Source organism: Topomyia yanbarensis, chromosome 1 (assembly GCF_030247195.1).
Source record: "Topomyia yanbarensis strain Yona2022 chromosome 1, ASM3024719v1, whole genome shotgun sequence".
In the NCBI taxonomy this organism is placed as follows: Eukaryota; Metazoa; Arthropoda; class Insecta; order Diptera; family Culicidae; genus Topomyia; species Topomyia yanbarensis.
This window is the reverse complement of record NC_080670.1, coordinates 64,236,082-64,377,681: the sequence shown is the minus strand read 5'-3', so window position 1 is coordinate 64,377,681 and position 141,600 is coordinate 64,236,082. Positions and strand designations below refer to the sequence as shown.

Below are 141,600 nucleotides of genomic sequence, written 5' to 3'. Positions count from 1 at the left end.
ACACTACCGGCTCCGGATCTCCAAGAAATCCAGGAGGAGATTAGCCGGCTCAAAAATAATAAAGCCGCTGGGATTGACCAAATACCAAGCGAGCTACTAAAACACGGTGGCGAGCCACTGGCTAAAGCACTGCACTGGGTGATTACCAAGATTTGGGAGGAGGAGATTTTACCGGAGGAGTGGATGTAAGGTGTCGTGTGTCCTATCTACAAAAAGGGCGACAAGCTGGATTGCTGTAATTACCGAGCAATCACCCTGCTGAACGCCGCCTACAAGGTACTCTCCCAAATACTATGCCGTCGACTATCACCAATTGCAAGAGAGTTCGTGGGGCAGTACCAGGCGGGTTTCATGAGCAAACGATCTACCACGGACCAGGTGTTCGCTCTTGTTCAAGTACTGCAGAAATGCCGCGAGTACAATGTGCCCACACATCATTTGTTCATCGACTTCAAAGCCGCATACGACACAATCGATCGAGATCAGCTATGGCAGATTATGCACGAGTACGGATTCCCGGACAAACTGACGCGATTAGTGAAGGCGACGATGGATCGGGTGATGTGCGTAGTACGTGTCTCAGGGACGCTCTCGAGTCCCTTCGAATCACGCAGAGGGTTACGGCAAGGTGATGGTCTCTCGTGTCTGTTATTCAACATCGCGCTGGAAGGTGTAATAAGAAGAGCAGGGATCGACACGAGTGGTACGATTTTCACAAAGTCCGTTCAGCGACTTGGCTTCGCCGATGACGTTGATATTATTGCACGAAACTTTGAGAAGATGGAGGAAGCCTACATCAGACTGAAAAGAGAAGCCAAGCGCGTCGGACTTGCCATCAACACGTCGAAGACAAAGTACATGATAGAAAGAGGTTCACGAGAAGAGAATGAGAACCGCCCGCTTCGAGTTTGCATCGGTGGCGACGAAATCGAGGTGGTTGAAGAGTTCGTGTACTTGGGCTCACTGGTGACTGCCGACAATGATACCAGCAGAGAGATTCGTAGACGCATCGTGGCAGGAAATCGTGCTTACTTTGGCCTCCGCAAGACACTTCGGTCGAACAGAGTTCGCCGTCGTAAGAAGTTGACCATCTACAAGACGCCAATTAGACCGGTAGTTCTCTACGGGCACGAGACCTGGACCATGCTCGTGGAGGACCAACGCGCACTTGGTGTCTTCGAACGGAAAGTGCTGCGTACCATCTACGGTGGAGTGCAGATGGAAGACGGCACATGCAGACGGCGAATGAACCATGAGTTGCATCAGCTGTTGGGGGAGCCGCCCATCTGTCATACCGCGAAAATCGGACGGCTACGGTGGGCCGGGCACGTAGCCAGAATGTCGGACAATAGCCCGGTGAAAACGGTTCTCAATTGCAATCCGACCGGTACAAGAAGACGTGACGCGCAGCGAGCACGATGGATCGACCAGGTGGAAGACGATTTGCGGACCCTTCGCAGACTGCGTGGCTGGCGACGCGCGGCCATGGACCGAGTGGAATGGAGGAATCTTTTGTATACGGCACAGGCCACTTCGGCCTTAATCTGTTAATAAATAAATAAAAATATTAAATTCTAGAACTTTCGAACTAGCATTTAGAAAATTACACTTCATTCATTTTTAAAGGGAGCAATCTTAGTTTTTGAATGATAATACATCTGTTTCTTGAAGAATGCGGAAGTTAGAGTTTTGGGATATTTTGTCCGTAAAACCCCCTATTTTTAAAAATTATTTCTGCTGTATGCTACAAATCATACATTTTTTGCAGTTTTTCTAATGTTCAATAATTCTGTGCCGGTTGAGACCGGACTCCTGATTAGATGTAATGTATAGGCAATTTTTTTTTCGTCAAATATGGCGTCGTTCTTATTAATGAAATACAATATGTTTTGATTTCACTGTATTGGAATATACGCGCTACTTTATAGAAGTACTTATATTTCGACTTTAAATTTTTTTGGTGAAATTCCGTTAGGAATATAAGGTGGTTTACTACGTAAATGCGAAAATCATACATTTCATTTTCATATGCCAAAAACATTGAAAATATGAAAATTTAAAGAAAAAAATAGGCAACTTCATTTCTTATTACATTTTCATTCCACATTTTTCAATTAACTGAAGGGTTGCTAAAATAAAAGTTTTCCTATTACTGCAGTAGAACGTTTTTGAATGTATAATGTTTGCCTTAAAATGTATGGAATTTTATTAATAGAAAATCCAAAAGTTGATTTTTTCATGAACATTACATTCTGAGGAGTCTCTTAAAGTTAAATTTCGTGTGAATAAGAATAACATTTTATTATATATGGTTACACAAATGTACAATTTTTCAACACTATTTTTAAAAATATAAAAAATTTACCGCATTTACCGCATTACCGCGCGGTGCGGTGCGGTAAATAAAGTGCGGTTGCGGTAAGCGGTGCGGTTTTATTATTTTTTTGCGGTTGCGGTGCGGACAATCCATTTACCGCCCACATCCGCACCGCGACGAACCCTACTTGAGCTGTTGTCGGTTGTAAATTTGCTGCCATGTACCACATCTTCGATGAAATGAAGGTATTTAGTAGTGTGACTTTTTGGTGTAGGGTCAGCATGCACAGCGAGTGCATCCATACTTGGCGAGCAAAGTTCGTCGTGAGGATGTCCCAGTTTAGCGATGTCATTTCCCTGACCGAGTTGGTAAAAATTATACCCAAGATTTTTATACTGTTTTCGGTCCTGAGCCACGGTACTGATATTTGATTTACCGTGAACCCCACATCAATTGCTGTCGTTTTTGATTCGTTCAAGCGGGCGCCTGCGACTCGTTCGAATCGCTTGAACAAAGCCCGCATTTCGTACTGAACATGTAATATTCATTTCCACCATTGTATTGAACATAACCAGCCATGGAATTGTAGTCTGGACAAATGAGAAAAGCACAATTGCACCACTAGGTGGATTAAAACAGGTTTTGACATTAAAAATGTCTTACTCCACTATCTGGGGCTAGGTGTCATTCTAAAATCTAAACTATCTCCCATGTAACGAAACTATGTAAGGTTTGCACGCTAATAACTCCGATATTACTAGATGGATTTTAATCATTCATACACCAACCGATTCAGAAACACCTAACTTAAATATTGGTAATAATTTAATATCTCCCCAATAAAAGTAGACTTTTGGAAATTGGTAAAATTAAAAAGTTCACAAAAAACGGGAAAAATACCATTCGTGAGGCAGATTTCTCAGACACAGCCGTCAAAAGAGGGCAGCTTAGTTGCTCAATGAAACACGAAAAGTCATAAATAGAAGCAACGCATGTCCGTTTAAATCAGTTGTTGCTCTTATCCCACACGAGCAACGTCGTCTCCGGGCGATGCAATAAGCGCTATCGATTTTCGGTAACGTTGGCATTTGCACACACTCGCACCTAAGTGACTAAACCATATACGGTTAGTTTATAAAGAGAGGTGACGCGTACCCGTTTGAATCAGTTTTTGTTCTTATGTCGAACGGGTAAGATCATGGCTGCAGCGTCTGGGCACTACAATAAGCGGTAGACGCTATGCATTTTCGGCAGCGGTGGTCGTGTGCGGATTTTTCGGGTACCAGCACGGTGTCACAGAATGATTTGCAAAGTGGGTGGGCGGGGTGGTTTGGATTTAATTCAATACGGTGTGTGCTGCTTAAGAGTGTTGCGTTTGAAAAAAATCAACGCTTTTTCTTGAAAAGGGCGATACTAGCAGTGACACCATTCAAAGAAAATCAACAGTGAATATTTCCGGACTTGGTTTTATTTCCTATTTACGAACTATTGTGTTTTTTACATCCTAGATTGCATGATTCAGTGATCGAAGCCCAAATCTTCCTATAGTATTTGAAATTATTAAAATAAAATTTGTTTTTGCTACTGAAATTGACAAAATGATAGTATCGCCCCTTTGGCGATTGTTTACTTTTTCGGTCCCACCTATCAGCATTGAAGTATCGCCCTTACGTTTTTTTACAATAACTACCGTTTTACTCCACCGATTTCGTCCGGGTTTTTTCAATAGTGATCATTGTTACTATTTACAGCTGGTATCAGCTTGATAATCCTAAAAAAATACGAAAAAAACAGTTTCGCCTCTAAACTGCTAGCAAAAACAGTATCGCCCTGTTTCTTTACATGGAGCGTGGAGGGCGAAACTTTAAATAAACAAACAAAAATACAGTTTCGCCCGTTGTATTTTTTGCTGTAGTTTAAGAAAGCAATATCGTAGAATCCAAATTTTTAGGTTAATTTGTTGCGTTTTAAAACCCCCATTCGCATGTATGAAAAAAGCCTTATGTTTACATTTGTAAGTATCGCCCTTTTCACAAAAAAGCGTTGAAATATATTTATTTTTATGCATGCGTGTGCGTTGTAACTTGTTAATCCATGTTTACGGCGCTTTGTAGCTGCGTAGGGTAAAGAGCCAATTGGTTTTCATATTTCGGTTATATGTTTTTTATCAGTAAGGCATCTGACAACGTGCTTCTGTAGTTATTGCACTGTTCAGCAGCGTAGTATTTTATATAGGAGAGTACACTCAGGTTTTTTACGCGGATTTTGAAATTTACGCGGTTTTCATTAACGCGTTTTTTTTAAATTTACGCGGTTTTCATTTACACGGCCTGTATCCCCTGCGTGAAAAATCTGAGTGTAATTGCATCGGAAACAATCACATTCCCAGCAGAACTTTTTGTTTTCTAATTTCAAACACTTTTGTTTCGTACTGCACACAACGGAAAATTTTAAAACAGATTTTACCGTCCCAGCAGCAGTTGAAGCGGGTGTTCTTTTTCGATTCAAATTCAAGCCATGTCTTAAGCGTTACTGGATTTAAAATTGTTTTCCCAGTTTAACCAGTCAGAATATCTGTCCTACCCTATGTATTTAAAACACAGTTCTAATTGCGTTTTAAGGTATACAACAAATACGGTTGGGTATACTAATTTAAATTTTAAAATAAATCTGTTTTAAATTATGAAACAAACCGCTGTACTGAAGATATAATTATGTCAGTCCTATTACCACATAAAACACCTATATAACATAAAACGCTGCAGAATTGGTTTAGTAATACAATGTTTACACTACAGAGTTATAACACGTTTTAATAATTAGCAACAAGAAAAATGTCACCAAGATAGCATAAAAACCCGTTTTAACTGGTAGTGCGAACGTTGCATAACAATGTAATTTATCAAATAATTTCATTTTTCCACCACTAATCGATCAAGAAATACTTACACTTAAGATTGTTTACTTAAGTTCATTAGTACATTATTGAAAATTTAAATGGAAAATGAAATTTCATATTTTATGGAGAATCTGTATATTTCCGTTGGCGGGCGTGGGTTTCCTCATCACAGCTCTCAATATGGAACTTTTCTTTTGAATATATTTTCTGGACAGACCAGCCTATTTTTACTAGATGGATCAGCCAAATAATGCCAATCACCTAGTGAGATACTTGATTAATTAATAGATTACCGTTAAAAGACCTTCAATAAATTATGTTTTAATGGGGAGGGTATATAGCAAATTGTAACATATGAAAACAGGTGAGTGAACAAGAACGTGTGTCGATATGTGTGATAGATAAAAAAGCTATATTTTTAATGTCACCGTGGTCGTGTCCTGTACACAACCCTTTAATTTTTATTTTGGGAATGCGTCGAGTTGAGACGCAAACGTAATATGATTAATAATGAGGATAACACTTTCCGAATGTAGAGAGAAATTTATGAAAAATGACGATTTCCATTCGACTCTAGCAGGTTCTGATCGATTTTGATGAGCATTTGATTTTTGTTGTATGATCAATTATATGTATAGATAAAATATTCAAAAATAGTAATTTAAGGTCAAGATAGCATCATTTTGAAACCGCCAATTTCGGAGGTTTAGTATCTTCGATGAGTTTTACAAACGTTAAACAGCGCATCATTTGATAAAATAATTTTGACGGTATATCGTCCAAGAAGTATTTATGGTGAATTTTCTCAGGTTAATATTCATGACTTCAATAAAGTCTCAACAAATTCGCTAAAGACACGAACTCTGTTACTATTTTCTGAAAAATTAATTCTGCATGATTTTAAAGCTTCAAAAATTACGGTTTCGGAATTATGCCGTTTGGACAGTATGATCGATTTTCACCAAACCCCCACCAAACCGAATTTCTGGCTACGCCGCTGACTTCAAGTAAGTAGAAATAAAGTCGTTCTACACTCGTTCACAAGAAACTTCTTCGAATGCTGAATATCTATTATAACACATTGAAACCCCGATTTTATTAGCCAAATATGAACATATGTTTGATGGGCTTTAGCAGAAGAACAAGACTGAATTCGAGTAAATCCTTTCTTGAGCATGTTTTCCTTATCATGAAGATATGCGAAAAATGCGAAAATAAAAAGTTCATCATAATCAGAAATAGTTATCAGACTACATCAAGGGACGAGAAGAATATTTTAACAGCTTCAGTTTATTATAAAGAAAAAAATTGCCCGATTTAGTCAATGTCTCCATTTTGTCAGCCTAAAATACACCATGAGACTGATAAAAATGGGTCTTTATTGTATGTATTATTCGCTGTGTTTCACATTAATAGGTACATTTCATTTTTGGAGATTTTCTTATTGCATAGAACTACAACAATTTTTAGGTAGTTTTCAAGGGGTTATTTTATAGACTTCTTCCAAAATTTGGCGAACCTATTCCAATTCGTATACCAATTAATTGGTATACTTAAGGGTTTATATGTTGCAGATAGAGAAAATACTGAAATTTTCAGCTTTTTTCCTACGCAATATTACGAAAGCTTATTAAACAATTTTTCCTAATAAGTTTGTGAAAATTATAAACTATTTGAAAATTTTTAATAGTTTTATTTTTATTTAACCGTGATTTTTTAATAAATAGTGACCATCGCTTCACAACGTATTCTATTTTTCATGGCTTGCGGTGAGCACGATCTGTCCAGCAATTGGAAAATTATGGAATAGAAATTAATTTTTAGTATTCTTTACAGACCCGCTGGTGCCCTAAAACGATTTCGCTAGATTTTCAGAGCACTGTGCACCCAGTGCATTAACGCAAGTGACGGAAGGTTATCGAAAAGTTTCTTGAAAATGAAAATTCCAGTAATGATGATGATTTTCCCAAACGGTTCGTTTTCGTGAGGTTTTCATTTGTTCTTTGGCATTAGGATTAGCGATAATAATTCAAATCAAGGATACTACTGGGAAGTCACCTTTAGAAAAAGTCGATGTCGAAGTAAAATTTGGAACTATGCACGCATGCACTTCAGAGATAGCGTGATATCAGGAGCTGCGATTTCATTTCAACGCTTTTTTGTGAAAAGGGAGATACTTACAAATGTAAACATAGGGCTTTTTTCATACATGCGAATGAGGGCTTTGAAACGCAACAAATTAACCTAAAAATTTTGATTCTACGATATTGCTTTCTTAAACTACAGCGAAAAATACAAGGGTGACACTGTATTTTTGTTTGTTTATTTAAACTTTCGCCCGCGATACTTCAATGCTGATAGGTGAGACCGAAAAAGTAAACAATCGCCAAAGGGGCGACACTATCATTTTGTCAATTTCAATAGCAAAAACAAATTTTAATTTAATAATTTCAAATACTTTATGAAGTTTTGGGTTTCGATCACTGAATCATGCAATCTAGGATGTAAAAAAACACAATAGTTCTTAAATAGGAAACAAAACCTAGTCTGGAAATATTCACTGTTGGTTTTCTTTGAATGGTATCAATGCTAGTATCGCCCTTTTCAAGAAAAAGCGTTGATTTCTTAGTTCTCAGTCGCGTTGGAAATTTGAGTAAAGTATAAACTTCAAATCGATTCAACAAAAAATCGATTTTTTTGGCTCAGTACAATATATAACCCCTCTAGGAAAATTCAGTTTTCCCACCACAATATAGATATTTTATTAACAGAGCATTCACAATAATTCGTTGGTATATCTATTTTATGGGCCATTTTTTCGCTTTCCCATTGATTTGGTTTGAGATTTCTAGCACTGATGTTGTCCTATGCTGATTTGAGCGATTCTCTGAGTCCTGCCACTATCTAATGTAGTATGTGTAATCAAAAACATCGCGAAGCATCAAGTTCTAAATGTTCTCAAATGATATAATATCCGAAGAGTGATAAGAGTTATAAGAAATGTCTCATCACACTGTTAGGTGGATTAAACACGTTTTTTTCCATACGTTTATTTGACACGGCATTTGCAAAAGCTTTTTACGCCAGTTTCTTTTTTACATAGCATGTTACAAAAATCCTTAAGCCTAATTTTAACTATACTAGCAATTTGTCTAAAACTAACACTGAAATCACTTTATTGTTTGCTTTTTTCCTTACATTGTTGTATTTCATAATGATCTAGTATTTTCGGGTGCATTTATTTAATTTTTTTCTGTTATTGTCTAAATTTAAAAACTGAATATTCTAGAACACTTTAATCGGTGAATGATTAGCCTTGGATGAGAGTATGAGGAGATGAATTTAATTTAATTTTGACAGACGCTGTTTTTAGAAAGTGATAGATAAGTTCCATGTATAGAGGATCGCGATACGCCAGGATATCTCTAACAGGAACATGGATTGGTCTTCCTCGGACTTGTAAAGAATCTACTAATTGTGATCTGGCTTCACGATATTCAGTGCAGGACCAAACAACATGCTCAATGTCATGGTAACCCTCTCCACAAGCACAATGATTACCCTCAGCGAGCCCAATACGACGGAGATGCGCATCTAAAGTATAATGATTGGACATGAGCCTAGACATCACACGGATGAAGTCCCGACTTACATCCAATCCTTTGAACCATGCCTTCGTTGATACTTTAGGGATAATTGAGTGTAGCCATCGTTCCATATCTCCGTTGTCCCAAGATGTTTACCAACTAGCAAGTGTCCTCTGTCGAGAAGCGCTATAAAATTCATTGTAAGCGATGGGTCTTTCATATATTTCACCATCTAGTGCACCCATCTTGGCTAAATTATCAGCTTTCTCATTGTTCGCAATAGAGCAATGGGCGGGGAGCCACACTACGGTAAATTTATAACATTTTCTTGTTAGGTTACTCAGAGATTCTCGTATCTTCCCCAAAAAGAATGGATCGTGATTACCAATCCTCTTTGAGCGTAGAGCTGCAATTGTGCTGAGACTATCAGTGAGGATAAAGTAATGGTTCGGGGGTAAAGTATTAATTAATTGCAAACTGTAGTGAACTGCTGCTAGTTCCGCTATATAAACAGAGGCGGGTTCTGCAAGTTTGAGAGAAATTGAAAAATTATTGTTGGAAATACCGAAACCAGTGGCCTCACCCATCAGTGTAAAACATTTTAAGGCAGTCTATGTGTTGATATTTACTTGTGAATATTTTAGGGATCTCCCGCGAGCGTAGATGATCTGGAATTCCACGAATCTCTGCTTGCATGGACGTGTCAAAGAATAAAGTGGATTCAGGAGTATCTAGTATATTGACGTATGTGGGAACATACCTAGTAGGCGTTATTTCTTGTGACATGTGATTGAAATACACTGTCATGAATCTGGTTTGGGGTTGAAGCTCGACAAGTCTTTCAAAATTTTCAATTACCAGTGTGTTCATAACCTCACATCGAATAAGTAAACGAGAGGAGAGATCCCAGAATCGGTCTTTTAGAGGAAGAACTCCCGCTAGTACTTCAAGACTCATCGTATGGGTCGACTGCATGCAACCTAAGGCAATTCGTAAACAACGATACTGTATCCGTTCCAGTTTAATAATGTGAGTGTTCGCAGCTGAACGGAAACAGATGCACCCATATTCCATTACTGAAAGTATTGTTGTTTGATACAATCTTATCATGTCACTTGGATGAGAACCCCACCATGATCCAGTTATTGATCGCAGAAAATTTATCCTCCCCATGTGCCTTTAGAATCGAACCAAATTCCAAGGTATTTAAAAGTCAGGACTTGCGCTATCGTTCTACCAACCAACTGAAGCTGAAGCTGAGCTGGATCACGCTTCCTTGAGAAAACGACCAACTCTGTTTTCTCAGTAGAGAAATCGATACCCAGCTTTAAAGCCCAAATTGATAAATTATCCAAGCTATCTTGCAATGGTTGTTGTAAATTTATAGCTTTTGGTCCTGTGGCAGAAACCACCCCATCATCTGCAAGTTGTCTTAGAGAGCATGGGCTGACAATACAATTATCAATGTCATTCACGTAAAAATTATAGAGAAGGGGGCTTAGACAAGAGCCTTGTGGGAGGCCCATGTAACTTATTCTGAGTGTCGCCAAATCGCCATATGAAAAATGCATGTGCTTTTCTGACAATAAATTGTATAAATAATTATTTAATATCGGTGAAAGACCACATTGATGTAGCTTCTCCGAGAGAACATCAATGGAGACTGAGTCGAATGCTCCTTTTATGTCTAAGAACACAGACGCCATTTGTTCTTTTTTTGCGTAAGCGAGTTGGATTTCTGACGAAAGTAGCGCTAGGCAATCATTCGTTCCCTTTCCTCTCCGAAAACCAAACTGGGTATCTGAGAGCAAGCCGTTCGCCTCAACCCAATTGTCGAGACGTCGTAGGATAATTTTTTCCAACAATTTCCTGATGCAGGATAGCATTGCAATCGGTCGATACGAGCTATGATCGGAGGCTGGTTTTCCCGGTTTTGGAATGGCGATAACTCTCACTTGTCTCCAGTCACGCGGAACAATATTCTGCTCAAGAAACTTGTTGAATAAATTCAACAAGCGTCTTTTTGCTAGGTCAGGCAGATTCTTCACCAAGTTGAATTTAATTCTGTCTAGTCCCGGAGCATTATTGTTGCATGACAGGAGTGCAATTGAAAATTCCATCATTGTTAAAGGCGAATCTATGAAATCGTTACTTGTGGGAGCATCGCGAATGATTTTCTGCGCAGGAGCAGAATCTGGACAAATTTTCTTGGCAAAATTAAATATCCAACGATTCGAAAAATCTTCGCTTTCATTAGTCACGTTTCGATTCCTCATTCTTCTGGCTGTGTTCCAAAGAGTACTCATTGATGTTTCTCTTGACAAGCCATCAACGAAGCGTCTCCAATAGCTAGACTTTTTGGCACGACGTATACTGTCAAATTTGTTTTGCAAAATGAAATAATTTTCAAAGTTCTCACGTATACCCCCTTTCTGTTTCATAATTTCTTTGTAGGCAACTTGTTTAGCTTCATATGCATCAGAGCACTCTTTGTCCGACCAAGGATTAGGGGGCCGTCTATTTATTGTCATTCCAGGATTGCATTTCGTTTGGGCTTGTTCTGCTGCTTCAATAATTAAACCCACTAGGAATTCATATTCTTCGGTAGGGGGTAGCTCTTCTGTCGAAGCAAGAGAAGTGGAAATTAATGTTTCGTATGTTTTCCAATCAATATTTCGTGTTAAGTCATAAGGAACATTGATTGAATTCGTAAGGCCTAATTCACTGTTAATTGAAACAACGATTGGCAAATGATCGCTACCGTGAGGATCAGGTACAACCTTCCACGTGCAATCTAACCGAAGTGATGTCGAGCATAGAGATAGATCTAATGCACTTGGACGTGCAGGAGGTCTGGGGATGCGTGTTGTTTCGCCAGTATTTAAAACTGTCATATTAAATTCGTCACAAACATTGTATATCAAAGAGGATCGATTATCATTGTAGAGGGAACCCCACAATACTCCGTGCGAGTTGAAGTCTTCCAGTATCAGACGCGGAGCAGCCATGGATTCCACTACCTCAAAAATTTGACCTTGTCCAATTTGAACTTTGGGAGGTATATATATAGAAGCGATAGACATGACTTTGCCTTTAATATTCGTTTGGACTGCTACAGCCTCAATGCCAGCAATCATGGGGATGGTAATTCTATAGAAAGAATAGCACTTTTTAATTCCTAGAAGCACTCCTCCATACGGGGTATCTCGGTCTAGGCGAATAATGTTGAAATCATTTAAGTTGAAATTAATGTTTGAGGTAAGCCATGTTTCACATAGAGCAAAAGCATCGCATTTTAAATTGTGCAGCAAAATTTTTAAGGAATCAATTTTTGGTATGATACTTCTGCAAATCCACTGTAAAACAGTGATGGAGTCTTTCACCTTAGGAGTTGAATTAACCATTGAAAGATATAATTGCTGCAAGGATGGGCCATTGAGCAATCAGCTGCTCTAAAAATGTTCTAATTGTTGGGAGGAAAGCTGAAAGTATACTCTTTAGTGGTTCAGAAATATTGAATGCTTTAAAAATCCAATCAACAATATCAGAAAATTTCAATAATCCTACCCCCGGCTGAGGCTCAGAGGAAGTCGAAATTTTATTATTTCCAGTAATGGTGTTCTGTTTGGATTGTACATTCCCAAAACCGGGCGGAATTGACTTCGGTTTTGAATCGGAATTTTTCGGTTTTGGGCGCAGTTTATCTATTGGCGGAGAAATTTAAAGGCCCTTTCTTGTTTCTGGAATTTCCGGGTAAAACAAATGATGTACCTTCGCACGCTCCGTCAGAGTCAGACTGTTCCGAATATAAAGATGTGTAAGTGTTTTCTAAGAAGATGGGTTTAGGGGTAGCATTTTTCAACATTTCTGCATAGGAGCGCTTAGACCTCTCCTTCACGGATCGTTTAATTTTATCCTCGCGCATTTTATAAATGGGGCATGCAAGGACCTCATGCGAGTTTTCTCCGCACATTAAACATTTTTCTGAATTTTCATTGCATGTATCCTCTTGATGAGAACCCCCACATTTGCCACACCGTGCCTTATTGGAACAGTAAGTGGCTGTGTGGTCAAGCTGTTTACAATTAAAGCAATTCATTACACGAGGGATAAAAAGGCGAACAGGGAGACGAATCTTATCGATAATGACATAGTTGGGCAGCGCAGACCCAGCGAAAGTCACTCGAAACGAGTCAGACAGTCGATAAACTTTTTTATCTCCTTCGTGTGATACTGAATGCAATTGCTTGCATTCAAGTATCTTTACGTCTTTAAGTATGGTGTCTTTGAAACGACCAACCCCACGCTTAATTAAGTCATCAACAGTCAAACTCGATTCTGTGATGACCCCATCAATTTCAATTTCCTTTGAAGGAATATACGCTCTATATTCACGCGTAAAAAGCTCGCAAGAAGCAATTGCATTGGCTTGTTTGAGACTACCAACGACAATGCGTATTTTATCTTTATTAACTTTGACGATCTCTTTTACATCCGAGAATCGCGAAGTCAAAGCTTTCGAAATTTGAATGATATTTAGCGCCTTTAATTTACGCCTAATAAATACAATCCATGGTCCCGTTGACGACTCTGGGTAAATTTTAATTCTAATCGGGCTTACATTTTCATCGGAAGGCTTAGGGGGAGGGTCTATTACTCGTTCTCCCATCTCATCATCCATTTTACCTAGCAAGAAAAACTATCACAAAAAGGAATGAAAAATATACCTGTTATCTGCTATCTCTTAGATGACGAAGACACCGGTAGAACACACCTCATATGTTACGTTGTAAACTCGGTGCCCGTTGTTTGACAATGTGACACTTGCTGTCCTTCTTCGTCGCGTTGCTTCTTCCGTAGAGAAATTGGCCTACCTGCAACACTTCAAAACTCTCTCCGGTTAAGCTGCTCGTATCACCACCACAAGCGCGCTCTCTCCGTTTCCACCACCGCGGTAGACAAATGTGGCTACCTGTGGCTTGCTGCGAAAATCCCACTGTCGATGCGGAACGTTTCGGTGCCATTTGTTTTCCTCATTCGTCGTACCACTTCTGCGGTAGACAAATAGAGCAAATGGGTCTACCTGTGACGCTTCCCCTCTCGTCGATTAGAATTGTCCGACGACACCACTAAAATATATTTTTTCTGTGTGTACAGGCACGATCACTGTCGATTTCTGCCACCGCGGTAGACAAATTCGCCTACCCGCGGTTTGCTGTCAAAACACCACTTGTCGAGGATGCCGTTGACCACGCCTCCGACGTATCAACTGTCGACTCACACTTAACAAACTGGTCTCTCTCTCCCACAAACAAGCATACAGCGTCTCTCACTCCGTCACTCTCTCGAGAACAAAATCTTCCACCTGGAGACACAACCGTCTCGGCCGGTTGCAAAAACTGTTATGATGATTCCGCACTTTGTTATCATAAAAGATGGAAACTTGAAATCGACCTTCACTGATTTGAACTAATTTTGGAGCAATTATTCATCTAGGGCCAATATATAGAAATCAAAATTCAACCCCTTGGTCCATGGGAGCACCCCCTAATTTGACAAATTGTTCAAACCCTTGATTTTGCTTTGATTCTATCGCCGGTTCTATTTACTCTAAAATCAAGCTGCAAGATGTTTTTGAAAAGAATTTGTTCAAGGAGTCTAGAAAAATATTAGTTTTTAGCGACAGTGCTACCAACTATGTTGTTTTTCCAAGTAAAAATCAAAAGTTCACTTTTCTTGCAATACTTATATTTTAATGCTTTACATTGTAACGGCATTCAATTAGCTAGTGATTATTAGGTAGGGAAAGTTATGAAAATTTAGAGCCATAGTACTCATAGTGAGAGCAAGGATGTGAAGTATCGGAAAACTAGAAGTGGCAGGGTCATTAGAACTGGCTTAATACCTTACGGGCTTAACTTTTGTCTTCTGCTGATAGGGGTCGAGCTTAGGTCGAGTTTACCCGACTTGTTCCTCTTTACTGTAGGAACCGATGTAGTTAAAATTTAAAAAATATATATTTGGATAAAAAAGGAAAAAAGAAACATGTATTTTTATTTTGTAAATTCTAACTTCATCATGTTACATAAAAACACTTCTAATCTCAATACCGTTTTGAAGAAAAAAACACGCATTTTACTATATAAAATTCCATTTTGTCGACAAATAAAACCTTCAAATGGTCATAAAAACCGACCCTGATCTATTACAGGCAAAACAAAAACGTAGTTTTTCGTCATTTCTCGTCTACTTCACGATAAATTATGTATGAACCCAGTATACTAAAGTTAGATTTTTGTCGTTGTGCGATTGCGATTTTATATGAGAAATAGAAATTTTTTCGCTTCAAAATGATATATCTCAGGATAAGCTCAAATTATAAATTATAAGGAACACAATGGAATTAAAATTTTCGAAATATAAAATATATCGTCGCTGTTGTGCTATCTTATGATAAGCGCCATTTAGCACATTTCGAGAAAAATGATTTTTAAAGTTTGAGATTGAACATCTTGAAACTTATAAATGGTATAGACAATCCAAAGAAGACAATTGATGCTTCTATCTATTCTGCATTAATTTCTCAAATATTTCGAAGATCGGTTGACTATGCTGCGAGTTTTTACTATGAATGCAAACAAAAGTCGCACTCACACGTGCATTTTGAAGGAAATGAGTCAGGGAATCTAGAAAAAATTGATATTTTTGATTACAGTGTTGCCAAATATGCTTTATTTCCAGTTTAAAAGTAGAACTGTGTTTTTCTCACAACTCGTGTAATTTTCTTTTGAAAATGTTTATGCCATTGTGTTCTTCAGACATTTGCACACATAAAAACATCTAAAACTTCAATATAACTTGAGCAAATTCTTAGATACAATGATTTGAAGCAAAAAACTCACAATTTCTCATCATGTTTCTCACTATATCTAAGTAACCAAGTAGAATTTCAAAATTCTGAAAACGCCACTTTGTAGAGATTTTTCAAACAAGTAATGTGGCATATCTAACTCAGTTTACCCCAAAATGGCGTTTGTCATAAGATAGCACAACAGCGACGATATGCATTACGAGAAAAACGAACTTTATTTTTTTAACTGGAAAATTCGCGTAGTTGGCAGCACAGCTGCTTAAAACAAATATTTTTCTAGATTCCTTGGACGATTCCCTTCAAAAAGCAACTTGCGACTTGATTTTAGAATAAATGGAACAGAAGATATAATCAAAAGAAAATCCTAGGTTTTACCAATTTGTCAAAAGGGGGTGTTCTCATGGCCCGAAGGTTGTTGACACAAAAATTTGGATTTTGATATCTTGGCCCTAGATGAACAATTTCTTCAAAATTTGTTCAAATCCGTGAAGGTCGATTACACGTGTCTTGATCACTTCGTGCGGAATAACCCTTACGTAATCGAACAAAAAAAAAGGTTTTCTGACAAAAACTCTGCCATTTTGCAACCGATTTTGCTGATAAACAGGTCGTCAGATCCAGAATCTCTCCAAATTTTTGTTAAATCAAGGAAGCTTCTCGATAAAAATATTGTGCAAATTTTAGACCATTCATGAAAAAACGTAAAATTATGAGTGCTTTCATATTTTCGTCCAGAAAACCGAATAGTATTATAAGTAAGGAATATAACCTAGAAAACCGTTGAAAAGTTTCTTCTTCTTTCCAGAACACTCAAAAAATTAAAAGTTGGTTGAAAAATGACTGCGTAGTTAATTTTTTAGTCCGGAAAGTACCGAAAAATAGTATTTTTGGAATAAACCAAGATTTTGAAGGTGTATTAAATTGATCAAACTTGACTTTATGTCGTATTTGACCAGACCGACAACGTTAACTGGATCTCTTGAAAAGTACCTTTTTGCCTTTCTCATATAGAAAGGTTATGCAATCACTCTGGAAAACGTCAACCTAATCCCGGCCCGGAGGGCCGAGTGTCATATCCCATTCGACTCAGTTCGTCGAGATCGGAAAAAGTCTGTATGTGTGTGTGTATGTGTGTATGTATGTGTGTATGTGTGTATGTATGTGTGTATGTGTGTGTATGTGTGTGTATGTGTGTGTGTATGTGTGTGTATGTATGTATGTGCGTATGTGTCAAATAATGTCACTCATTTTTCTCAGAGATGGCTGGACCGATTTGCCTAAACTTAGTCTCAAATGAAAGGTGCAACCTTCCCATCAGCTGCTATTGAATTTTGGATCGATCGGAATTCTGGTTCCGGAATTACGGGTTTCAGAGTGCGGCCACACAGAAATTTCTCATAAAAACTATAGGAAAAATTAAAAATAGAATTTTTATTTTTGATGCTAAATGTATTCAAGGTGCATAAAACGTCGAGATTTGATGCAAACACGAAAAAAATTTGACGAAGATTCACTTTTTTGGATTTTGCACATTTTTGCCTTTCTCATATAGAAAGGTTATGAAATCACTCTGAAAAATGTCAACCTAATCCCGGCCCGGAGGGCCGAGTGTCATATCCCATTCGACTCAGTTCGTCGAGATCGGAAAAAGTCTGTATGTGTGTATGTATGTGTGTGTATGTGTGTGTATGTGTATGTATGTGTATGTATGTGCGTATGTGTCAAATAATGTCACTCATTTTTCTCAGAGATGGCTGGACCGATTTGCCCAAACTTAGTCTCAAATGAAAGGTGCAACCTTCCCATCAGCTGCCATTGAATTTTGGATCGATCGGAATTCTGGTTCCGGAATTACGGGTTTCAGAGTGCGGCCACACAGAAATTTCTCATAAAAACTATAGGAAAAATTAAAAATAGAATTTTTATTTTTGATGCTAAATGTATTCAAGGTGCATAAAACGTCGAGATTTGATGCAAACACGAAAAAAATTTGACGAAGATTCACTTTTTTGGATTTTGCACATTTTTGCCTTTCTCATATAGAAAGGTTATGCAATCACTCTGAAAAACGTCAACCTAATCCCGGCCCGGAGGGCCGAGTGTTATATCCCATTCGACTCAGTTCGTCGAGATCGGAAAAAGTCTGTATGTGTGTATGTGTGTGTATGTGTGTCTGTATGTATGTGCGTATGTGTCAAATAATGTCACTCATTTTTCTCAGAGATGGCTGGACCGATTTGCCCAAACTTAGTCTCAAATGAAAGGTGCAACCTTCCCATCGGCTGCTATTGAATTTTGGATCGATCGGAATTCTGGTTCCGGAATTACGGGTTTCAGAGTGCGGCCACACAGAAATTTCTCATAAAAACTATAGGAAAAATTAAAAATAGAATTTTTATTTTTGATGCTAAATGTATTCAAGGTGCATAAAACGTCGAGATTTGATGCAAACACGAAAAAAATTTGACGAAGATTCACTTTTTTGGATTTTGCACATTTTTGCCTTTCTCATATAGAAAGGTTATGCAATCACTCTGAAAAACGTCAACCTAATCCCGGCCAAATTTTTTTTTCGACTCGCATAAGGTTTCTGGATTTTAACAGGGGCGTAGTTGATGGTTTACGGAGAGGGGTTACACCCCCCCCCCCTCTACTGTTCACTCCCCTCCTTTAAAAATCTCCTTAAATCACCCCTCAGACCACCACCTCATACCCCTCCCTTTCAACCCCATCATCTTTAAACCACCACTATATTACAAAGCATACCAATTTAAGCTGGGGAGTCGTTCGTTCATGGGACTTTCGCCCTCCTCACATACCCATCCCCGCATGACAAAATGAGTTAGCAAGCAGATAACATTGATCTAATGCTGATTAGGCTAATGGAGTATGATATTTTTTTGTTTCAAGTGTTTCACCGTCGACACGTAGCTCATCAAGTTCGTGGCTGGCATGCCATTGTGTATAAGTGCAAAGTGTACTAAGAATGTAATGGACATTTCCACAATTATGTTGAACATAAAAAGCCTCCGTGCCATAGTTTAGAGAAATGAGAAAGGCACAATTGCACCGCTAGGTGGATTAAAACAGGTTTTTATATTATAGCACCGTGTTATCAGACATCAGACGTCGACCTTATCTTGTCAAAATATTTCTTCGAGTCATGTCCTTGTTAATTTCGTGCACTTGCCAATATCCGGATTGTAACTAGTATTATTTAAAATGTACTTTGTTTGCTAGATAAGCCCAGTTGTATGTACCATTATTGTATTTTTGCATTCTGATGTATTTTCGAGCTATTAGGTTTTTTTGGCAGCAGAGTTACTATACCGACTATTGGCAATATAAAGATGATGGTAGGTTTATATACCTATTAGAGGTAAGTTTGAAAAAGATCACCACAAAAGAAAGCTTTTTTTCGCTTCACAAGTCAACATATAAAAATAAACAATGAAACATGAAAATTTTAATCAATCCTGCGCCTCACGGAGCCACCCCTATTCTGAACCAAATCGGTCGGATTTCCATTTCCAAAGTGCGTTCTAATGTGTGGAATTAATCATTTAAAAATATGGAAAACAGGATCCAAAGGCCGAAGAAGGGCAAGAGCTTGACGCATTTATATACCAACTTATTTAAAGAACAAGAATTAACTACTATTAGTAGTTTGGTTACGGTAGATTGGTGGATGATGAATAGAGGTATCGTAACCAAACTAACATAGAAATCTTTCCCGTACTAAAAGGTATTTGATAATTAGAGTGTATGGACCCTTTGTCACAATTTCAATAAAAGGCTTAAAATTGTTTTGGATGAACTCAGTATTTCAACGTTGTTTTTGGGCATAACATTTTGGATAAGAATTCTAGACGGTACTTGGATGCATACCCCAAGTAACCACGAAGCATTATTTAATGGCTTTAGATAGGTTCTATGTTCGCATACAAAACATATTGTTTACGGCTTCATAGTTCTATAGAGATCATTAAAGCATATTTAGTGCCGGAAGAGGCGAAATAGTGTGCCAGAATAAAACTAGTTCAGAAACGTCTTAATGGCTGTCAGCAATGTTAATGTAAAGCCGCGTGTTTAAAAAAACTTTTCCTTTCTTTATCGATATAGCAAAGAAAAATAAACTAGATAACGTACCCACCCTTCCTCTTTCCTTTCATTTGCCATGTCGACTGTTTAAATTGACGATTCAGTGTCTATAGAAATGGGGTTCGAACCGCAGTCGAAAAGCTCGTCTCCATTTGGTATACGTGTTTGATCACTAATCTGTGAGAAGATTTGCATGTATACTCGGTTTAATCCAAACTCTACCTAGATGTTTGGTTGAAATTACGCAAAAGTTCATTGTGGATATAGGTATATTTGTTATTGTACGGTGTCTCAAAGCACTATAAGAAGATTTTATATTAGCACTTAGGGTTTTCCATAAAAGCTTCATGGCATTTCACTTCAAAAGGTTTTTGGCACAATGCCTATGTTCTGTATGTCGATATAGTACTATATTGCTTCACATTTTAGGTGGTTTGAAGCATTAAAATACTTGTATACGGCTAGTTAGCAATGGAAATGCTAACTTATAGTCAATCTAGAGTATTAAATTTGTGCTAATGGTTACTTGGGACCAGAGTTTTTTTGACGGCTGAAAATGAACCTGATGCGACTCGCGGTGAATAGAAAAAATATTCATTGAAATATCCATGTTATTCATTCAGTTGAATATCGTACAATATATTCATTTCACTAATTATATAGGAAAATGTTTTTAAATGCCGGTAAAGCATATGAAACAACAATCATCATCGCTTACATTGTGCCAGGGCCTACTTTGATGCGTTTGATTCGTTGCTGCACGGCCGCTTCGTGTAATAATCGGAGACGAATGAAAATCTGCATGGATGAATGGGCGGTTTGTTCCAGGGTTGTTAATGCGATACATTTTTCACGATAATTTATCGGCGTTACTCGTTAACGATAATGTATCGTCATCGGAAACTCCGTTAACGATAATGTATCGTCGCCTTCATCGTCATCGTCGATAATTGTATCGTCGCTTTCATCGTCATCGTCGGTTCATCGGTTATCGCGATACATGTTGCGTTACTTTCCCGTTTATTGGAGTTGAAGTTAATGCGGTTAACTTTCAATTGTTTAAAAATAAATACATATTGAAGGACATGTTGTTGGCAGTTGAAAATCAATAGTTTTGGACATTTTCTATGCACAGCGGGGTCTGACGATGCGTCAAAATGAAATTATTTCAACTTTTCGGGAAAATGTATTATGTTGAAGGGAAAGTTGTTGGCAATTGAAAATCAATAATTTTGGACATTTCAATACGCAGAAGGGTCCGACGATGTGTTAAAATTGATTTTTTTCAACTTTTCGAGTAAGTTGGTGCACAGAAGAGTCCCAGGTGCACAGTGTTTCCAAGCGGCAAAAAGGTGATCAATATTGTTTTGACCATGAAGAAAACAAATTTTGAGCTATTGTGCAATTAGTAATTTTTAGCACGCAAAAACATATATTGAAAAAACTACTAAACCACTATTATTAGGCCATTCACAAATTATACTACACATTCAAGTCGTGTGGTGATTTTGAAAAGGAGAATATACATACATATTTCCAATGTTTGATTTCCTTTTCTAGTTAGGAAGCTTTTAGCCCCCTCCTCCGTTTCTTCTCTCCACTATATAACAAGGTGCTTCATGCTTCTTTCTTTTACCCTTAAATATGTAGTGTAATTTATGTACGGCCTCATAATAGAGTTTTAAACGTTTTTTGAATACAGTGAAGACCCGATTTTATTAGCCCCTTGGCGAATTATAGGCTGATAAAACGATGACATTGACAAAATCGGCACATGTTTTTTCTGGTTCTGAAGAGACGAAGTCGAAACGCAAACATCTGGAGTAACATATATTTTTTCTTTCTTTATAATAAACCGGAGCGGTTAAAATATTCTTCTTTAGTTCCTCGACAAAGCCTCATAACCCGTTCTGATCATTTAGTAAAAAAATCATACAGTACAGTATTATTATTTTTGTATATTTTGCATCTCTAAGATAAGAAAAATATGCTAAAGAAGGAATTTACTCGAATTTGACTTGAACGTAAGCTAGAGCCCACCAAACGATTTTGATAGTGTTTGTTTTACAGATTCGTATTGGTATTCGTCTGCGGAAATTGGCGGCTTCCGTACCAAAATATCGCTTTTTGGGCACTAAAACATTCGATAACTTCTAAGTTGTAAGAGATACAAATAAACTTACATTACAAAAATTCTGTATTTTCTTATGCTGAACAACATCTTGGAACATTTAAAAATTCTACAAAATCACCAGGAAAAGTATTTTGAAAAAAGCAATTTTCAGGGGTATATCAAAAAAATGTCCACAAATGTAAATTAAAATCGACAAATAGACACATAGTCTCTTCAGCGAAGTTAATACTTAAGATATTCTCAACAACTTTGCCAAAGAATTTTTTTTTTATTTTCATAAACATAAGCAAAAACTTTCTTCTCAGCTTTAGAGGGATTAATTACCCAACTAATACTTTCTAAATGCAAAAAATATAATTAAACTTTGCTGAAGACACTATAACTAAAAATGTTTTTCGTGGTTCAAAGAATTTCTTTCGCCTTTTTGCCAATTTGGATCCTTGAGTGAATTGAAAATGTCCAAAACTATCGATTTTCAACTGCCAACAACCTGCCCTTCAATATAAAAAGTTCGCGAAAAGTTGAAAAAAATTCTATTTTGATGCACCGACGGTACATTGAAGATGCCCAAAACTATTGATTTTCACTTACCAATAACTTCTTCAATATAACAAACTTTCCTCAAAAGTTGAAAAACTCCATTTTGACACATCGTCGAACCCCTGTGTATTGAAAATGTCCAAAACTATTGATTGTCAACTGCCAATAACTTTCTCTTCAATATAAAACTCACCCGAAAAGTTGCCAAAAAATTCCATTTTGACACATCGTCGGACCCCCCCCCCCCCCCTGTGCACAGAAAATGTCCAAAACTATTGATTTTCAACTGCCAACAACATGTCCTTCAATAGTTATTTATTTCTAAACAATTGAAAGTTAACCGCACCAACTTCAACCCCAATAAACGGGAAAGTAACGCAAAATGTATCGCGATAACCGATGAACCGACGATGACGATGAAAACGACGATACAATTATCGACGATGACGATGAAGGCGACGATACATTATCGTTAACGGAGTTTCCGATGACGTTGACGGGTAGTTAACGTTATCGGCGATGACGATTAATTATCGATTAACAACCCTGGTTTGTTCGTTTGACGTTTTCAGCTGCGCCACTGAATATTGAAAATGAATGCGGCTTAATATGATCAATTTTCATTCAATGAATTTGAATATTTTAAACTCTGCTTGGGACACTGTCACCTAATAAAAAAACCTGTTTTAATCCACCTAGCGGTGCAATTGTGCCTTTCTCATTTCTCTAAACTATGGCACGGAGGCTTTTTATGTTCAACATAATTGTGGAAATGTCCATTACATTCTTAGTACACTTTGCACTTATACACAATGGCATGCCAGCCACGAACTTGATGAGCTACGTGTCGACGGTGAAACACTTGAAACAAAAAAATATCATACTCCATTAGCCTAATCAGCATTAGATCAATGTTATCTGCTTGCTAACTCATTTTGTCATGCGGGGATGGGTATGTGAGGAGGGCGAAAGTCCCATGAACGAACGACTCCCCAGCTTAAATTGGTATGCTTTGTAATATAGTGGTGGTTTAAAGATAATGGGGTTGAAAGGGAGGGGTATGAGGTGGTGGTCTGAGGGGTGATTTAAGGAGATTTTTAAAGGAGGGGAGTGAACAGTAGAGGGGGGGGGGGGGGTGTAACCCCTCTCCGTAAACCATCAACTACGCCCCTGTTAAAATCCAGAAACCTTATGCGAGTCGAAAAAAAAATTTGGCCGGGATTAGGTTGACGTTTTTCAGAGTGATTGCATAACCTTTCTATATGAGAAAGGCAAAAATGTGCAAAATCCAAAAAAGTGAATCTTCGTCAATTTTTTTTCGTGTTTGCATCAAATCTCGACGTTTTATGCACCTTGAATACATTTAGCATCAAAAATAAAAATTCTATTTTTAATTTTTCCTATAGTTTTTATGAGAAATTTCAGTGTGGCCGCACTCTGAAACCCGTAATTCCGGAACCAGAATTCCGATCGATCCAAAATTCAATAGCAGCCGATGGGAAGGTTGCACCTTTCATTTGAGACTAAGTTTGGGCAAATCGGTCCAGCCATCTCTGAGAAAAATGAGTGACATTATTTGACACATACGCACATACATACACACACATACACACACACACATACACACACACATACACACACATACACACACATACATACACACATACACACACATACAGACTTTTTCCGATCTCGACGAACTGAGTCGAATGGGATATGACACTCGGCCCTCCGGGCCGGGATTAGGTTGACGTTTTTCAGAGTGATTGCATAACCTTTCTATATGAGAAAGGCAAAAATCTGAAACTGTAGATTTTCGCAAAACATTTTAATGATTTTTGCTGTGCGCACTACTACCCTTTTCTGAGTTGGTTGAAGTTTGTATGGTTAAAATGTTGACTGATTTAATTTAAATGGAGGTGGCTTACGAAGGGTTAATCTTGGAAGGAGATTTTTTGAATTTAATTTATAAATAATACAGAAATACCTAGTAGAAGCCATTGGCTTATTCAAGTGTTGAGTACAGTACTGCCTTTCTAGCAGGGATGTTCTGCCTACATTCTACTCCGAGTACTTCTGATTACTGTTCGTAAAACAGATGATCTTCTTAAGTACTTTCGCTAGAGTAAGAGTACATACCTGAATGCAATCGTTTACACTTAATCCGCTCTCCAAAATCGTCTGAAGATGGTTATTGTTCTGTCATTCGTAGACAACTTCAGACGAATTGATATGACGAAAAAGCCAAGCACTAAACTTTTATCTCGTTGTTCCTTGAATGGTACGTTATCTTGAAAGAAAAGGGCGAACGCGAAATAAATGAAACAAATGTACTAGCGAATCTCTTGTAGTTTTCATAGAAAAACTATTTGCAGGGAAGTTTTCTACATGTATAAAGCGCAGTACAAATTAAAACAATTAACTTTTCAGTAGTTGCGCTATTATCTATAATTAGGCGACGCTTGAAGCGCTAGGACGATTTGGTCTGACTTCTAGAACGTTATACACTCAATGCTCGACATCCGCAGGGTTAATCAAGTGGAAGATTCTCCACATTTTGATTTCACGCCACTCATATGAGGTTGTAGGCAGGGATGCCATTATGCCAGATTTATCGGGCAATACCAGAGATACCCGTAATGATAGCGTACATATATAATACAATTGAAGTTTTGATGTTATATCCCTAAAATAACCATGTGTCCGTCTTAACCCACCTGTCCGTCTTACCCACAGATCCCCTATGCCAAATTTCGATGATTTTGAGGTCGCTGTCAAGTGCAGATTTTACCAGACATTTTTAGTTGAACTGCGAGATTTTCTTTGAAAAATAGTGGCAAACCTGCTTGTAGGGGAATTATGGGTAGAACCGACACTGTGGGAAACACGGACACGCCACGACATTACCAAGAGATATAATTTAGTAACTATAATTCTAATTTGTAATTTATTACGAATGACTGGGAATCTTTCTGATATTTCAAATACCCTATTATGATATGGTAATATTAGAATATTAGAAACTCTTTGTGTTTATTTCTTATACTCTCTTTAACCCTCTCCTGCTAAAAAAAATTTTTTTTATTGTTTGTTGTGTGTGTACAAAAAGTATGAGTATATTAATTTATTTCCTTATAATAACGCAATTATTTTTAATTTTTCAAAACCAAAATTACTTATCCTAAAAACTATTTCTTTTATTGAAACCACTCCATCTTAAGCCTAAGCAAAACACGATTGTTTCCCCGAAAAATTCTTGCATATGCAGCCGTAAAATTTTTTCTGTTACATCTAATATCAAAAATAATTTCAAAATTATAATCTCCTAGTTTCAAGAAATTTAAAATGTAGAACAAAGAAATGGGCACTGTCACACTGACGCGAACGAATTGCAGCTAAATGGAAAAAGATACAAACAATATACTTCAATTATAAACTGTGCAAAATTATGTTCACACTTGTCCAGTGGGTAATAAGTTAGAGCCAATTTTAAATGCAGCATTAATTTCGTGTTCACCCTTTAGTACTTCTACGACTCTCATAAAATGTATTTTTTAATCACCAATGGCATCAATTCAGATACCCAGACTAAATTGTTCGCCTGATAATGATGAGTTAGAACGGACTTAACTGATTCTGCTAAATTGTACTATAAGTACTTGATATTCAACCATCCCGCCGATTAGTTACTTGGTACTAATTCGGGTGGTTACATCGTTTGCCCACGTGTGTAGGACTACCGGTTCAAAATAGTGATAAAAAGGTATGTGATATCCACTAATTGACAAAACAAGTTGGTTACGCAGGCGAAATCGGCGTGCAATTTTTAAATTCTGCATTGCAAGAACTACATTATATAAAAAAGCCATGGTGCGAAAAATAGTGTAAAATAGAAATCCAAGAAAAGTAATAACAGTGGAGATTGCTCATATTATTCGAATTAATCACGAGTCGTTTCGTAGAGTTGACAACGTTTCAAAGAGATTGTGTTTTTCAGAATTTTCAAAGTAATTTTTGTTTTAGACGTCTTTTTGCCATAAGATTTGCGAAATCAAATAATTATTCGATGTGAAAATGGTCCGATTATATATGTGCTGTTGAGCTATGCTGTTTAGCCAAACAATGAAGGCAATTCAGCTAAGGTGAACAACGCGTTTTTTTTATTTTTTTGTAATTATGTGATAAATGTTAATGTGTTGGGACATTTGATTTGGATTGCATCTTAAAATTTATTTTCTGGTTATTAAAGTGTTCTCTTAAAAATTTTCATTCCGGGAAGATATTTTATACTACCGGGAATTAAACCAAATATCTTCCATTTCCGACAACACTCTGGAAGATTTCAATCCAATCAATTATCTCGACGGATTGGGAATGTGTGTATGTACGAGTTTTAGAGAGCAGAAAAATGTTCGAAAACACCTTGAGCAGGAAAATATGTACAAAAGCCAACAACTCAGGGAACGGGTTTAAGGAGCCACCCGACTCGCTAAAACAACCACTCTTGCACCTGAACCTGATTTCTTCTGGCACTACCTTAAGGTATTACTTAGTGGAGTGGTTTTTTATGAGCACACACTTTAATCTAACTACTTAGTTACTTCAGTAGGATTATAGCACATCTCCTCGACACACTAGCAGGTTTCGACCATCCACACAACGTGGCAATTTCTGTATGGAAGTAGGAAAGCTAGCTGTGGATAGAGACTCCCAAGTAACAATTGAAGTTTTATAGCATGCTACAAGTGCAATCTAAGTTTTATCAGTGGTTATAAAACTACCATAAAACCACTATTGTTACTAGGGCTTAGTGCTTTACCCCTACCAAAACAATCTGAACGGCGTCCTCCAGATTGACTACGACTCGGCTCTCTTGTACCGTTCAGCATCGCAATTTTTTCAACCCTTTCGGACTGAGGAGGGGGCTCGTTGTTCTTTCGTCGCATTTCTCTCTTATGCTCTATCTCGGAGCAACACTTGGTCCATGAAATGGTTGACATTTGAGTTTTAATTTAATTCTCGACTCTCTCTATTACGTGGCCAATTAGCTCTCGTCCCAGTGCCGTTCAGATGCTGATTCCATGAGCCATTTGGCTCCTGTTTTCGCGAGTCATTCAGCTCCCAGCCTTATAACAATATACTCGGATAGACCCCAATGGTGAACTCACCCTACTCCGACTGAGAGTTCCCCAACGGAGGAATTTTCCCCTACACCGACATCCGCTTCCTTGAGCCATTTAGCTCCTTGCTTTATCTGATATTGCCCGGCGGTGCATTATCCTTTTCCGACTGAGATTTCGCTGGCAGCGAAATTTTTCTCGGTGCCGATATATGTGTCGTGATCCAATTAGCTCCCATTTTTGTCACGATATATACGGATAACCAAGGCGGTGAATCTACTCTACAGTGGATTCCCCGGCGGTAGATTTCTCCCGAACATTTTCGTGAGGCATTTAACTTCCCGGCTTCGTCCCGATCTACTCGATATAGTCCCCTCAACGGCTGTGTACCTAACCGACTTAACGGCTAGCCAGTAGGTGCTGAGGTCTGTCCAGTGATTCCGGATGGAGCGTAGCTGCCGGTTCACTGATGCCCCAACGACCCACTGCTAGCTATACGACACAATCTATTCTTTACAATCCCCAGCGGCGAAGCTAGCTTATTCACGAGCTACTCGATAGGGTGCCGAGGTCGGTCCAGCGATATCGGTGAATCCTGAAGTCCAGTTCACTGGTGCTCCGACGACTCCAACCCGGTGGTAAATCGCGTACTACTCAACTGGACCTAGTCTACACCGATGGAGAATTCCTCGGCGGCGGAATTTCCCCCGAAACCCGATTTATGGTTTCACGGCGGCATTCTAGCCGACAGCGGTACTCTTTTCATCCCTTCGAAAGTTTCTCTGAAGCTCGGAGAGTATACTCGAAACCACTCTGTTGACAGCATTCTAGATATGCACGTCGTGGCACATGTCCTCGACGATATTGTCAACTGTCACAGCAGATATACCTCTTCAAACTTCTTAAGCTCTAGGGCATTCAAAGACTACGTGTTCTGGAGTCTCCTGCACGTGTACAATCCGGGAAAAAAGGTACCGGTGCATGTTCAAACCGATGCAGGTATTTCCGGAAGCATCCGTTCCCGGACAAAATTGCGTCAAACGGAAGCTCATCTCGCCGTACTTCCTATGCACCCACACCGAAACATTTGGGATGAGTCGGTAGGTTTATCTTTCTTTCTCCGCGTTGTCCTACTCTTGCTACCACTTTCTCGCCAGTACTCGGCTCTGAAAGTAACTTTTCACAGTCTTGCACAAAAAGTCCTGGACCCACATTCTGTGCAGCACAATGGCGATAGCTACCCAGTTGGCGCTGATGATCGCAGTAGTGCTGGTAGTGCTTCGGGAAAGTACCTTCACGATAATTTTCAATTTGTCAGCGCACATTTCAGCTGGCGTCGTTTGACCCTTGATTTTGGCCATCAACGTTGCCCCAGGGATTGGCGTTTACTACTCTGTCTAGCTCCTTGTAACAGGTGGACTTACTCAGCACTATCTCAGCGGCACTAGCCACCCGGAATGTTGCGTTGATGAATGGTGCTTTTGAAAAAGTGGCTGTAGATTTTTCATTATGCAGTTGTGTAGCGCTCCCCCAGCACAGTGTGGTGGTGTGATAAAAAATCACCGCCACTTTTTCAAAAGCATCATTCCGGCCGGTTATTTTTTCCACCAACTATTTTGCATAATTTGAATCGCGATAATCTAATAAATCGACTGATTTTGTTCTTTTACAATTTAATAAATGCTTTATATGTATAAAACAAAGTTGAACACCTTTTTTCCAACACATACTATCAAGCGTTCAATTCGTATAGACGCACACCCACATTAAGGTGCCATAAGAACCTTAAGGTGCTATAAGATTGAAAATCAGTAATATGACATGAAAATTCAATTTTCTCGTGTTTTTTTACTCACAAAATGTACTGTGTATATGTATGCATGTTCCACTGGGACATTAGCAATTTTAAAAACAATGCGTTGTGAATTGCATATATAGAGTAAAGTATCTATTTTGGCCCTATTAGGGAGCATACCCTACTATTTTGTAAATTACGTGGCGGCGTACAATCTATGGGATGCGTATAAACTAGCATCAGCGTTTGTCTTTTTTTCTTTCTAAGAACCAATACAATAACTAAATTAGCCTGAGAATGGTGAAATGCTTCCGTTTGAGTACAACGAAAACTCGAATCGAATGTCCCAATTCTCGCACTACCACTTGAGTCAAGGCGTTGAATAAAGATGGCAGGCACTGTTCTCATCAACGGCCTCAAACGGGTAGGATATATTGGGGGCGAAAATAGGCTCATTATTTTAAGTGACATTCTGTGGGCAAAAAAAACATGGGAAAATTGAATCATGTCGTAATATTTACTGATTTTCAATGTTATAGCGTCATAACACATCTAAAAACTTGGGGTTATCCATTTGTGTTATAATTTTTAGGATTTGTTGGAGAATAGTGAATATATAGTTCAAATTCAAGTTCAAATTAAAGTTCTGGCTACTTTTGAGACCTTTTTATGCTTGGTGCTAGGAGTGGTAACATGTCGATTGTTTAGAATATCAAACTATTAATCTAGAGCTAGAAAATAGATTATTTGTAAAAGTTTCTGAAAGGTGGACCAATCCCTCATAATAAATAATGCCACCTGATGTGGGCCATAAATTCTCTTGTATGCGTCCATCACGTTTATCATTTATGTTTTTATTACCATACGTTGTCTGATAAAGACTACAAATCGAGTACGTACCAACTAATCAATCATGAGTATGCGAAAACTACTTATCTGGGGCAGTTGAGACTAGCCCGAAGGCTCGAACCAGTTGATAACATACAATTATGACGATTGTAATGATCTTTGATATGTTTATCATTTCAGGATGCAGAGCATTGTGCTGTATCTGCTGGGCTCGGTCCTCTGTGTCGTGCTATCGAACCCGGTAGATCTAGTCCAACCTGCAGATTCCGAAGAGGCTCCTCGAGTGGAATTGGAAGAATACCGTTTGAGTGATGACATCTGGCCGTCGCATTATGACATTGAATTGACTCCATATTTCGAAGACGAGGCTGGCCATGTGGCGTTCACATTCGATGGTATTGCTGTCGTCAGGCTGAGGCCGTCCAAGGCCGGGGTAACTAAGATAGCCCTGCATGTAGCTGGAATCACAATCAGCTCCTTGTTTTTGAAAGAAGCTTCCGACAGTACAGATGTACCTATTGGCACTACTACGTATAACAATGACACCGAAATACTCACAATTCCAGTAGATACAGCCCTTTCGGCAGCAATTGATTATTTGTTGATTGTTAACTACGTAGGTGTTTTGGGTGATGATATGCGGGGATTCTATAGAAGCTATTACAAAGTGAATGGTACGAAGGTTTGGATGGCATCAACTCAGTTCCAGACTACGTCAGCAAGACGAGCATTTCCTTGCTTCGATGAGCCTAAATTTAAAGCTACGTTCCAGGTGAAAATTAATCGTCCTGAAAATTATCGATCCTTTTCGAATACTGCACCAAAATCGCACAGTCCTATCGGGTAAGATTTGTGGAATTTGAGTAAATGGAAAAATTGTAATGACTCCTCAGAATGTAGAAGTACATTAGGTCGAACAATTCTTCGATTATTGGTTATCTTCGCCAACGTTTCGAGCCGTGGGTGTGGTTTCTCTTCAGGGCCTGCATTTATTAGTTAATAATGTTAAAATTTCATATAAATATTTAAAAAGATGCACTAAAAATTTCCCTCCCTCGATAAGAATCAGAATATTTGGTATACGAGTATCTGTCAGTTTTGAGAAGGTGCATATGCGGTTCCCGCTATATACCATAAGCTACAAATCGATTCTTTGGTCTAAAATCTAGTACTAATAGACCGAAAGTACTAGATATTCAGTGTCTTCGAAACAATTGCTCCGCAATAAGTGACCTTCATTTTGGAGTAAACAAAACCAGGGTGGCCCTCTCAATTGTTTAAACAAAATAATTGTCTCCTGAACGATAAAAGACAGGACCACACACTCTTCCAAAGAAATATAGAAAATTATTTCTGAGTAAAATCGTTGAAAATTTCCAAAATCTATCTTTAACGGTTTTTATTTTACAGGCTTAGAGTTACTCTTAAAATACAGTTTTTTAGTAAAACATCTTTGAAATTAATTTCTCATAGTTTTCGACTTTAGACAATAGATTGCTCAGAAATTGTTCCGAAGGCAATGATTGTCTAGTGCATTCGGTTTATAAGTATTGAATTTTTGATCAAAAAACGATCGATTTGGTACGAAACATAGTGTTCCATGAGGGCAGTTGTTACTTTGAGATCTTTTATAATGCTGTCGTGGAAGTTGTAACCATCTGCTAATCACTCATCCAGTTTGTTTGCCAATCGCAATATCGAACAAAACACTACGTCATCACCTAACGTAGCAAAATCAACGGTTGCCCTACGCATCAGAACCACTTACATACAAGTCTACTCGGGCCGAGTTAAGCTGCTGGTTTTAGTATGCGATTGATCAGTGTCTGAAAGTGAGACTTCCAGGAGGGACGAGCCCCAAGAGCTACCGCTAAGATCTAACGGATGCTTCAAGCAGCATGCAGGAAGTAACGCTGCAGTTGTGAGAAATGTTGCGCTTGGGTGACGCTAGTCGCTCATCCTCTTGGAAACACAAATGAGTCGGATCATGTGAACGCCGGAGAAAAATAAATTCGCGATTCACACCTCCTATTTTCGCGTAGCGCTCGAGACCGACATGAGCGAAAGATTTCAGATACTTGAGATGTTTGATGGGGCTTACTCATAGTGTAATCATTCGGAGGAACCTGTAGCTGAAGCCTCGCCACACGTTTATCTGCGCAGCTACTTTGCGATCTGGTCTTCAATATGGATAAAGCGTTTGTACAGTATCTCGACACGGACTCAATATTGCATCCCAGGATCCCGAAGCTGCCGTATTCCTACGAGTTGACCTGCGCACTTCAACGTTCGTTCTGCCAATGCACCTAGAACTTGTGCAGCAAAGGGATTCATAAATTACGTAGCACTTTTAGGGGGAAGAGGGGGTACGTCAAAGTCTGACATGTTGTGACATATGGGGATGGGGAGTAAGCTAAAACGTAACGTAACATGCTTTTACTGAAAAAAGAAAAAAAATTTCAAAGAATTTGAAACGTTATAGGAGAGGGGAATTTCTAAAATTCGACTTTAGTCCAGAGAAGATCGGTTGACAGTTTTTGCTTAAAATGTAAACCAAAGTCGCTGCCATACGTGTCATAAGTGATGACAAAATATGTATGACTTGTCATAAATGGGCACAGAAGATTTCATATAAAAATGAATCATAACTGATTCGTAAAATTATACGTTAACCCTCTGGAAGTCGCGCAAATGGCTCACTGAACGAGCAATGCCCAATGTTATACTTTCCCATGCGGTAGCAGCAATATCAAGCAACAAAATAAAGATATTGGACAACAAATTTCCACAATTTTCCTCCTTTATTCAGGAAAAACAATAAGTAAAAGTTGGAACAACAATTTAGACAATTGTAACAATTTAGAGACAATATATCAAACAATCTAATTGTTGACAAGGGACTAGACGAACAAAATATTCTCCTAGCATAATTCATCACTAAATTTCGGCATACTTTCCAAAAATAGCGAAAATTCAAAAGGAAATCTTTTCAATAATCCTGAAAACATAGGTCCACCAGACTACCAAGTGCAGAGAAATTAATTGATTGTCCTGTTAAGTATCATCTGAAAAAACTGGCAAAAGTCAAGATGACATTTGTTGATTCTGTAACTACGAGCCCGAGAGCTCGGAACATATTCTCTGGCATTGTGCAGTACTATTTTTTCGAAGGGAGTGATACTTCGGAAGGCATCTAATGACGCCTCATGAGGTATGCCATACTTGTTCCAAATGGATCCTCAGCTACATTAATAATGTGCTACCCGGTTGGGATGACACATGTGGAGTAACAAACAACTCGCTTCCAACTACATTGGATTCGGGCAATTTGTAACATGTAAAGCAAACAGCCACAAAAGATAACCTGAGTAGTGGTCGCAGTGGCAAAGTTTCCTCCAAACAAAAAAGGGCAGAGAAAAGTAGACTTTTTACGGCTCATGTACGTACACGTCACATGACATAAATACTACATCACTAGCTGGTGGAAAATAATAAACAAAACCTGTTTTAATCCACCTAGCGGTGCAATTGTGCCTTTCTCATTTCTCTAAACTATGGCACGGAGGCTTTTTATGTTCAACATAATCGTGGAAATGTCCATTACATTCTTAGTACACTTTGCACTTATACACAATGGCATGCCAGCCACGAACTTGATGAGCTACGTGTCGACGGTGAAACACTTGAAACAAAAAAATATCATACTCCATTAGCCTAATCAGCATTAGATCAATGTTATCTGCTTGCTAACTCATTTTGTCATGCGGGGCTGGGTATGTGAAGAGGGCGAAAGTCCCATGAACGAACGACTCCCCAACTTAAATTGGTATGCTTTGTGATATAGTGGTGGTTTAAAGATGATGGGGTTGAAAGGGAGGGGTATGAGGGCTGGATGGGGTGGTGGTCTGAGGGGTGATTTAAAGAGATTTTTAAAGTAGGGGCGCGAACAGTAGAGGGGGGGGGGGTGTAACCCCTCTCCGTAAACCATCAACTACGCCCCTGTTAAAATCCAGAAACCCTAAACGAGTCGAAAAAAAATTAGGGATTAGGTTGACGTTTTTCAGAGTGATTGCATAACCTTTCTATATGAGAAAGGCAAAAATGTGCAAAATCCAAAAAAGTGAATCGTCGTCAAATTTTTTTTCGAGTTTGCATCAAATCTCGACGTTTCATGCACCTTGAACACATTTAGCATCAAAAATAAAAATTCTATTTTTAATTTTTCCTATAGTTTTCTGTGTGGCCGCACTCTGAAACCCGTAATTCCGGAACCAGAATTCCGATCGATCCAAAATTCAATAGCAGCCGATGGGAAGGTTGCACCTTTCATTTGAGACTAAGTTTGGGCAAATCGGTCCAGCCATCTCTGAGAAAAATGAGTGACATTATTTGACACATACGCACATACATACACACACACACACATACAGACTTTTTCCGATCTCGACGAACTGAGTCGAATGGGATATGACACTCGGCCCTCCGGGCCGGGATTAGATTGACGTTTTTCAGAGTGATTGCATAACCTTTCTATATGAGAAAGGCAAAAACGGCAAAACCGAATGGGATTGTTTTCAACCAAGAAACTTCATTAGTGTTCGTGAGACCAGCCGACAAGAACTCAATTGTAGGAAAAGTTTTGTTCCCAATACAAGAACCTAGCTAATGGTTATGGTAGATCTGCATAGGAATTATGTACATATGTCATCAGAGACATCTGTTGGCCTCAATGTGCACTTGATGCTGGGATAGTTGTCTAGTTTTTTGTTGTCACAAGAAAGCACAACTTGTTCAATCGGAAATTGACGCTTGTCATAATCGTGTTTCGCTAGATCTCAGTAACCTAGCAGAATTTCGGAATTATGAAATTCATTTCCTGTCCCTCAAACTCTCAACTTGATCCTGCGCACCAGATATGTGTGGGCGTTGCAGAAGTGGGGGATATTCCAAGGTAATTACTTCAGCCTTTGGCTTTGTTTGACGATAAACCCTCTTAGTAGGGCTAATCAAAACGAGTTCGGTTATCAGATGAGGTAGAGAGAAAGTACACCAGAAATCTCAGGGTAAATACTGACTCGACCGAACAACTTGCTGCAGTCAGACAATATGTATATCCAAAAATGATACGTAGGTTACGTGTATGGTCTAGACAAATGCTGATCTGTTCAGCTGCTTCCAGGGCGATTGGTCGACACTGGAGGTTACGGAATGGACGAAAATGAGATGGTTTGGGATTCCGAGCAAATTCTCATGGGTTTAAACATCATACAACCTCATATAAATACCATGAATATGGTCCGCGCTAAATTTCACGATCATCGAAGCACCATCAAATGGTCCCAAAAATTCATAAATACACCAAAACATGGTTGTTATGTGAGATGTTCCATGGTGGTGGTATTTTTATGGGTTGAAGCCATTTCAAACACTATCAAAACATCATGCAACGGAGCGAATTTGGACCATGAGCGTGGGGGAATTATGGGCTTTTCGTTTGCTCGTAATATGCTTCGTGGTGAATCCTTCAAGTATCCCCGCGATTCACAACACTGCCGAGTGAACTGTGCCTCGAAGTCTTTCTTGAACATGGGGAATATGATCAGAGAAATCGAAGTCGATATCATACCCGCAATGCAGACGAGAAGTTTCAGGTAGTATGTTTGGCACCAAGATGTCGAGAATATATATCGGATGAGTCATTCACCGCACCGCACCATTAACCACATCTTGACAGACTTCCGCATACTCGCTAACACAGCATATAATATAGCAGGTGTTCTTACGAGTGCACTCATATCATTCTTAAACCTTAATTATTCTTTTCAGATTTTTAAATTTAAAAAAACCAAATTAAATTCAACCAACAAACTGACAGTTGTCCGACTAAATGACGTATCTGCAAATATCTCGTTCGCCTCATTATTAACCGGGAAAGCACCCCACACAGCATGATCTGGTACTTTGTTAATCCGGTAACAGCCTGCCATCCCAAGTTTCATCGACAAACTATGGTAGATCTGATAAGGCAACCTACAGAGTCGTGCAAGTCGCATGGTGTTATTGTCCTAAAAGGAAACAAACTAAAAAAATGCTTTTTGAATAGTTTCGGGCCTAAAAATTGGAAAAGGACTGAGATATTAACTCACGGTACTAATCTGCATCATAATATGCCTTAACCCGCTATTGAAATATGCATTCATCACGTTCTTGTTAACTTGCTGATTTTTGTAAGTAATATAAGAAATGAGGAAAGGTAAATATATAAACAAATATTTTTTCACTCCTATTATTGTAATATTTTTCCTGCCAATAACAATACTCCCCTTACGAGCACGCATGAGGACATAGCTAAAGAAGTATGTTTGTTTACTTTGCACGATATGTAGCCGGTGACATATTCGATTGGTAGATTTGGCTTCATTCTGTGCGAGACTTTACATAAGTAAACAACGCCTTAGGCGCCGACTACAACGGTTTAGTGTACTGTCAAAACGAAAATTCAATAAGAATATACTTCAACTATTGGCGCGGCAGCTTTCTAAGGATATTGCAGTCGAATGTTCATAATATTTCTAAACTTTAACGAACTCGATAAGTAGTTATCTTAAATGTATATCGCACCCAACAATATGTCGGTACGATAACCATCGACATACTTCAACCACAGAGAACAGACATCCATGATCGAACAAAAAGATTTAAAAAACGTGTGTAAACATTTGAATTAATATACGATAAACATTAGCGCCGCCACATCAACCTATCCCAACTATCCGCCAAATTCTTTCCGGAACCGGTTCAAAATCCTGAATGGATTCAGTATGGAATCTTGCTCAAAGAAAACAACCAATTCCGGCTCTATCGGTTGATGCATTTGAGCTGGAATTCATGCTGGAAGTCCGAACCGGTTCCGGACCTATTTTAATCCACCTAGCGGTACAATTATGCCTTTCTCAATCATGAATCACGAGAATGTGTGCGTTGTTTATATTCATTAAAAGCTTTTAAATGCATATATTACATTTTATTATTATACATCACATGACAACTATATACAGGAAAATAAATCATTATTCGAGTTCTAAAATTTTGAAAAAAATTTTTTTCGAGATAACATAAAATCTCGACGTATCATGCATTTTAAAGATGTTTGGCATCAAAAATACGAATTCGATTTCTGAAATTTCATGAGGTCCCCCCTTTGAAAAAAAAAATTGAGTTCCGGCTTATATGGGAATTTCATATGTGACCGGACGATTTAGTCTATATTTCCGGACCCATATAAGCGATCTGTACGAAATTTTATAGACATCTATAGGGATATTATAGCTATCATTTTGGACTGAGTTTGTGAAAATCGGCTCAACCATTTCCGGGAAACTGATGTGAGTTCGTATATTTTGAAAGATGGCCGCTTTTCCCGGGCACTTCCGGAACCATCTATGGTGGTCAATGTAGTCAACGAAAGTTTGGTTGGCCGTCGGTGACCTAGAACAGCAAATTTAAGTTGTTTGAGAGACATTTTAGCGAAATTTTTACCTTTTTTGCTTTCATCGGAGTATCGGTTTGAATCACAATTTGCTATGTGATCGCACGCCACAACCTGTAACTCCGGAACCGGAAGTCGGATCGGGATGAAATTAAATAGCCATTTACGGGGACGCAATACCTTTCATTTGAGGCCAAGTTTAGTCGAATCGGTCTAGCCATCTCCGAGAAACCGATGTAACTGTTATTCTGAATTTAGATACTTCCGCCGGGGCTTCCGGAACCGATGATTGTGGCCAATGTGGCCAAATAGACTTTGAATGGATGTTAGTGACCTAATACCACACATCGAAGCAGTTGTGGTCATATTTTGGAAAATTTTTCACCTTTATACATTCATTGCAGAATTTATTAAAATCGACATTTTCTGCGTGTTCGTACTCATCACCCTGTAATTCCGGAACCGGAAGTCGGATCCATTAGAAATTCAATTGCAGCCTATGGAAACGTTGCACCTTTCATTTTAGACTAAGTTTGTCAAAATCGGTTCAGCCATCTCTGAGAAAAATGAGTGACATTTTTGGTCACATACACACACACATACACACACACATACACACACATACATACATACACACATCCATACACACACAGACATTTGCCGAACTCGACGAACTGAATCGAATGGTATATGTCTCTCGGCCCTCCGGGCCTCCGTTAAAAAGTCGGTTTTCAGAGCAATTGCAATACCTTTCTATTGAAAAAGGCAAAAAACATGACGACAGTAGCGCACCTGGTTTGGATATCCCAACTACCTTCGAAATCGCTAGAGATTTTACATAAGTTGAATGCTGAAGATGGACGTCTGTTTTCTGTGCTTCAACTTTCCATAGTGAACATAGTGGATGTTTTCCTCCTCAAAACTATCAGGTACCGGCACACCCATGCATGTATTCTGTGATTTTGTTGATTTTTGTCGAATGAAGGGATTTTCGTCTTTTTTGTTCTACCATTTTAAAAAATAGACCCTTAAGAAGACCCATAGTAGAGAGTCGAAACGTTGGCGTAAGTAAAAAATAGTTGGCACAATTTTTGCTGTAACTGAACTGTCGAAACGTATGCTGTGGGTTATGTTAATAACGAGAATCTTTGTCATTTATTTACAGTAACGGTCGCATTCAAGACGAGTTTGAAAAAACGCCGATAATGTCAACTTATCTAGTTGCATTTATCGTGGCCGATTACATAGTGAATGAGAAGGATGGTATGGGTATTTTAGCACGTCCCGAGGCATTCAATCAAACTGACTACAGTTTACAAGTTGGAATTGATTTGTTGGCAGCATTAGAATCGTGGATCTCCTACCCGTACAGCTCTGTTCCTGAGATGACTCGAATGTATATGGCAGCGATTCCAGATTTTTCAGCTGGCGCAATGGAAAACTGGGGTTTGCTGACTTATCGCGAGACAAATATTCTCTACCGGAGTGATGACTCGACTAGCCTGCAACAACAACGAATCGCGGCCGTCTTAGCACATGAGATAGCTCACCAATGGTTTGGAGATCTGGTAACGTGTGAGTGGTGGGATGTTACGTGGTTGAACGAAGGATTTGCACGATATTTCCAATTCTTTGGAACGGCTTTGGTCGAAAAGAACTGGGATTTGCCATACCAGTTCGTCGTTGAACAGCTACAGGGTGTCATGCAGATGGATAGTTTGGAATCAACGCATCCCATGACGCATAACGTTTACACTCAGGCTCAGGTTAGCAATATTTTTGATAGTATATCGTACAACAAGGGGGCCGTTACCTTGAGAATGGTTGAACATATTTTAAATACGACAACCTTTAAAAACGCTCTCGGAGAATATATAAAAGAGCGAGCGTACAAAACTAGTAGACCTGAAAATCTATTTGCAGCACTTAATGAGCATGGAGACGCGACAATTGGTAGTTTCATGGAACCTTGGACAGTTCAAGCTGGCTACCCACTGGTAACTGTAACCGAAACTGCAGAAGGATTTTCTATTACGCAGAAGAGATTCTTTCAAAATGGAATGAATCACGAGGACAAAACATTATGGCCTATTCCCGTAACGTATGCCACAAAAGCAGAAGACTTTGCCAATACGAAACCAATGATTGTTGATACTGTAGAGTATAATATTACGATCAGCAATCCAGATCAACTGTCGTACTTCATTCTCAATAATCAGCAAGTCGGATACTATCGCGTAAACTATGATTCTAGCAATTGGAATAAAATAAGCAAAGCTCTCCAATCAGAAAATTTCGGAGGCATCCACGTTCTCAACAGAGCACAGATTGTTGACGATTTGTTCAACTTAGCTCGTGCAGGAGAAATTAAGTATGATTCCGCACTTGAGATCCTAAATTATCTATTGAACGAAACGGAGTATCCGCCATGGTTAGCAGCGGTAAATGGGTTGACAACATTATCTCGTAGAATTCATCTTGATGATGAAGCATTATTTGCGGTAAGCATTACTACTGTTGTCAAAGTAATATTTATTTAATTACATTGTAAATATTTTACACCTATCAGCAATACATCGTACTACTGTTTAGTAAGGTATACAGTTTGGTGAAGTTCGAGGCTCCTAGTGCAAATGAAAGGCGACTATTGACCTACCTTAGAACCAACGTTCTCCAGTGGACTTGTAACTATGGATACAAAGTATGCAAAGAGGCTGCATTCGACGAATTTGAACGATTCTACGCCAACCCTGCCGAAAAGTATGTACTGATATCACTTGGGCTTTGCTATCGAATTAACGGTTTAATTATTGTGTAGAGTTCACCCTGATATTCGACAAATAGTCTACTGTGAAGGCATTCGTCAGGGTTCAAACGAACATTTCGATTTTCTATGGAATCAATATCTTACCACCAACATGGCGACAGACCAGATTATAATTCTACAAGGTCTTGGTTGTGCCCGAGATAAGGAGCAAATTTACGTAAGAAGAGTTTTTTTAAATCGGTAACAATATTCATTGGATTTTTTTCAATTTCAGAAATTGATGGATGCAATTAGTTCAGATGATATCAGGCCGCAGGATAAGAGCAGCGCTTTTTCATATCTACTGGCAAACCAATATACTATTGATCATCTGTCCGAGTATCTTCGATCCTATTATGCACGATGGGCTATTGCGTAAGTAAAACAAATCTAAGTGCAATCTGAGTGTTTGCTCAAATACCTTTTTTTCTAAACGTCTAGGCACGGCTCGTACATAAATGTGGCTTCGGCATTCAACAGTCTGCTGGCTCGCATGAAAACTGATGAACAGGTGCAGAGGATTCAAACTTTCGCTGCCAGAAACGAAAAAGTGTTTGGTGAAACTGCCTACAAATCCATTCTGCAAGGGATAGCGGATTACAATACCAACAAGGAATTTATCGAAAAAAATCGTGAAGCCATAGGCAATTTCCTGGAGTTGAAAACATCTGGTGCTAGTATGATAACCGTGAGCTTGATTGCATTCATTTGCGTTGTGATAGCTATGTTGCAGTGAGAACTCATAGTTGATAATTCACCTTCCTATTATATCCAACATCATATGCTGGAGTCCTGATTTCAATAGACTAAAATAAAATTATTTGACTAAAATTACTGTGCTTTTTTATTGCGGAATCATGTAAAATAGTCACAAAAAGGTAAAATAATAGCAGCAGACGGTAGTGTCGACTCCTATGAAACTTGGAGCTATCTAGGAAGTGTCTGAATATGAGAAAATCAGGTGAATAAATAAAAAATAATAGTGGGGTTATATACAAAGTTGTAACTCAAAAAATCGAAAAAAAATATTTAAAAATTAAAATTTAAAAATAATTTAATGTTTTAAATTACAGCCGTTTGTAACGCGCTGGTTCTTCCACGAATGAAGTTAACACAAAACTTTAAACGCAATTATCTCGAAATGAAGTTTTTGAAAAGTACCGTTGCGGTGAACGTGATATCTTAATTTTTTTTTTTGATTTGTATGTATTTACATTCTCGTGTACTTGAACGATTCCTTTTTCTTCAAAAAAAAATTTAATTCTTTGCAATGAATTTATGTTTAAAATTTTGAACATCATAAAACTCAATTTTTTGGTCAACATGTTTTATTTGCAAGAATTTTTTTTTATTAGGAAACAGATCCGTTCAAGTACAACACAATACATTTTTCTTCAAGAATCTTTTTAATTTTTGGATTTCAGTTCAGTTGAGCTTGGAGAGCATTCATCGAAAACCACTGCCAAAAAACAACGCTTCGGGGATGGGCCATAGCTCCGAGAATATTTTTTTTAATTCAACTTGTTTTTTCTATCTTCGATAGTGCTACCAATGAACTGTTTTTCATTTTTTCAAAAAAAAAAAAAAAACCTTTGCATAAAACACTTTAAAAATCATGAACTTAGCTCATTTTTTACCACAACTTTGTAAATAACCTCTTAAACACCATGTTGTAGCGGTCATGTCATATTCAGCAGTATTTTTCAAATTTAGTAGAGCCGGTTTGATTTGTTTGCGCCAAGAGTTAGACAATCTACCGTTGATCGACAAATCCCGGTCAAACCATTCGGAATTCGATTCGGAATCCTGAATGGAGTCATTATGGATTCCAAATCAAATGCAACAACCGATTCTGAGTCGGAATCGGTTGTTGCATTTGATTTAGAATCCATAATGACTCCATTCAGAAATCCGAACCGGTTCCGGAATGAGTTTAACTGGGATACTCCTCTCCGCAATAGCAGAGATGCCAGATACTTTTTTCAAATGCCCACAATAAAAAATTTTAAATGTCAGGGAAGTACCAAGTCAGGAAAACTATTCTTGACTGAAAATGACTTATTAACGATTCGTTATTTTAAATGAAAATAGTGCATTTATAGCCCAAGATAAGTGGAGAGAAACAGCTTTTGGTGGAAAAATCTAAAGTAGATAAAGCTGTAATTTGAAACTAGTGGAACAAAAAGCCTCTACTTTCAAAAATCTGTATATATCTGCAGTCAACTAAAAAATCTGCATATATCTGTGTCATCTAAAAAATCTGCAGCTAAAATCAAAATCTGCGAATTTGCAGACATGTCCGCAAATTTGGCATATATGGCGAGAGGAACAAATTAAACAGCCTTTTGACATTCTCCTGAATCTGATCCTTTGCTTGGAATGCATAATGGTGGGGGACAGATAGAGCCAGGGGTTAACTAATAGAATAAAACAGCTAGTAAGGTCGTTGATTTCCGAACTTGTTCTATAAAATTTGCGGGAAATTACGTACTTCCTGTAAGTTTGTACGAAATTACCTTCCCTAACCTGAGGATTAACGATGCTAGTCCATTTCGTCCCAGTCCGCCAAACGTTGCGAAAGTGCGCGTAGTTTGTTCGGTATAGTTACCAAGTTATGTAAAGTGTCGTGATAGTACTTTGAATTAGTCTCAATTTCTTGTCTTTCCCGTTCATTAGTTTTCTGTAATTTCGTAGCAAACGCTAGCGTGTGATAACGTGCATGCGAAATCAGGAGAAAGGTAATAGTGTTCAAAATTATAGTGCTATTGACCCTCAACATGTGCTAATGACCCCGTTTGCAATAGCTGGACTGCAATTCTTCTATTGCACACAGCTCAAATATGAACGAGAAGAGGCAGAGGAATTTGAACCCGGCACAGCTACAACGCCGGAAGGAAGGACGGTCCGTCCACAAATCGTTTCAACCACCGGGAAAATCAACTAGCCGTTCAGGGAGGACGCCACAGTGAATTAAGCCGCCAGAGCGAAAGACGCTCGAAAAGTCGTCCACGGACGGCTGTAATTAAGGACGCGTCGATGAATTGAAGTTGTGTGTCGGCCATTACGTTCGAGTTCTGCCATTCATGAACATTACACAGAACCCATTTATTTAAGCCATCCGGGTGCAAAGCGAGAGCTGTTGATACGCTGGAGCCGTGAGGTGACGTCACCGAAAGTTTGAGGAGGATTTTGATGAAGAGAAAAGCACACCGGGTCAATGAGCACTAGTTGGGAGAAACACGCACACCAACAGAAAAATAGACCTAGCAATTTAAAACTTTAAAAATTTAAAAATAGAAATCTAAAAAAAAAATTAAAAATAGAAATACGGGAAATAGGAAGAAACTCACCTTTGAATAATAATGTTCTTTAGTTTAAATATAAAAAAATTGTAGAGTACTCCCTCAAGGCTTAGTCTGGTTCGAGTATGTTTACGTCATTTCGTTCTGTAGTTTTCGTTTCGTTTCACTTTCTTCCACTTGGCGAAAACCGAGGTGTGATGAAAGCTTCACACAGATACGAAAAACTACCCAAAGTTGAGCTCTTTTGACTCAATTTCGATGTATCGTGGAATAAGGTAAAATTAGGTAAACCGTGTTGAAGGTAGTTTCCCTTTAACCATGGCAAAAATCACAACCCATTCATAAATTTTTTATACTCAACCTTGAGTTAAATATACTTAAATTTAAGTTGAAACTACCTAATTTTGGGTATATCACAAACAACTCAAAAGCACCTTATTCCACAGAAGACCTCGACTGAGTCGAATCTCTCGCTTTGTTTTTGACAAAACACTTATAAGTGCGAAAGCGACGCAAAACTCAAAAGTACTTAAATTTAAGTTAAAAGAACTTATTATGTAGGTTTATTTATTTTTCCGTGCACTTTCAGCATGTTTGTGCCACATGGTGGTGAGTGGCTGCAGCTCCTGCAGGCATTGTAATTCTCTCTCACTCACGCGAGAGGAAGCTTATCCGATGTCCAACTTTTCCGAGATAACATGAGTCGCAAAATTCTCCATCTCCACAAATAGCGTGAGAATGATTCTCCGGATAAAATTTATTTGATTGTTTCCTTTTCACCGGAGAAGGTGATAATATTTCAATTTCATGGAAATCAATAAAAGCGTCAAAATATAACTTAATTTCAAAAAAAAAAAACAAAAGCGGCAAAGAAGTACGATAGACTTGTTTTTTCGTGTTTTGGAATAGCGACAAGAAGGCAGCGAGCGCAAAAAGGATACCGTGATAAACTCATTCGTTCATTCTCCGGCGGTTTTATTCATTCGGAGAAATAACACGTATTTATCCGGAGAAGTTGTGTGAGTGCCAATAACTTTTCGTGTGAAAATGTGAGTTTTTATTGTCGTAGTAGTAAATTATCCGGACGTATTTACTCATATGAGCGATAAATGCAATGCCTGAGTTCCAGTGATGATAAGTTAGGTATGGGGAGTTGCTTACCGTGAATTCTCTGAGGCTCTTGATGATTGCTGCTGACTGATAGTAGGGTCGTCTACCCGTCTATTGGAGGCTAAGCCTGTCTGGTTAGATCCTGATCAAATTTTTAGGTGAATCTTCTTCAGAGACTCGCCCTAAGAAGAGTCTCATCCGGGCAAACAAATCCTGGCGTGCAGTCTTCGTAAAAGAAGTGGCGCATAAACTTGTCAGTTACCGGTCAGCCACAGCCGCGAGCGCTACTGATACTCCCTGAAACAATAACCTCAGGGTCGGCACGCTTATCCTAAATTTTCGCGGGTAGCAGGGAAATGCTTATTTTTGGCGAAGCTAAAACACTCATCTTTCACTTTTACAAACTTCATTTGCTTTCACTGTCACTTCCTCCCACTTTTTTTTTCTTTCTAGCTTTTTCTTTCTCGACGGGCCCGTCGTATTCTGCAATGCACCTCCCGCTCCCCACCTTCTGCTTCGCTGTCTGCTTTCGATTTCCGTCCGTTTTGTCGGTTGACCCCTTTAGTTTCCGCCGTTACCAAACTTGATCTGCTTCGTTCGTAACGCGACTTGAGGGTGGCATTCCAACGCCAGCGATTCCCGGCAATGATGCGCGCGTTCTAGAATGGCGGTCCCTCGCGATGGTTGATTTTGTTGGAGTTATAACCAGAATAACGGGGTCCTGTTTTTTTTCATAAAACGTTTATTTGACACGGCATTTGCAAAAGCTTTTTTACCCCGGGGTTTTTTTTACATAACATGTTACAAAGGTTCTTAAGACTATCACGTTATAAAAAAAATCACTTTCTAATGCTAACACTGAGGATAATCATCATTTTGAATGTTTTTAATTATACTCTTTTTTCTTGAATTTCATTGTAAACCTATTGATAGTTTTTCTGTAATCTTTGTTTATTTTTTTTCTTTATTTATATCGTTTTATCTAACTTAACTAACTGCGAAGAAATCTAAATTGTTTTTGGGTAGCAAGGGAAAAAACTAGAAACATTGTGGGATAATTATATTTGAATATTTATTGTTTTCAGGAAATGATAAATATGGCTCATGTATCTAAGATCTCGTAAAGCGAGGATATCACGAACAGGTACATAGGGTGGTTTTCTTCTGGCTCGTAAGGAGTCTATTAATTGGGATCTGGCTTCACGATATTCAGTGCAAGACCAAACAACATGTTCAATGTCTTCGTAACCCTCTCCGCAAGCACATTGATTATCTTCTGCGATCCCAATACGGCGGAGATGCGCATTCAACGTATAATGGTTGGACATGAGTCTAGACATCACACGAATGAAGTTTCGACTTATATCCAACCTTTAGAACCATGCCTTCGTTGATACTTTAGGGATAATTGAGTGCAACCACCGTCCCAGATATCCATTGTCCCATGATGTTTGCCAACTAGTAAGCGTCCTCTGACGAGAAGCGCTATAAAATTCATTGAAGGCAATAGGTCTTTCATAGATGTCACCGTCCAGCGCCCCTATTTTGGCTAAATTATCCGCTCTCTCATTACCCGGTATGGAGCAATGAGCGGGAATCCACACTAAGGTAATTTGATAAGATTTATTTGCCAATTTAGTTAAGTATTCTCGTATTCTTCAAAAAGAACGGAGCGTGATTGTCAAGCTTTAATGAGCGTAGTGCCTTAATTGTGCTGAGGCTATCTGTGAGGATGAAATAATGGCTCGGAAGTAAAGTATCAATGATTTCCAGACTATAGTGAAGTGCTGCTAGTTCGGCTGTATAAACGGAGGCAGGTTCTGCAAGCTTGAAAGAGATCGAGGTGTTATTGTTGAAAATACCGAATCCAGTGGCCTCATTGATTCGTGGCCCATCAGTGTAGAACATTTTATGGCAGTCAATGTGTTGGTATTTACTTATGAATATTTTAGGGATCTCCAGAGAGCGCTGGTGATCCGGGATTCCACGAATTTCCTCTTGCATGGACGTGTCGAAAAATAAAGTGGAATTGGGAGTATCTAGTATATTAACACATGTCAGAACATAACTAGAAGGCGTTTTTTCTTGTGACAAGTGATTGAAGTACACTGTCATGAATCTGGTTTGGGATTGAAGCTCGACAAGTCTTTCGAAATTTTCAATTACAAGTGGATTCATAACCTCACATCGTATAAGTAAACGGGAGGAGAGATCCCAGAATCGATCTTTTAAGGGAAGAACTCCCGCTAGTACTTCAAGACTCATCGTATGTGTCGATTGCATGGAACCTAAGGCGATTCGTAAACAACGATACTGTATTCGTTCCAATTTAATAATGTGAGTGTTTGCAGCTGAACGGAAACAGAAGCACCCATATTCCATTACTGAAAGTATTGTTGTTTGATACAATCTTATCACGTCACTTGGATGAGCACCCCACCAAGATCCGGTTATTGTTCGGAGAAAATTTATCCTTTGTTGGCACTTCTTTATCAGATACCTAATGTGGCCTCCCCATGTACCTTTAGAATCGAACCAAATTCCGAGATATTTAAAAGTCATGACTTGAGCTATCGTTTTACCAACCAACTGAAGCTGAAGCTGAGCTGGATCACGCTTCCTTGAAAAAACAACCAACTCTGTTTTCTCCGTAGAGAAATCGATGCCTAACTTCAAAGCCCAACTTGATAAATTATCCAAACTATCTTGCAGTGGTTGTTGTAAATTTATGGCTTTTGGTCCTGTAACAGAAACCACGCCATCATCTGCAAGTTGCCTTAGAGTGCATGGGCTGACAATACAATTATCAATGTCATTCACGTAAAAATTGTAGAAAAGGGGGCTTAAACAAGAACCTTGTGGGAGGCCCATGTAACTTATTCTGAATGTTACCAAATCGCCATATGAAAAATGCATGTGCTTTTCTGACAATAAGTTGTATAAATAATTATTTAATATCGGTGAAAGACCACATTGATGTAGTTTCTCTGAGAGAACATCAATGGAAACAGAGTCGAATGCTCCTTTTATGTCTAAGAACACAGACGCCATTTGTTCTTTTTTTGCGTAAGCTAGTTGGATTTCTGACGAAAGTAGCGCCAGACAATCATTCGTTCCCTTTCCCCTCCGAAAACCAAACTGGGTATCTGATAGCAAGCCGTTCGCCTCAACCCAATTGTCGAGACGTCGTAGGATAATTTTTTCCAACAATTTTCTGATGCAGGATAGCATTGCAATCGGTCGATACGAGTTATGGTCGGAGGCTGGTTTTCCCGGTTTTGGAATGGCGATAACTCTCACTTGTCTCCAGTCGTGCGGGACTATGTTCTGCTCAAGAAGCTTATTGAATAAATTCAACAAGCGTCTTTTTGCTAGGTCAGGCAGATTCTTCACCAAGTTGAATTTAATTCTGTCTAGTCCCGGAGCATTATTGTTGCATGACAGGAGTGCAATTGAAAATACCATCATTGTTAAAGGCGAATCTATGAAATCGTTACTTGTGGGAGCATCGCGAATGATTTTCTGCGCAGGAGCAGAATCTGGACAAATTTTCTTGGCAAAATTAAATATCCAACGATTCGAAAAATCTTCGCTTTCATTAGTCACGTTTCGATTCCTCATTCTTCTGGCTGTGTTCCAAAGAGTACTCATTGATGTTTCTCTTGACAAGCCATCAACGAAGCGTCTCCAATAGCTAGACTTTTTGGCACGACGTATACTGTCAAATTTGTTTTGCAAAATGAAATAATTTTCAAAGTTCTCACGTATACCCCCTTTCTGTTTCATAATTTCTTTGTAGGCAACTTGTTTAGCTTCATATGCATCAGAGCACTCTTTGTCCGACCAAGGATTAGGGGGCCGTCTATTTATTGTCATTCCAGGATTGCATTTCGTTTGGGCTTGTTCTGCTGCTTCAATAATTAAACCCACTAGGAATTCATATTCTTCGGTAGGGGGTAGCTCTTCTGTCGAAGCAAGAGAAGTGGAAATTAATGTTTCGTATGTTTTCCAATCAATATTTCGTGTTAAGTCATAAGGAACATTGATTGAATTCGTGAGGCCTAATTCACTGTTAATTGAAATAACGACTGGCAAATGATCGCTACCGTGAGGATCAGGTACAACCTTCCATGTGCAATCTAACCGTAGTGATGTCGAGCATAGAGATAGATCTAGTGCACTTGGTCGTGCGGGTGGTCTGGGAATGCGTGTTGCTTCGCCTGTATTTAAAACTGTCATATTGAGCTCGTCACAAACATTGTATATCAAAGAGGATCGATTATCATTGAAGAGGGAACCCCACAATACTTCGTGCGAGTTGAAGTCTCCCAGTATCAGCCGCGGAGCAGCCAAGGATTCCACTACCTCAAAAATCTGACATTATCCAATTTGAGCTTTGGGAGGTATATATATAGAAGCGATAGACATGTCTTTGCCTTTAATATTCGTTTGGACAGCTACAGCCTCAATGCCCGCAAACAAGGGGATGTTAATTCTATAGAAAGAATAGCACTTTTTAATTCCTAGAAGCACTCCTCCATACGGGGTGTCTCGGTCTAGGCGAATAATGTTGAAATCATTCAAGTTGAAATTAATGTTTTAGGTAAGCCATGTTTCACATAAAGTAAAAGCATCGCATTTCAAATTATGCAACAAAATTTTTAAGGAGTCAATTTTAGGTATGATACTTCTGCAATTCCACTGTAAAACAGTGATGGAATCTTTCATTGGAAGAGGTGAATTACCCATTGAAAGATACAATCGCTGCAAGGATGGGCCATTGAGCAATCAGCTGCTCTAAAAATGTTCTAATTGTTGGGAGGATCGCTGAAAGTATACTTTTTAGTGGTTCAGAAATATTGAATGCTTTGAAAATCCAATCAACAATTTCAGAAAATTTCAATAAACCTATCCCCGGTTGAGGCTCGGAGGAAGTTGAAGTTTTATTATTTCCAGTAATGGTGTTCTGTTTGGATTGTACATTACCAAAACCGGGAGGGACTGGCTTCGGTATTGCATCGGAATTCTTTAGCTTTGGCCGCAATTTATTTGTTGGAGGAGAAATTTTAAGGCCCTTTCTTGGCAGTTTGGGAAAAGAGGATTGTTTTCTTTTCCTGGATCCTCTAGGTAAAACAAATGATGTACCTTCGGACGCTTCGTCAGAGTCAGACTCTTTCGGCAATAGAATAGCGTATCTGTTTTCTGGGACCATGGGTTCAGGAGTAGCATTTTTCAGTATTTCTGCATAAGAGCGCTCAGATCTCTCCTTCAAGGATCGTTTAATTTTCTCCTCCCGCAATTTATATATGGGACATGCAAGGAGCTCGTGTGAAGTTTCTCCGCAATGTAAACATTTTTCTAAGTTTTTATTGCATGTATCCTCTTGATGAGGCCCCCCACATTTGCCACACCGTACCTTATTGGAACAGTAAGAGGCTGTGTGGCCAAGCTGTTTACAATTGAGGCAATTCATCACACGAGGGATGAAAAGGCGAACGGGGAGACGAATTTTATTAATAAGAACATGGCTAGGCAAAGCAGACCCAGCGAAAGTTACACGAAATGAATAGGATGGTCGGTAAACTTTTTTCTCTTCTTCATGTGATACTGAGTACAATTGCTTACAATCGAGTATTTTTACCTTATTAAGCAGGGCGTTCTTGAAACAACCAACACCATGCTTAAGTATATCCTCGGCAGTGAGGCTGGGTTCGGAGATGACTCCATCGCATTCTATATCGCGCGAAAGTATATAAACTTTATATTCACGCGTGAAGAGTTCGCAGGCTTGTCTAATGTTATCAATGCTAACTCGAATTTTGTCTTTATTTACTTTCACGATCTCTGTTACAGAAGAAAATCGTGAAGTCAGATCCCGTGCAATTTGCACAAGGTTTAATGGCTTTCCTTTTTGCCTGAAGAAAGCCTGCCAAGGTCCAGAAGACCCTTGGAGGTATAATTTTATTCTAAGGGGAGTTGAGGGAGGGGGATCAGAAGAATTTTGCTCTTGTGAAATGGAGGATTCCATCTCACTATCCTCCATCTCGCCTACCATACACAGTAAGTAAATTAAATACTAACACTAGCAAAATTATATTAAAATCTACCTGTCCTTTGAAGAGTTGCAGATTCACGCTGTCTCCCTCTGTTACGCTCGGGTTGAACACAGCGTAACCACCACTACCAAGATGGAGCCGCTGTTTACCTGTGGGTCCAGGGGTATTTCCTTACTACGCAGCGTGGCTAGGTACACAAATACACAAAAGCCCGTTTCTGCACTAGCACAGATGAATAAATGATGATGAAGCGAGACGCTTCACCAACAAGATGCAGCTCTGTCTCACTTAGCGCCGACTGTATGCAACGTAACCACTACCACCACAAAGGTGGGGCCGCCGCTTACCTGTGGGTCCAGAGGTATTCCCCTACTACGCAGCGTGGCTAGGTACACAAATACTCAAAATCCCGTATCTGCACTTGTACGGATGAATGAATGATGATGAAGCGAGCCGCATCACCAACCAGATGCAGCTCTGTCTCACTCCGTCGCAAGCGCCGGTTGGATGCAGCGCAACCACTACTACCACCAAGGTGGGGCGCCGCTTACCTGAGACTTCGTTGCCTTCGCACCAACACTCGCTTATCGCGTGGTACCACCACCAAACGACCGCTCTCGCAGCCAACAATCCTGCCTGTCTCCGCACCAACACGGCATCAAATACTGACACGGTACACAAACTTCTAGCCTGTTCACGGCTTGCACAGCCTTGGTTGCTACAACCAATCAGCAAACATAACCTTTCAAGGCGAAGGCTAAAACTGTTATGTTGTCCACGGTATCAGCACACACTTTATAGGACACTATATATCGTTGAATTTTATTGGTTCATAATAATTTTGCGACTAATTGGTTTGAGCTTTTCCGGGTAAGTGATCGAATATATCACTTCGATCTTACCAAGGGGCCATTTCCCTATCCCGTAGGTCATTGTCCTCGCCCAGTTCATCTAGCGAATATTTCCATCGCTAGTTTGTGACATTAGTCATCTTGTTCGTGCTTATCGCCACCCTCAATGGCCGCCTGCGATGTCGGTTTTCTTTGGCGAAAAGGTGAAAGCCTGTTGGGTAGTTGCGTTGACTGCGTTCTTGTGGTAAGTTTTCTAATTGTTGCCTACTACTACTCCAGGAGCGTTGGAGGAAGGTTAACACCAAACACAAAACATACATTTGCCCAAACTGGAGCCTATTTTTCGCACCAAAAAGTCATACAATAAGTCATTGCCACAATAAAAGTAATGCTTTATCAATAAACGATTTTTTTTCTTTTTTGTAATAACTTTTGTATTATGAAACGCAGCAATTCGCCTTTATTACAAGTTTCTAATGTTAGTCGAAAAATTCGAATAATTACTTCAATATTGCGATTGTTCGAATACTAACAAAAGATAATGAACAAAGCTAAAAAGGGGCCCAACCCTGACGACATTCCCCTACAATAAATTCAGCTGGACTAAAAATGTTATATTCGTTATAGTAGGTAATAAATAGCTATATTAAGTTATACAAATCAATAACTTGACCAGCGATTTTATGGCTAGCCGGTTGATATATGAAAGGAAATAATTTATCTTTTTATGAAAATTTCTCGCTCTTATTTTATTCTAAGTTTGAAACAAATTAATAACAAAAGCTACCAAATTATTTACTAGCTATCCAAGAACTCAGCGGTGTTCGATTAGAAGCGATTGCAAGAGTTTCGAATTTCCATTTTTGCCAGATTTTTGGCTCAAAAACTTCTCTGTTCATGTAAAAAGGCTCCTTGGTTCTTTTATCACCTCACATAATTGAAGTCCTTGGTTAAAGCAGCGTCTGTCATCTTTGTTTAACGTTTTGGCTCAAATGGTAGTGTGATTTTTAGCGCCTTCGATTCGAGTTTTCGTTGCTGTCGAACATTTTTGTTTTTATATTAGTTCTTAGGAAAGAATCAGATGCTGATACCAATTTATAGGTCACGTCATTGGCGAAATAGTGCGGCACCCTGCCCAATAGGGCACTCTTCACGAAGGATTGGTGCGCAACGAACAAAATGGATTGACCAAGTTGGAGGAGAGCGGGGAAATTTTCGTGCACTAACGGTTAGCGACAAACAACCATGGACCGAGTGAACTGGAGAAGACTTCTGGATACAGCAAGGAACATTATGGATATAGACTGAATGGTATAGTTACAGAGTAACAGATCGAAATATAATAATAAATATAAAAAGGAAATGGGAAAAATGATGTCCGTTATGGAAAATGCCATATATAAAGGTGGGATTTCTTTGAATTCTACTATATGTTTACCAATGTATTACAAAAGTTTATAATTCGCGTCATTCTTTTAAATATCTTAAGTACAAATTAAATTATTGCAAAATAGAACAGCTTTGACACTAATTTTGACTAACAATCATTCATTGGTATGTAAGTGAGATGTGTAAACGATACTCCTGTAAGCTTGGGCAATATAAGTCGATGTTACTACGAGCTATTTGCGTGATGCCATATACGACCTTGTTTAGAGATATGCTAGACATTTCCTACCGTAGATCTGGGTCAAACTCCTGCCAAAATATTTACAGTCTTGTTCATTTACATTTAAAACTATTACCTAACTTATGATAAAAGTGTTTTATCGTTGCGCGCGTTACAATATAGAACACTTATGTAGGATGTACAGTAATATATCTTGCGATGTTTGGAAACCATTTTAACCGGTGTCCCTAATGTACTACTTACATGCTTATATGTCATCGGGATCATATTCAACCTCACTTAGCCATTGATTAATTGTATCGGCATTCATGTCCATCCATAAGATATTGGCTTGTGCTCTTTCAATAGCTTGCTGAATAGCTCTTCCAGTATCTTTCAAGTGTGTTTGTGCAAAATCTTTTAACTGCAATGAAATATACATTTTATTAATTTCACTATCAATTATGGTAAATTATAATACATACTTCATCAAGCTCGTACTGGGTATTCAGACGTTTTGTCGAAAATTTTAGGATCATATTCAAATTAGACATTGATGTTCCGAGACTGTTAAAACAAAAAAAAAACCTTCATAAGAAACATATTTAACCAATTCACACTTGATACGGACTATTCTTTCATCTTTTTCCAGTTGTTACGAATATAGTTGAAGGCAATCGGTTGACCAATAACATTACTTGATACAGCGAGAAATACTCGGAAGACATCCTGCTTACGAATTCCGAATTCATCGGTCATAGAGAATTCCAAAAATCTTGATAGAATCCACGTCTCTCGCGAGCATCCGAGAGCAGATAAGAGCGTTTCTTTCTCACTAGAAATTGTCGTTTTCTGGAATCGTTCCCATGCGAAGTCCCATTCAGCTTGATCACCGTACTTTATCGCCGTACAGTAAACAATATTCTTCAAGTTTGGGGAAATTCTAAAAAAACATGATTTTATATGTCAACAAAAGTTCGAGCTGGTAACACTGTAAATCTTACGGGTTATTGATGTCAGGATGGATCTCATGCATCCATTCATAGAATTTCTGAACACATTTGCTCACACACTCTCTGTAGCCTAAATGGCAGGCAGCTGTAAGTACGTCAACTCGTTTGTAGATCGTCAATAAGGGACTATCTTTAGGATCGTCAAATCCGACTTTTGCGTAGATCGGTTTCAGCAGGTGAAGAGAGTATTTCTTAAAATGCAGTTTAATTAGTTTTACACTTTCTTTACAAAATCATACGTTACGAACTTTAAACTTATCGTATCTGCTTGTTTTGATCAACATAGAATCGATGAAGTTCAAAGCACCAATGGCCGCTTTCCACGGTACGTACTCCGTTTCGTGAATTAGATATCTGGTAACATTCAACGATACACTATAATTTAGATATCCAGCTCGAGCGAGGTTAAGCGCGTCATCGATTAGTTGTGCTCGATTAGCTGGCGCAATCGTATTATACTTCCGCCGGTCTCTCAAGTGATTGGCAATCATGTCCCAGTTTCGCTGATCATAGTTCACTCGGTAATAACCTGTGCAATTAAGCATGGATTTGATTATAAATATGATTACCAAATGTAATTGAATCTTCTAAATTAGTTCAAGGTATTTCCAAGTTTTGTTCATTGATATAATCTCTTGAGTGATGCTAACGATCGATGTCCTTCCTGCATATCCATTCGAGCGCTTTCATAATATGGCGCATTTCACACCAAATTAGACTGTTATACAGGTGTAGACCTTCCTTCAAGGTGTAGTTATTTTTTGTTGAAACACTTTAAGGTTTTAACAGCACAATGGCTTTGGAAATCACCAGTATTTTTGCCGCACATTCTAATCTACTCTCCATATCATTATTTATCTGCGTTGAGGATAAGTTTGAGTATTCCAACACTGTTTATTGGGCATTTAACAAAAATGTGCACTGTTGGGGTAAGACCGACAGTTTTAGGAGGGGTAAGATCGACACGCTATTTATTTATGGTTGAGTTCATTTTTGATTCAATGCGAACGACTGGGAGTTGTTTATGATATTCTACTTTTATATTTTATTTTATGTTAATATTTGAAATATACGGAATTTTTTGGTCACATACACACAGACGCACATACTCACACGCATTCATACACACAGAAGACAAGAATATTGTCAATAAAAATATTGACAAGACTGCTTCAATCCGTCAATCCCATTTGAATTCTACAGAATCAATATTTTCATAATGTTCTTACACGATCAATATATTGATCAATAATTGGTTTATTGTCAATATTTCTGTTCGTGTAGGGGATTATATGGGAGTTTCATATGTGACCGAACGTTTCAGTCTATATTTACGGAATCATATTACAGATCCGTACGAAATTCCGGAACCGACTAACAGATCTCTATCCTTTATCCAGCAAATAGTAAAAAACAATTTTGTTGAAAAGAATACTGCCCATAAAAGCATAAGAGTCTCATGTTGAAAAACAGCAAACCGAGAAAAACGATGTTCAAGATTGAGCCAAATGGATGGGACAACCATGTTTTAGTATTTTTTTATATTTTCTAAACAAACTCGGTAATCTTATTTGTGCAGTGTGATTCAGTGGTGATACAAAATACAATCCAACGGATAACTCATTTTCGACAAAAATCCAAATGGGACTCTTATGCTTTTATGGGCAGAATATAAGTTGTTGATTTGAATGGACGTTTGTGGTGAAATAAATTCTGGGACCCTTGGAATGTGGAGTCATAGTCATCTAAGAGCGCATCCATTTATATTACGATGAGCAGTCATGTACTAAGTTAACTGCCGCTGGAAGCATAATTATCCCATGTGCTATGTTAATCCCTATACACATGGGACAATTATGCTTCTAGCGGCAGTTAATGGGAGACTAAAAATAGATGAATTTCGTGCCAACTCGAACAGCACCCTCTCAGATTTTAATGAAACTTTCTGCACATGAGAACTTTGTTATAAAAAGCCAGTTTGCATGCTTCGTTTTTGCAAAAATGATCTAGACTGTATTTTGAAAAGGGTCAAACTTGTTTTACAAATTTTTTCAAATGGCTATAGTTTAAAAATTACAAATCCTACAAGAAAATGTAGCATGAGTGATTTTCACAAAATTAGTCAATTTTTTAAAAAAAAATATTGAAAAAATTCTTAATCGACTCCTACACTGAAAAAATCGATTTTAAAAATTTAAAGTAGATTTACAAAAAACCCTATATTTGATTTGGATGAAATTTTGTTCCAAGATAAGAATGTTCTCCAAACAAACCTGGCCAGAAAACATTTACTTTAGGGAATTTGTGAATAACTCAACAAGTCAACGACCAATTATCAGGATTGCAGCAGAGAGAAATTCATCTGGTGGTGCTCTGTAGCTCAACGCTATACCGGAAAATCTCTTTCTAACTTCATTTTCCTCGGCAATCAACATACCTGATGAATCGGAGACTCCTTCTGTGTCAGGTAAAGCCAAGGAGGGTATATGTCCTTCCGAAGCAATTATAGATTCTGTACACCCTCAAAACAAATCTCAATTGCAGTCTGTCTACAAACACAATTCGTTTGATTCTACCATCATTGCAAACCTGCCTGGCAAACAACTTCAATGTCTAAGTGGAAAGTTAGACCGCATCGCTTCTGTTCGCTCAGAACGCCTCCCACTACAGACTGCTGCTGAACACAACAGTTTAGACGCCGTCACCGAAGATTATCTGCACAGCAGTCGACTGGAATTTCACCCTTCTGACCCGGTCGTGCTCTCTAACGATTTGAACCAACTAAATGAAGGGGCACTCTGTTTGTCGCTGCCATCGCCGGGACGCCCGTTATACAGCACTACGGAAGCGCCCAAGCGCTCCGACGCAGTCGCGCTACCAGCCAGCGACCCGCTTAGTCGTCCCGGCCCTGCGTTTGGAGGTCGTGAGGGGGTCTTCCGAACTCCCTTCTCAGGCGAGTATTTTGCTTTATATGACAGTTCGCTTTCTGAAAACCACTCGGTTTCAAGCGTTCCATCGGGTACAACACGTTCGTGCAATTTGCCGTTACTTGAACGAAGCATAATTTCCTTGCCATCACCAAGACCACATCTACAAACTCACGCTGCGCTGCCATCACCGGGACGCCCGTTATACAGTACTACGGAAGCCCCCGAGCGCTCCGACGCAGTCGCGCTACCAGCCAGCGACTCGCTTAGTCGTCCCGGTCCTGCGGTCGGAGGTCGTGAGGGGGTCTTTCGAACTCCCTTCTCAGGCGAGTATTTTGCTTTACATGACAGTTCGCTTTCTGAAAACCTCTTGGTTCATAGCACGCCGTTGCGTACAACTCCAGATTTCCTGTCCATCTACTACCAGAACGTTCGTGGAATGAGAACAAAAACGCAGGCTTTCTTGCTTGCGCTCACTTCCTGCGACTATGACATTATCGTTCTCACCGAAACCTGGTTACGTGATGATATATTAAACACCGAGCTAACGACGAACTACACAATCTACCGATGCGATCGCAACTCTTCTACCAGTCATCTACGTCGCGGAGGTGGTGTTCTCATAGCGATAAAGAAACATCTAACTGGGACTATACTAAAAATGCCTGGATGTGAATGTTTGGAGCAACGTGTTTCACTGCCAGTTCGATCGTTATATATTTGTTGCATTTATCTAAGGCCGAACAGTGCTCCTGACTTGTACAATGTTCACTCTTCTGCAGTCCAAAGCATCCTGGACAAATGTAATAGGCGCGACAATGTACTTGTTGTAGGTGATTATAATCTTCGTAATCTTCGGTGGATTTTTGATGACGATTATAAGTGCTACCTTCCTGTAAATGCAACCACGGAACAAGAGACGGCCACCACAGAAACTTTGGTCGCTGGTGGATTGTATCAAATCTGCTCTGTTAGCAACGTGAATGGACGAACCCTCGATTTAGCTTTCGTCAATGACACGGACGTGTTCGAACTGATTGAGCCTCCCACATCTATACTGAAGGTTGATCCTCACCATAAACCCTTCGTTTTATGACTTGATATGCGTTCTGATGACGGTGAAGCTTTTGATACAATTAACGACGACTTCAACTTTGACTTTACTCGATGCAACTTCGATGAAGTCTCAATGGCCATTGATGCACTCAATTGGCGTGAGATGTTGGTTGGAAATGACTTAGATCAGGCAGTTGTGGCGTTCTATGATGCCATATATGATATTCTTCGCCGTAATGTTCCTAAAAAACGTCTCAGCAGAAAAGCAGAATATAAATAACTGTCTAGCTAAAGTTCTGGAAAAGTTTGTGTACAATGCGATGTACGCTGCTTCTTCCAACATAATCGACGAACGACAACACGGATTTATGAAAAAACGCTCCGCCACTTCGAACTTGATGACGTACACGAGCCTTCTAGTTCCAGCTGTAGAGAAGCGTCAACAAGTGGACGCTATATATTTTGATTTCGCAAAAGCATTCGACAAGGTGCCCCACAACATTGCTGTTTTGAAGCTGGAGCGACTAGGCTTTCCAGAGTGGGTTACCAGATGGCTGCATTCTTACCTCTCACAACGATCTGCCTTCGTTAGAATTGGCACTACATGCTCAAGCGCATTCGAAACGCCAACCGGTGTGCCTCAAGGAAGTCACCTAGGGCCACTGATCTTTCTCTTATTCATGAATGACCTCTGCACCCGCATCAACTCTGAAAAACTGCTCTATGCTGATGATCTGAAAATCTTTCGTTCAATTGCTTCAGCACTTGATTCTGCTGTGCTCCAAGACGATATAGCCAATATAGAAGAATGGTTGTTTGCTGAACGGTATGCAGATCAACATTGATAAATGTAAGATGATAAGTTTCGGACGCTCGGCAAATATAAGGCGTTGCGAATATACTCTTCAAGCCTGTGTCGAGCGGGTGGATTCTATCCGTGACCTGGGAGTGTTATTCGATAGAAAACTTCGTTTCGCCGACCACATCACTGCAACAACGGCGAAGGCTTTTGCAACATTGGGTTTTCTAAAACGTAAAGCTGTCGATTTTGTAGATTTCTACGCACTGAAATCTTTATACTGCGCACTGGTCCGGAGCACTTTGGAGTATGCTGTACAAGTATGGGCGCCATACAACGCCGTTCAAAGTAGCCGACTGGAGCGCGTTCAGAGAAGTTTTGTACGATTTGCTCTCTGAAAGTTGCCTTGGAACGACCCTATCCGTGTTCCGCCGTATAATAATAGATGCATGTTGCTAGATTTGCCAACGCTGGAGTCTCGCCGCACGTTCTTGCAAAGAATGTTCATTTTCGATATGTTGTCGAACAATATTGACTGTCCCGACATTCTCTCAAGGATTCATTTATTTGTTCCCCCTCGTGATATAAGGAATCGTCCGCTTCTGTGGATTCCCAGGCACCGCACAGCATATGGCCAGAACAATCCGCTAGACAGATGTTGTAGCAGTTTCAACGAAACTGTTTTAGTTTATGACTTCCATACCACTAAATCTAATTATAAGTTAGCAATTAGAAATTTTGAACATTAACACTAGCAATAGAAATTAGTGTAATCTGTACGATATATATATATATATATATATATATATATATATATATATATATATATATATATATATATATATATATATATATATATATATATATATATATATATATATATATATATATATATATATATATATATATATATATATATATATATATATATATATATATATATATATATATATATATATATATATATATATATATATATATATATATATATATATATATATATATATATATATATATATATATATATATATATATATATATATAAGTAATACTCTGATGTGTCAGAGTTTTATAAAAAAAACATTTATTCACTTATGATCGTTATGTTACAACTCACACCTAAGACTAATTTAATTTTTCTATCAACTGCCTCTTATAAACTATGTTTAACCTAGTCAGCAATACCAAGTCTGCTCCAGTATCGTCCGATGTCCACGTTGTCCACGTTGGCCGCTTCCACGTTGGCATCGCGCGTGGCATTCAGCTGGCTCAGCATATCAGCGTTGCACCGATCGTTTGGATCGATTATGATCGGTCAGCGGATATGGTTGCGATGTCTGCTCTAGCTTCGGAAGGTTTCCTCGTAACGTCTCCCTCCTCAAGCATCAAGCGTCCTCGGTTGATTTTTCAGGAGTTCGAATCTCGGTATCGGAATGACTCGTGGTTTGTTTCTCTCTGTTTTCTCTTCGGTTATCTCTGCAGTTGGTTCGGTTGCTGTGTCTTCTAGTTGGGTTGTTGAAAACGATTCTGGAGACCTGTCAACTGTATGTTTTCCCGAATGTGGTTTTCTTCTATAGAGATAAGTGGAGAAACAAAGAATTGTTAGTACCAGGAGGATAGGGCCTCCTAATGTTACCTAATGTTTTGTGTTTGGTGCAGTGATAGGTAGATTTCGCTGACTTCTTCCAAGTTGTGGATTCTGGTCATAACGTTTTCCTCTTCGCTGGTTATATTGCTTGCGATCTGAAGGTTTTTGCTGTATATTGGTATGAGATAATTGTCTTTATGGATTAGTTCCGGCTTCCCGTAGAATGTTAAATTGCTTATTTTGATTGTGCAATTTTCTATTTCGATTAGCGTTGTTCCTGCAATTACTTTAGGTCCTCCGCATGAGTCAGACACTTCAATGTCGATGTTGGTGTCTATTAGGATGATACCTTTTAAGATTTCTTTGATTTGTGTGGTCTCTCTGACTCGAGCGACTGTGCATTTTGGGGCTTGATGTACAAGAAGGTTGAAGATGCATTCGTCTTCTAATGGAGAATTGATAGATTAAGCGTATGAAGTTCCAGTAGATCGTAGTGTTTGTCGTCCAGTACGGGGATTTTTGTAAGGATGGCTACTTGGTTGTTGCTAATTCCTATGCTAGCTGTACAGTAACGAAAGATTTCGTCTACGTAATTTATCTTGATTCCTTGACTCCTAAGTTTGCTATAAATGAAATTCTTTTCTTCTAAAGACAGTATGTTTTTGTTGATAAGATTGAGTTTAGAGAGTTCTATTTGATCTTCTATGTCGCCAATCAACTGGATTATCTCCTCTGTTTTCCAAATAAGATTTGTGAATTCTAAATCTGCTTTAATTCCTTGTGATGAATTAAATTCTCTGGCCATCTTTATATTAATTCTTTTCAGAATGGTTGTAATATTGTTTATTCTGTTTTGAAAAATCTCATTAATTTTAATTTGCATCATTTGATTTTTAGCGAGTTTGTTTTCTTGTTCTCCTAATATCCCTAGGCTTTGGTTTATAATATTCAAATCGTTGTTGTCTGTGTTTCCAGAGATAAATTTTATTGCTGTTCCTAGAGCGTCTACTAGTCCTCTCCTCCGTCTTCGTGGTAGAAGGCTATGAAGTTTATCTTTAGCTAACTGGATTTTGGCTTCAAGTGTGTTTTCTAAATGATCAATAATTTTAACGGATTTTCCTATTTTTTCAATATAATCGAGATTATTTTCGAGTGTTTTCAGGTCTATCTTGTGCACTATCCTATTATATCCTATTTTAATTCTGACTGAATCGATTTTTACTGCCAGTAGCCCATTACTGTTTGTTATTTCTTTATAGGTGGTAGCGTTTATCAGGTTGAGGTTGAGTGTTATTATCTTATTATCTTATTATCTTCGAAAGTTAGTTCATTGTCTTGTTTTACTTTTGATATTTTATACGGGTTTTTGTCTTTTGTTAGTCGTTGGGTTATTTTAACATATTTTTCATCCCCTGGATTTAATGTTTTCGGTATTTGTTTGTTCTCGTATTTTTCCTCGTATCTGGCTTTTCGTTTATCTAGTTCGATTTTGGCTTTGGACTGGAGTTTATGGAAATTTTCAGTTATTTCTCCGGTGTTTGTTGTATTTAGGGTGTTAAAGATTAATTCTCGCGGTTTAGCTTTGGTTGATTCGTGAAAACTATTGTTATAGATATCGATCGCGACGTTTACGTGTTCTTTAAGTGTGAGATGGGTGAATTTGGTTTTTGTCGTTCTAAAAATCTCAATGAGCGTAGAATGAAATCGTTCTACTATTCCGTTAGCGTTTGAGTTGCTAGCGAAGTGTATTTTGATCCCGAGATCGTTCAAAAATCCAATGAAATCGATTGACCGGAAAGAAGGTTCTTGGTCGCTGACTATAGTGTTCGGTCTTCCAAATTGGCGTATATGCTCAGTTATGGCGTTTTTCATGTCGATTATTGTTCTTGCTTGCAAATGAATTGCGTTTGCAAATTTAGAGAAGGAATCTACTATAGTTAACCACTTTTGACCTTGTAAGAAAAAGACGTCGATGTGGACTCTATCAAACGGGGTTTTGCCGAAAGTACTTTTTCTAATTAATTTTGGCGGTGATCTGTCATATTTTGCTTTTTTGCAAATATGGTGCTTACGAAAATTTTAAGTTTTCTGTCGAGCTGTGGAAAAAAAGAATTTTTGTAATATTTGGTTTTTATTTTCCTTTGTGCCTCTATGACCATAGTTATGGGTTTCTCGGATAATTTCGTCCTGCTGGTCTTCCATCCTTGTCTTCTAGGAGTAATTCTGAAATGAGAATCTTATGTGTTTTATTAATTGAAAAGTATTTTCTGTATGTTTCTTGAACCATTTGGATGAGTGAAATTGGCATTTTCAGACAGTTTGAACCTTTGGTGTTAAGAATTTTTTTGAAGATGTCAATTATATCTTTTTTCTGTATAATCTTGTTTTGTTATTATGTGACGATGATACTTAGGAAATATTTGCTCGTAAGATGTTATGTCTTTGGGACCAATTTTTAAAATTATTTGGTTCCTAAAAGAATTAATGGATTTTTCAGTGCATGGTATAAAATAATCGTCGCTCGTGTCTGCCGAATGAATTGTTACCAGGTAGTCGCTTTCGCTTGAGGATGGTTCTACTTCTATGCTATCTTGAGAGTTTGCGTTTATTGTCTGGTTTTCTATTGTAGGATTTATTCTTGAAAGAGCGTCGGCAACGACGTTTTGCTTACCGGGTTTGTACATAATTTCGTAGTCGAACTCGCCTAGATCAAGTTTCCAACGAACGATCTTACTGTTTGCGTTTGTTAGGGAATAGGTCAATGGTTGGGGATCCGTTACTAATTTAAATTTTCTCCCATACAGGTATGGTCGAAAATGTTTCACGGCCCACACGATTGCCAATAGCTCTTTTTCTGTAGTGCAATAGTTCTCTTCTGTTTTGCTTAGAGTACGTGAGGCGTATGCAATCGGTCTATCTTTGCCAATTGGTCCCTGGGAGAGAACGGCTCCTATGGCATAGTCGCTCGCATCTGTTGTTAATGTAAATTCTTTAGTAAAATCTGGGTACATTAACACAGGGTCCATTGAAAGAATCTTTTTGCATTTATGAAAACATTCTTCGATTTCGGTCGTTATTTTGAACTCAGTATCCTTCCTCAATAGTTTAGTCATTGGTTTTACCCCTTTGGCAAAATCTTTTATAAACCTCCGGTAGTAGCCTAGTGTACCGAGAAATTGTCTAACTTCTCTTTCACATTTTGGCATTGGCCAGATTTTTATGCTTTCGATTTTATCAGCGTTGGGTTTTACTCCGTCTTCTGACACGGTGTGCCCGAGAAATTGAACCTCTTTTCTGAAGAATTCGCATTTGTCTAATTGAATCTTCAGACCAGCATCTTTCAGCTTTTTCATTACTCGAATCAGATCGTTTTGGTGCTCCTGCAGTGAACTAGAGAAAATGATAATGTCATCCATGCAGACGAAACAACACACTCCTATTAGCTCGCGCAGTATGCAGTCCATTACTCGCTGAAAGGTGGCGGGTGCGTTTTTTAAACCAAAAGGCATTCTGGTAAATTCGTATTTCCCTGAATTTACAGAAAACGCAGTTTTTTCGGTATCTTCTTCTGCTAATTGTATCTGGTGAAAACCTGACACTAAATCAATTGTTGAAAAATATCGAGCCCTACCTAATTTGTCCAGTATGTCTGTTATATCCGGAATCGGATATTTGTCGTTAATGGTTTTCTCGTTTAATTTTCGATAATCGATGACTAAACGAGATTTCTTTTGTCCGGATGCATCGGCTTTCTTCGGTACAATCCATACGGGGGAAGTGTATGGCGATATCGATTCTTTAATAATGCCGTCATTTAGCATCTTACGCACTTGCGTTTGGATTTCTTTTTCAAAAATTTGTGGATATTTATAGGATTTCGTGTACATTGGGATGTTGTCAGCGGTCCTGATATTATGTTTGATTTTATGGGTAAATGTGAGCTTTTCAGAATCTGTGTAGAGTATTTCCTTGTTCTGGTTAATGATGTATTTCAATGCCTTCTTTTCTTCTTCATTCATGTGGTCCTCTCGAAAATGATATTTCTGATTTTCTTCCTGGCTGAGTGGTTCTTGTAGCACTTGGTATTGGTCTGTCTTGATTTTTATTTCGTTTAGGTTAATTTCCAATGGTGTTTCCGAGTGGTTGTTCATTGCTAATATCGCTACTTTATTTGTGCTTCGATATAGCCCGGGTAGTATTGAAAATTTGCCTAGATGCAATTCGTTTTGAATGCAAAAGTCTCCATCTTTTATTGTCTGTACCGGAATATATTGAAAATTCTGCTCGGTTAGATTAATTTTATTTTGAAGTGGGAATCTTTTCTGCATAGTAAATTCCTTTCTACCAACTTTAAGTTTGTTTTTGGAAATGTCAATTTGTGCTTTGATGTCCCGTAATGACTCGTAACCAATTAGTCCGTCAAAGAAATCGTGAAATTTGAATATGTAAAATTTTAATTTTTTCTTTATCTGAAAAATGTCAAATGGGGTTGATTTTTCGATATTGTGCGTGCCTTGTATGTTAGTTACTTGGATACCGGTTTCTGATTTACAGTTTTCTAGATTTACGTGCATTGGCGAAATGTAATTTTTGTTCGCGCCTGTGTCGATCAAAAATTTCATTTCTCCTTTGCTAGTCATTATCGTTATATAAGGAATGAAATTGTTGTTGGCTGTGGCCCTTGATTTTTTTCTTGAACTATTTGAAAATTTAGTTCGTCGGCTAGAAAATAGTCGTCGTCATCTGAATCTAACGTGAACTCTTCTTGTGGAGGGGTGTCATTTTCTGGCTCATGATGTTCAGTTTCTCCCTCGTGGTTGTTTAGATTCTGGGTTTTTGATCTCGCTGTTCGCATCGAAACGTCTTCGTCTAGGTTTTGTCTATGCGATTTAAATTTTCCTGAGGGTCCAGGCTTGTTAATGTTTTGGGGGTACCCTGCATTATAATTTTGGTTGTTGGCCGAATTTGGGTTTTGGTATGGTTCATTTGGTTTATTGAAAGAGTTTGGCTTAGAGGTGGGGGCTGTTGACTTATTGTCTAGCTTCATTCTGTACGCTGCATTAGCGTATTGTACAGTAATATTATATGCTTCTTCCAGCGACCCCGGCCGGTAGCTTCGCACATGCATGTTAAGCGTGTCGTTTAAACCGTCTATGAATCGGGTTACCGACATCAAACTGATTAAGCTGTTAATCGCTTTGGTGGAGGATTTATAGTCGTCCATCACGGCTGCGGTGCTTTTTATTGCTGTATCTATGGATTTGACTTTATTGTAAAATTCGCTAAGGGTCTTTTTCCCTTGGCGTACGTAAAAGAGTGACTGGATATGCGATGTTAAATCCCGTCTGTCTCCATAGGAATTAAGCAGCGCCTCTTTGATTGATTGCCAATCTTTTGGGTTGCCAGCTGCGATCTTCTTCTTACTTCTTTCGTTTCGCCTGTTACTTTATTTTTGATCGCTCTTATTATTTGTTCGTAATACGGTGATCCCGCGTAACTCTCAAACAAGTCGAGCGTGTTCTCAGTATCCTCAAGCCAAGCTTGAGTTTCTTTTTTATTTCCACTGAATGTGGCAAGATTTTTAATTGGGTCGGGCGTCCGGAAATTTAAGAATGGATCTTCCGCCCTATCGCGCATGGCATTAATTGTGTGCACTAACGCGTTATGATTTTCCTTGAGCTCGCGGATTTGGTCCAACAGCTCTTGGGCGTTAACTTCTTGTGCCATGTTTCTATTTTTGTCAAACGTATTAGCACGTCTCATGCAATGTATCTAATTTCAATATACCGTAGTTTTTCAAATGTTCACTTTGAACCACTGATTAGTATTTGCTTAGTCACAATGTTAATTAATAAAAGGTTTTTGTTACTTACAGAAGAGCACTGTTGAGCTTCATCTGGAGTCCTAGTGTGCGTTGAGAGTTGAGGTCCGGTGGCGATCTTCAATTTGCAATCAGCGCGAATCGCTTGATATTCACTCAATGATGGCTTCTTGCCGGCTGATTGGTTGTTCTGTACACGAACTTAAATCTCTGATCTTTACGTTGAATTCTGAGAAGTCTGTTCAATTTATTTTCACTAAATTTCCACTTCACTCGCGAACCAACACCACTTTTTCCGAGACTGCGCCAGTAATGCTCTGATGTGTCAGAGTTTTATAAAAAAACATTTATTCACTTATGATCGTTATGTTACAACTCACACCTAAGACTAATTTAATTTTTCTATCAACTGCCTCTTATAAACTATGTTTAACCTAGTCAGCAATACCAAGTCTGCTCCAGTATCGTCCGATGTCCACGTTGGCCGCTTCCACGTTGGCATCGCGCGTGGCAATCAGCTGGCTCAGCATATCAGCGTTGCACCGATCGTTTGGATCGGTCAGCGGATATGGTCTGCTTTAGCTTCGGAAGGTTTCCTCGTAACGTATATATATATATATATATATATATATATATATATATATATATATATATATATATATATATATATATATATATATATATATATATATATATATATATATATATATATATATATATATATATATATATATATATATATATATATATATATATATATATATATATATATATATATATATATATATATATATATATATCGAAGATGTAATAAATAATAAAAGTTCAAGTTAGGCACTTTCAAGGAAAAAAAAGTTATTAGAAAACTTTTCCTTGTCCAAACTGATGTTTTTTCAGTGTATTTTTAACTAAAACTAAACCAATGAAAGTCATAATCATCTCAGAATCCGACTTCCCAACTACTAGTTGCCTGATACATGCAAAAAGTATCAGTAACGAATATGGTATATACTCAAAACAAACTTGAATGAAAACACTGGAAGATTGCAGTTCAGTTGTTTGTAATTTATAATTTTGTAATTTTATTGAGCACGAAAACCTGTTAGTACAGACTTGGAATCAGGTCAAGGAAGTTTTCAAAAATGATAAATTTTATGAAACAATTGGGGGCTGACTGCGGGTGTGGTAGGACGAGGTTTTTTTTACAATGGAGAAGACCTTTACGTCCTAGCCTAGTACACGTGCTATTGGTAGGGTCCAATCTACCACACGGGGTGCACTGGGGGCGTGTCGGGCTCGAATGGTGACCAGCCATTAATACCGACTAAACTCCATTGAGCTCCGCCATCATTCCTCCCAGGAACTACCTCTCGGTACTACTTCTGGGGGGATGGTTGTACTAAGTGTACTCATTCACTCTCACTCACGCGTTCATACATTCTGTATGAGGCTTACTTGGGTGCTCTCTCAATCGCACTTTGATTCACTCTCAAACACTCCCACATGATGCTGATTTTTGTGCTCACCTTTTACGTTTCATGCGAGGCTGACTTGTGTGCTCACCTTACTCATTCCTTGCTAGGCTTACTTTTGTGCTCGCCCCACCCATACCATGTGAGGCTGACTTGGGTGCTCACCCTATCACCTGATTCACTCTCAATCGTGCCACTCTATTGTACCTTTGTCACTCCCCCTGGCATCCCATGTGGGACATTTTTCTTAGGCCCCACTTCTGACATACCATGCGAGGCTGACTTGTGTGCTCACCTTTTTCATTCCTTGCTAGGCTGACTTTTGTGCTAGCCTCTACAATACCATGTGAGGCTGACTTTTGTGCTCACCCTTAACATGCCGTGTGAGACTGACTTGGATGATCACCCTTTCACTCCTCTGCCACGCCATGAGGTATCGATAGCTAAGTCCCAACATACTACGCTACGACCCTCCCGTTTTGGCATGAGGCAGTCCACTTATACGCCTATACACTCACTCTTCTGTCTTGCTTCGGGGTGGCTGGGTTTACCCCTTACGCGGTTGCCATTCGCTGCGCCAAACCTGCCTCGGCATGAACAGACCATTCACTCCCTTTTTTGCGCTTGGCCTTTTTCGCTCCAGCTAACCAATCACTAGTTAGCCGTGCCCGTCGTCTGTTGCTCGGTTCGCCAGATTACCTGTAGCCTACTGGCAATCCGGATGGTAGCAGCCGAGACTGCGTTCCACTTCTCCACCGATTGACACATCCGCTGAATAAGGGTATCAGGGGTTGTGTGGTAGGACGAGGTAGTGGGCCCTATACGTTCTAGGCCTAAATACCACATGCCCTAAAGCAGCCCTGACAAGGCGAGCCAGCGCCGCCTTTAAATAAGCGCTTAGCCCAAATCCCTCTCCTCCCGTTATCCTTCCTTCCTTCTGCGGCTGTTCGCCCATCTAAAGATGGAAGCTGTTCTTCAATGTCAGCTTCTTTTACCGAACAGCCTAGATAAGCCGTGTAGTGTCGGTAGTGGTTGTTTCAACCGGCTAAGAATTACACTACGGACTAACTGTTTCAGTGGTAAAAATCTACCAAACAGGGAACCCCAATTCCATAGTGTCATGCGACCCGTGCTATGGGTAAAATTGTTGAGGGGGTTTAAAATATTCTCAATGGCGAACGGAGCCTGGGAAGAGTTGGGCGAACTCCCCAGTATGCTGCATTACGCAGCGGAACGTTTAGTCTACACATCGATTTTTTTTCACCGATGATCCACTTAATTTTGCCGAATTTTTGTTGGCTGGGGGTTTGCTGAGACTTTTGGCTGATGGTAGTTCGGTGAAGTTTTGTTGAGTTTCGATTATCAAATTTCGATGTGTACAGATGAACCTGCCCAGAGGCCGTGTGGTATCCGGCCTAGAATAGAGCCACTGGAGTCCTGCTCCCATGTCGTAGGAGGCGACTGAAAGTAGGAGACCCTAAGTCAAGGTGTAGTTCCGTGCCGAGGACTTAATGACTGGAGGGTCTAAAATATGCCAGTCGCGCACGGATCATTTTGGGTTTTGCCCTTACTGTGTTATGCGAATCTCTGACACAGTGGACCATTATTTTCTTCGCAAATCGTGGGAATCAAATGATCATGTCCCATTTAAACCTGAAATGGCTCGCTAAATTCGTTAACATCCCAACTCGCTTGGTGTCCTCTAGTTGTTGTGCAATTTGTGTTGGAGATGAAATGTACAGTTCTCTAATCAACAATGGTTAGAATAGCACAAATCAATCTCCAACATAAACGTACAGCAACTATGAATTTATCTCGACTCATGCAGGAAGGTAAAGCTTCCATAGCATTGGTTCAAGAACCGTATTTCCATAAAGGAAACTTCTATTTTGGAAAGTTACTTAACACTGCCTTCATTGCTTACAACAAGACAGGCATGACTAACCCACGTGAAATGCCTCGTGCTTGCATTCTTGCAAATAAGGCTATTGACGCGTGTCTCATATCGGAGCTCTCTACTCGCGATATCTGTGTTGTCACAGTTACACTGACTGTCGGAAACGTAGACAAAAAATATATATATTGTTCAGCATACCGCATAACGAATCATCTCCTTCTGATGATTTCAAAGGCGTTGTATCATATTGTAGCAGAAATGGGCTTCCGCTCATTATCGGCAGTGATGCGAATGCTCATCACATCATTTGGGGCAGCTCAGACATCAATCTGAGAGGCTCTGAACTGATGGAGTACATAAGTAGTAGAAATCTCCATATTCTGAATGTGGGAAACAGACCAACTTTTGCGAGGTCTGGGAGGGAGGAGGTGTTAGACATAACACTTTGCTCTGATAGAATTTTGCATGAACTGGGATATTGGCAGGTTCTAAATGAAACTGAACCGTCTCTATCCGATCATTTCATGGACTAAATTTCATGGATATTTTCCAACAATTAGTCAACTAGACGACTTAGATGACGTCGTGGATACGACAAACTCATTCATATTAGCATCCTACGAAGAAGCTTGTCCACTTCGTACTGTTAAATCAACTAGGGGAACCCCTTGGTGGAGGGCTGAGCTTGAAAGAATGAAGAAAGTTATGAGAAGAGCTTGGAACCGGCGTCAGCGTGATGACTCCAGGGCTTTCAGGTCAGCTCGCAGTGCATATAAGAAATGTCTTAGATCTGCGGAACGGGCTGGCTGGCAAAGCCTATGCACTAATGTCTCTAGTCTGAACGAGGCTAGCAGATTAAATAAAATTCTCTCCAAATCGAATGATTTTCAGATGAACTCCTTAAAGTCTTCAGCCTTCCTTAAGATGTTCTTAATTGTCTCTTCGACACACACTTTCCAGGTTGTATCGATTCGGAGTTGAATGTTCACAGATCTCATTCTGGTGATTCGGACTCGTGGGCGTTAGCACGCACATTGGTTTCCACTGAATCGGTCAAGTGGGCAGTTGACAGCTTTGCTCCATACAAATCACCCGGAAAAGATGGAATACTCCCCGTGCTACTGCAAAAGGGATTTGATATTCTTAAACATGTCTTGAAAAAGATTTTGCTTTCCAGTCTTGCTACCGGGTATATCCCGAAAGCATGGCGAGAAATAACTGTTAGATTTATTCCCAAAGGGGGCGTTCAAGCTATGAAGAAGCCAAGAGTTTTAGGCCTATCAGCTTAAGTTCTTTTCTTCTGAAAGCTTTGGAACGGATAATCGATCATCACATCAGGAACGTTAGTTTAGTTGAATATCCACTGCACAAAATGCAACATGCATATCAGTGTGGGAAATCCACGATCACTTTGCTTCACGATGTTGTTTACAACATTGAGAAAGCCTTCTCGCTCAAGCAATCTAGCTTGGGTGTATTCCTAGATATCGAGGGTGCTTTTGACAATGTGTCCTTCCAGTCTATTTTGGAAGCGACGCGCGGTCATGGGATACCTGCATGTATCTCAGGTTGGATAAACGCAATGCTTAGTAACCGCATACTTAGCTCGTCACTGCGACAGGCTGAGATACGGAAGTTGAGTATTTGCGGTTGTCCTCAGGGCGGCGTTCTGTCACCTTTGTTATGGAACTTAGTAGCTGACGGTTTGTTGAAGAAACTCAATGAGCTTGGATTTCCAACCTACGGGTTTGCTGACGATTACCAAATACTAATTACTGGATTTTGCGTCGGAACAATCTTTGACTTAATGCAACAGGCATTAAGAGCTATCGAACAGTGGCGTCGACAAGTTAAACTATCAGTTAACCCAAGTAAAACTTCAATGGTTCTTTTCACGAAGAAGCGAATAACAACCGGGGTTCGTCCCTTGCAGTTCTTTGATTCTGAGCTACTGTGTGCAGATCAAGTCAAATACGTTGGAGTCATATTGGATTCCAAACTGAATTGGTCTGCTCACATTGAGTTCAGAGTCAAGAAAGCGTGCATGGCCTTCGGGCAGTGCAGACGAACTTTTGGAAAGACCTGGGGTCTCAAACCTAAATACATCTATTGGATTTACACGACAATTGTACGTCCAATACTGTCATACGGATGCCTTGTGTGGTGGCAGAGGGGAGAGGTGGTGACAGTCCAGTCAAAGCTAAACCATCTGCAAAGAATGGCGCTCATGGCGTTGACTGCTGGACGTGGTGCTTTCACCACGACTCCGACTGCTGCTCTTGAGGCACTTCTAACTATCAAACCATTACACATACACTTAAAACAAGAAGCACTATCATGTGCATACAGACTGCAGGTTACTGGGCTTTGGAACAATAATCATGTTGATCTTGCTACCAGTCATACACGATTGTGGTCACAAATGGTTACATGGGGTGAAGATATTCTTGCTCCCAGCGATATTACGCTCACTTGTAGTTTTCCTTACAAGACATTCCATGTGAAGATTCCCTCTCGAGAGGAGTGGTTGTCTGGCTTTATGGAAAGACAACAACAAACGCAAGTGGTTTGTTACACTGACGGTTCTCTGATGGAGGGACGTGCTGGTGCTGGTGTCTACTGTCGTGAAATGAGATTGGAACAATCTCACTCACTAGGTAGATACTGTACTGTATTCCAAGCAGAAATCTTTGCGATTATGTGCGGGGTGCAATCGGCCCTTCAACTGAGTTTGTCCGGCAGAGTTATAAACTTCTGCTCCGATAGTCAGGCTGCAATCAAGGCCCTTAGCTCAGACAAATCCCGGTCCAAGCTAGTGATCGCGTGCCGAACCCAAATCGAAGAACTAAGCATTGTCAACACTATCTACCTTGTCTGGGTACCCGGACATTGCGGTATTACTGGAAATGAATGGGCTGACGAATTGGCCAGGGCAGGTTCAGCGATTGACTTCGTTGGTCCTGAGCCCGCGCTGCCAATTTCGACAAGTTGGATAAGGGAAAAAATACGGTCCTGGGCTTCGTCCGAGCACCGCAATTATTGGAGAAATCTACAAACGTGTCGCCAAACAAAGGCATTTCTAGAACAACCATGCCCAGTGGTTTCGAAAAATCTCTTACATTTTTCGAAGCTCCACTGCAGCATGCTGACGAGGGCTTTAACCGGCCACTGCAAACTCAATTATCACATGGCAACTATTCAGCGCGCTGAGTCTTTTTCATGTGATCTTTGTGAATCCGACTACGGAACCTCACATCATCTGATATGCAACTGTCCAGCGGTGGCGCAATTGCGATTTCGAGTCTTCAGCCTTCCTTATATAGACGAAACCATGTTTGGTCGACTGAAACTCAGAGACATACTAAAGTTTCTTATCCAATGTGATAAAGAGCTTTAGGTTTATTCGCAGGCAAGTGAGAACTACTTGTGAGTTTAACTTACCTGTTGTTTATTTTTGTTTTGTGCTGTTATTTTTCCCACCCTTCCAATTCTACTTCCCCACACCTCCTTGTCCTTTCCTTCCGCTCAGGAAATGATGAAAACACACGGCAAGGCACAAATCCCCGACTATGTACGGGGAACGTGCCATTTGAGCCAATATATTCTGATTCCTGATTCCTGATATAAGGAATCGTCCGCTTCTGTGGATTCCCAGGCACCGCACAGCATATGGCCAGAACAATCCGCTAGACAGATGTTGTAGCAGTTTCAACGAAACTGTTTTAGTTTATGACTTCCATACCACTAAATCTAATTATAAGTTAGCAATTAGAAATTTTTAACATTAACACTAGCAATAGAAATTAGTGTTATCTGTACGATATATATATATATATATATATATATATATATATATATATATATATATATATATATATATATATATATATATATATATATATATATATATATATATATATATATATATATATATATATATACATATATATATATATATATATATATATATATATATATATATATATATATATATATATATATATATATATATATATATATATATATATATATATATCGAAGATGTAATAAATAATAAAAGTTCAAGTTAGGCACTTTCAAGGAAAAAAACCTGTTTTAATCCACCTAGCGGTGCAATTGTGCCTTTCTCATTTCTCTAAACTATGGCACGGAGGCTTTTTATGTTCAACATAATTGTGGAAATGTCCATTACATTCTTAGTACACTTTGCACTTATACACAATGGCATGCCAGCCACGAACTTGATGAGCTACGTGTCGACGGTGAAACACTTGAAACAAAAAAATATCATATTCCATTAGCCTAATCATCATTAGATCAATGTTATCTGCTTGCTAACTCATTTTGTCATGCGGGGCTGGGTATGTGAAGAGGGCGAAAGTCCCATGAACGAACGACTCCCCAGCTTAAATTGGTATGCTTTGTGATACAGTGGTGGTTTAAAGATGATGGGGTTGAAAGGGAGGGGTATGAGGGCTGGATGGGGTGGTGGTCTGAGGGGTGATTTAAGGAGATTTTTAAAGGAGGGGCGCGAACAGTAGAGGGGGGGGGGGTGTAACCCCTCTCCGTAAACCATCAACTACGCCCCTGTGAAAATCCAGAAACCCTAAACGAGTCGAAAAAAAATTAGCCGGGATTAGGTTGACGTTTTTCAGAGTGATTGCATAACCTTTCTATATGAGAAAGGCAAAAATGTGCCAAAATCCAAAAAAGTGAATCGTGGTCAAATTTTTTTTTCGAGTTTGCATCAAATCTCGACGTTTCATGCACCTTGAACACATTTACCATCAAAAATAAAAATTCTATTTTTAATTTTTCCTATAGTTTATATGAGAAATTTCTGTATGGCCGCACTCTGAAACCCGTAATTCCGGAACCAGAATTCCGATCGATCCAAAATTCAATAGCAGCCGATGGGAAGGTTGCACCTTTCATTTGAGACTAAGTTTGGGCAAATCGGTGGAGCCATCTCTGAGAAAAATGAGTGACATTATTTGACACATACGCACATACATACACACACACATACACACACACATACACACACACATACATACATACACACACATACAGACTTTTTCCGATCTCGACGAACTGAGTCGAATGGGATATGACACTCGGCCCTCCGGGCCGGGATTAGGTTGACGTTTTTCAGAGTGATTGCATAACCTTTCTATATGAGAAAGGCAAAAATGTGCCAAAATCCAAAAAAGTGAATCGTAGTCAAATTTTTTTTTCGAGTTTGCATCAAATCTCGACGTTTCATGCACCTTGAACACATTTACCATCAAAAATAAAAATTCTATTTTTAATTTTTCCTATAGTTTATATGAGAAATTTCTGTATGGCCGCACTCTGAAACCCGTAATTCCGGAACCAGAATTCCGATCGATCCAAAATTCAATAGCAGCCGATGGGAAGGTTGCACCTTTCATTTGAGACTAAGTTTGGGCAAATCGGTCCAGCCATCTCTGAGAAAAATGAGTGACATTTGACACATACGCACATACATACACACACACATACACACACATACACACACATACACACATACACACACATACATACATACACACACACATACAGACTTTTTCCGATCTCGACGAACTGAGTCGAATGGGATATGACACTCGGCCCTCCGGGCCGGGATTAGGTTGACGTTTTTCAGAGTGATTGCATAACCTTTCTATATGAGAAAGGCAAAAAGTTATTAGAAAACTTTTCCTTGTCCAAACTGATGTTTTTTCTGTGTATTTTTAACTAAAACTAAACCAATGAAAGTCATAATCATCTCAGAATCCGACTTCCCACCTACTAGTTGTCTGATACATGCAAAAAGTATCAGTAACGAATATGGTATATACTCAAAACAAACTTGAATGAAAACACTGGAAGATTGCAGTTCAGTTGTTTGTAATTTATAATTTTGTAATTTGAGCACGAAAACCTGTTAGTACAGACTTGGAATCAGGTCAAGGAAGTTTTCAAAAATGATAAATTTTATGAAACAATTGACAATCTATGCTATATTTCTATTCCGACAATACGTTAGTGTCGGTTTCTGATGAGGCGAAGCCGAAACGCAACATAGTATGAATTGACAATCTTTTCTAAAAAATTTTTATGTCTGATGGAGCAGGAGCACAACACAAAAATTTAAAAAAAGCTTTGCAAGCTTGTGTAGATTCCAGTCAAAGTATTAATTAAGCGCAGAATGGCATATTTTGCAACATTCCATGGAAAAGGACCCTGTGATGCTATTGGTGGCACTCTCAAGCGAATGGCAAAAAGAGCCTCTTGCTCGCGACGACGGAAATACCATAACAACTCTTCGAGAGTTATATAACAAGACAGTTCAACAAACTGATGAAAATATCACAAAATTAAAAAGTAAAACAAAATGTCAGAGGAACTCGAAGAACTGTATAATAACGCCAAAAAATACCTAGCACTCAGAAATTTCACAGTGCCTTTTCCTGGTTTCAAAGTAGAAGCGAAAAGGTATTCTAATTCAGAAGATGAACCTAAAATATTTTCCTTGTATAGAAATAATACAAAATAGCATGCATGAAGATAGTTTTACGACAAATGTTATATATAAAAATAAATAAAAAATTATGTAAAAATCAATACATAATGTTGTGGTGGTTATTTCTTTCCCTGATCCTTCCTCAGAACAAAACAAGAAAATATAGAAGTAATAATGGAATATTTGATTAATGACATAAACTCTTTTCAATGGGATTCTTGATTAATAAAAATACAGGGAGCGCCATCTGGATGCATCCTATTTCAACATTGAACAACTCCGCAATTTTCTAGCCGATTTTAACAGATACACACAATTCTGAAACGTCATTTAGATCCATTTTAACTATGAGTCGATTTTCAACAAAAGAAGGCGATGAAATCGTAGCGCTTAACATTGAAATCGATCGTTCAATAGTGAAAACTGTGCTGGCTTATCGTAAAAAATATTGCAGGCATTCGGAGCCTACAAACAACACAATCCGTGATTTAGTGAAGAATTTCTTTGAGTACGGGTCTGTAGCAACTCCTCAGATTCCTATTCGAAGGCGCTCGCAACATTCCAATGAAGTTGTTGTAGCATAGCGTCCAAAACAATTATCGGTCCTTATTTTTTCAAAGTGGGAGAGACCATCGACGGCACACGCTACCGTTGGATTTTGGCGCACTTTGTCTGTCCACAAATGCAGGTCTGAAAAACTTCTATTTTCAACAAAACGGGGCACAACGCAGCCGCTACAGTCAAGTTCTTGCAGAACAAATTCCCAGGACGCGTTGTCTCAAAAAATGGTGATTTGTTCTCCGGATTTAACGGTACCAGACTTTTTTCTGTGGGGTTATTTGAAAAGTAAAGTTTATTCTGGCAAACCTAAGAACCTTGACGAACTCAAAGCTAATATACGAGCTGAAATTGCTTCGATTAAGCCCGAAATGCTGTCCAATATCATGCAAAATACCCGCAAAAGAGCTGCTTTTTGTGTATCAAATGGGGGTGGTCATTTAATCGACGTTGTATTCTAAACCTGGTTTATAATAAATGGCATAAACTATCCTAAAAAATTTGTTTACTTGTGAAAATCGGCTGAAAATGACGGAGTTGTTCAATGTTGAAAAAGAATACATTCAGGGGGCGCACCCTGTATACTTAGTTGCCAAATTAGACAATATTTTCTCACAAACTGAGTTTTATTGGATTCTGAGATGAATATGACTGTCATTGGTTTAGTTTTAGATAAAAATACACTGCAAAAAAGATTGAGTTTAGACAAGGAAAAGTTTTTTTTTCAAATACCTTTTTTCCTTGAAAGTGCCCAACTTGAATTTTTGACGGTAGATAGAGAACATGGACCAACATTTCATCCAAATCAAAGATGGGTTTTTTATAAATCGACTTTAGATTTTTAAAATCAATTTTTTTCAGTGTAGGAGTCGATGAAGAATTTGTAGGATTGTCATTTTTAGACTATAGCTTTTTGAAAATAATGGTAAAATTTTTTTGAACTTTTCAAAAGACAGTTCACAGTCCAGATCAGTTTTGGAAAAACAAAGTATGCAAAGTGGCTTTTGGTGACAAAGTCTTCGTGTACAGAAAGTTTCATCAAAATCTCAGGGGGTGCTGCCAACTATGAATACGATTTAGTGCGAAACTCGTCATATCTATACACATACAGTAAAACACCACTCACTAAAGGATGTATACCACAGGACGGTAGGGTGTAACTTCCCAACATGTTTTGCTAGTTCCATGTTTAATTTTCACTCATTATAATTATCTAAAAAAATATTAAAATATAATGCATCCTAACCTGTTTGTTGAATATTCACCACAATCCAATCGTGATTGGGAATATCTGTATCCTGCAGTAAAAGCTTCTCCTCTGCCTTCATCCAAACGTAGGGCCTGGTATTATTGAAATTGCTTTCGCCAAGAGTCGTATATGTAATAGGAATCCACCACAGAGGTTTATCGTAACTTTTATCGGATGAATTGCTCGATGGTTCAATGAATATGAATCGCTCTTGAGAGAACTCAATATTGTTGCTGTCATAATCTCGCGTTACTTTCACGACTGGAAATCCCGTCTGTAATGTCCAAGTGTCCATAATTTCCTTCACAGTTGTTGAATCATCGAAGATTTCTCTGTTCCTTGCTTCTTCTGTGAGATACCTCCAAAGATCATCTTGTTCGGCGCTTTGATATTTTCTAAAATGAAAATAATTTATGGAAGAAATGCAATACTATTAAGTATATTTTGCACTAAATTCACATTTCATACATATTTACTTTTCGTTTAAGTAATTGGTTAGCCCTTTCTTGAACACTTCAGCCGTTAGGAAGTGATCCATCATCCGTATGATTGCAGCTCCTTTACCGTACGAGATCTTGTCGAAAATTTCATTGATTTCTTCAGGATTGTGAACCTTCACTGAAATTTGATGTGAAGAGGACAAGGCATCCAACGAAAATACATTGTGAAGTTCGTTAACTACAAACTGTTCCATGGATTTCCATGCAGGCTCGACAGCATCCACGCCCAAATATTCCATGTAACTCGCAAATCCCTCATTCAGCCAAAGATCCGTCCACCATGTAGGGGTTACCAAGTTTCCGAACCACTGATGAGCTAAAAGAACCACGTTTACAATCATATAAGAGCAACAATGATACAATCTGTACCCAATTCATGAGCAACAACTGTGACTACTCGTTGTTTGTTACTATTCGCTGAAACGTTCTCTTCGTAAAGCATGGCAGTTTCACGATATGTTATTAGACCCCAATTCTCCATGGCTCCCGCACTAAAGTCCGGCAATGCAATCATATCCATCTTTGGCAAGGGATACTTGATATCGAAGAACTGTTCCAGATACTTCAAAATTTGTGGCCCCACATCCAGAGCGTATCGAGCAGAGCTTATAGCGTCGGACCGAGCCCAAACAGCGAAATTATTGGAGGACAGATTGACAAAGTCACATACTACAAACGCGACGAGGTATGTGGACATTGGAACCGATTGTTGGTAAACATCCCACATATAGTCTTCCAATCCATCTTCGCTGCAATATATGGTTGATAATACATAATGTTGTAGAACAACGCTCGAAACTATTGGTTTACCTGGCCGGATATGACTTAATTTTAGGCATATTAGATAATGAAACCATGTGTCGCGGTCGCGCTAAACTGATGCTGAACCGTGCTTTCAATGCAGGTTCGTCGAAACAAGGAAACGCACGGCGGGCGTCTGTTGGTTGAAACTGAGTTGTGGCTAGCCATCTGGTGAGATAGAAGATTGTTATTTTTGTTAATTATCAGTATGTTATACACAAGACTATAATCTTTTGAATTATTGTTGAAAAGAAAAAAATGTTTTGATAAAACCATATCGTAATAAAAGCCGATAACGAAAAAACTTCGTTTGATAACAGAAAATAAATATTCATGTTGGAATAAATGAAACAAACAAACAAACAAAATATGATCATTTGAAACATCATCATTGACGCTATATACATCCCTACTATAATTATAACAATGTCGACCATTTTGAATAGTCAGAACAGTTGACTCTCTCTATGTCGATGCTGAAGGGACCATCAAGATAGGTAGTGAACGAGATATAGAACGTAATGGTATTTTTCATCTAAGAAGCGAAGATAGTTTCCCGTATTAGAAGTTAATAGGGTGAACGGTGTTAAACACACTGCCGAAGCTAAAATTGCGGAAAGCAAAAAAATCTAGGAGGCAAATTCTGGAGAAAATTTAGATTAGGTCGTACGTAGCATTGAGAACCTTTCTTTGTTTTCTTTCTTTTTCGATTATTACGTCACTATATCACATTCCACAAATTTTCCGGTACTTATCGAAATCCTACAGTTCTTATTAGAATATTATGCAAAGAGTTGAGTAGTAAATGTTGAAACGACCGAGTAATGAACAAAAGAGGAAGATCCCAAAGAAAATCTCTTTTTGTTACTTCACAGTGGCGGATCCGGAATTTTTTTTACTTGTTGAGAAATTTTAAATTAGTTTTAATTTTATATTAATTTCAAACTCAAAATCATTCCAAACCAAATTTGATCAACAAAGCTGATATTTTTTAAATAACGTTATTTACGGATTACGAATTTAACAATGCTAGCAATTAAAATCAAAATTTCAGACCCGAAATTTTTTTCTGGATCCGCCCCTGGTTATTTACGACCTAATCAAAGTTTACTCGAGAATTAGTTGTTTGCGATACATTCTACATTATGTTGTCATACAGCGCTGTTCGAAAAAGTAGTAGCGCAAATATTTTTCGAGTTTAATGTAAAATACTCCCATACGTTCTATTCTCCAATAACATTATATGTTTTTGTAAGTGACCTATAGAACGAAGAGTAGAACACGCCACCATTTGGAATCATAGGCTTATTGTTTACGAAACACAACTGTCATTTCGGAAGAAAGTCGATATAAAGCTGTTCGTAAAAATAGCAGCGCTACCACAAAAGGTTTTCAAATTGCTAAAGTTTCCAAGATTTTCAGTTTAGTCAATCTATTTTGTTCGGAATAGTATTCCTACGCTTACAAGTTTGTATATTGTAGTATTTCACGAAAATGGGTCGTTCGAGGCATTGTACAGTCGAGGAGCGAAATCTCATCAAACGGTTGAATGGTAGTGGCAAAACATACCATGAAGTTCAGGAACTTTTACAGTGTTCTGCCACAAAGATACACAATGCATTGCACTGGACAAACAAATGTGAAACTAGTGGTAGATAGCGAACAAATTCCGCTCAAACTTGACAAACTGATGGGTCGGATGGCAAAATAATATTGATTTATTTCTTCGAGAGAATTCTAGAAAGACCTGGAACATTCTATTGCAACGTCAACGAGTAAAAAACGATTGATTAAGACAAATTTGCACGCAGGAAGTCCGAGAAAAGTACCACTACTCACAATACAGCACCTTCACAATCGACTGAACTTTGTCAAATTTCACGCCAAGTGGACCGTCGAAAAGTGGCGTACCAGTTAGTGAGCTGATGATAGTAAAGTAGTACAGTTAACTCTCTCTATGTCGATATTGAAGGGACCATCGACATAGGGAGAGATCGACATATAGAACACAATGATTTTCTTTCAGGACATCATAATGCATACCGGGAAATGAATATAGATGCTCGTATTGGGGGAGTAGGGTAGTAGACGACGAGGTAAAGTGCACACGCACTGCAAAACATCAAGTTTGCTGTTTGAGTGGGAATCCCTTATTTGCAGTTTATCTTTCTGCCCCACATATAGGGGAACACGGGGAGACTTGACCAGGTTTTCAGCTAAACCTGCATAAATCTCTAAAAAAGTTTTCAATCCTTCCAAAGTCATTGAGATATAATGTAAAAAGGTATTATTCGTGTTCATGATTTTTTGCAGAATTTTTAGTTTATTTTTTCAAAAGTTATAAAAGTTTGTCTGAGATCGTTTTTTTTTTTGGTCAAGTCTCCCCACTGCGGGGAGACTTAACCAAGGCCTGGGGAGACTTGACCAAGAGAATTTTGAAAAATCAGAATAACAAATAATGACATAAATAATACTGTAATCCTTTTTTCCATATTGTCGAGGTCATTAGGTAGCAGTAAAATATATAAAAGGGTGGCATACCCTTTAAATTTTCGACTGTGTTTAATGCATTTCCTTTTAAGGATTAACTCTACTGCTTACATTGCATATTAATACGTCACAAAATCAGCCATATTATTACTAACTTTGTTTACTAGTACAAAAAGATATAGACTGTTGTTTGATGTGGGATTTTTTGTGACATGATTAACACTAACAGTAGGTACGACAGCATAGTAAATATCAGAAAATTTTTATCTTTCTTCAGATTATTGCCACTTGGTCATGTCCCTCCATAAAATCTTGGTCAAGTCTCCCCAACATTAGTTACTGCGTTCAATCACGTGCAAATTTTAATAAAAACTATTTCAATGTTCAGATTTATGTAAAATCATTTCACTAGTTCATAAAGTATAAAATAATGTATGAGTACTTTAGAAGTGATTATTAGGCGATTAGATATGTCCATACAAAGTTTGATAAAAATTACTTCATTTAACGCAAATTTATTAAATACGGAATCTTTTCTATTAGGAAAGAATTTTTCATTCCAAACTTTTAAAATTACCTTAACGGACCGAAATAAGTATAAAAATATTTTTGAAGGTAACACGTCATAGCCAATAATAGAATTCTGCGCTTGGTCAAGTCTCCCCATGTTCCCCTAATTGAAATTGTTTTGATCACGAAAGTATGATTTCCGTGCTACAGATGGCTGCATTTTAAATATTTTCATAGTATGTTAAAGTCAAAATTTTGTACCCAAAAATGCATAACTTCTAGAAAACCTCGATAAATGCAAATTAAGATGAATTCGTTTTACAAAGTCTCGTAGGAAAACATATTGAATATCCACTTTACCCCAAATCATGTCTTTACTGCCACTACATGCTGAATATTGATATAGGACTTAGTGCCCTGATCGCCAATTTTCATTTCATCATGTATATGCTTTGTGATGTCCTGAGAAAAAAAAACACATCGACATAGAGAGAGAATAATGCAGGCAAATATAAAGCTAGGGACATCGAGATAGGGAGATATCGAGATAGAGAAAATATCGACATAGAGGAGTTTTTATACGTGCGATCTGAAGGGACCTACGAAATAATCGAGATAGAGAAAAATATCGACATAGAGAATATCGACATAGAGAGAGTTAACTGTATTATTAAAATCGAAAGGTAGGCGTCAGTAGGTTAGACGACCACCAGGAACTGAATTTTTATCTCTATACACGATGCGAACATGAAAAACAAAGCCAAATCACCATACTCGAGAGAAAAAAACGCTTGCGCTGCTATTATTTCGAACAGCACTGTACATTATTATTCATAACAAAGCATACAGTTTATAAATGCGCCAAGTTGTATTCGAAAATGTTTTGGCCAAGAAAAATCGATTTTCGTGCTACTCATGGTTGAGACGAACATACTATGAATAAACTCAAATATAACATAGAATAAGCATGTTTTTGTCAACATATAATACTCTATGTTGTAGTTCCATATGTTGGTTTTCGAGTGCCCAGAGGGATTATAATACAAAAAAACAATAAGGATCTTTTTTTAGAGAAATAGAAAACGAAGCATTATCTGCATTTTTTTCAGACTGCGGATGAAACGAGACGGGCATATTGTGGGAGTAAGATGGACATGTTGGGGATATGACGATACCAAGACAAAATATCACAATTTACTTTTTTAACGGATGTTTTGGAATACATTGTGGTTCTTCTTAATATATATGTTCAATTCGAGGCGAACAATTACGTTTTGGGGTCCAGTTTAGATCTGAAGCAAATGATGTATTTTCTAATGTTTGGCCGTTGTCATAGGGGAAAGTCGGCTAATGCGGACACGGCGGGTAAGACAGACACTTTGCGTTTCTCACGAATTGTAAAATTAAATAAAAAAAATAATGATACGGTAACATTTCTAAAAGATTTCAAATGCTTCAGAAAGATACTGCAATAATGAAATTTGGGAAATATCAGATATACAAGCGAAACAATTTGTTTTTTCGACAGTAGTCGTCAAATTTCATACCATTGGGTTTTTTTGTTGTTATCGCTACATTGTGATGTACTGAGAGAAAATAAAATTTATTGGTCGAGAAGCGTCTCACTTTGCTCTTATCCTATGCCCATCTTTACCAATGGTGCATGTTCATCTTACCCACCCCAGGTGTCCATCTTTCCCATAGTTGAATATGAAAAACCAGCTTTATAAAACAATAAAGCAAACCTTTGTTAACATCTTTGTCGTAGACGTCAACTAAAAAATAGTTATAACGATTTTAAAACTTATGGTTCAAACCAATTACGGAAATTTATTATTTCTACCAACACTGCCAGTGCACCACCGACATCGGCATTTTATACTTAAATAAATGAGAATACTTTTGAATGAAATATTCAGAATGAATTGCTGAATAACATAGACGTAGTCAAAAAAGGAAAAGAAAAGGGGCGTGTACTGCCCAGCCTATAGATTGTTTAGTATAAGATAAAGAGTAGGGGATGGCGGGGAGTTGTAGTTTTGTTTTCGGGGCATAACTACTATAAACATTGGTCGATTTTCGAAATTTGACCTGGTATTTGTAAAGGATACCTTAATACATCCACAGGCTGAAGCAATTTAAAATAATAACCATTATCTTCTTTGAGAGATGGTAGAATGCGTGAAATGCGTGGAATCAACATTTTTTTGTTTAGTGGGGAGTTGTGAACCATCGCAAAAAGTAAAAGAAATGGAATATTTTCGTGGTTTATTTTTATTAGGGCTATAGAAGATCAATGTTAAGATATTTTTAACTAAAGATGAGATGGAAAAGTGATCTGAAGTGGAATGAATAGTTAACAACATGATTCGCACCAAGCCACCTGAATTTGAGGTTTCGGCACGAGGAGATTAAAATTGTATTAGAATCCTGTTCTTCGCATAAAATCGAACCTTTTTATATAATAATATGTATGAGTCATACCTGCTTATCGAATTAAGATACTGTTCTTTTATAAAAAATCTATAATCTACTGAAATGTACCTATGGTTCACAACTCCCCACTTTACATATCTTTGAAAAATACCTATCTCTAACGACACACTAAAGGTTCATCCAAAAAAATTTTGTCAATGAAAGCCAATTGCCCAAGGAATGTTTTGCACTATTGCACTAATTTACTTTCAAACCAGCTACATAACGGAACTCCCCATACCACAAATACAATTCAGTAAAAACAAAAACTTTTTGATTGGTGTATTTATTCGCCAACCCGCATAAATGTGTACCATATGCCAACCATTGCATTAAACGTTTCAAACCCGTTTTCAATATGGTTCGTTCAACAATAGATTAACCATTGCCTGGTACAATATCGAACATAACCAGTATCGTTTTTCCATGCTCGACCATACAAACAATGGGTTGTTAAGAATGTGCTGTTTTCCATATACATTTTGACAACATACCATTCATGAACCGTACAGATTATGATGACATGCATATTTTAGATCTTGCGATGCATAAAACATTTGGTGGAGAAAAAACTTCCCTTTCACTTTTCAATTCTATCGATTAATGAAATTATATTTTGTTACACGCCATCTTCTGAAGAAAGCTCGTTGACACAAAGTGGACTGACGCCTTATCCAATTGAGTTATCTCCGTATTATTGGAAGACGAGGATTTTTGACCACGTTAAACTATAGATTTTTGGAGTAGCGTAAACAGATTACGGATAACAAAGACCACCTAGAGCAATATTAACCTCTGGCGCAAAATAACAATGTGGTATACAAATCTCCAATATAGTATACTCGGAAGGTATTGGAAATGGTAACTAAATAAGTATGGTAGTATAATAGTTGAATTATAATGATGGAATGTATCAGTAGTATTCCCTATATGGTGAGTATTATATGAATAATTAGGAAATGGTTCCGAAGTTTTCTGGAACGGTATTTATTTATACGGGTAGTTACCTAAACACGAAGAACATGAGTTAATGAAATATTTGCTAATGAAAAAGTGGCGTCATGACAGTAGAAACATTCAAAAAAATATAGCATTCAAAAGTAGTTACCACATTTTAATCATTTATAGCTTAGCGGGAATTGAAGGTGTTCACAACTCCCCATCATCCCCTACATCACTCCCAAATGTTGCACAGGCATTTGGGGCCACAAAAGGAACTCAAAAAGTGCTGTACCCGCTACTTTAAATCATTTTTTAGGTTTTCCATACAACCGCGAGCCACTCTAATAACCATGGGTCCGACTTACATATAGTTCCCCTAAAACAAAGGCGTTGTTTATGTTATATAAAAGCTCGCACAGATCTGCCTATTGAACTGTCAGATGGCTACCTATCGTGCAAAGTAAACAAACATTCTTCTTTCGGAGAACATGCAAGAAAAATATTAGTGTCGAGAAAAATCATATCATGGCGAAATATTTCAATCGCCTAAACAAGACACTGTATTCAGTGTATTATACTTTTTGTAACTATGTAAAATAAGTTTCATGGAATAATATTATGAATAAAGTGCTATAAGCCACGAAACAGTAGGTTTTCAATTCACTCCACTGTGTAACTCGGTTAAAGTCACTCAAAGTTACAGCAAAAACTGTGGGTGCCAGGAACAATTGAGAAGACATTTTTTATTTCGATTATAGAGGTTTTAACCTTAAGGTCATCTATTCGGGTTAGAAAAATTTCTTATGAAAAATTTCTAACCCTATGTGCGGGGGTCGGGACTCGCACCCAGGTGCGCTGCATACAAGGCAATCGATTTACCAAATACGCTACGCCCACCCCCATTGAGAAGACATCATTTTAAGCAGTGTGGCGCATTTTTCTGTACGGGACTCTATAATACCACAGACTCTACCCTAAAACTGCTTAAATATATATTTTCTATTATAGGTACATGTATAGAACTATTAGTTTGGTTAATAATTCCCTTGGTCCCTTATATGTGGAAATGAATATTTCGTTTACTTCTTGTTGCATGCATATGTAAATTTTTTGGACACATTAAACCCACAAGAAAATTCTTTACTGAAGTCATTTGATGATCTGAATGCTTCGTTTTGTTCCCAATTTCAAAGAGAGATTTCTCTAATTTTGAGAAATTAAATAGTTTGTATAATTGCATAGGATCTGAAAAAATCATTTGCATAATGCATACAAACTCATAGGACACTTTAAAACGTTTGGCTTAAGTTTAATAGCAATACTTTCGGTGATTGATAGAACACTTTTCTCAGCGTTGTATTTCTGTTTCATAGGCATTATACCGCTATTTTTATTTATTAAACAATTTTAATTTTAAACGCTTAAAAACAGTGCTTTTGTTAAAGTGCTATTTTGTCCGAAAACCACAAACTTTTAAGGCATTTTGTTCATCTTTCGTTTAAATGCAAAAGCGTAATACATTACAATAACGGATCCAATCCAGCAATGTGTATCTCGCAAAATAGGAGGATTTCTTCAAAAATTGGTTGTGTAATTTTAAAAATCAATATTTTTGCTGATGAAAATTATAAAAGTAGTCGGTTCCGACAACATGAAGTACAAAGCTACTTTATGCTCGGTTAGACATGCCGCAGACTCAGGTGATTGGCTTTTCTAATGCCAAAAGATCCTGACTCTTGCGGTAGCAGGCAAAAGGCTAAGTCTCCGAGAAACTCTAAGCTTGCTCATATGACCCTATGTCACGCTTTTCTAAACGTTCTTCTTTCAACTCCTTGCTCTCTCTTGAGTAGTATGGCCCTTAATATTGAAAAATGTAGAGGAGCCCGGGGCTAGTTGGCGGTTGGGGTAAGTTGGTGGAAACTCTTTTTCTCCGTTTCTATTAGACATATAGTGCTGACTCTCGTTATGTACCTCACGTTATGTGAAACCCATTATCCAATGTGTTTTAGTTGCAAAACATTTTGTTTTGTGAAAGTTGTTGGCGATATTGTGTTTTCGAGCATACCAAGTAAATTCTCAAACTTTTAAACACTTTGTGATATTTAGGGTGATTTTCAATCTATTTCTCGAAAGATTATATTTTTCGATAGTGCGTGAAACGAACTTTCAGTATCCGTATAGATATTACATCTATCTACGAATAAAAGTAATTTTGTAAATAGTTTTTATAAAACATGTAGTTGGGGTAAGTTGGTGACTTCTTTTTGCTATATAGCTACTTTCTAATATCCGGACAGGAAAAAAATCACATCGACATTGGGAGAAAAAATCGCAAGCAAATTCGAGATATTTAGATAAAGAAAATATCAAGAGGCGGAGGATTTTTCACGGCCAATCTGAAATAATTGAGATAGAGAAATATCGAGATAGAGAATAGCGCGATAGAGTTCAGTTAAGTGTATTAAGGATCAACGCACTGAACCTGTCAACTAACATTTCCGAAATGTTATCAGGTGGAGAGGACTTATTGTCATTTGTATATTCAATTATTTTTCGATAAGAAAGTTTTTCTACGTTCCATGACGGCGCCGGCGGTTAATTGGTAAGCGTGACCGCTCATTCTAGTTCAATCCCAACCTAGTTCGTTGAGATTTTTCTGAGGTGAAATAATCTGTGGTCACGTCTTCCTTCAGAAGGGAAGTAAAGCCATTGGTCCCCGGTCCATCAGTTGATGGATCAATATCTAGTCCAGATAGAGTAGTCACCTCTCTGGTGCCGGTCATGAAGGAATAGAATATCCACCTCCCGTGATATTTGTGGTGTGCGCAGTAGTATATTCGGCCTCTAGCAAAAACTAGTATCGGACTAACATTCCTTCCCGTTCCTTCCGCGATTTACGTTCGGGCCTGGCCGGCTCCGGTATTGTTCAAAAAACACTGTAGGATTACCAGGAGTAGCACATTGAACGATATTTCGCTACTTCCAAGCATAATTATCTACTTATTTCCTGTGCAACTTCAGCTAGTCCAGATCGATAATGGAGTAGCAGCCAAATTGCTGAAGCCTAGTTTCAAATGAACGGTATAACGCTTCCATAAGCTAATATTGATTTTTTTAAGTTGACCCGACTTCCGGTTTCAGAATTATGGATTTAAGAGTGCAACCACGCAAAAATTTCCAATATAAAGTGGTTCCACTATTATATGATGCAAAACCTATTCAAATTGGTGCAAAATTACTTGTATTTGCCAATCTAGATCACTAATGACTAAGTAAAGTCACTTAGACTGCATTGGTCAGCTACGACGGTTCTTGAATCCATATAAGCAGGAACTAAATAATGTTCAAAGGGGGGACTAAAGGAAAATTTAAATAGAAATATAGAAAGGTTAGGCAATAGCCCTGAAAATCTAATCGCGGCCCACATTTTTTTCGACTTACAGGGTTTCTTGATTTTAACAGGGACGTAGCTATGGGTGTACGGAGAGTGGTTCCCCCTCCCCTATCAACACCGTTTAGATCACCCCCCCCCTCCCGTTTCGTTCATAACGCAAGAATATGAAGTTTCGGTGAATGCATTTGAGCTGGAATCCATACTGAATCCACTCAGAATTTGAATCGAAGCATCCTTTACATTGTAATTCGAAATTAATTTTTACCAGAAATCCTGTTTATTGTAGCATATATCAAATCTGGCAAAAGTTGAATGTAGCTGAAGAAATTTTGTATCCAGTGCTACTATTATTATCTCATTTTGGAATATTTCGCGACTTAGTCCGGTCTGACTTAACACCGACCATTTTGAAATGTCTATGTGAGCCCCCGTCAATTCAGTCGATCTCACCCGAAATGACGGCAATAGCGCACCTGGTGTTGATATGAAAATGTCTTCGATTTTTACACAACTGAACGCTGGAGTTGGACGTCTGTTCTCTGTGGTGATATAATTAAAATATTTTTTTAAAGAAAATCCTAATGTTTATATTTGGATTTCGCGGGTAATTGAATGTATGAAAGATAGAGATTGCGTGTCCTCAGCAAATTTGTCTAAATTGTGTTGGGGCCGTACACAAATGACGTAGCTTTTTTTCGGCAATTTTTGACCCCTCCCTCCCCCCTCGTAGCATTTGGTCACAAAATTCTAACCTCCCCCTCGTAAATAACGTAGCATTTACCTACCCCCTCCCCATCGTCCCATGTAAAGCGCCCGGGTGATGAAAAAAATTACATATGTTTTTCAATTATTTTAAATACATGTCCTTTCAAAATGTTTGACGATGACAACTTTTATCAACATTTTCATTATAACAGCAAATTGCGTGCAAAATGAGCCCATTTCATGACAAATATAGTGTTGATAGCTTTGTTTTGAATTTTATATGTCAAGGGGAGCAAGAAGAGAAGTTCTCTCAGTTCACAATCTAGCAGCTGCCATCTAAATTACTAAATTTTGTTTGGTTGAATCCGAAGTGAAAATTTAATTCAGCCTTCAAACTAAGTCTACTAGATAGCAACATTAGCTAACTAATGTACCAAGTTAAATCCGCATACAATTTCGTATTTTTACGAACTTGTAATTCCGCGAATCGTTTTACCTCATGAAAAACCGCATCAAAAGTAACTTGTTTGAATTTAAATTTATTTCTCTTGGGAATGGAGTATCACTGAATTGTTGTCTGTAAACAATGGGTTTTAAACTTAATGCTACGTCGCACAACTTTTGACCTTACCCTCCCCCTCGTCACACTTCGTCACAAATTTGGTATACCCTCCCTACCCCCCAAAATGCTACGTCATTTATGCATGGCCCCTTTGTTCCACAACTTCATTGAAGACAGTCAAGCTCTATCTCGAACAGTCAAACGGGACTTTCGTTTTAGATACTGCAAAAATTAGAACCACCCTAGCATTTGTTCAAACGAAAAGAATGGCCTTGCAAAGTACAACTTAAACATACAGTTAACTCTCTCTATGTCGATATTCTCTATGTCGATATTTTTCTCTATCTCGATTATTTCGTAGGTCCCTTCAGATCGCACGTATAAAAACTCCTCTATGTCGATATTTTCTCTATCTCGATATCTCCCTATCTCGATGTCCCTAGCTTTATATTTGCCTGCATTATTCTCTCTCTATGTCGATGTGTTTTTTTTCTCTCAGGACATCACAAAGCATATACATGATGAAATGAAAATTGGCGATCAGGGCACTAAGTCCTATATCAATATTCAGCATGTAGTGGCAGTAAAGACATGATTTGGGGTAAAGTGGATATTCAATATGTTTTCCTACGAGACTTTGTAAAACGAATTCATCTTAATTTGCATTTATCGAGGTTTTCTAGAAGTTATGCATTTTTGGGTACAAAATTTTGACTTTAACATACTATGAAAATATTTAAAATGCAGCCATCTGTAGCACGGAAATCATACTTTCGTGATCAAAACAATTTCAATTAGGGGAACATGGGGAGACTTGACCAAGCGCAGAATTCTATTATTGGCTATGACGTGTTACCTTCAAAAATATTTTTATACTTATTTCGGTCCGTTAAGGTAATTTTAAAAGTTTGGAATGAAAAATTCTTTCCTAATAGAAAAGATTCCGTATTTAATAAATTTGCGTTAAATGAAGTAATTTTTATCAAACTTTGTATGGACATATCTAATCGCCTAATAATCACTTCTAAAGTACTCATACATTATTTTATACTTTATGAACTAGTGAAATGATTTTACATAAATCGGAACATTGAAATAGTTTTTATTAAAATTTGCACGTGATTGAACGCTGTAACTAATGTTGGGGAGACTTGACCAAGATTTTATGGAGGGACATGACCAAGTGGCAATAATCTGAAGAAAGATAAAATTTTTCTGATATTTACTATGCTGTCGTACCTACTGTTAGTGTTAATCATGTCACAAAAAATCCCACATCAAACAACAGTCTATATCTTTTTGTACTAGTAAACAAAGTTAGTAATAATATGGCTGATTTTGTGACGTATTAATATGCAATGTAAGCAGTAGAGTTAATCCTTAAAAGGAAATGCATTAAACACAGTCGAAAATTTAAAGGGTATGCCACCCTTTTATATATTTTACTGCTACCTAATGACCTCGACAATATGGAAAAAAGGATTACAGTATTATTTATGTCATTATTTGTTATTCTGATTTTTCAAAATTCTCTTGGTCAAGTCTCCCCAGGCCTTGGTTAAGTCTCCCCGCAGTGGGGAGACTTGACCAAAAAAAAAAAAACGATCTCAGACAAACTTTTATAACTTTTGAAAAAATAAACTAAAAATTCTGCAAAAAATCATGAACACGAATAATACCTTTTTACATTATATCTCAATGACTTTGGAAGGATTGAAAACTTTTTTAGAGATTTATGCAGGTTTAGCTGAAAACCTGGTCAAGTCTCCCCGTGTTCCCCTATATGTGGGGCAGAAAGATAAACTGCAAATAAGGGATTCCCACTCAAACAGCAAACTTGATGTTTTGCAGTGCGTGTGCACTTTACCTCGTCGTCTACTACCCTACTCCCCCAATACGAGCATCTATATTCATTTCCCGGTATGCATTATGATGTCCTGAAAGAAAATCATTGTGTTCTATATGTCGATCTCTCCCTATGTCGATGGTCCCTTCAATATCGACATAGAGAGAGTTAACTGTATTATAAAGATATTTAGTTTTAGCAAAATGTAATATTCCTGTTAAATTTGCATTCTGGACCACTGTGCATGTGCCACTGAAGTTTAATGGTTGAGATAAATGTGGTTTCGTGGTTAGATATGGGGATTTCAACACATAAGCGACAAACTCAATCTCAATAAATATACAAAAGTCATATAAATAAAATTGTTTTTAATTTATGCGTACAATAAAATGCATATTCCTGATCCAAAGTAATTACTTCTCACCTTGTTTCATTCTTAACGGTATAGGAACTTCGGTAGAACCCTTGGAGATAATCATTGAGTATTCCATCGAATTTGATGTGCACCGTATACCGCTCGCCAGCTTGCAACATTTGCTTTAGTTTAAGTACAAAAAATTGTTTACTATCTACAATGAACTGCCGTTCTATTTCGATTTGCGCTAAATCACTGACATTGTCATCTGCGAAATTGTCATCATCATCTGCTAGTTGATTATCGTCGCTTGTTGTTTCCCTGCTTGTACGGTACCGGCGTGTATAGTTACTGTCATTATTGCCAGCCTGCCCATGTCTCCGAACATGTGCCTCGCGTATTTTAAGCGCAACCGCGTGAAGCGTTATGTTATCACAGTTCTCCTTCACCAGCACATCTATTTCAATCGAGCCGACATAAGTGAAATTGTCTTCAGATATGAACGGGATTAATTGAATGTCGTACGCAATCGGTTCAATTGATCTGGGTAATCGTACATTGTCATCTTCGGGTTCTGATTGGCTGAGGGTAATGTTAGATTGATGCTTGGATTCATTAGAATCGACGCCGTCAACTATGGTGATGCTAGAAGATGTGCTTGTCGTCAAGGGAACGGTGCTAATGTCGATCGGAGCCGGCAAACTGGTTGTGTCGAGATGTAACCGCGTGTGGTTTGACACAAAGTGGTAATGATGATCGCTTATGCTGGCGTGTACTGGCGCTTCTTGGCAGCCAGCAAATTGATATATGAGCAGACCGGTGCCCACCAGCAGGCAGCTAAATATCGCCACCGTCGTCAAAAGGGCCATTCTCGTGATGAAATAACCCCGATTTTCACTATACGGTCTAGTCGTGCCATCCGCTGTGAAGCTCTCCCGTATTTGCATCTTGCTGTTGTTCATCTTGAGCCGGTTGCCGTCCGTTGAATTGTTATTTCATTGGTATAATCTCTGAAACGGGAGAAGACCAAAGAAAAGCAACGTTTATTTATTCATTAATTAATTTCGGTTGATTAAGATGAGGTCCAATAAATTTATTTTAGACCACGAGGGGCTGTTTTGAGTATATCTTGATGAATGACCTATGTTTGGATAGTGAATAGCGTCGGCTATTACAAGTAAAAAGAAAAAGTTCTATGATGAAAAATCAAGTTGAATATTTTTCATTCGTAGTTTTAGATTTATTAAATATAAGTAATGAATGCATAGATCTATGATTATCTCACTTCGTTTGCACAAAATGTAACCTATAAGACGATGCGTCAGTAGTGCTGTGTTAGCATATGCGCTTTAAGGAAAACGAATAATAAGTTCATTTTCACCCTGTTTCTAGTAACTCTAGAGAAAGATTCCTTTATAAGGTCAAAATATGTAAAATACTTCAGCCAAGCTATGTGGCTTAGAAACAGCGTATTGAGAGCTCTGTTATGGAATCTATCGAGTTCTTTTCGATGGAAATCATTGTAGGGGAGCCCGGGGCTAGTTGGCGGAACCCTCTTTTCTCCGTTTTTATTAGACATAAAGCGCTGTCTCTCGTGGTGTAGCTTAAGTAATGTGAAACGCATTATCCAATGTGTTTTTGTTGCGAAACATTATGTTTTGTAGAAGCTGTGGACGATATAGTGTTTTTGAGCATAGTTTGTAAATTTTCTTAATTTTAAACATTTTGTGTTATTTAAGATGGTTTTCTATCTATTTCCCGAACGATTATATTTTTCGGTAGTGCGTGAAAAGAGGCTTCAGCACCCAGATATTATGCCTATTCATACCCAAAAGTAATTTTTAAATTCTTTTTTTATAAAATATGCAGTTGGGGTAAGTTGGCGGTAACGCAAACGGGGCAAGTAGGCGGTACTATTAATAGTGCAAAAGTAGTCATCATATATTTTTATTTCTGGAATTCACTTCAAAGTAAGAGAAACTTTTTCTTGTGTCTCTCGTCAATGAAAAGGACAATTATTTCAGCCAAACGCCTGAAGAATTTCGAAAATTTGCTTTTGAATATGGAGTACGCGTCGAAGTCAAAATGACAGGGTATTGAGTCTGAATTATAATGAGGTATGTCGAATACTATACAGTTTTATTGAAAAGACAATCGGCACATTCCATATGGACCACTTATGTGATTGTATTCCTATTGAATTGCTTATTTTCTGGCAGTCCGCCAACTTACCCCATGCATACCGCCAACTTATTCCGAGGCTGGGGTAAGTTGGCGGCTTTTCCGCGTTACTTTTTTTGTCTTTAGAAATGAAGACAACGTATCAAACATTTTAATAAAATTCAGAGATGTTACCAACAGTCTACCTTTTCATGCAACGTGTTCTATTTTGAAAGATCTACCGAACTCAAAGCAATAAAAAATGAAAACTGAAAACACCGCCAACTAGCTCCGGTCTCCCCTACAGAAGTTATGATTTGCTGATGAGAAAGCGGACCCTTTTACAAATCGAACGGACTGGTAGCGGCTACAAATCTTTGTCGATTGATTTCAAATATTGAGGATATCTTTATACAAGTATTATTTAGTTGGCCACAATATGTTGTCAACTTTTATTATAAACCATTTTATAAGAAATTTTCAATCAAATGTATGCCATTTCTCACAAAAAGGATATTTTCAAAATCCCGTGCGTGATGGGGTAAAACGCATCCCCGGTGCAAAATGCACCTCTTGCTTTTATCAAAAATTTACTGAACCAGCCAGAAGTCCCTCATAGTAAATATACACTACCAAAGTTTCACAACCGTATATCATTAGCAGTCCAAAATATAAACAATAACGTGCACTTTTCTTGTTATTATTGTGGCTCTAGCAGTAAGGCTTTTTAGCTCATTTAAATGCTGTTTTACCATATCAGTGTATTCCTGTTGTATTTTTAACCATTGTTCGTTATTCTGTCGCATTATATATAAAAAATCTGCTAAATAAATCCCAATTTGCTATTTTTATGTTATTGCTCCATCGGGTGGTTATTTGAAAACAAAAAAGTTGAAAATAGACTTCCCACGAATTTTCAATGGAACATATGATCAAGTGTGTCATTTGAAAATTGAGAACACCTGTTTCGGGTTAATATTATTCAAAATGCAGATTCATTGTATTGGAATAACGGATCAAATTCCAAAAAATATCCACAAATTAGATCCGGGAAAATGGCGCCCAAAGACCCCTGAACTATCGATCTATACTTACATCCCAGAAAAAGGATGCCTTTAACTTATAGCGATGGTTTCAATTCCCCAAATTTGCCTTATGCTGAGAGCGCTTCAATTGTAGCTTTAATGCCAGAATTTGGACACGCATTGGACAATTCAATAGACGTTTCGTTTGAGTGCTCCGTATTCTACACGTAAATTAGCGAGGATTAAAATCGCAGTACATGGACAGTCATACATATTACATTTTAACTACAACTGATTCTGAGTTGTACTGAGAACTCCATCCCCATTTTTCATGATCAATGTGACTAAAAGCATATTTATGTGCAAAAATACAACTTGTAATTGGTCGGTGTTAAGTCAGACCGGACTAAGTCGCAAAACATCAAAAAATGAGATAATCATAGCAATGGATACAGAATTTCGTCAGCTACATTCGACTCTTGCCATATTTGAAATATGTAACAATAAACAAGAATTACGGTTAAAATTAATTTCCAATCATGATGTAAAGGATACTGCGATTCAAACTTTAAACTTGTTTTTCTCGAAATCAATATTTTGTCACTTAGTCCGGCCTGACTTAACACCGACCAATTTCAAGAATGTTCGTGTCTCAAAAACAGTCCAAGCCTATTTTCAATGACCACTGGCTTTTCGATGAATTTAAATACTTATTCTGGTAGTTTGAACCATTGCTTTGTCATGTTATTGTTTTGTGTAGGACTCATAAACCCATATCTTCAGAACGAGAATTCCGAACGAAACAATTCTCAAATGATAAGGATGGGTGGAAAGAGACTGCATTGCAATCGACTGTATGTACGGCTTTTGTGCTATCGACAATAAAATAATTGCCAACATAACCTAGACACTTGACACTCTTTTCTATATACTTCAATGCAAATGAATACTATTTACAGGTGGCCTTATCTCAGTTTACTATCTCCAATTACGCGTTAAAATACTGGACCTGAAAATTCTATTCTGCCCAATAATCATTTTTAGATATCTGTGACCAAAAAGATATCTTTTAATTCCAAAACAAATTCCTAATTTCTAGATTTCCTGATGACTAATTAAGGCCCATCAATAAAGTAGAAACACGAGATAATCTTAAAACGCCTTCAAGAACAGAAGAACGAAAACAAGCTCTTTGCACAAACACTTCAGAATATTCCGAAACAATGGTTTTGGAAATCGTGAAATTCGTTTTATTCATTTACTTCATTTATATAACTTTTTTTTAATTTTATTCTATATACTAATTTTTCCAGATCATTTCATGGATTATATTCGCTTTGTTTTTTTTTTCATTTTAAATATTTGACATTCTTTAAATATATGATCAATTCATGTTATTGATTTTTTTCATTCAGCATTCTTTTGATTCAATTTATTGATTGGAACCCGGGGCTATTCGGACCTACTTAAGCAAATCGCGGATAGATGTGAAAAAAGTTACCGGTCAAAAGTCCTAATTGTTAGTTTGAAACCTCAGCTGCATTTTGGTGCCATAAAAGGTTCATTTGCACCACTCTAGGCGACGATTTGCAAACCTCTACGTTTTTCCAGCCTTTTACAATGTAGGGGTAATTCGGACATCCCTACGGGGCAATTCAGACCGTCATTTTTCTTTAATTTTTTTACAATGGAATTATGTTTACCTATGAATAAGTTACAAGAGACACTCCTTAAGAAGCAAAAATAAATAAATATATGATCAATTCATGTTATTGATTTTTTTCGTTCAGCATTCTTTTGATTCAATCTGTTTATTGGATCTCATTTTATTTATTATGTTCATTTCATTCTTTGTATGCATTCCGATCAGTTTACTATCTCATGCATCCTTTTATTGCTTAAAAACAAACAAAATGATAAAATCTATAGAAATAAAACATTTTTATTCATGTTATCACTGTCTTAATTTTGTTTATTTTATTCATTCTATTCTTTTATTGATTTTATTAACCCTCTGCTTACCCTGTTATTTATGAACAACAACATTTTCAAACAGCTATAACCTTGGAGTTAGACAAGATTTACTCACAAAAAGTAAAACGAGTAATTGTGACTACCACCGTTTATTTGAGTGCTAATAGTTACAAGAAATATCCCTAGAACTGAAGTTATTGCTACTGTTCTGATTGGATTTCACTGTATCAGTGCTGCCAGAGACTCTCAGTTATCGGTGAAAAATTATATTTTGATATATCTTGGTTGTCTTCAAATATTGTTGAAAACTGATAAATTAAATCAATTTAGGACTGCTTTCGGCTATCTTTTCTGCCCAATCGAACTAGTGAAAAATTTGCAGGAGATGTGTATTATGGATCGGTATGTAAAAATTGAGCAGCTTCTAACACTGCTAGAGAAGCATCTATCTTGATCATAACAGGTTTTTCGTGTTTCTTTATTCTAACACTTTTAAGAAAACCGGAATGGGTTAATTTTATCCATATTATTCATATTATTTGTCTTATAATTTCAATATTTTTTTTGGTTTTATTCATATTATTTATTTCATTTATTTTAATCATTTTATTGAATTATTTTTTTTTAGTTTCTTCATTTTAATAATTCCGTTTAGTCAGTGCTTTTTTCTTATTGGATGATAGTTTGTTAGCTTGAAACAATTTAATTTACCCTCTTAAATTCATAACTTTTTACCTACTATTGTCTAATTTTCATTTGAGCTAATTTGATTTATATTAATCATTCTATCCATTTTATGAATAACTTTTTTCTATTTTTTGCTTCATAATTATTTTAAATTTTATTTGTTTTATTTTTCTATAATTTATTCAGTTTATTCGAAGTAATATTCGTGCAGGACTCGAAACTGTGCTTATTTCACATCTAGTTGCTTGCCAACTTTGTGTGTGTTCGGCAAACTAATGAATAATTCAACAGTGATATGTGTAAGAAATGTCTCGTCTCACTGATAGGTGGATTAAATCGGTTTTTATTGGTGATGGTGCTTCCCTCGGAGTGCTAGAAGCTGCTCAATTTTTACCTTTCAATGCTCAATACAACTCTCCTAGAATATTTACGATAGTCCAATTGCGTGGAAAACGTGGCTAAAGACAGTCTAAAATGATAAGTTTTGTCAGTTTTTAATAATATTGGCACATAACGAAGAAAAACGAAAAATTATTTTCCCGTCGTCAACGTAAACTGTCCCTGGCAGCACTACTCCATCGGAATCCAATCAGACAATTGCAATAATTTCAGTCCTAGAGCTGATTCTTGTAACTGTTAATACTCTAAAGAAAGGCAATAGTCACATTTATTAGCCTTACCTAATTTTGTGAGTAAATCTTGCCTCAATCAAAAGTTATAGCTGTTTAAAAACGTCGTTGTCTATAAACAACATGGACATGAAGGGGTTAATGGCCGGAAGCTAAGTTTTGGTAGTATTTGGTATTGAAAAATCAAACCCAAATATGCGTCGTGATTTTTTTTACCATTATATTGACATTTGAATTTTTAGCACGTTTATTTTTAAAAAAAATGCTACGAGCGACCTAATCAACCGATTATTATGAACTCGCAGGTAATTTTTTATATTTTAACGCCATTTAATTAGCAAGGAACTGGAAAGTGTCAAATATTTTTCAATATTAACCCTAGAACGTTGCACTGGGGTACAAATGTATCCCACGACTTCTTTGGAGTCGTGTAAAGACGAGAATTCGGCATTTATCGAACTGATACCCTAACCATAATTCAGTTCAGAGTTCCTACTAAGAGTAAGAAAAGGTGGTATAGCCAGTTTGCTTATAGCCTTCCTGGAAGCAGGTGTCAAAATTGGCGTGGGGTACATTTGTACCCCAGTGTATGGTTGACGTTAACGTTTCGTCAGGTTTCGTGCTGTCAGGGGAAATGTTACTCGTGGCAATACCAGTTTAAATACTAGTTGTTTTACTACGTAAGTAAGGGACCATTCATAAATTACGTAACGCGTTTAGAAGGGGAGGGGTAGGGGAGACCGGGGCGAGTTGGCGGTGTTTTCAGTTTTCATTTTTTACCGCTTTGATTTTGGTAGATCTTGTAAAATAGAACACGTTGCATGAAAGGGTAGACTGTTGGCAACATCTCTGAATTTATTAAAATGTTTGATACGTTGTCTTCATTTCTAGAGACAAAAATATGTGACGCGGAAAAGCCGCCAACTTACCCCAGCATCGGGGTAAGTTGGCGGTATGTGTTGGGTAAGTTGGCGGACTGCCAGAAAATAAGCAATCCAATGAAAATACAATTACATAAGTGGTCCATATGAAATGTGCCGATTGTCATTTCAATAAAACTGTATAGTATTCGCCACTTTTAATTATATTTCAGTCTCCATACCCCGTCATTTTGACTTCGACGCGTACTCCATATTCAAAAGCAAATTTTCGAAATTCTTCAGGCGATTAGCTGAAATAATTGTCCCCTGCATTGACGAGAGACACAAGAAAAAGTTTCTCTTACTGTGGAGTGAATTTCCGGAATACAAATATATGGTTACTATTTTCCACTACAAATAGTACCGCCAACTTGCTCCGTGTGCGTTACCGCCAACTTACCCCTACCGAATATTTTATAAAAAAGCATTTAAAAAATTACTTTTGGGTATGAATAGGTAGAAAATCTATACGGACGCTCGGAGCTCTTTTCACGTACTATCGAAAAATATAATCATTCGGGGAATAGATAGAAAATCACCTTAAATAACACAAAATGTTCAAAATTAAGAAAATTTACAAAGTATGCTCAAAAACACAATATCGCCCACAGCTTCTACAAAACATAAAGTTTCGCAACAAAAACACATTGGATAATGCGTTTCACATTACTTGAGATACACAACGAGTGACAGCGCTTTATGTCTAATAAAAACGGAGAAAAGGGGGTTTCTCCAACTTACCCCAACCGCCAACTAGCCCCGGGCTCCCCTACTTGCCTACCCGTGACATCATTCGGAACCAGCAAAGACATATGACTTTTTGAATTTTGTGTCTAACTAGTGTCAATTTTGGTACTAGATTAAATTTATCGCCTAACTGGTCTCAACTTGGTCCTAATTACTAATGAAGAATTGTAACTCTATGAATTTCCAGCTTTGATTTAGGCAAAAATATCTGCGTTATAAAGGGCTTTTTCAGCACGATAAGTTGACAGATCCATAATGGAACCTAGAATAATCATCATAAAAACTAAGACCGTGACCATCTTATGCAAACTTCCCCTAATAAACGAACAATTTACAGTGAATAAAAACTTTGAGACGAGTGATAAAATTTTCACAGCTTTTATTGCGTCCTAAATCAACACATATGGTTGACGAGGAAACCATCCATCTGATCTGGCATGGCACCGAAAGAAAGCCATTCAATTAGAACTGAAGCGAATCGAGTGTAACAAATTAAGAAAGAAGCAGACTCTGACCCGATGAATTAAATCTTTATCTCTCCGGAGAATAAACTCTACGATAGTTGCAACTTTTGCCCATATGATAGATAACGAAACTTTTGCCCTTTTTATGCATTCCGGTGAATGCAGAAAGGAGCCCTACCCTACCAACCTCCCATGTTGTTTGGGTTGGGGCGCAGCAGATAGACTGAATGAAGCGGCGGATGCTGGTTAGTTCTATGTGAGTTAGCAGAGCGTACCACATCTCTGCTGTTTTGGAGCATAACTCAATTTGAGTGGCAGATTACAGTCAGCTTGAGCGTTTGTTTGCTTTTGGGCTAGAATTGGGAACCCAATGCATGGCTGTAGGATCAATTCGGCTAATTGTTTAGTTGGTACACAGTATGCATTCATTCTAAGATTTTTAATTAATACCAAGAGCTGGGGTAACTTCACAAATCATATTTCTATGGAAAGTTGATTGATGTATGTAATATATGGAGTTTAATTTAGATGAAAAGTAGTATTAGCTATTTTCGAACGTAAACGTTCAAGGCACTCAGCACTTGTTAACTTTTTGTGATTCGTGACCCCAATTTTCAAACACCTTCATTTAAAAGTTAATGTAAAATTTGCTCGAAATTTCTCTTTGAATAATTACAAATTTATATATTTATATGTTACGTTCTATATGATAATCGATTGAGAATAATGTATTAATGAAGGCAATTCGAAGCTGGTAGACTTTTGTTATACCTACTCCCAAACGAATTTATGGATTCAGATTATCTGATTAACTTAGAATTACATAAATTTACCAAAAAGCAAAAATTTTATGGACGCATAGTATTACTATTTCAAATTAAAAAATACTTGATTTAATCAACGCATAATTTAAAATGCGTCATAAAGCGCATAATTTAAAATGCGTCAAAGAGGAATACCCCAGTAAGTTTAAAAATCTTTGCTAGTTTAACAATCCTGCACCTTAGGTGTCAGTCACATTTTGATCAAACTTGTTCTAGTAATTGCAAAATATTCTACTCTACTGCAGAAGCGATTTAGTTGAATGATGCAAAATACAATCTCAAAAATGTATTACGATTTAATCCAGTCAATGTTTGTATGTATATGATTTATGGACTCCCAAACGGCTTAACCGATTGTCTTAAAAATTTATACATCGTAGGCATTTGTTCTGGACCGTGTTTGTGTGATATTGGTTGGAGATTATCTGCCCGTCACATGGCGCTTCGGAACAAATTGTGTTTTCCTCCTATTTCGTTGAAAGTCGCAGTAACGCGCGATGGGTATTAGCTAGTGTTACTATAAATCTATACTTCGTATCAGTAAGTGGCAAACATTTATTTTCTTTATGAATGAATTTACAAAAAAATAGATCAAATCCCAGCTAAATACAATTTAAATATCAAACCAATAATGGCTTAGAAAGAGCTGCTCTACGAGTAACCATTATTTTGACGAGACCATATAGGATTCTGTGTCAATATCCAGAAAAAAAATTGTGAATGAATACGGACGGTACAGTAGAAACAGTATTGATAGTCATGCATCACCTAAATAGATGGAGATACAACAGATGATTAGGGAAAGCCCACTTCAGCCTATGAAGGGGGGGTGCCCTGGACTAAATTAGCGCCGGATTGATGTTATCTCTAAAAACGAAAACACCTTTTGCGTTTCTCAGCAAGAAAAGGAATTCTGATTAAGCTGATGAGATTTATTGGAATCTCCCTAGCGACTGTGATATCTAATAATCGATTTTTTGCACTCAGCGAAAAATTCCGGAAGACACCGTAGTGTTAGTTGTAGCAGAAAGCTATGCTTGTTCGGCTTATCCTCCACAGCGAGAGTGGCTGCTTTTGGATTTTTGTCGTTAGCGCACTTATCCAAATCAACAAAACGGATTACAAAAGCAAAAAAAATTACAATAATAAGTAAAGCTTAGAACAACGGTGTGCATTATGCTTTACCAAAACAAAGCACTAAACGGTATATGTGAGTAAATTTTAGTAATTGATACCTCGATGAGTTACTAAAAGAATGAAAGAGCTTATACATGTCTCATTCAAACTCTGCAGGTAAGTCTGGTTTCAACGTATACTCGTGTTTCTACAAAAACCCTATTTCAATCATGACTCCAATTCTCAAGCAACAAGATTAAAGAGTCATATATATTGTCATGTATACACTTCCAAACCTAGTTTTTGTTCTGAAAATTTAAAAAAAGCTGAAACTGAAAGTCATTCAATTCATCTTGAGAGTTTTAAGCATATTTGTCACATATAAATAAAACCAATACACCATATTAGTGAAAAGCTTAGTGTGGAAGTTTACCGTGACTTAACTTTTTGTCGGTTCCGACAGCATGAAGTAACAAGTTACTTTACGCTCGTCCGGACATGCCGTAGGCTCAGGTGATTCGCATTTCTAATGCAAAAGGTCCTAACTCCTGCGGTATCAGACAAAGGGTTAAGTCGCCGGTAAACTCTAAGCTTGCTCATATGACCCTTTCCATGCTTTTCTAAAACTTTCTTCCTTCAACCCCTTGCTCTCCCTTGAGTACTATGGCTCTTAATATTGAAAAATATACTTCATTTTCCAGTCCCTTGCTAATTGAATGTCGTTAAAACATAAAAAAGGAAAATTGACTTACTCTTTGTCGTTAACAAAAAAGGAAAAAAAGCAACATATTAGCTTAGCTTAATTGACCGCCCATGAGTTTCCCGTGATTGATCAATGCCTGTTGAAATTGTATATTGAACCAAATGTATGATACTTGGTTGTAGTGCCTCATACTCAACGTGCAACCTAAAGAGACTAAGACTGCCACGCCCATGCAGGTCAATTCTGGGATGGGAAGGAATGTTAGTTCTACACTTGTGACTTTTATGACCGAGGAATTCTCTGCATCATCCACAAGTGTCGCAGGATAGGAGTGGTGTTAGACTAGGAAAAAATGAATTTTTGAAAACTCAGTCGGCCTAAGTCGATTCCCAATCCCACCAGGAGTATTTGCTCTAAATTTGAAGCAAATCGGCCAAGTCTAGCTACCGGACCAACGTGCCTGAAGTTTGTATGGGATTTTTCGATAATTTGCATGGAGAAAACGCACTAGTGCGCTAGGTGGCACTGTATGCATCGTATTATCACTGTTAGTGAAAATTAGAAAGAAAATTTAATAGGGATCTTTAGGGGTGTGCGGGTTAAGGCATATTCTGATGCAGATTAGTACCGTGAGTTAATATCTCAGTCCTTTTTCAATTTTTTGGCCCGAAACTACTGAAAAAAACATTTTTTAGTTTGTTTCCTTTTAGGACAATAACACATCCAAACCCATGAGACTTGCACGACTCTATGGGTTGCCTTATCAGATCTACCATAGTTTGCAGATTAAACTTGGAATGGCAGGCTGCTAGCGGATTGACAAAGTACCAACTGTCAGTTTGCTGGTTGAATTTAATTTGGTTTTTTTAAATCTAAAAATCATAAAATAATAATTAAGGCTTAAGAATGATATGAGTGTACTCGTAAGGACACCCGCTACCAATACATATGAAAAACTGGCACAAGTTTTCCAAATTAAAGATCCCTATTGTCTACAACTTTGTAGAAGACTACCAGTCAATCCCTCTTTGTTAAAAGAAGTCATTAATCTTTTAACGGAGTGATGTCTGAGTCAGATTTGCATGGGACCTGGCCGTGCATGATTGTGCATCGGTACTCGATTCCCACCAACTATACATTTTTGTGAGTTAATGGTTAGATTTAGCTGAATAGTAGGTTCAGAAGAATTGTAGTTTGTAGTTTATGTTTTGGTTAGAAAATTTCAGTTTCACCTGTGACCGCATATAGGGTGCCAACACTAACTTAATAGAACCAACACCGGAATATAATAGAGGTATCTATTCATCTATAGACAATATGGTCCTAGCAATATGTACGAAAGTCACTCGCGATCAATTTTCGAGAATTCTAAAAGAGCAGTTTGAACTCCAAAAATACAACCATCGGGAGTATTGCTTCTTATTAGCACTTCAAGGATCATTTCCAAAGTTTGCAGTACAAAGCAAGCGTACAAAAAGTAGAAAAGATATACCAAATGAATGTGAAGAAATTCACTGCGAAATGTTATGGACAAGTTGGCATCTCCACTCTCCCTATCAGACACGTTTCCATAATTGGGTTAAATGACAAATTGCAAACGACATGTTTATTATGCGTAATAAATATAATTAACATAACTCTTGATCCATCGGCAGCCCAGAAGAAGAATGGATGGGAGAAGAACAATACTGGCAAAGACCGACTACCATATGAGCGGTTCAAACTCGAAAGTGTGACGCGGAGTACTGCACTGGATAATTCTGAAGAAAGAGCCAGGAGTGCGATTTTACGAAGTTTCTTCTGATGGCCCTACATTTTCTGACAGAGTGAAGTTCTGGAGTGTTGAAATGTTTACCACTAAAGCAAAGCAAAAGTAGTACAAAGCTAGTGTCAGACCTTCATGAGACCTCAAGAAGTCACTTTTGGAGGTATTTGTCAATGCAGATTAGTCGGTAGAGGGTTCCAGATTTAATAAAAAAAACTGGCATATTTTGACACATCTACAGTTCGCTTGCCACACAAAAAACTTTTTATGTAATTCGACAGCTTCATCTTAGGCCAATTCGATAAATTTCCAACATGAAAGTTTGTTTTAAAATACGTTTTTTAAACCAAAGCTTTGAAAGTTATACCTTGGCGTGAAAGAGCCGGTATATTAAAATATGCTGTTACTTAGTGTAGAATTAGACTTCAACATTGGTACACAATCGGGAATAGCGAATTAGAAAAGATGGCTATATGTCAGTGATTCACTCAATAAAGAATGCAAAACCTTATGGTCCGTTCAGGTTAAGTCTTCGGTACGGAGCAATATCTAGGAACACCTAACATGTTGTTAGTCGCCTTTTACGACATGGGAGCAAGTTTCCAGTGGCGCTATTCTTGGCTGAAATACTGCAAAAAGATTTTAGCCCGTCGGACACCACAGGGCTTTAAATAAAACCAACGCAGCATATACAGACGAACTTGTGGAAAGGTCCTAAGTGAAAATGGTAATTTATGTTTAACTTACTCTTTTGTTAATAACGCGGTCGCTTCTACGTTTGCTCCTTATCATTTAATCTAGTATGTTTGTCAATATCAGATGCTTTCCTTATAAACTGAAAAAATATTTGAAAATTTCAAGATCATGCCGTAATAATCGTAAGAGCAAATAAACAAAGAGGGGTTTTCATTTGTTCTTAAGACCATTTGACATGTTTGTCTCGATGTGTTAGATGAACGAATAAATATTGTTATCCATTAAAAAAGACTAAAAGCAAAGAAAAACTATGGTGCTACAATTCAATGGAAAACTTCTTTTTTGAAAATTAAACTAAGTATTATAAAGTCGTTTGTTTGAACCAAGGTTGGCGGCTTCTAATTGAAAATCGAGCGTGGTTCTAACCCAAACAAACGTAGGGTGATGAGCCTATTTGCGCCATGTTTCTATTATCACCCTACCCATTTGAAGCCGTTGGTTAGAGCAGTGTCTGCCATCTTTGTTCAACGCTTTGAGTCAAATGGTAGCGCAACAATGAGGCCACTCGATTCGAGTTTTCATTGTGCTCAAACACGAGAATTTTACTATTTTCAACGCATTTGTGTTATTATATTGGTTCTTAACCCTTTCATGCCCAACTTTTTTCTAGTGCTTGTAGGGTTTCAAAACTATTTTTCCTTGAAAACGGTGGGGCCAAGAAACACGAAAAGCCTATTTTCATAAAGATAGGTGCTTCCATGGCAGTGCTAGAAGCTGGTCAATTTTTACCTTCTAATGCTCAATACAATTCTCCTAGAATAATAACAATAGTCCAATTACGTGGAAAACGTAGCCAACGACAGTCTAAATTGATAAGTTTTATCAGTTTTCAATAATATTGCAGCACAACGAAGGTATATGAAAAAATCATTTTCCGTCGTCAACGTAAACTGTCCCTGGCAGCACTGGTCCATCGGAATCCAATCAGACTAATTTCAATAACTTCAGTTATAGCTGTTTAAAAACGTTGTTGTCCACAAACAACATGGGCATGAATGGGTTAACAAAGAAGCAAAGCGGTTGATGTCAATTTTTACGCATTCCATTTATCGTAAGGCAAGAAATTACTGAATTAGGGAGGCACCTTGCTTAGTATGGTGAAAATAGGCTCATCACCCTATTATGTACACTCTTACTCTAATTTATATCGACTTGCTTGTGGACCAGCTGCCCTATAGTCTTTATCCCTCGTGGCTGCTGTACCGATTGAATCAACATCGACTGCTAGAGATTGTACTAATTATTTTTAGTGTTCTTTTAAAATAAATAATTTTCGGTGTTGAAAACAATACATGTAATATTTACACTGGTTTTGAAGAAAACGATATTATTATTTTTATAATAGGGACGCCAACTTCTTTTACAGCACAAAACGTCAAATAAGATACGAAAACGTAAAACTAGTCTTTATCTATCCTCTCAGCTAAGAAGTTGGATGATTTTTAATTCTCTTAAAACATTGCCTGCAATTTCAGTATTGGGTTCCCGAGATATCGTGATTGCCGTAAAGGAACTTTCTAAAAAATATTACAATTACGAGATAATTGAGTGCAGCAAATCAACGGTCCCGCATATCGAATATTACGCACTGTCTTTGAGTGGTCAACTGGTAGCAGTCTATAAAGAGCTATACCTCAAGTTGAAATTCTGCAACGAATGTACTTTCAGAATATCTAATTTAACAAAAACCGTTTCTTCACACTTACAAAAACTTGTAACCCCTTGAGAAATCGAATCAAAACCAAACCGGTTTAACCGCTCTATCTTTTCTAAACGTATGCAGCAAAAATATATGCGCACAATATTAACTCGTGGATAGTACCTGTTTTACGTTATTCATTGAGTAATAGGAGTTATTCTTTTTATCTACCACGTATAGTTAGTTAGGTATTAATGGGTTAATACATTTTTCCGCACGCCGCAAGTGATATTGCGGTTTGTTTCTTTGTTACATGTCCTATGGGCAACACTTGTCAAACAATTTTTAGAACCGAAGAAGAAGAGCGATTTTATTTTGTGAAAGTCGATTTTTCCATAATAAATCCCAAGTGAAGAATAAATCGTAATCGCCAAAATATAGTTTTACCGATCGAGCACAGCTTTGGTCCAACATGGAACCCAAAAAATTACTCGGAGCTGGAACCTGAATTTTGTCACATCCTACTGTATATGTTCCAATCTACTACTACGTGCATATGTTATTATTGAAAATGTTTAAATAGTGTCAATCGGTAATAATTATGTTGATTTATTTTGCTACTATTGGCACATGTACAGTTATTTAGCTTGGGCATGATCAAAAGCGACGAAACAATTTTTTTTGATCACGTCAATGCAATTCTCGAACAACTCTTTTTGTTAGTTTCTTCATACCACTGTGCACTGCACTTTATTATTTCTTGAATATGGCATATAAATAGGCAGAAGCAAATCCACAGATGATAATATACGAAAAAAAAAATATCAAGCGTTATAAGAGAAAAAAGTTAAAGACCCCTCATGAAATACATACATAGGCGTACGCCGAACGGAACTTCTTTCCGATATGTTTTACCGGGAGGAGATATTTAATCCGATTAAAAAATGACTCGTTCATTTATCACCAGCTGCTTCCGTTTTTGCCTAAGGAAGAAGGATATCTGTGTCACGTAAGTCACATATGGTTCAACTGTTTTTTTTTTCGTTTCAGACACTTTTTCTTCATTCACATGAGTGTGTGGCTAATTTGTTACTTGCCAAAGCATAGTGCTTTGGAAGCATCCGGTTTCGCAGGACTAGCTAGTTTGCAAAAAAAAATGTAAATTGAGCTAATTTTGATTCCTATAGAACCACAAATATATGTTGCAGTTTACAAAACACAGATAGTTACGCTTATTGTTCTGATTCTTCACTATTCATTATTTAAATTCAAAGGTTACTGCAAAATTGATATATAAAATTTAAATATCAAATGTTCGAATGGATTTCCGTCCCCGAGTTCCGAGTGGAAGAGGACGGTCACACAGCAAATTCACGTGTAAACTGATACCACCAAGGTACAGGAGTTTTCGGAAGGACTGCCGCAGTCAAGAAACCTACTGATGATATTCGTTTTCCAGGTTTTCCCCCAAACTTTTGCTATAACGAGAAACTTTTTGCGAAGATTCATAAGATAACTCACACTAATAGTCGACAAAGGCAACATTGAAATCAAATTAAATTGACTCTATGTGCGAGTCTCTCGCGTTATTCGGAATATCAGCATATTGGAAAATACGGGGCACTCGCCAAGACTTTCCAGGTAGTGGCGGATCCAGGGGGAGGGTCCTGGGGGTCCAGACCCCTCCCGAAATTTTTTATTTTGTTGAGAAATTTTAAAATAGTTTCTATTTCATTTGTTCTAAATTCGTTCCCAAATCAAATTCGACCATTAAAATGATTTTAATTAAATAAGGTTTTTACATATGATGTATTGAACAATGAACATTTCAAAAGCAAATGTTCGGACCCGCTTCGAAATTATTTTCTGGATCCGCCCCTGTTTCGCACCTCAGAGAAAATTGTAGAATCAAGAAGTTTTCATTATTCATTGGTTTGGTTATGTATTATTTTTCCACCCCTTTCCCGAGTACGTTCTGTATTGATTAAAATGGTCGATATCACCAATGATACTATTTATGATCACGGGCTTATGAGCGCAGCAAAACTGATATCCATATCAACAACATTTGGTTCATTTTGAAATACGGCCACTTCGCTCAAAACTTCTGGAACTGATAGGAGTGAACAATTGGAACAAATGCATATTCTATGGCAATCAATTTTCTAGAACTGATAAACTAACATTGTCGATCACTGTTATTATTTAGGGTAGAAGAACGTTGGCAGTCTCAGAGGTTCAGCTAGTTACAGTTCTCTAGTTTCAATGAACTTGCAATTTAAAATATAAATAATCGAGCGCTTTCGGGCTTTCGATTCTCTCACTTGTAAAACGACAAAAAAGAAGCTTTTGATTTCATAGGTCTTAGAAGCTTGAAGTCATAATTTTAGCTTGCCTTTTTGGAGGTTGATTCAGAAAAGTTTATTTTATTAGAATATTATCACAAGACCAGAATCTCATAATCGAGGAGAGCTGAAACAAGATGTTTCAACACTCCTAAGTTAAGAAGTGAAATTTGACCAACAATTCACAATATATACCTTCACAGAAAAAAATATTTGTTATTTTAAGTTTATTTTCATGCACATATTTGGAGCATGAATATAAATGCAAAATTAAGTTCCACCACAAATACACACGATTTCTTCAACGAATTTTATTATAATTTTACATGTGGATTGAAAATTACAGTTTCTTTAAACGGAAAACCAATGCACTTCAATGTATTTTTATTCGAATATTGCTGTAAAATGAATGACATGTAATATTACACGACTGAAAGTGTAAAATTGTATGCTTTTTGATGCTCCAATTGAGTGCATTGATTTTAACGTAATTTTCAATCAAATTTTTTAATCAATCTTTGTATGTTTACATTGTTTACGTATTGATTTACATGTCGTTTGAATTTCATTACTTTATGGTGTGTTACAAATATGAAAAGGAACGCATATGATACTGTCATAATCTAATACCACATAATGATCTGGCTATACTAACCTACTTAAAAATATTACATAAGTATACTTTAGCTCACATTGGTAGTGTGGTCACCATAAAAACTCAACCATTCATTTAACGTCGTTGGCGTGTATTGAGAGATTTTTGGCACGATAAAAGTAAAATAAATGCATTATTGCTAGATTCCTAACGGCAAGGTTCAGCGCTCTTCTGTTTAAACTCACCTCGGTTCCCCCTACGCAAATTTCGAAGCCTAGTGTTCTTGTTTAAGACTCGAAGGAACTCTGGATAATTAATATTTGATTTTTTTGGCAATATTTCGAGGGGCTCTTAGAGTATCAAGCCCTATTAAATTGCATCTACTATTGACACATTCCGCGGGCTTGTACACCAGAAGAACGTTTTTGTTTTGTCTCATTTTGGTATCACATATTTCCAAATAGTAGAAAAATACATAGACAAGTAAGTAGAATTTAACGGAAAAATGATTTCTGAATTATTGTCTTTTAAAAAAAGTTCTATTTCACGAAACTGTTTTTGAATTTTTTATCCGTTTAAAGAGATTTGTTCGTTATGGAGTGTAGAATAATAAAACTAGAAAGATTTTCTCAAATATTTGATCACTTATACTTTTTGAACTAATAGATGTTTTAACTGTTTCTGTGTTGTAACATCACGAAAAATGTCTTTTTTTAATTTTATCAGAAAATTACAATTTTGTTCAAAATTTATGTTCCGGATTCTCTTTGTATTCAAAAATACCATTCTAAAAAGCCTCTAATTTCTTTTATTGGATTTACGGAACTAAAGTTATAACAGGATACACTTTGCGTTGTAACGTCACATAAATCAACTTATATCAGACGCCTTAATGATTTATCAGATATAGTTACGAATTTTTCTTCGTATGGTTTATTAAAACGCTTTCAAGTTGTTTCGTGAACAGAAAATTATACTAGCGTGACATTTATAAATTCAGAATGTGTACCCTCAAGTTCTTAAGGAGTTATATACCATCAACACATTCTGTCGTTGCAATGATTTGACGAACCTTCGTTCTTTAAATCGTTTATAACATTTTCAAATAAACTCCTTCATCAAACCTAATTACAGATTCAGAAAATAAACAAAATTTCATATAAGGTTCGACCTACAAAACACGAATGCACCTACACACTCCGTTGGAAGGTTGTGAGGGATCTTCCGAACTTTGTTCTCAGGTTAGTATCTGGGCGTGAATAATAATTCGTTCCCTGAATACTTCTTTCCACCGACGTGATCCAATTCTTCCGATGCAAGCCCAAATACACTATCGAAGCTGCTACATTATCATATCGCCTGCGGTATTAATATCCGATATAAACGGTTATCTATTCGAATTTACGGGAGATTACAACGACATAGTTGGAGCTACAGAGACTTATCTGAGTGACCGCACCAAATCGCCTCAATTGCTTAGAGTCGGATAAAAAGACTTTGGCTGTGGTCATGGTCTCAGATGAGCACGAAAAAGGTAAATGGGGGAATGTTTATTGGTGTTTGTCGACATTTCAAATCGACGACTGGATGTAAGTCATTCTTTCACAACATCACGGCGATGTGACGTGTTCTTTTCCCCTGAATCTTTGTCATTATAATATATGCAATATTTCAGTGTACGTGTAAATTGTGCTCGCTTCGTCATATAAATCCACTTGCTTAAGCCCAACAATACAAATATCTTACTATAAACTAGGATGGGGAACCTGATTCCTTACCAAGTTAAGCAAAGCAATACTGTCTGTTTATTTTTGTTTGTGAAATATTTGATAAAACCTAATAGTCCGGCTCCGTTAAACTACCATATTGAGCCATGTCAAATAAATAAATGTGTCCAATGGGTTAAATCTAGTCACAATAGATATGAAATAAAAATTTTCTTGGTTGAATCGATTATTTCAGCCACAATTTAAAAAATGAACTGTATCATGATTTTTCGACAACCCCGTATGTTTATTCGAGTAAATTATCATTGAAATGGCTCAATGTGATCAATATTTAAAATTTCACTCAAAACAATAGCGGCAGCGTGGCTCACAGAGTCATGGAAAAGTTGAAGATTTTCGTGACGTTACAACGCAATGAGATATCGCTTTTCTGAGAAAGGATGTAACGTCACGTTACATTATCGGTCATGAAACAATCCTCTTCCAGTATATTAAGTTTATGTTGATGAAATCTTTCGTGAAATTTTGTCAGTTTTCCGAATCTGTAATAAATTTTGCTGTAAGTATTTGATAAAGTTATAACATATTTATGGAATCAATATTCATCAAACCGTTGTAACGTCACGAAAGAATGTGTCTATTGTGGTTCGGCAAATGTTCAAATGATGTTTCCAAGGAAGACGAACATTTTTCCAAAAAGTTGTTTGTTCTGTGTATTATTTTACATTTTTTAAGCAAGATTTAATAGTTTATCTAGGAGCCAAGTATATCATAAATTTCCAACAGTCTTTTGTTCGAAACTCGTATCACGGGCAAGCAGCTGGATTATTATCCCTTTTCCTGTTCATTCCGCGTCTAGGGATCGATGCTACATATTGGAGAATAATTAACGACAATCAACCCGCATTTCAGGGCACAGTTCCTGTTATGGTAGCTGTAAGGATTTTGGTTGCAATAAAATGCGTATGAAGATCGGAATCGATACATCATAACCGGGCGGATGCGGACTTTATCGAGCTGTTGTTGAAAAGAGGGTGAATGAGAATTCTTTAGTTAATGAACAACTACTGGATTGATAAAGGCCTCATCAATATAGAAAATTTTAAAAACGAAGTCCCTGTACAGTATCACAGTTTACAAAATTTGTCACTTATATAACTAGAAGTTTACTTATGAATTTTGCTTAAAACCCCGCAACCCCGAAACTTTTTATATTAAATTAATACTACAACGACGCTTGAAAATTTAAGCACTGTATTAAAAAAACTTAAAATTTAAATTTAAAAACAATTTGGGCATCAAGGGGTTTTTCCACCAGCCCGGTGCTAGTTGGCGGTTGGGGTAAGTTGGCGGAACCCCCTTTTCTACGTTTCTATTAGGCATAAAGCGTTGTCTCTCGTTGTGTACCTTAAGCAGTGCTGGGAAAATCATAATTAAAAAAAAATCAAACCGCAATCGTGGCTGATAATTATCGCTTATGATTTCTTAGAAAATTCTCACTGCTGATAGAATCATGCCGTGATCACTCTCTTAACTATCAAAAGATCATCTCACAAAAATCACTACCGATTTTTTCTTGCCCTCTATCAGTGGTGATTTTGATCTGTGGTTGAATTTGATAATTGAGAGGGTGATCACGGCATGATTCTATCTGCAGCGAGCAATTGGGAAAAAATCACAAGTGAGCATTATCAGCCATGATTGCGATTTGATTTAATTCTTGGATCAATGATCATTATCTATTTTCGAACATTATGGATATGTTAGGGGTGTCAATGAGCCAAGCTGAAATTTTTTTCAACTTTTTGGGAAAGTGTTTTATATTGAAAGGCAAGTTGAGGGCTGTTGAAAATCAATAGTTTTGGACATTTTCAATGCACAGGGGGGCGCCGATGTGTCAAAATGGAATTATTTTCGATTTTTTGGAAAAGTGTTTTTTTATTGAAAGGCAAGTTGAGGGCTGTTGAAAATCAATAGTTTTGGACATTTTCAATGCACAGGGGGGGGGGGGGGGCGCCGATGTGTCAAAATGGATTTTTTTTCAACTTTTTGGGAAAGTGTTTTATATTGAAAGGCAAGTTGAGGGCTTTTGAAAATCAATAGTTTTGAACATTTTCAATGCACAGGGGGGGTCCGCCGATGCATCAAAATGGAATTTTTTTTCAACTTTTTGGGAAAGTGTTTTATATTGAAAGGCAAGTTGAGGGCTGTTGAAAATCAATAGTTTTGGACATTTTCAATGCAGAGGGGGGGGGGGTCCGCCGATGTGTCAAAATGGAATTTTTTCAACTTTTTGGGAAAGTGTTTTATATTGAAAGGCAAGTTGAGGGCTGTTGAAAATAAATAGTTTTGGACATTTTCAATGCAGAGGGGGGTCCACCGATGTGTCAAAATGGAATTTTTTTCAACTTTTTGGGAAAGTGTTTTATATTGAAAGGCAAGTTGAGGGCTGTTGATAATCAATAGTTTTGGACATTTTCAATGCACAGGGGGGGTCCGCCGATGCATCAAAATGGAATTTTTTTTCAACTTTTTGGGAAAGTGTTTTATATTGAAAGGCAAGTTGAGGGCTGTTGAAAATCAATAGTTTTGGACATTTTCAATGCAGAGGGGGGGTCCGCCGATGTGTCAAAATGGAATTTTTTCAACTTTTTGGGAAAGTGTTTTATATTGAAAGGCAAGTTGAGGGCTGTTGAAAATCAATAGTTTTGGACATTTTCAATGCAGAGGGGGGTCCGCCGATGTGTCAAAATGGATTTTTTTCAACTTTTTGGGAAAGTGTTTTATATTGAAAGGCAAGTTGAGGACTGTTGAAAATCAATAGTTTTGGACATTTTCAATGCAGAGGGGGGTCCGCCGATGTGCCAAAATGGAATTTTTTTCAACTTTTTGGGAAAGTGTTTTATATTGAAAGGCAAGTTGAGGGCTGTTGAAAATCAATAGTTTTGGTCATTTTCAATGCACAGGGGGGCGCCGATGTGTCAAAATGGAATTATTTTCGATTTTTTGGAAAAGTGTTTTTTTATTGAAAGGCAAGTTGAGGGCTGTTGAAAATCAATAGTTTTGGACATTTTCAATGCACAGGGGGGGGGGCGCCGATGTGTCAAAATGGATTTTTTTTCAACTTTTTGGGAAAGTGTTTTATATTGAAAGGCAAGTTGAGGGCTTTTGAAAATCAATAGTTTTGAACATTTTCAATGCACAGGGGGGGTCCGCCGATGCATCAAAATGGAATTTTTTTTCAACTTTTTGGGAAAGTGTTTTATATTGAAAGGCAAGTTGAGGGCTGTTGAAAATCAATAGTTTTGGACATTTTCAATGCAGAGGGGGGGGGGGGTCCGCCGATGTGTCAAAATGGAATTTTTTCAACTTTTTGGGAAAGTGTTTTATATTGAAAGGCAAGTTGAGGGCTGTTGAAAATAAATAGTTTTGGACATTTTCAATGCAGAGGGGGGTCCACCGATGTGTCAAAATGGAATTTTTTTCAACTTTTTGGGAAAGTGTTTTATATTGAAAGGCAAGTTGAGGGCTGTTGATAATCAATAGTTTTGGACATTTTCAATGCACAGGGGGGGTCCGCCGATGCATCAAAATGGAATTTTTTTTCAACTTTTTGGGAAAGTGTTTTATATTGAAAGGCAAGTTGAGGGCTGTTGAAAATCAATAGTTTTGGACATTTTCAATGCAGAGGGGGGGTCCGCCGATGTGTCAAAATGGAATTTTTTCAACTTTTTGGGAAAGTGTTTTATATTGAAAGGCAAGTTGAGGGCTGTTGAAAATCAATAGTTTTGGACATTTTCAATGCAGAGGGGGGTCCGCCGATGTGTCAAAATGGATTTTTTTCAACTTTTTGGGAAAGTGTTTTATATTGAAAGGCAAGTTGAGGGCTGTTGAAAATCAATAGTTTTGGACATTTTCAATGCAGAGGGGGGTCCGCCGATGTGCCAAAATGGAATTTTTTTCAACTTTTTGGGAAAGTGTTTTATATTGAAAGGCAAGTTGAGGGCTTTTGAAAATCAATAGTTTTGAACATTTTCAATGCACAGGGGGGGTCCGCCGATGCATCAAAATGGAATTTTTTTTCAACTCTTTGGGAAAATGTTTTATATTGAAAGGCAAGTTGAGGGCTGTTGAAAATCAATAGTTTTGGACATTTTCAATCCAGAGGGGGGTCCGCCGATGTGTCAAAATGGAATTTTTTTCAACTTTTTGGGAAGTGTTTTATATTGAAAGGCAAGTTGAGGGCTGTTGAAAATCAATAGTTTTGGACATTTTCAATGCAGAGGGGGGTCCGCCGATGTGTCAAAATGGAATTTTTTCAACTTTTTGGGAAAGTGTTTTATATTGAAAGGCAAGTTGAGAGCTGTTGAAAATCAATAGTTTTGGACATTTTCAATGCAGAGGGGGGTCCGCCGATGTGTCAAAATGGAATTTTTTTCAACTTTTTGGGAAAGTGTTTTATATTGAAAGGCAAGTTGAGGGCTTTTGAAAATCAATAGTTTTGAACATTTTCAATGCACAGGGGGGGGGTCCGCCGATGCATCAAAATGGAATTTTTTTTCAACTTTTTGGGAAAGTGTTTTATATTGAAAGGCAAGTTGAGGGCTGTTGAAAATCAATAGTTTTGGACATTTTCAATGCAGAGGGGGGTCCGCCGATGTGTCAAAATGGAATTTTTTCAACTTTTTGGGAAAGTGTTTTATATTGAAAGGCAAGTTGAGGGCTGTTGAAAATCAATAGTTTTGGACATTTTCAATGCAGAGGGGGGTCCGCCGATGTGTCAAAATGGATTTTTATTCAACTTTTTGGGAAAGTGTTTTATATTGAAAGGCAAGTTGAGGGCTGTTGAAAATCAATAGTTTTGGACATTTACAATGCACAGGGGGTCCGCCGATGCATCAAAATGGATTTTTTTTCAACTTTTCGGGAAAGTGTTTTATATTGAAAGGCAGGTTGAGGGTTGTTGAAAATCAATAGTTTTGAACATTTTCAATGCACAGGGGGGTCCGCCGATGCATCAAAATGGAATTTTTTTGAAGTTTTTGGGAAAGTGTTTTATATTGAAAGGCAAGTTGAGGGCTGTTGAAAATCAATAGTTTTGGACATTTACAATGCACAGGGGGGTCCGCCGATGCATCAAAATTGAATTTTTTTCAACTTTTTGGGAGTGTTTTATATTAAAGGGCAAGTTGAGGGCTGTTAAAAACAATAGTTTTGGACATTTTCAATTAACAGGAGACTCTGTCGAAGTATCTAATTGGGAATGATTTCAACTTTTTGGGAGTGTTTTATAGTGAAGGGCAAGTTGTTGGCAGGTAAAAATCAATTGTTGACATTTTAAATGAGCTTGGGGTCTGTCAATGTATTACAAATATTAAACAGTAGGGGCTTTTGATAATTGTTTAAGCAAAGGAGACAGACCTCAAACAAATTTCCAAAGTAGATTTGTTTTTAAAAAGATGATTTTTTCACTATGTGAAGGACGAGGTTCTATAATTGGCAAAATAGTAAATCCTTTCTGGAGCATATTTTTCTTGTCTTAGAGATGCAAAATTAGCAAAAACCAAAAAATGATTTATTTTAAATTTTGCGCTGGAAGACCCCCTTAAGGGAAATTTTTACGAAATAATCCTTAAGGATTACAAGGCTATGTCTAGGGACGATAGAGGAATATTTTAATAGCTTCGATTTATTAAAAAGAAAGAAAAAATATTAGGGGCGTGCGCCCCGCCGCCGCCGATTGTAGGTAAAAATTAGAGGCGGCGAGGCACCTCTAAAAACTATTTCCCGAACTGACCTGACCATTAAAACGTTTCTGTTGGAAAAGCCTTTGCACTCCGTAACACAATTAAAACTATTTTTAGAAAAAATACTAAAACAAGGTGGTCTAATTCTTAAGGCTCAATATCATCAATATCAAGTATATCATGTAAAGCTTTTTTTCTCGGCTTGCTTTTTTTCATTGTAGGACTTATCGACTCTCCAAAACAAGGTTATTGGATGCGTGATACGCAGTTTTTGAACACATCCTTTTATTTTTACGAGCACTACATTCATTTGCTTCCACACATAAATAACGAGCATAATCCATAACAATAAATCAAGGAGTAAACATGATTCTGTGAAAAAAAAATTTGACGTAAAATAGCCCTTTTGTGGGGGTGACTTTACGCCAATTTTAGCTCTTTAGATTTCACGTTCAATCTTGATTTTCCAAAAGTTCTTTTCAATGACTTTGGAGGTACTTGTGCCATATGTAAAACATCGAACAGTTTCAAATTTGAAGTTGCGTGATCGTAGTTCTTGAGTGTAGTGTACAAAACGTTCTATTTTTGGCGTAAAGTAATCACCGATGACGGTATTTCAAAACCCACTCGTCAAACTCGTTCCAAAAACAAAGATAATTACAAAAATATTGATATCCGTCATTATCCCGACGAACTACTTATGAAAAAAAAAGTTCAACAGACGTATTTTTGGACTCAATACGTTTTTATGTACAACGTATCCAACACTTAAATTTATTTAGCGCAGCTCTGTCTACAAATCAATATAATCCTAACAATAGCAAAACAAACTTTAATTTCGTTTTTACTCTTAATTTACTATAATAAACACTTAATTTACTATTATAAACCGAAGCTGTTAATGTATTCTTCTATAGTCCCTAAACATAGGCTTATAACTTTTTCTGATTCTGTATAAATTTCACTTGAGGAGGTCTTCCAGCACAAAATTAAAAAAAAACTCTAAGGCACGGAAAATATGCTCAAGAAAGGATTTGCACGAATTGGACTTGGTTCGTCTGCTAGAGCTTATCAAACATATGTTAATATGAGGCTGACAAAAACGGGTTAAAAAGCTGATAAAATCAGGGGCTGACAAAATCGGGTTAAAAAGCTGATAAAATCTGGGTAGACAAAATCGGGAGCTGATAAAATCGGGTATTAACTTTATTAACTTTTCTAAGTAACTTGAACAATTTTGAATTGCTCGAAAAATAAAAAAATGGATAACGCAATCTTTAGCCTTAAATTATTGTAGACAAAGGAAAGAGAATTTTCCAAAAAATTCAATTTTGACGCATCGGCGGACCCCCCTGTGCATTGAAAGTGTCCAAAAGTATTGATTTTCAACTACCAACAACTTGTCCATCAATATAAAACACTTTCCCGAAAAGTTGAAAAAAAAATCCATTTTGATGCATCGGCGGCGGCGGATGTCCAAAACTATTGATTTTCAACTACCAACAACTTGTGCTTCAAGATGAAACACTTTCCCGAAAAGTTGAAAAAAAATCCATTTTGGCACATCGGCGGACCCCCCTGTGCATTGAAAATGTTCAAAACTATTGATTTTCAACTACCAACAACTTATCCTTCAATATAACACACTTTCCCGAAAAGTTGAAAAAATTCAATTTTAGCGCATCGGCGGACCCCCTGTGCATTAAAAATGTCCAAAACTATTGATTTTCAACTACCAACAACTTGTCCTTCAATATAAAACACTTTCCCGAAAAGTTAAAAAATTCAATTTTAGCGCATCCGCGGACCCCCTGTGCATTGAAAATGTCCAAAACTATTGATTTTCAACAACCAACGACTTGTCCTTCAATATGAAACACTCCCGAAAAGTTGAAAAAAAATCCATTTTGGCACATCGGCGGACCCCGCTGTGCATTAAAAATGTTCAAAACTATTGATTTTCAACTACCAACAACTTGTCCTTCAATATAACACACTTTCCCGAAAAGTTGAAAAAATTCAATTTTAGCGCATCGGCGGACCCCCTGTGCATTAAAAATGTCCAAAACTATTGATTTTCAACTACCAACAACTTGTCCTTCAATATAAAACACTTTCCCGAAAAGTTAAAAAATTCAATTTTAGCACATCCGCGGACCCCCTGTGCATTGAAAATGTCCAAAACTATTGATTTTCAACAACCAACGACTTGTCCTTCAATATGAAACACTTTCCCGAAAAGTTGAAAAAAATCCATTTTGGCACATCGGCGGACCCCCCTGTGCATTGAAAATGTCCAAAACTATTGTTTTCAACTACCAACAACTTGTCCTTCAATATAAAACACTCCCGAAAAGTTGAAAAAATTCAATTTTAGCGCATCGGCGGACCCCCTGTGCATTAAAAATGTCCAAAACTATTGATTTTCAACTACCAACAACTTGTCCTTCAATATAAAACGCTTTCCCAAAAAGTTAAAAAATTCAATTTTAGCGCATCGGCAGACCCCCTGTGCATTGAAAATGTCCAAAACTATTGATTTTCAACTACCAACGACTTGTCCTTCAATATGAAACACTTTCCCGAAAAGTTGAAAAAAATTCCATTTTGGCACATCGGCGGACCCCCCTGTGCATTGAAAATGTCCAAAACTATTGATTTTCAACTACCAACAACTTGTCCTTCAATATAAAACACTTTCCCGAAAAGTTAAAAAATTCAATTTTAGCGCGTCGGCGGACCCCCCCCCCCTGCATTGAAAATGTCAAAAACTATTGATTTTCAACTACCAACGACTTGTCCTTCAATATGAAACACTTTCCCGAAAAGTTGAAAAAATTCCATTTTGCACATCAGCGGAACCCCCTGTGCATTGAAAATGTCCAAAACTATTGTTTTCAACTACCAACAACTTGTCCTTCAATATAAAACACTTTCCCGAAAAGTTGAAAAAATTCAATTTTAGCGCATCGGCGGACCCCCTGTGCATTAAAAATGTCCAAAACTATTGATTTTCAACTACCAACAACTTGTCCTTCAATATAAAACACTTTCCCGAAAAGTTAAAAAATTCAATTTTAGCGCATCGGCGGACCCCCTGTGCATTGAAAATGTCCAAAACTATTGATTTTCAACTACCAACGACTTGTCCTTCAATATGAAACACTTTCCCGAAAAGTTGAAAAAAATTGCATTTTGGCACATCGGCGGACCCCCCTGTGCATTGAAAATGTCCAAAACTATTGATTTTCAACTACCAACAACTTGTCCTTCAATATAAAACACTTTCCCGAAAAGTTAAAAAATTCAATTTTAGCGCATCGGCGGACCCCCCCCCCTGCATTGAAAATGTCAAAAACTATTGATTTTCAATTACCAACGACTTGTCCTTCAATATGAAACACTTTCCCGAAAAGTTGAAAAAAATTCCATTTTGGCACATCGGCGGACCCCCCCTGTGCATTGAAAATGTCCAAAACTATTGTTTTCAACTACCAACAACTTGTCCTTCAATATAAAACACTTTCCCGAAAAGTTGAAAAAATTCAATTTTAGTGCATCGGCGGACCCCCTGTGCATTAAAAATGTCCAAAACTATTGTTTTCAACTACCAACAACTTGTCCTTCAATATAAAACACTTTCCCGAAAAGTTAAAAAAATCAATTTTAGCGCATCGGCGGACCCCCTGCATTGAAAATGTCCAAAACTATTGATTTTCAACTACCAACGACTTGTCCTTCAATATGAAACACTTTCCCGAAAAGTTGAAAAAAATTCCATTTTGGCACATCGGCGGACCCCCCTGTGCATTGAAAATGTCCAAAACTATTGATTTTCAACTACCAACAACTTGTCCTTCAATATAAAACACTTTCCCGAAAAGTTAAAAAATTCAATTTTAGCGCATCGGCGGACCCCCCCTGCATTGAAAATGTCAAAAACTATTGATTTTCAACTACCAACGACTTGTCCTTCAATATGAAACACTTTCCCGAAAAGTTGAAAAAAATTCCATTTTGGCTCATGGGCGAACCCCCCTGTGCATTGAAAATGTCGAAAACTATTGTTTTCAACTACCAACAACTTGTCCTTCAATATAAAACACTTTCCCGAAAAGTTGAAAAAATTCAATTTTAGCGCATCGGCGGACCCCCTGTGCATTAAAAATGTCCAAAACTATTGATTTTCAACTACCAACAACTTGTCCTTCAATATAAAACACTTTCCCGAAAAGTTAAAAAATTCAATTTTAGCGCATCGGCGGACCCCCCTGCATTGAAAATGTCAAAAACTATTGATTTTCAACTACCAACGACTTGTCCTTCAATATGAAACACTTTCCCGAAAAGTTGAAAAAATTCCATTTTGGCACATCGGCGGACCCCCCTGTGCATTGAAAATGTCCAAAACTATTGTTTTCAACTACCAACAACTTGTCCTTCAATATGAAACACTTTCCCGAAAAGTTGAAAAAAATTCCATTTTGGCACATCGGCGGACCCCCCTGTGCATTGAAAATGTCCAAAACTATTGTTTTCAACTACCAACAACTTGTCCTTCAATATAAAACACTTTCCCAAAAAGTTGAAAAAATTCAATTTTAGCGCATCGGCGGACCCCCCCCCTGCATTGAAAATGTCCAAAACTATTGATTTTCAACTACCAACGACTTGTCCTTCAATATGAAACACTTTCCCGAAAAGTTGAAAAAAAAATCCATTTTGGCACATCGGCGGACCCCCCTGTGCATTGAAAATGTCCAAAACTATTGATTTTCAACTACCAACAACTTGTCCTTCAATATAAAACACATTCCCGAAAAGCTGAAATCGTTAGCATTTGGATTATTTTGCATCCCTACATGTGTGCTGGATCGCTCTCACTCCCAAAATCATTTGGCTAAATCATCATCATAAGGAGTTTCTTACAATAATCATGTACAATACCATCAACCCTGATTTTGCATCTTTTCTATCGTACCTGATTTTCTCAACTTCACAATCCTGATCAAAAAAAAAATCATAATCAGGCCGTGATCACAGGCGGTGATTTTGTTGCAATGATTTTTTGCTAGCACATTATCGCTTCAGAGAAAATCACTAGCGATTTTTTATGGTTGTGATCATAGCACTGCATGATCAGCAGTGATAATTATCACTGATGATTTTTGATTTTCGGTGATTTTCCCAGCACTGACCTTAAGTAATGTGAAACGCATTATCCAATGTGTTTTTGTTGCGAAACATTATGTTTTGTAGAAGCTGTGGACGATATAGTGTTTTTGAGCATAATTTGTAAATCTTCTTAATTTCAAACATTTTGTGTTATTTAAGGTGGTTTTCAGTCTATTTCCCGAACGATTATATTTTTCGGTAGTGCGTGAAAAGAGGCTTCAGCATTCGTATAGATATTATGCATATTCATACCCAAAAGTAATTTTTTAAATCCTTTTTTATAAAATATGCGGTTGGGGTAAGTTGGCGGTAGCACACACGGGGCAAGTAGGCAGTACTATTAATAGTGCAAAAATAGTCATCAAATATTTTTATTTCTGGAATTCACTTCAAAGTAAGAGAAACTTTTTCTTGTGTCTCTCGTCAATGAAGTGGACAATTATTTCAGCCAAACGCCTGAAGAATTTCGAAAATTTGCTTTTGAATATGGAGTACGCGTCGAAGTCAAAATGACAGGGTATTGAGACTGAAATATAATGAAATATGTCGAATACTATACAGTTTTATTGAAATGACAATCGGCACATTCCATATGGACCACTTATGTGATTGTATTTCTATTGAATTGCTTATTTTCTGGCAGTCCGCCAACTTACCCCATGCATACCGCCAACTTATCCCGAGGCTGGGGTAAGTTGGCGGCTTTCCCGCGTTACTTTTTTTTTCCTCTAGAAATGAAGACAACGTATCAAATATTTTAATAAAATTCAAAGATGTTGCCAACAGTCTACCCTTTCATGCAACGCGTTCTATTTTGCAAGATCTACCAAAGTCAAAGCAGTAAAAAATGAAAACTGAAAACACCGCCAACTAGCCCCGGTCTCCCCTATAATAACAAAATGCACTTCACTATCACAACAGATACTAGTCTTTCGACTACGACTTATAGCCTACTTTAGTATTTGTGTCCCCAGACCGGAGACCTTTTCTATATCCTAGGTGATTGAAAAAGCACCCTTAAAATTTTTTCTACTCTTCCTTGGTTTAGCTTTGATGATACACCAATATATTTCGATTGGCCGGAATTCCGGACAGTTTGGGGGGTTAATCGTATTCTCAAAAACGTTTACACCGTTATCGCGATACAACTGTAGCGCTTTATTACTGTGGGGCTAAGAATTAAAAATTACACATCTTCGCTATGAAAGCAGGTTGGCCTACTGGAAATTTAAATAAATCTTTCCTTTCTGGGCTTTAAAAATGTATGCCTGTAGTGTTGTCAATGGTGGTATTGATCAAGAATATGTTGACAATTGATCAGTGTTAAGTCAGACCGAACTAAGTCGCAAAATATCAAAAAGCTTCTTCCTACATTCCACTATTGCCAGAATTGTAATATGTTACAATAAGCATGAATTATAGCAAAAATAGTTTTCGAATTACAATGTAAAGGATGCTGCTATTCAAACTTCAAACTCGTTTTTATCGAAATCAATATAATGACACTTAGTCCGGTCTGACTTCACACCGACCAATTTTGATACTGATCTAGATTAGGCGAAATTTATCTATCTTATCTATTCTATCTTTCGACAAAAATTGTGTGTCCGGATTCTAATCAAAGTAAGCTTGTTGAGTTGCCCATGCGTGAGCTTGAAGCCTTCTATCATGTAATTACAATCGCGACCGAAGGATTTCATTGTAATCTGTAAGTTTGTGGTAGAAATTAATACTATCGCCATATCCAGTTATGGAAGCTAATCTACATATAGGTATCCACATATCTGCTTGTACGATTACGTAATATTGCATTTATCGCAACCTGCACTGCAGCTGTCGAAGCGGAAGGAAAAGTTGAAAACAGGATCACACTGGCGTGTATTTAGCATGCATGAAAAAGATCAATCATTAATGAACATATTGTCGATTAGCATGCTTGCTTATATTTTTTAGTAAGTTGTGAACAAACTTATAATTTGTAGCCTAGGAAAGTTTTTTTTCCTTATACGAGAGCAAATGAAGGTCACGTCATCTGCTACATCGTTCATTTGTGCGAAGAAATGATTTGAACAAGTCATTAGCGAGTAAACACGACAAAGCACCCGAAGCCCCAACGGGCAGACAAATCACAAATAATCAAATCATTTACAAAAATTATATACTTCGAATACAATGCATTGAAGATTTTAACGCCAAAGTGGTAAAAGTCGTAGTGGCATGACCACGAAAAGGGATAAACTTGATGAAGTTGGATGAGTTTAACGAAGTTATTGGATATGAACGATGAAATTAATAGTGTTCAAAACAACAGCATAGTACTCTAATAATTATTATTCATGATTACTGAATGTGTATAAAAATTCCATGAAACACATAATATCTAAAATTCAACATCGTATCCAGATCGAAAATTTTGACAAAAGAACATCATTCAAAACACTTTCCGTCCGAGCAAATTACCCAATCCAATTTTCGATATTTTATAGACTGATTGATTATTTGAAATGCTATATATAATTGATTATTGGAAATGCAATATATAATATTAAAAATTTAACGAAATAATCCTATTTTAATCCGCTTAGACAAAGATCTGCACTATTTTTGAACAACTTTTAAATGAAGCTATAACCTTCCTCGGTGGACTATTTTTCAACATTTATGACGCTAGTGTTTTTTTTAGCAAACCCCAGTCCTCCGTGATGTCTAAGAAAAGTAGCCAATTCAAAGTGCGCTATGCTCTAATTATCCTTAGTGGAGAAAAATGTAGGTAATTTTTTCCCCACTAAGGAGAAAATTGTTCAAAACCACTTTTGCGCGTTAAGAGCACAAAACCTAAGGCCAAATTATTTATGGAATTTGCGTTTCGACTTCGTCTCATCAGAATTCGATAAAAACTTAGTGGGTGTCCGGCCATTAGGCCGAATGCCGTTAGGCCGGAATTCATTCATTCGGAATTCATTAGGCCGAATGGACATTAACCCCGACTGGATATTAGGCCGAGTGGGAAGTATTCGAATGCACAATGTGTGGAATGGGCATTAGGTCGAAGACCAAGAAGCCTGGTAAGCTTTCGGGAATTCTCGGTTATTATTAGCTTTGCTTGCTTCTCAATTATTTGCTTATGTCCTTCTTTATATCATAAGCTAAACATTCTAGCCAGACCTATTAGATAATTGTCAGTTTTATTATTTTGGGATGTAACAAAGTTTTAAATGCGACAAGTTATTGAAAATACGTACACGTAACAATAAAAATTATTAACCTGGAGCAGAAATAAACTTTCGGTGTTCAGTTTTCGGATAAAACAATATAAGGTATTGAACCCATTTCAACCATACTTATATTGTAGCAGTTTTGTTTTCATTGGATTCATCTTTTCGTTTCTCTAATAATTTCATATTCCTCATGAAAGTTTGTTTATTTCACAGTAAGTAAGTAAGTAGTACGTAATCTTACATTTACATTTCTTATGAACGAAGTAATAATATCGATACCATTGTATGAGCAGTTCATCGATTGTAGGCCAATTAATTTTCAAAGACGTATAGTGTTGCTTATTAAACAGCTTCAGCGAATTCCAAATTTGATTTTTGGCGTGCTTACATGCAACCGGCCGGCGTTTCTATATACGGGAAATGCTGAATTAAATCATAATTCCATTTTGAGTCTTCTTCATGCCTGTAGTACCACTGCCAGCAACGAAACGCAAAACGGTTTATCGGTTATACGAGTTAAATTGTAATTGATTTATTTGATAAAGTAAAATAAAAAAATAATGGCTCGGCATTTCTCGTTAGATCGCATGCCACGTGCCTGTCTTTAATCAAGCGAGCCGCGTCAATATATTCAACCGCTTCAAACTTTAGCACCGCCGCTCCATCAATAGTGCAATGAGCTGTGATCAAAAAAACCAAACGCATACTACTTGCTCAAAGATACGTGTGTACGGGGTTATATACAATTGCGTGGTGAGAAAGTGAGCTAAGTTCGTGATTTTTTAAAGGGTTTTATGCAATTTTTATTTTAAAAAAAAGAAAGACAGTTCATTACTAGCACTATCGAAGATAGAAAAAACAAGTTGAATTTAAAAAAATATTCGAGGTTGTCGGAGTTATGGCCCATCCCCCGAAGCGTGTTTTTGGCAGAGGCTTGCAATGAACGCTCTTCAAGACGAACCGCTCAACTGAAATCCAAAAACTAAAAATATTATTGAAGAAAAATGTATTGTGGTGTACTTGAACGGATCGGTTTCCCAATAAAAATATTGTTTCTTGCAAAAAAAACATGTTGACCAAAAAATTGAGTTTTGTGGTATTCAAAATTTTAAATAAAAATTCATTGCAAGGAATCGAAAATTTGGTAATGAAAAAGGAACCGTTAAAGCACATAATACTAAAAATATAAACAATCCAAAACATTTTTTTGAAAATCGGATGAATAGTTTTTCAAATATCACATTCACCGTAACGGTACTTTTCCAAAAATTTCATTCCGAGATAATTCCGTTTAAAGTTTTGTGTTTACTTCATTCGTGGAAGAACCAGCGCGCTGCAAACGGCTCTAATTTAAAATCTAGTGCTCCGATCTGTACAAATAATTTCGCACGGATATTTTCCAAAGCATGTCCTTTAAGAATATTATATAATTTATTTTTTTTTCGATTTTTTTTTGAGTTCGAACTTTGTATTTAATCGCTTAAACAATAAGCGTATCTGCAATGTGTATGTGCTGAAAGTTGAACGCGAATGCGTCAGGCGGCGACACCTTCACAACAAATAACAATAAGTTGGTCATTTTTTGTTAGGGGAAACTTTGCCACTGTCGCAGTGGTCCCCACTCCCAGGTCGCCACTATTCAGGTTATCTTGGGTGGCTGTCCATGTTTGCTCTACACGTTACAAATTGACCGAATCCAATGTAGTTGGAAGCGAGTTGTTTGTTTGTCTACATGTGTAATTTGTTAATAAATTTATGCAATTGTATATCTTTTACTCTACCATATTTTTTACCATCTTCAAAGCGAAAGGAAACAGTGTTCGAATGCCAATCTGCTGTTGCAGTATGGTAGACATTTGCTTACTCGCTCTTGAGCAATAATTATTTAAAAATGTTCTGATACATTATGCATATGAGCCCACGTCCGATTTATTTATGAACTAATGAAGTTTACAAAATGGAACATTTTTCAATAACTGATAATTCGTAGACTATTCGATGTATTGATGGATACATTAGGGATTTTATATATTTATATTGCGTTTTGTGTGAGTTCACCACAAAAAAAATTAATTTTTTTTTGTTATTAATCTATGAATAATACAATTGATACAAACTAATAGAATATTTCAGTTTGTCTTCACATCTCGCCCTGAGCAGAAGCAAAAAATCGTCCCGCGCAAGTGAAACAGTCAATTCTACCTAAGAATCAATCGGTGCCTATCACACAAGCAGTCCATATAACAATAGCCTATACCTACTGTGCGATTTAGTGATGAGTGACGGTGCCCAGCAAAAAGCAAAACCAAAAAGCAAAAGCCATTCGGGAAGTGGAACAGTTATTAAAAGTGCAGATGAAACTCAATCTGGCTGAAGTGAAAACCCTACAAATGCATCATATCAAACATTGCGTGCTGATTTCGTTCAACAACATTAACCAAGCTGAGTCATTCGCCTCGCGAAACAACATGCAGCACACCGCCGAATGCGGCAATGTTAAATATAGCATTCCCGTATACATCGAGAACGGCGCTGTAGAAGTTCGTGTCCATGATTTGGCTACGCGTACCCCTGACGGCGTGATTAAAAAATGCTTGCAAAAATACGGAGAAGTAGACTCCGTTACACATGAGACTTGGAGGAATTTTTTCCCGGGCATCCCTAACGGTGTTCGTGTGGTGAGAATGCGTGTGACCAAGCCAATTCCCTCATACATAACCGTCACAGCGTTAGGAAGTGACGATGTTCTCATTCATCAAACATCACTAGTCACGTACCCAGGGCAAATTCCTACAGGCCAGTTCTGCACGAAGAAGCTGCACCTCGGAAAACCTTGCGTAGAAACTGTTAAGGAAAACTTAACCAATCCAACTGAAATCAGCCCAGAACCATCTTACGCTAAACCACTAACAGCTGCAAAACCAACATCTTCGGATCAAGCACCAACAACCAGCAACAACAACAACGAAACGAATGCCGAAAAATACGAACATACAATGACGACCGATAAGAGTAAGACACAAACTGGAACATCTGACCGCGAGCAGCAGGAAAGTAGTACGGATGAGGACATGGACATGAACGACAACGCAAAAGAAGACAAACGGATCGAACCTCAAATGGCAGTGGACAACACTGGCAATATTTCGCCCCCTAGAAAAAGGATCTCAACACGCAGCAAAAAGCTGCGTCTAAACGAGACAAAAAACTTAACATAGTTGTTATTTTTTATTTATTGTAAAAAACGAACAATCGGCCTCGTTGAGCTACCGCATTTGGGCCTAAATAAATTTAATAATTATAAAAAAAATAATAGAATATTTTTAAGCTTGATAGAATTTTCATTTTTTTTAATTTTAAATCATGTTGAAGATTGTATGAATACTTCAGATTATTTAGTCTAATTTCCCTTAAAGGGGTCTTTCCCTGCTAAATTTAAAAAAAACGGAATTTTTATTTTTGCATATTTTTTGCAACTTTAAGATAGGAAAGAAATTCTCAAGAAAGGATTTACTCGGATTTGGTTTGGATCGTCTGCTAGATCCCGTAAAGCGGATTTTCAGGTAAGGCTGGCAAAATCGGGGGCAGACAAAATGGAATGGCTGATCCAATTGGAGCTTCACTGTATTTTTTAAATTTTACCCTACAATAAATTCTGTCTATGAATTTTAATCAGTGTAGAAGGCAAAGTTCCGCAATGGGGTGTGGTACCTAAAAAAACTGATTCACTTATTCAGCATTATTATTTGCGTCAGAGTTTTGGCCTGCCTTGCCATTATTCACGTTGTCTCTGTTATCAAAATGAGTCGAAAGCTCACAATTGTCTAGTTAGGCAGCCAATTTTGCCCTCTAGAGGTGAGCATTTTACACTGCCGGGGGCAAGGTCACCAGAAGTGTGCAGCCAGTATCGCAATCTAGGAAAGGATTTTTGAAGAGATGGTTGCGCTTTTTAATCTCGAATTGAATGGGTAAGTAAGCTAAACTAGAATATTGAGCAACATAGCGCAAACCAGATATTTTTTTTCGAATGATGCACACAAAAGTTAATGCCGGAAAACACTTACTATTAAAGTTTTCTTTTGGCGATCTTGCGAGTTAATAATAAACTTCCATTTAATAATGCAACAATTGAACAACACTTTCCAAAATTTCAATTTCTTCCAAAATTTTTCATGCATTTAGCTAATTTAATTGACACGTATTTTTTGTTTTGGCTGAATGATATATAAGTTCTGAGTTTTTGAACTTTTGAAGATTATAGAATTGAACAGTTTTCAATCACCCATAACTCGGAAACTATTCGATGTACGGAAAAAAAATAAAAAGGTTGCGTATTTGCATATCCTTGCCGGAAAAATTTACAAAATGTTTGTTTCTTTAATAGCTTATATATTCTGCAATTTCTAATAAACAAATTGAGCTTTTTTGCTAATTTTTTCTCTAAATATAAAGAAATACGCTAAAAAGATTGTATAAAAATTTTGAAGTGGATTTTAAAACATTACAATCATAACATTAAAAGGCGAAATTTTGCATTAAATGTCCAGTATTAGATCTGTTATAATTGAAATATCTCGTAAAGTACTTCGAAATTCATTCTGAATTTTTTACACAATATGCTTTTGCTAACTAAAAAATTGTAACGTGCCGGGCCTCTTAGACCCGCTTGCCTTTTTGAGGGTTAATTATATTATTAACCCTCAAAAAGGCAAGCGGGTCTAAGAGGCCCGGCACGTTACAATTTTTTAGTTACAAAAAAATGTGTATGCAGTATAAGCTCGGGCATGGAGATTTTGATAAGGAGCTTTGAAATCTATAACAAAAATAAAGAATTGTGAAATTTTCATCTATGGAGTGATGCGCAGCTATGTTTGAATTTTTTACATGCACAAAAAGGCAAGCCGGGCCTGGCAGGCCCGGTGTGCATGCAATATTTACTAGGAATACCACGAGTTTTTTACATTAATATTTATCTGAAAAAAACATTTTGATGAGTTCATTTTCATATTAGCAGGAATTTTTTTCATGTTTTGATTGATTTTATATTTTTGCCTTTTCTTATAAGAATTTTTTTTTGAAAGTTTGAGCGAATTCTATACATTTCTTTTATAAGAAATGTAAAATAGCATACGATAATGACGTGTGTCATATTTTTTTGGGTAAATACTTTTATTTCACCCACTGTGGTCTACTTGACAATTATATGGATACAACATAACCTAACTCTGTCGTTATTGTCTATTTTTGTTGTCTATTCTTTGTGTTATAGTTGTCGTAATTATTCAAATTGTAGGATCTAAAAGCAACAAAAAAAATGAAATGGCTATAAGATGTCCATGTTTTCAATCGTCTCAAAGAATCTGAAATAATGTAAGAAATTCGAGCAAATTTAACAGCAGACGATTCAGAAACTGATTTGCAAAGCGAGGAAGAAGATGTGAATGATATTGCTTCCGACGATGAATCTGATGCAGACTCGGAAGAAAAATCTGAATATGTAGGGGAGACTGAGGAGACTTGATCCCCTTTTTTATTTTTCAATCCTACTCCGTGGAATGATACAAAAACTATGTATTTTTTGTAGTTTTATATTGTTTCTAGGGTTGACTGATAATCATAAAAAAATTACATGGAAATATTATACTAGACATGAGCTATGAGCATTTTTGGAAAACGACAAAAAACTGAAAAATTCTTTGATTAGTGGAGACTCGATCCCTAATTTGGGGACACTTGATTATTTTTTGAAAACGTGTTTAAAAGAGCATGTAGGGTAATAAGCCTATTTTTATCCTTTTTCTATTATCATCCTACCTATCTGAAGTCTTTGGTTAGAGCAGCGTCTGCCATCTTTGCTCAACGCATTGGCTCAAACGGTGTTGCGATAATTGGGGTACTCGATTAGAGTTTTTGCTGCGCTCAAACAGAAGATTTTCACCATTCTCAAGACAATTTTGTTATTATATTGGCTCTTAATAAGAGGCGAATGACCTTAAGGCTAAAACCTCTATAACCGAAATAAAAAATGGCTCCTAATAAAAAAGCAAAGAAGCTGAAATAATAAAATTAATAATGAAATAATGTGGTACCCTCACTAATAGGACAAAAATAGGTACCTAACCCCATTCAATGTTATAAATGTATTGTGGTATTGATTACATTGTTGTGATTACATATTACTATTTTTGTTACTACATATTACGCATCTCTCACAAGATTTTTTTTACGAAATCCCCAAATCTCTGTGCAATGTCGTTATTATGGTTGAGAAACGTCAAATGTGGGATGCATGGTTGCTACGTATACTGTAGTAAACAATTTCAGTTAAGTTTCTGTACGATGAAGCGTTCATTTTTGACAGTATTTTTTTGTTATTTTATGGCAACAATGACTTCAATTGTTTTGGTGTGAATTTGGTTATTTTCAGTGGTGTGTATGAAGCATGGCGAAGGGGATCAAATCTCCACAAATTTGAAGGGATCAAGTGAACCCATAGCATCTATTTCAGCAAACTTTAGTACAAGTATAGTTGAACAAAAAAATCAGCTCAATCATAACGTATTCATATAATTGACATTCTCCTGTAATTCTGTATGCAAAAATATAGTATGTAGTGGGTGACTTTATCAATTGTATAAAAGTTTGAAAAATTATAAAATAAATCTTCTTCAGTTCTTCCGAGATTTTTTTTCTTTGAATCGGTAAAAATTCGATAACACATGTCCAATTTATTTTTTTGTATTAAAGAAACTTATGTTTAGATAAAACTGCGCAACTTTCTAGTATATTTGATTAATGTATTCTGATCCGCCTTCGAGTTACAATGATGGGATCAAGTCTCCCCGGGGATCAAGTCTCCTCAGTCTCCCCTACTCCGGTTATGCATCAGAAGAAATTAATAGCAACCCAGAAACATTTATTGGTCGTGTCCAAACGAAATGGAGCTCAGAACCAATCGACAGTCAACGTGATCATTTTTTTTATTTCGATTATAGAGGTTTTAACCTTAAGGTCATTCGCCTCTTCGGGTTAGAAAAATCTCTTAAGAAAAATTTCTAACCCTATGTGCGGGGTCGGGAATTGAACCTAGGTGCGCTGCGTACAAGGCAATCGATTTACCAACTACGCTACGCCCACCCCCAACGTGATCTTCCGAGTACTCACCTTTTGGAAAAACTGATCTTTTTACATCTATCGCCTTATACGCTGAAATCGGGATTTGCTGCGTGTTCGTACTCATCATCCTGTAATTCCGGAATCGGAAGTCGGATCAATTAGAAATTCAACAGCAGCCAATGGGAATGATGTACCTTTCATTGGAAATCAAGTTTATAAAAATCGGTAAAGAATTCGTTGAGAAATAGGTATGACATTATCTTAGGAACTTGGTAAGTTCCTCCGGGGCATCAAGAACCGCCATAGCTGGCCAATGTGGTCGAAGTGCCTTCGGTGGGTCATTAATGATCTAGACATGCAAAGCCAAGTAATACTGCACATATTTTAATATATATATATATATATATATATATATATATATATATATATATATATATATATATATATATATATATATATATATATATATATATATATATATATATATATATATATATATATATATATATATATATATATATATATATATATATATATATATATATATATATATATATATATATATATATATATATATATATATATATATTGCATCATTTGGACATCATGGTGGTATCAGTTTCTATGGAAATTTGCTGTGTGATTGTACTCTTCAACACGTAACTCCAGAACCGAAATTCGGATCAATTAAAAAGTCAATAGCGACCGATGGGAAGGCTGTACCTTTCATTTGAGACTAAATTTGTACAAATCGGTCCAGCCACCTCTGAAAAAATCGGTGAGATTGTTTGCCACACACATACATCCATACATACATACACACATACACACATACACACACACATACAAACATTTTACGATCTCGACGAACTGAGTCGAATGGTATGAGGGTCTCGGTTAAAAAGTCGAAATTTCGACCGATTGTATAACCTTTCTATATGCCAACGGCAAAAAGGAGCTTGAATTTAGACGGGCCTAAGAGGCCTGGTTTGCCCTTTAATGTTAGGATTTTAGCTTGCCTTCACAAGGGTTAAAAAGATTCTAAACAAAAAAATAAAACTGTCCAGCCCTAGAAATTTAATTGGCTTAGCATGATTCTTAAAATTTTAAGAAAAAATAGCAAAAAATCGGCTTAATTTCGTGAATTTTTCTGGTAAGGTTATGCAAATACCAATTTTTCCCAAACATCGTATAGGTTCCGAGTTATCAATGATTGAAAACTATCAAATTTTATAAACTTCAAAAGTTCAAAAATTCATAACTTGAAAAAATATGATTCGGCAAAAAAAAATTTTGGAAGGAATTAAAATTTTGGTTGTAAATCTGACGTGCAATGTCCCATATGTGTGTGTAATATATATGGTTTATGTAAATTAATGAACACAAATATAAGAAAATATAATAAAATAAATTAAAGAAAATAAAATAAAAACGATCTCACCATAATGAATTTCCCACGTCGTTCTTGAACTGTATCGAAACATATTCAGTTCCTTGCTCGTCTGGATAAGCAAGTATTTACAAAATTTTCGTTAACAGAATGGCCCTGACGTGCAATGTCCCATATGTTCAAAAATACGCAAAAGATCATTTATTTCTCTTGATTCTTTTGAAATATCCTTAAAGACCACCTTTTTATGAGCCACTGACGAGGGGACCCCCTTAAATCTAGATCAAAAGCAAGACATCGACTGTTTGATCTAGACTCGTAATCAGGTGCCTGGTTTGGTTTGATTCCGATCCGGGACTTACTCCAAATCGGGTATCAAATCCAAAACCGGGAACAGTCAGTCTAGTTTAATGTTTCGTAGCACATGTGTGTGATTGTTTGTCGTTCGTCGACTTTAGTGCATAGTTATGTATAATCTTCGCAAAGTTGTTGAAATTAACAACTTGGAAATGATTGAGATTTTTAGCAAATAGCACATAATACTTGTTTTGTAGCCTAATGGTCCGCATCATAAAATAGTCAATGAATGAATAGCACTTAAATTAGCGTCACATCAAAAACTTCTCAATAGCCAATTTTGTTGTATTTTACATAAGTACAAACTCAACTTCAAGGTAAACATCAATCAATCGTTGTCATACTACTACTAATTATATCAACGAGAACGAGTAGAACTAGCCGAATGAAATCTATTTTCAGATGCCGCGATCACTGTAATTCAGCACAAAATAAAGAAATTGAATTCGATTCTCGCTTTCCCATTCCGTGCCCGAGCACATAGTAGTATAAACAGAATGTAGTTTTCTCAAGTTTAATTAGGGACCGTCCATACTATCCATGCAGTTTCGAACCAATAAAATGTCTGAAGAACCCTTTTCATTCCTTTTCGTCTTACCTCTAGCCGTCTTTGCGGACTATTGCAACGGTTTTTTTTCCTTGTTATGAACGCGAAGCAAAAACTCACTAGGATCCAATCCAACACTATGTATTGCTATTTCTCACTGATTACAGAGCTGTAGCTAATTGATGATGATGGATTAAGTCTCCTTCGGAATTGTCATGCAGCAAACTATATTCTGCAGGGAGTCGCTTGTCGTTGATTGAGATATGATAACTCTTGTATGCATCAATTCTAATTTACACTTTCATTTCTTCAAGGATGCGCAATTTGTCTTTCAGGCGATGGTTCCACTTTTGCATCTTATACTAAGACAAGCAGTTTCTACTCATCAGTAGATTTGGATATTAGATAACTCAAGCGCACTTATTTTAAATAACCCTAAGCAACAATGAAAGTCTTTCTTTACTTAGTTTTTCTTTTTTTAAGAACTCGATCGCACTTAAGTGTGCGCTTCGGGAGACTCTCACTATCACTTAGGTCTATCTCAAAATGTATGCTACAACTATGAAACTCGTAACATCTGATCTATCCACAGGCACAGACAGTTTTATGGAATTGCACCTTTAACTTGTTCTTCTAATTCGATTAGCCTGATCAAATATAAGTGGAGTGGTGATGATAACGTTACACTATTCCATCAACCATCTACGTATCGTATAAAGCTCATTTTCTTAGCATATTCGATTTGTTCTAAACTCTTGAGGCACAAAAAATACTCCGTTGCATTTATATCAAAATGGTAAATTATTTTATCTAACTGATAAAATAACTTGAACTACTTTTCAAAATTCAAAAACTTTTCTCGCAGCAACTTCACTCCTAGAACATAACCGTTCCGTGCCGGGTCTCGCGTGCAACTGTTTTGTTTCGTACTTCTAAGCGGCAAATTCACCCCATTCAATTTTAATTCGTATAATAGTGAAAGCTCTCTCATTTTCTACTTGATGGAGGTTGATTTTGGTATACCGCCTGTAAACACAAGACAGTTCCATGTAGACAGGGGATTCGCAGAGCATGGGACAAATATCGGATTATAGCTACATGCGAATCATCGAACGAGTATTTGAGAGTGCATCTTGTGTACACGCGCTTGCAGCCAGTGAGCTTTTGCCATACACATTCATTTAATTGAGAGCGGGAAGTTTCAAGCCAGCACACATTCACGAAGTATTTTGTTAGTTGATTTGAATGTATACGTCCATTCTCATAGCTTGGTGCTTTTTCAAACACGAAATAAATATTTAATGCAACAGGTTTTTGAACACATCAATTTCCCTTACCATGCTGTAGCATATAAATTCGATTTTTTATTGTACGAATACAGTGAAAACCAGATTATATAACCATCCGATTTTATCTTACCCCGATTTTATCAGCATTTTGACCCGATTTTTTTAGCCTTACATGAAAATTTATAGTTGGTAGTTTGATGGGCTCTAGCAGACGAACCAAGTTAATTTCGAGTAAATCCTTAGCATATTATCTTAGAGAATCTTAGAGATCCGAAATATGTAAAAATAAAATTTTTAATTTTTTTTGAATTTTTCACTTCAGTCCCCCTTAAGGGAAATTTAAATTAAATAATCATGAAAGGTTATGAGGCTATATCTAGGGACTAAAGACGAATATTTTAAGAGCTTCGGTTTATTGAAATGAAAGAAAAATATGTCCCGATTTTATCAATGTCCCCGTTTTATCAGCCTAAAATTCACCAAGGGGCTGATAAAAACGTGTCTTTACTGTAATACATGTATGCCGAACAAACGTTAAAAAATTATCCACATTATTTCGAACAACCGTGCCAGGCCCGTGCGCAAGATATCATTGTCTAAAGAAATTTCATTGTAGAGAGATGTAAGTCGTAATGTTCGGCATCTCTAAATCGGTTCGCGTCTAAGCAGGTGACGTTATTTGCAGCTAACGTGAGCAGGTCAGTTTATACCACGAAGGTTGCACAGTAAGCAAGAAACAGCATTAATGGAAAAAAAAATCGACCGATTAACACAAAATAAAAAGAGCAAGAGCACAATACCTCATGAAGTAATGTCCAACGGTGGCACCGGAAGGATGAGGATTGGGAGGAAGGAAGAAGAGGTTTAGGTTTAGTCGGTATGCTTACTACAAACCACCATAGCAAGATTGCGACATTACCATGAGTCAGTAAGCGATGGTTGCTGATCGGGATAACAGATATTGTCCCAATTTGTTGAGCCAAATCGACACAAGACTCAGCCTCCCGGGACTCGGAAAAAACTTCAACGTTTGAGGGCTTTTTTACCATCCTTATATAAGGAACGAAAAAAAAAATCAAAACCCCTCCCTTGAGAGTTTTCTGCGCACGGGCCGTGCAGAAATATAAAAAATAAGAATATAAAAACCTAAGAAATGTCATTCAACTTATAGATCCATTAATCCTAGTTGGGCATGAGAAATAATAGCTCTTAGGGACCATCCATAAATCACGTAGCATTATATGGGGGAGGGGGGAGTTTTGTATTTTGTGATGATGTGTGACGACAGGGGGGGGTAGGGGTCATGTAATGCTACGTAGCTTTTTAAAGGGGAATAGGGGTTGACCTGACGTCACGACAATCTTACCCGTTTTATCTAACTCATATTGTTTTTTTCTTTTAATTTTTTACGTGGAAAAAGAGGGAGAGTGGGTTACCGTCAATTACCAGGAGGGGTTTTTTAGAAGTTTGTGACGAAAAGCTACGATGGGGGAGGGGGTGTTAAAAATCACTCAAGAAATGCTACGTCATTTATGGAATTCTGACATATTATGCAAAAGTTTAAACGTTAGCTGAATACTTTCATAATAAATATGTAATGTGGAGATTTGTGGCTTGCCATATCGTTTGATGAGAGGGGAGTAAAAGGTAGGAAAATAGAAAATTAGAACACTATACAATCACAACACAAAACAGTAAACAGCTTGGATTCTCCACTCCCGAAAGAATAATGAATCCTAATGATAAAACCTACAGTTCCTTGTAGCATTGAGTTCCCACATAAATGTGTACCATATGCCAACCATTTCATCAAATGCTTAAAAACCATTTCCAATGTGTTTCGCTCAACAATAGAACAACCAACGCCAGGTATAATATCGAACATAACCATTAGGGGCCGTTCATAAACCCCGTAGACTCATAGGGGAACGGGCGAGTCTAGCAAAAGTCTACGTTTGTCAACGAGAGGGGGTGGGGTATTTTCGAAAGTCTATGTAAACTCAGATTTTTTGTTATTCTCGTATTACTAATTATAAACAAGATTTAAAGAGAATTGCTTTTAATATCACCTGAGGACCAATGTAGAGTACCGTACAAAGTACGGGAATTCCGATTAACAAACGGCAGACCAATAAACACGCGGACCTGAGTTTATATGAAAAGGACTTTAATGTTTCCTTTTGTGTGAACATGAAGCACGAAACTATAATTTTCTGTGCAGCAATGTTGCCTCTTGAATTGATCTAATTGAGGGGCGCGCTGATTTGAGCGTTTCTGTGAGTTCTGGCATTGTCCCATATAATATGTGGGGTTATAAGAAATGTCTCATCACACTATTAGGTGGGTTAAAAGTCTCATCCACCCTCTTCAGATCCACCCCTCTCTCATCCCAATCGCCTTCACCCAGTAGGCATTCCACAATAGGTGGGCGTGTGGTTCCGTGTGTTTATTTGCAGTGTAATATTGCTATGTCCATATGTTACCATGTGTCTCCGTTGCTATGCTCGTGTTATTTGGTTCAATAGCAACGACATAACGATTTTCCTCATTCGATCACTGGTACTAGTAAAAGTAAAAACTATTGGAATATCGCTGAGCATGTTGGGTGATTCTCCAAGTTTGGCAGTAATTCACAATGGCGATCCATGCCAGGAAGCTGAATTATCAGCAGATAAAGCACAATTTATTCAGGTTCGGTTGTGAGCCATTCACCCCCTTCACACACACCCGCATGATAAAATCAGCTAGCTGAATGACAACATTGAGCTGATGCTGCATTATAATCGTCAGACAGCCTTAGTTGATTATAGAATTAGGGATTTTTTATAAAATTATTTATTGTATATATTATTTTCGCTTCAGGTAGTTGATATTCGAGCTTGTAGAATCCCTTAAGCGTCTCATATACGAGTTCCGATCACTGAAAAAAATCCAAACGTTAATTCTATTTGCTTCAAACCGCTTAAAATTCATATGAAGAAGAAATGCTATTATTATCACGCGCACACATACCTTCTATGTGTCAACTGTATAAACTATGTATGCACACACATAAGTTATATGTGCATGTTGTTATAGAATGGGGTTTTATGTGCCTAATAGTTATGAAATGTGAATGTAAGATTAATATTTCTTATAAATACACACATTGCACTATGGTCCCAAAGCTGTATTTAGGAAGACAAAACTGTTTGCGCCAAAACCGTTGGTTTTAGATATATAATACCTTCGGCAAACTTTGTTAGTACTTTCTTGCCGATTTTTTTATATTAGTTGAATTAGGGTGGTCCTTGTGGTTAGGGTGTTCAAAGTATCAACTTCTTAAATATGTAAAATTCAGCTACATAATGTTCTACAAAGTTATAAATCAATCAAATTGAAGCAACTTTTCTGAATTAACTATGTGGCTATCTCTAATGGTTCATGTGCTATGATTTTTGCAATATTTAAGGTAGGGTGGCTCTTTAAAAATTGGTTTTCTATTAATATCTTTTTATGTGTTAATTTATCGCTAATACTTTGTTCTAGAGAATTTTAGAACTTTTGTAAATACACATTTTTGCCGAAGCAATAAAGTTTCTATCTCTTTTGTTTGCATAGTTACAGGCGATTTTCAAAGCAAAAATGATTTTTTTCAAAGCTATATATCTTCCAACATTGCAAATGGATTTTCAATCTTTTAGTTTCATTTGAATGATTGAAACTTTTGTAGTTTTTGGTGAAAAAACTGCGAGAGCGTTATTTCTGTAAAATAAATAAT

General features: G+C 37.5%; 2 protein-coding genes across 5 annotated transcripts; one reads left to right on the top strand and one right to left on the bottom strand.

Annotated features, from left to right (window-relative positions):
• Positions 1–26,075: 26,075 nt before the first annotated feature.
• On the top strand, positions 26,076–41,339 carry LOC131677817 (membrane alanyl aminopeptidase-like). The gene is made up of 7 exons (XM_058957878.1): positions 26,076–26,212; positions 30,394–31,056; positions 38,868–40,203; positions 40,272–40,462; positions 40,521–40,686; positions 40,744–40,883; positions 40,950–41,339. The coding sequence occupies exons 2-7, from the start codon at positions 30,395–30,397 to the stop codon at positions 41,242–41,244; spliced, it is 2,790 nt and encodes a 929-aa protein (XP_058813861.1). The 5' UTR covers positions 26,076–26,212; position 30,394; the 3' UTR covers positions 41,245–41,339.
• Positions 41,340–53,272: 11,933 nt separating this feature from the next.
• On the bottom strand, positions 53,273–137,460 carry LOC131677816 (aminopeptidase N). Of its 4 annotated transcripts, none has more exons than XM_058957874.1 (12): positions 137,388–137,460; positions 136,603–136,929; positions 92,995–93,935; positions 79,656–79,814; positions 79,215–79,594; positions 78,822–79,161; positions 78,343–78,740; positions 54,698–54,978; positions 54,441–54,640; positions 54,068–54,379; positions 53,922–54,003; positions 53,273–53,860 (listed from the first exon to the last, which is right to left on the bottom strand). In XM_058957874.1, exons 3-12 carry the CDS (start codon positions 93,885–93,887, stop codon positions 53,705–53,707), a joined length of 3,201 nt encoding a protein of 1,066 aa, XP_058813857.1. In that variant the 5' UTR covers positions 93,888–93,935; positions 136,603–136,929; positions 137,388–137,460; the 3' UTR covers positions 53,273–53,704. The 4 variants fall into 4 exon arrangements, with proteins under 4 accessions (XP_058813857.1, XP_058813856.1, XP_058813858.1 ...); XM_058957873.1 differs by having other exon boundaries at positions 137,170–137,454; XM_058957875.1 differs by having other exon boundaries at positions 137,237–137,454.
• Positions 137,461–141,600: the final 4,140 nt, after the last annotated feature.

Excerpts from the sequence above, each read along its gene's own strand:
- LOC131677816 (XM_058957874.1), bottom strand. The coding sequence starts at position 93,887 with ATGAACAACAGCAAGATGCAAATACGGGAGAGCTTCACAGCGGATGGC. Across the intron at positions 54,979-78,342 it reads GGTGAATATTCAACAAACAG|GTTATTACCGAGTGAACTAT; the intron begins GTTAGGATGCAT and ends TTAATTGCACAG. Across the intron at positions 54,380-54,440 it reads CATCCTGACATCAATAACCC|AATTTCCCCAAACTTGAAGA; the intron begins GTAAGATTTACA and ends ATGTTTTTTTAG.
- LOC131677817 (XM_058957878.1), top strand. The coding sequence starts at position 30,395 with ATGCAGAGCATTGTGCTGTATCTGCTGGGCTCGGTCCTCTGTGTCGTG. Across the intron at positions 31,057-38,867 it reads AAATCGCACAGTCCTATCGG|TAACGGTCGCATTCAAGACG; the intron begins GTAAGATTTGTG and ends ATTTATTTACAG. Across the intron at positions 40,204-40,271 it reads ATGATGAAGCATTATTTGCG|CAATACATCGTACTACTGTT; the intron begins GTAAGCATTACT and ends TACACCTATCAG.